This window comes from Peromyscus eremicus, chromosome 5, assembly GCF_949786415.1.
Source record: "Peromyscus eremicus chromosome 5, PerEre_H2_v1, whole genome shotgun sequence".
Classification (NCBI taxonomy): domain Eukaryota; kingdom Metazoa; phylum Chordata; class Mammalia; order Rodentia; family Cricetidae; genus Peromyscus; species Peromyscus eremicus.
Window position 1 is genome coordinate 5119903 of NC_081420.1, and position 144179 is coordinate 5264081.

Here is a 144179-nt window from a genome sequence, read left to right on the forward strand (position 1 = left end):
GAACAGGTGTCACTCCATTAAGAGACAAGCAAATTGGAGACAACCTTTTCTATCTTCCAAGGTGCAGTGAAGTCTGCTGACAGTCCGGCCTCCACTAACACTTTCTGACTGTGTTTCGCTGTCACCCCTGGGCTATGACTATAAAAACATGATAAGAGAGAATTTGAGGCTTTTACATAAAACCCCCATGAGTTTAGCATCATGAGATGAAGTATGAAAAGCATGGGTCCCACGGTGATTAACCAGATTTTATAGGCAATGTTTCAAACAAGCACTGGCTGTGTCTTCAGCTATTGTCATTATGATTTCATTAGGTTCTCTGATAAATAATGCAGGCTCTAATGATGCATTTCCTCTCTTAAAAAACCCACAATGGAAACTCCATTTCATAAAGCAAAGAAGAACAATGGCTTCTGTTTAATTTTTATTACTTTTAAATTAATCTGTAAGGTTTTAAGAAGTGAATACCAACTTGGAGTGGGGAAATAAAAGGAAAGGAAAGGGGTTACCTGCTTAAAAGGTGAAATCATGCCTGGGTGAGTGGAGAATGGATATAGGTCAATAGTCAGCATGAAAGCCCCACCTTCCTCTACTGAGCCTTTCCAGATCACAAAAGGAAAGTGGTCCTGCCAAATTAAAACTCTCCATAACAATAAAACCTGATTTAATGCAGTCATTATTTTTCCATTAAATCTGAATATCATCTAATGCATGGATGTTATTTTAAACCTACTACACTAATGCAAATCTAACATTCCTTATAAATCAGACCTAAATGTTCCATCAGTTGTCATTACTGCTATTGACAGTCACAGTACCCCATCCCCAAGGGCATCGTCCTCTCCACCCCTGCCTCCCAACTCGGAAGAAGGAACAGAGATGCATTTAATTTCCAGTGGAGAGCTGCTTGCTGAAGTACAGAGACTGAGTCAGTAACGCCCTGGAGCGCTCTGCTTAATTTGGTTCAACACGTAAGCCACATGAGGCTGGGAACAATTCGAAGGCTTGCATACGAAACACCGGGGAAATAGAAACCTTTACAGACTTAAATCAGAGGAAGCTGATGCTGGGGATTGATGCCATTGAGGGAAAATGTACATGGAAGAGCTAAGAGACTAACAGGAGACAGTACAAGCCAAAGACTAGTAACCACAGGCAGTCCTTACCAGTCTTTTGCTGGAAGAGAGAGGGAAGAGGAGCAAGTGGTACTAGGAACCATGGGCAGGTGATGCTGGGGAGTATGGAATACACCAGGCTTTCCCGGACTCAGAGAAGACAGAAACAGAGGAAAACGCTGTTTAGCCATGAAGTGGAAACATTTCATGACTGTTCTTTCCCTGTTCTCTGGCCATCTACCTATTGGCCAAATGCAGGAGAAGATAAGCGATCTGAGAGTCTAATATCTAGAGACATTTGTCCTTAAGACAAGAGCCAAGCAGAAGGAGGAAGGGTGTGACTATAGACAACTATATTCCTATTTGAGTGTCTGCCTGTCTGGCCTGGGAAGCTCCAAACTTTGCTTCAACTCTATCACACACCTTCTGTTAAGAACTGTAGCAGGAATCTTAGAAGGTCTTATTAATAAAATCAAACCTGGGAGCCAGGTATTGGGTTAAAGCTGGAAGATCAGAGAAGCAGAACAAGCCACAGCTTCCTCACCTCACAATTCCTCAGCTGATCCTGTTTCTTCAGACTGGAAGCCTCTGAGTCCTTATCCAAATGGATTTCAGCTGAACTGCTTCTCGAAAGCCTGAAAGCTTAACCAGGCCAAAAGCTTCCTGGTCTTCACGCCTTATATACCTTTCTGCTTTTTGCCATCAGTTCCTGAGATTAAAAGCATGAGTCACCATGCCTGGCTGTTTCCAGTGTGGCTTTGAACTCACAGAGATCTAGATGGATCTCTGCCGCTGAAATGCTAGGATTAAAGGTGTGTGTGTGCCACCATTGTCTGGCCTCTATGTCTATCTAGTGGCTGTTCTGTTCTCTGACCCCAGATAAGTTTATTAGGTTGCACAATATTTTGGGGAACACAATATCACCACAAAGAACCACATATGTACATTAAGAAGTTGCTCGGTTAGCATTAATTTATTGAACCCTGCTGTGGGATGTTCTGTGTGCTGTCAGTATGTGTTGTTCTGATTGGTTGATAAATAAAATGCTGATTGGCCAGTAGCCAGGCAGGAAGTATAAGTGGGATAAGCAGACAAAGAGAACTCTGGGAAGAGGAAGGCTGAGTCAGGAGATACCAGCCCACTGTCCAGGGAACAGCATGTAATGGCACACAGGTAAAGCCACGGAACATGTGGCGACATATGCATTAAAGAAATGAGCTGAGTTTAAGTGCAAGAGCTAGTTAGTAGTAAGCCTGAGCTAACAGTCAAGCAGTTTTAATTAATATAATCTTCTGTGTGTTTACTTGGGGGACGTAAGTGGGAGAGATTTGTCCAGACCGCCAGCAGGCCGGGACACAGGAAATCTTCTGGCTACAGAACCCCAAATACTCTGTGGGGTGCTGAGCATCACAGCTGCTCCCCGTGCTTATCCTACCCTCTGGGGAAAAACCATTTGTTCTAGGAGGCCTTGTCCCTGGCCAGGTTCCAAAGTTGGGCCCGGTTGTCTCTGTCCAAGTGCCTCTCACCACTGCGTCTGATTTGGGGACGGGTACACTCAGAACCACAGGCTGTTCAGAGCACAGCATCAGCCTGATTGTAAGGCTGGGAGGGAAGGGTCTATGTCCCAGGTGGGTTCAACCTGTCTTTCGGATTTTGTTCTGCACATTTAGGAACTAAAAACCACAGACAAAGTTCCATGTGATCCAGGAACTGACAGTAGAGATTCATTTAGCTACTCACCAAAGAATATCAGTCAGCTGAGGAAGAAAGAAAAAAATATTCCAAGTAACCAAATTGTAGCCTAAGCCTTGAAAGCAAGCTACCCCAGCCACCCCTGGACTTGATAACGAGTGGAGCCAACAGACTCCTTCATGGTTTTAAGCCACTCAAGCTTTCTGTGTCTTGCAGCTACAGGAGTCCTAAGTGATAGGAAGAACTAGATGGTTCTTCAAAAGATCAGCATATGCCAAAGTTATTTACTTTCTACTTGTGTATCAGTATTGCTTTCTTGTATAATTTTTAAGGATTTTGTATCATGTCTCCCAGGAGCTTAGATGGGGATCGTCTGAACTCTTAGGACGACACTATCTTATTTATATCTTGTAGTTGTTTGTTTTTGCTCTTTTGGGGGGCCCACTATCTAGCTCCCAAATAAATCACACATGGAAGCTTATTCTTAATTATGAATGCCTGGCCTTAGCTTGGCTTAATTTCTAGCCAGCTTTCCTTAACTTAAATGATCCTATCTACCTTTTGCCTCTGGGCTTTTCCCATTCTCTTACTTCTGTAAATTTTACTCTTACTCCATGGCTTGCTGTGTAGCTGAGTGGCTGGCCCCTGGAGTCCTCCTCCTTCTCTGGCTACTTCTTCCTCCTTCTCCCAGATTTCTCCTATATATTCTCTCTGCCTGCCAGCCCCACCCATCCTTTCTCCTGCTTCATTATTGTCTGTTCAGTTCTTTTTTTTTTTAGCCTATCAGGTGTTTTACACAGGCACAGTAACACAGCTTCACAGAGTTAAACAAATGCAACATAAACAAAAGTAACACACCTTAAAATAATATTCTACAACAATATCTGGCTTTAAATATTTCTCACCCACATTAAATGTATTTCTAACACAATACAGACACTCCTACCATTGCTCTCCACCTCAGGGTGACTTTCTTAATGTCCAATGGCTGCACAGAAGCCACACCTCACTCCTCCTGTCCACCTGAGAGATGTGAATATCTGCATCCTGCATTTTATTGTCTTAGTTCAAATGCGATCTGAGACCCTAGGCACTCACTCCAGGGGCAGACAAACCCCTGTAAGCCAGCGAAGTTTCCCTTCTCTGAAATCTGACTGCAGGTGATGTTAGTAATCAAAGCTTGCCGATCACCTTTCCTGTTTGATGATTGGTCTCCACACCTGGACTTTGTAGTCCTCCTTAAAGACAAACACATGGTCTATGGTACTGTGGGTCTGGTAGGGGCTCTCTATCTGTGCGGTTTTCCTTTACTATCCTGACAGTGTGTTGTGAGGCTCTGGCTCCTTTTGTGCCTTTGACTTGAACAGTTCAAGGTATTTCATAAAATTACTTTTCTTGTACTGGGTTTTAATGACAGGATGTAAAGATTCCATGAGGAAACACATTATTTTGTATTCTAAACTAAAAAAAAAAATAATAGGGTATGTTTTGTATTGTGTTCTAAGTCACAGCTCTTGCTCTGTGTGTAATGGGATTGCTCAGCTCTTCCCATCGGTAGCTGATGAGGTTGGCAGTGTTGGAGCTATAGGCACCACAGATTGGACTGGGTAGGATATTTTAAGGGCAGGAGGAGTACCGGTTGGTGGTGGTGCACGCCTTTAATCCCAGCACTCAGGAGGCAGAGGCAGGTGGATCTCTGAGTTTCAGGCCAGCCTGGTCTATAGAGTGAGTTTCAGGACAGCCAGGGCTACACAGAGAAACCCTGTCTTGAAAATCAGGGGAAGGGGGAGGGGTTTGGAGGGATGAAGGGGTGAGAGAGGTAGGGGTGGATCTGAGAGGAGCTGGAAGAGAAGTAGGAGGTAAACATGATCAAAATATACTGTATAAGTATAAGAAATTCTCCAAGAACTAATAAAAACAAAACATATAAAAAAAGAATGCTCTTGTTATCTGTGGCCCTATGCATAAATATTTTAGAATTCAGTTGTCAAGTTCCATAAAAAAGCATGACAATGCAAAAGAAAGAAACATGTGATCTATAGAACAATCCATAGATAAATTTGGGGAGAAGTAACATTTTACAATGCTAAGTTCTAAAAGCCATGAAAAATTATCTGAGCCTTGACTTAAAGGCTTATCTCCAGTAAAGATCTCCACTTTTCTCCTTGCACGAATCCTGACAGGCTGACTGTTAGTCATTTGGTATACATTGATACTATATTTTAAAATTGCTTTAATTTTTGTGTATATCACATAAGACAGCAACTAGTGTTGGCTATCCATCAATATACAACATAGCATATCAGGCCTACAAATAAATCTATAGCTTTGAGTTTCTAGGTACAGCCCTACAGTTTGGAGCTTCTCATTACACATGGAATTTCTTTATATTATAGGAGCAGGAGTGGGGCTGTTTATTGGAGCAGAGAACCTTACAGATGGTTACACCATGGCGGAATATGGCACATACACACCCACAGCAGCCACTGGCTGTCCAGAGCCCCTTACCCTCATCCACCCACCACTGCACCGACAGTCAGGCTTGTGAAGATCTTATGCAGGTAGCCACTGCAGCTATGAGTCCTCGTGTGCAACAGCCACGCCCCCTGCAGAAAAAAAAAGCACTACATGGCACTTTCCTGTCCTGTGGCTCTTTTCGTGGGACTTGGAGAGAATGATACAGGTGTCCTGTTTATGGATAAGCACTCAACAGTCACTCACATCACACTTCCTCTGCTGGTCTCTGCATTACCATACTGCAAGCACTGTTCATCTGACCAGGACTGAAAGCAGAAGCTGTTTATGAATATTAACGTTAATATTAGGCAAGTGAGATGACTCAGCAGGTGATCTGAGTTCAATCCCTAGAGCCCACATTAAGGTGGAAGGAAAGAACCAGGCTCACAAAATGGTCCACTCACTTCTATATGTTCACGGTGGCATGCATGCACATGCACAACACTCATGTGTATACACACAATAATAACACATACAATTTTAAAATTATTTAGAATGTGGTTTGATACCATATATGGTTTGCAACGGGATGACGAGCATTCCAGTCATAGGCTTTCGACAAGGTTTGCAGTGACAGGTATGTGTTACTCCTGAGGAGGTGGCGGGTCTAACTCTAATCAGAAAGTGGGGAGTTGCCCCATAGCCTCAGACATGCCACTACCGCACCAAGGGACACGTCTCACCTGGCATTATAGCATGCCGCATTCACAGCCGAGTAAGTCTGTTGATGGCTTTTCTCCACCAGAACCTGCACAGCACATTCTGGAGTACGAAAACTATTTAGCAGGGAGGAAACTTGCAGCTCAGTTCAAGCTTGATTTCTCTACATCTACCCAAATATATAAATACAATTTTTATTTGTCTAAAATATATTTCTTTCCTATGTACCATCAAAATATATTCTGTTGTATATACATTAGAATGAATAGATGTTCACTGGATTTAGACTCAATGTTTTAAATTGTTACTTTATAAATATAAGTTTAATTATCTTTTTTCGGTAATTTATTCATCTTTTCTTTCCAGCTTTTCTTTTCCCTGTGTTGATTCAAGTATAATGTTTTCCTTTCTTTATCCCATTTGGGGTTTATCAGGCTTCCTAAAATTAAGTATTAGTGTTGCCAATCCTGAACCTGTGCCATGAAGGTTTTGAATGCTACGCTTCCTCACACCCTCTCTTATAGCACTCTGAATTCCCTTTGAACTTACATTCACCCTCATTTTGTATTTCCCTCCCTTTGTTTTTTATTGTAATGTTCAGGATTTCTCTGGCTGTTTCAGCTCATGTAGTCTCTCTTCAACCATGTCTTATGAAATATTAAACCATCGGATGCCTTTTGAACATCAACTGTGATTATTTTTCATTTTGTTTTTGTCTTGTTTTGTTTCTGCTCCTGAAAGTTGCATTTGGCACAGCCATGTTAAGGGCTCCATAAGACTTGGCAAAGCACCACCCCAACCTGCCTACAGAGACCTCCTACCCCAACTATCTAACCCTTCCCACTGGGCTGTGCACAGTAAAAGCACTGAGGTTCTGGGCTGCTTGCCACAGTTGATGCAGCCCTATCAGAATGGGCACAGCCCATTCTATCCCAGCCTGTCTAAACATGTGTCAGTGTGCTTGCCCTGGAAAAGTATATACATTATATACTTTTATATATATATATATATGTATATAATATACCTATATAAAATCTATGTATGTAAATATGTATGCGTATATACACCAGCTTCAAGCTTCACATATATATAAATAAATAAATATGTATATATATATATATATATATACACACACACACATATATAAAATCTATGTATGTAAGTATGTATGTGTATATACACCAACTTCAAGCTTCATCCCCAGGCTGTCAGGAAACATCTTAAGTCCTTCTTCTGTTCGCTTCCCCCTTCCTGGGGATCATATAAAAGCTCAAAATTTCACACCACACAAAAGTACTGAATGGATGGTGCTGTCATCTCTCTACACTAGTGACTGCAGAGAGAATCAGGGTCTCTGTCCATAGCCACTCTGGTACTCCTGTACCCAGCGTGGGTATAGGAACTGAATGTATCACACATGCTTGCTGAAGACACCTTATCCTGCATCCCTGGCAGGAAAGTAAGCCTGGATCCCAGGATCTCCAGGGTTTTGGGACCACAACTTGTGCAGGTCCTCTGGGTCGTTCTGCCTTTTTTCTTCTCAGAAAACCCTTCAAACTTCCACGGGCTTAGGCCAGTTATCCATGCTGGCATCTTCTGCCTTCAGCTCCACGGGACTCCCCCTGAAGGAGCACGATATAGGTTACCTATCTGCTTGGGCAGAAGGACAGAAAATAGACACCATACTAACACACAGCTGAAGGGTTAGCCAGCTCACATTGGGATTGACTGTTAATTCATTGACTTCAGAGGGTGGGGCAGGGGGAGGGGGGAGGGAGCAGAGCAGCAGGGGGAGTGGCCAACAGAGTATCCAGCATCCGGCATCCATTCCAAAAATCTTTGGTGCTCTGCAGATCAGCTCCTTCCCTGAATGGAGGAGGAGGAAGGGCAGGAAAAGGAAGAAAATCTATATTAGGTCACCAGTTTGAAGTCTTTCCTTCTGATTATATAGCTACTTCCAACTAATGTCTACCTCACCTCTGTGAGACGCTTGAAGCCCATGCGGCTGTAGTGTACCTACAGGACTGTTGTGGGTAAATACCTGACTCACCATCCCAAGAGAAGGGCCTCCCTAAAGTTCTACAAAAGTCCCTGAAGGGTCACTCAGACCCCGGGGTAGGCTCATCCCAAAGCAGAGGTGATGGGTCCCAAGAGGTGAGCAGGCTCTAGACATCTGGAAGGATGGCTTTAAGTTCTCTGTGAACATTTTACTCATGTCCATGACATCCTCAGGGCACTGAGCCTCAGGTGTCTGCAGTGGTGATCATCTCTGCTACACTTAAAAAAACAAAATTGGTTTTTCAGCTCTCCGTCTCACTTCCAATACTCTGACTTCCAGGTATCACTCTCAACTAGCCGGCCTGTTCAGACTCTGCTTCTAGGGGCCAGACTAACAGTCCTCTGTGGAGAACTCCTTCTACAGAGCTGCTAATGAGACACATCACACCCAAAAGGTGAGCAGACCAAGCAGAGAGGATGGAAATGAGGTAGCAATGGGAAGCCAAAAGCAGAAACAGGGCAATCACCAACAGAGCTGTCTCAAGGATGGGGCCCTGTAGGAGGTCATCTGGGTAATGTCTGGGCCACGTCCAAGGCAGGGAGTGTGCTGCTTACAGGATCGGGGCATTGGCAGAGCACTGGCTGCAGGTGGATGGCAAGGATGAACACTCAGCTTGGGCTCTGCACTGACAGCCGCTGCTTAGCAATGCAAAGGCTGATGCAGTGGTCACTCTGTGACCTCACCCTTGGCCTCTCAAAGTGGGTCAAGGTGGGGGAGGGGCAGCATGCTCAGGCAACTGAGGAGAAAGGATGTCAGCTTATGCTGAGGTCTGAGAAGTGAGGCTACTGGGAAGAGCAGAGTGGAGAAGTCAGCGAGGTTACTGTCAGGCAGAACAGAAGAGAGGACTGGGCCAGGCAGGTCCAGTCTCCTGCAGAGTGCTCAGCGCTGCACTGAGAGCTTGACAGTGAAGCTTGGGTTTCCCAGACTAGGGTGAGCTATTAAGAGATGGAACCGAATCCAACCTGCATTTTTGCCTTCAGGAGCTCCACTACCCTACAAAAATCTTCCTAAGTTTTTGTGTGACCAGAGGAGTAAAACATGCACTTGACCACAAGTCCTGATGTCCACACACAACAATTCAATCTTCTCCTGCTCCAACCACTTGTCAATAGAAACTGGGAAAGATGTAGGAAGTGAGGGCATCCCCCCTTTTGTTGTTGCTTCTGGACTATCAGCAAGCTCCTCTAAGACAACCCCACTGACAGACACTGTGGTCCGTTCTGCTAATTATCAGCAGTTGCGTGAGCTCAGCCATCTCCATGCCCCCATTAGGCATCATTGCTTCCATCATATTCTGCCTGGAATTGCCCTTGAGGAGGAGCTGGATACTAGAACCTCACCCCAGCACCATGGCTATTTGCACTGCCTCTGTGGGGAACTGATATCATCAAAGCATGTGCTATTTGGATTAAAGGGACAGCAGTCCTTTATTTTCCATTCAATTAGTACATACAGATGCCCTGACTTATAACATGATTTTGTCCTAATAAACTCAACATAAATTAACAATATCCTATTTCACAAAAGTGCATCTACGGGGCAGAGCAGAGGGTTCGGGTGGCAAAGGGCTTGCAGTATAAACACTAGGATCTGAGTTTGGATCCCCAGAGCCCATGAACCTGCATGTGCCTGTAATCCCAGGCCTGGGAGGCAGAGACCTAAGGACCCCTACAGCTTTCAGACCAGCCAGGTTCTGTAGCACGAATCTTAAAGGGTCTTATTGATAAAATCAAACCTGAGGCCAGTTATTGGGGTGAACGCTGGAAGATCAGAGAAGCAGAACAAGCCACAGCTTTCTCACCTCGCAATTCCTCAGCTGATCCTGTTTCTTCAGACTGGAAGCCTCTGAGTCCTCATCCAAATGGATCTCAGCTGAACTGTTGCTCAAAAGCCTAAAAGCTTAAACAGCCTTAGTTCCTGGTCCTCATGCCTTATATACCTTTCTACTTCCTGCCATTACTTCCTGGGATTAAAGGCATATGTCACCATGCCTGGCTGTTTCCAGTGTGGCTTTGAACTCACAGAGATCCAGACAGATCTATGCCTTTGGAATGCTAGGATTAAATGTGTGTATGCCACCATTTTCTGGCCTCTATGTCTATCTAGTGGCTGTTCTGTTCTCTGACCCCAGGTAAGTTTATTAGGGTGCACAATATTTTGGGGGACACAATATCACCACAAGTTTCAGTGATAAACACTGTCTGAAAAAAAGAAGGTGGAGAATGATTGAGGATGACACCAAATGTCAGACTCTGGCTTCCACATATGCATGCACACACATGCATGTACACACATGCATGCACACCAAACGTCAGACTTTGGCTTCCACATACGCATGCGCGCGCGCACACGCACGCACGCACGCACGCATGTATACCAGCACACATAGACACACAGATACATACATAGGTGCAATGTAATGCACAGGTTCCTTTCACTACGATGCAGTATCTGAGATACACAGCCTAAAAAGAGGAAACATTGATTTGGCATGATGGTTTCAGAGGTGTCTGTTCTTGGTGGCATGGCTCTGTTACTTTTGGCAGAACATCATGGATGAAATGTGTGGCAGAGGAAGCTGAAGGAGAAGGAGCCAGTGCCTCAGTATAACCTTCAAGGGCATGCTTAACACCTATTTCCTCCAGTAAGGCCCTACCTACCTCTCAGTATTGCTGTTAGCTGAGATCCAAGGCACTAAGATCTGAGTGTTTAGGAGACAAGACAAGAGACCAGCGGAGGAAATCCATGCCAGATACCACACGCCAATTCTGGTGCACCATATGTGAATCTGAATTTTACCTCATATGTATCCAGTTTATTCTTTTCAAGATATTCCCAGAGCTGGAATGTCTTATGTGGGTGTGAGCAAAGCAAATGCGAGTCTCATCTACCTCACAAGCCCTTGGAATGCCGACAAGTAGAAATTCAGTACTTGGGAACTGTGTTCCACTGTTACTGTTGTACAAAAGCAACACAGCTGGGATATAGATACTACACCTGACGTGAACCTCCAAGCAGTTTGGAGAAGCCTTACCAATACTCTTCCATCGAGAGAGTTCTATTTTCCCAGCAGGTAGGCAGACTTAGCATTAGAAGAACAGCATTCCTAAAGCATTAAGGGACCTACGTATTTGTAAGTGAATCTCATTTTAACATTGATTTCTGTTATATTATCAGTCCCTCCAAACTTCTGCTTTTACCACTTATTGCAATGACTGTGCAGACAAGGAGTGAGAAGAGTTTCCTAAGGGCCAGCTGCCCACCTGAAGTGGACAGTCTAACAAATGAGCTCCGAGCTGTAGCACTCCTGTGAAACATTCCAAGTTCTATCAGGAATTTGATGATAAGACTAATGTGGGCAGAGACATGCCAAACCGAGGAGGTTTGCTTCAGGAGATATGCAAGACCTAAGAGTGACTCAAAAAGCACCAGAGGACACATGGGGCCCCTGGCTAAGTGACCAGGCTCACCCAGGCATGTGGGGCCCCTGGCTAAGTGACCAGGCTTCTCCAATTAGGAGAGCAGGAGGACTCAACACAACACCTGGAATTTGAGCATAGACTGGATTGAGGTCGAATGCAGGCTTCACTCTGGCTTCCTGCTCATGGTCAAATAGCCCAGGTTATTTCAGAGCCTATTCCTTAGTTTGGAAAATAATCACCTGTCAGCTGATGAGGACTGGTCATACGTCAAGACAGGTCAATAAACTGTTCTGTAAAGGATTGGGGATGCATGGTCAGTCTCCGGGCACGGCTATTCATCTATACCACTCTATGAAACAGCCACAGGCTATATATAAATGAGTGAGTGACTAAGAGTGAGTCTGTGTTCTAATAAAATGTTATTGATGAAACCTGGAAACTAGCTGGCAGTGACCTAAGGGCCACAGTCTGGTAAGTTTCATGTAGACTATGCTGAGTACACAGGAGGGGTGTTGGTTCCAGGCCTGCTTATCCTCAACCTAGGGCCATCTGTGCCCTCTTTGAATCACAGGAAACTGACTTATGCAAATTACATTTTCCAATCCTCTTTGCCAGAAGATTGAAAGTAGAGTTAGCCAATGAGAGGCAAACTCAATGAGAGGTGGAAGCTTGGAAGTCAAGGAGCTCTTCATGCAGCCTGCCATCCTGATAGGCACAGTCTCTCTGCCCACAGCCCTTCCCCAGCTCCTGCTGGGCAGTCTGGCATCTGGATCTTAGTAACATTGTGCCTTCCTTTCCCCCATCTCACAGTTGGGTGGAAGCAGCTGAGATCTTGCCTCCCTAAACTTTGCCTAAACAGGGCGAGATGGTCCTTCAGGTTCCCACCTCACAGAGGAGACTACCAGACATTCTGCAGGACACAGAGAGAAGCAACTGATGAACTTTGCCAATAGGCGAGACAATCCTTCAAATTTCCTGCTTCACTAAAATGTCTGCCAGAGACTCTAGGCCTGTAGGCTGAAGATGGATGCCCCAACATTGTAGAGGAACTTGGGTGACTGTCCAGGTACTCAGGTGTCTCTGCCATTTCTAGAACTTTAGAAGTTGCTTACAATGCACTTCCTGTTTACTTAGGTAATATTATATCCTTCTGGGGTCTTTGATGGAGTTGCAGACTAGATATTTATAGCTTTCCTTGGTCATGATAAAAGATAAATTATACACAAAACTTTAGACTCACAAAAATAGGATAGATGATAAAATATTTCTAATTTTGCCAAATATAGACTAGATATTGTAACTATAATTCTTTCTTGATAACTACTTTATTATATATAATTTTACTGTATTAAAGTTAAAACCTTCCTTTTTGATTAGACAGAAAAGGAGAAGTGCTGTGGGATGTCTTTCTGTATGCTGTGAATATATGTTGCTCTGATCGATTGATTAAATAAAGCTGTTTGGCCAATGGTGAGACAGAATAAGGTTAGGCGGTACATTCCAACTGGAGAGAGAGGAGAACAAAGAAGAGTGGGGCAGATACTGCCAGCTGTTGCCAAAAGAAGCAAGATGTGAAAGTACTGGTAAGCCGCGAAGCCACGTGGTAATGCATAGATTAATAGAAATGGGCTACATTAAGTTTTAAGAGCTAGCTAGTGAGGAGCCTGAGCCATTAGGCCATACAGTTTGTAAGTAACATAAGTCTCTGTGTGTTTGCTTGGGTCCGAGCAGCTGCGGGACCAGGTGGGACACAGGGAAACTTCCGACTACATTTTAGATCTTGGCTCCCAACACCCTCTGCTGGCTGACCCTCCTCCAGTGTCCCCCACACTTCAGTTACATCTGTGCTTATCACCTTGACCTCAACTGTCTTCCGAACTGGACCTGATGGACTTAGTTCTTAGTACACAGTTGTTGTTCTTAATTTATTGCTCTTAATACTCTGGGTAGTTTTAATTTCACAAGAGAATGTTTCTGCATTATGTCTGTAAATTGGTTTTTACACAGTGCCTACAAGGAGAAATGTAGACTCATTAAATTAACAAGGACATAACAAGTACCTACTGTGTGCCAGGTACTATTCTAGTCTCTGAGAACACGAAGTATGCTGTACCATGATGTAGCTGATGACTTTATTCACCATCCAATCCATCCCTTTCATGTTACACACAAGTTAGAAAGGCCCACCAACAAGCCTAGGTAATGTTTATTGGAAATGTTATTCATGTCAGGCTCTCATCTAAGCATTTTAAATATTAATAATTTAACTTACTTAACTCACATAATAGCCCAGTGAAGTAGGAACCATCATTTTCTCATCTTAAACATGAAAAACTGATGAACTGAGGTAAAAGAATATGTCCAGAAACATCACCAGCAAGTGGTGGAGCTGGGATTTGAACAGGGGCTGTCAGGGACTGCATCTCAAGTACCCCCCTCCTAGGACAATGAATGGAGTGGTCAAGGCCATGACAACAACTACATTCTCCAGTTCTAATGATACAGTCCAAGCATTAGTGACTTGGCAGCCCCTTGTTAGAATAACTGAGACGATAGCCGTAGAAGAATAACAAAAAGTCATTATATGTCTCTTTATGGCTTTCGTGGGCTCCACAGAAGAATGTAAAAGTCAATACGGAACCTGCTATACCAGCCATAAAAAACACTTGCAAATAGTCCAAAAGCCAACAGACACCAGGAAATCCATAAAATCAGACTTCGGCAGTGGGTAATGATCTAGTTAGGGCTTTTTAGAAATATTTTAAGCTGATAATGCTTTCTTCAAATAAAAGCTTTTGGGGAGGGCATTCTCCTGGCATATAACGGTTGATGGAAAAGAGTGGACTTCCTCTTTAGCACTGGGCAGAATATTCTGGGAGAAGCCTCCTCCTTGTGTGCCATCTCCAGTTCTTAGAGGCTCCTTGACAAGTCTCCCCAGAGGCCTGTTTTAAAGCTATCATGCTAACTCATCCCAGGCTCTCTGAAGCGCTCAGAGGCAATGGGATTAATCCAAGGTCATGCAGAGAATTATGGTCAAAGAGTCAAGGTCAAAGGCAAGGTTCTGGGACTCTCATGCCATACTTGTGTCTCTCTGGTGGGCAGCTGTGGATTTCTCTTCAAGCCATCCACGTGGCAGCAATGATAGGAACCTAAATGGGAGCAGGGTGGCTTCTGCGACCTTGATGGACCAGCCCCACTTCTGAGGGTCTAACCATCATCAGCTGAGCAGCTAAAGCAACATGAGCTAAGTGGAGAGAAAGCAGCTCTCTGATCCACCTGGGGCAACATTTGAAACTGCCCAGCAAGAAGCATTTCCCAGGACATCAAAGGCTCAGTATGCTTTGCGTTGTCAAGGCGGTTGTTGATGCAAATCTGTCCCCAGGCTCCCTACTCACAGTTTTTTATGGCATGGCAGCAGGGTTCCAACTATGTTTGAGCCCAGAATCACAGAGTACCCATAGGCTTCCACACTGCAGTGCTTTTACACATGACATGTTTTTCTGAGGCATTCTCTTAATGTAACCAACAAACTCCAGCTGCCATTTAACTGCATGGGGTTTCCAGATCTCAGCACGAGGAAAGGAAAACCCTGGAAACCCCCACCTTTGAGACAGCCCTCTGAGCCTAGGAAGCCAAAGACTTAGAGACAAATCCCTGCTTACTAAGCAGGAGAAGCTGTGGGTATAGCACTCCGGTGGTAGGTAACAGGCAATGCCTGTTATCTGGAGAGGCACATTTCAGGTCAATGCTCAGAGAACATCCCTGAAAGTCAAGACATCTCAAACCACCCCTGTATTTCCCATCTGCAGATGGGGTCCAGTTGTTCAGATTTCCTCTTCTGAATAAGCTGTTCTCCTGATTACACTATGCAGAGGGCAGAGGGAGGTCCATTTATCTGCTTACTGCTCCTTTTCTCTGGCTGGTTTATCTTCTCTGCAAGTAAGTACCAATTGAAAACTCAGAAGTTGTGCTCCAATTACCATCAAGCCAAGTCTCACAAAGACACAGGTTCTGACAGCTTTCAGTTGATGGATTAGATAGTCATTATTTCGTTCTGGCTTTTAACAGCTTTTCAACCTAGCCTTCATTCCAATGTTCTTCCCACTGGAAGATGACAGGGCAAATTAGATGCAGCCCATGCACTTACGGCTGGCTGCCTTTGCAGAGACCCTGAGTACCTAATGTCTGCAAGGTTATCTATCGGCTTGCTTTGTTTTCTCCTCCAGTGAACTCTTTTTCAAGTTCCAGGAAACTGGTGAAGTTCATGTCGTGAAGAAAAAAAGTCCATGTCCTCGATTGTTATCTCTTCTGTTAGGGTGTCATCCCATGGGCATGACCAGACTTGGCCATGGGTCCAGCATCACCCATTTTCCTGTGTTTCTAATTAATGCTTCCACTTCCCTTTGTCAAAAGGCTTTATGGAATCACAAGACTAACATTGAAAAACTGCATTCAGCCTACGACACCAAGGCTCTACCCCACCTGACTTCAGACCCGTGGAGTTCAGAATTTCTCTCTTAAAAAGATGTAAGCTACACCTGGCCCTGCTTGTCTGTCATCCCAGCACTGGAGAGCTGAGGCAGGGAGGTCAGGAGATCAAGGCCAGTATGAGCTACATAGAACATAGTTCAAGGCTGGCTTGCACTACATATGAGATTCTGTCAATAATAATAATAATAGTAATAATAATAATAGTTAATAGTGTTAGGATTGGGGAAAACTTTAATTTTCTATTCTAATTCCACAGTGTATTTACTATGATATAAAGGAAACTTGTCCTTCATAATCACTTCCCTGTACAGCATTCTAGTTTTGTTTTATCACCTATTCACATACCACTAAGCACTGAACTGTTTTGTCTACTGTGTTTTGAAATTTCTCAAGTGTGTGTGTGTGTGTGTGTGTGTGTGTGTGTGTGTGTGTGTGTGTGTATTCATTTTTGTTTACATGTGTTCAGGTGCATGTAGAGGTTTGGGGTAAACCTGGATGTCATTCCTCAGTTGCCCTACACCTTGGGTTTTTGGTATTGTTGTTGTTGTTTGTTTGTTCATAGACAAATTTCTCACTGACCTGGAGCTCATCAAGAAGGCTAAACCATCTGGCCAGTGAGTCCCAGAGATCTAGTGGTCTCCACCTCTCCAGAACTGGGATTAAACATACGCCCCCACATACGGTCTCTGGAGATCAAACTCAAGTCTTCACACTTAGGCAGCCAACACTTTACCAATGGAGCCGTCCCCCCAGCCCTGCTTTGAATTTCATGCTGAAATAACACTTCATTTTCTAAAAGTTATTAAATAAAAGTGAAAAGGGTGATAATGCGGAAGGAAGCAGTCTAGAACCGTACTGTTCCATGTCAGCCACCTGTGGCTGCTGAGCCCTGCCAGAACTGATGAAGGCTAGGATGAGCTGGAAGAGACTTTACACAGAGTTTGGAAAGTATACATGCCACTGGGTGCCACAGATAGCTGTATGTCCCTTCTGCCAAATTTAAGGGAAATGACTCTTTTTGGTAGATAGGAACCAGTTTCACAAGTTCCTAAGGAATGATGGATTTTGTCTAATTGCCGGAAATCCTCCTATAGTTCAGGTTGAGCTCATTTCTGGATATTTGGACTGTCTTTGGGTGGTAAATTACTGCAGGGCAGACAAACTGAAGTTTATCACAGTAAATTCTTGCCTTGAATTGATTTGGTTTATTTGTTTTGCTGATATTTTTTAAAGAGGGTCCATGTAGCCCAGGGTTGCCTTGACCTCTCACTGTTTCTGTCTTAACCTCCCAAAACTGGCATTACCAGTATGTGTCACCAAGCCTGGTTTGTGGCAGATCAATAATGAATGGGTAACTTCTCTCACAGGTACTTAAGGGTAACTTTCCTTGATCCTCCTATCTTGTGAAAAAGTCAATTTTTATATCTTCTGAGAATATTCTTTTCCTCAAAATCCCTTAAGGCATTAGCTTTTCACCTTGGTGTTCATAACTATCTGAAAACCTTCTCTGTCTAAAGAACAGGGAGATAGGCTGAGGCAAGAACAGGCACACTTCATAGGGTACTCTGATCTTCCATTGAGTGATGGAGGCTGGGAAAATGACTCAGTGGTTAAGAGTATGGAGTACTCTCTCACGAAGGAGCTGAGGTCCATCCCCAGCACTGTGGCAGGTGGCTCACCAACTACTTATAACTCCAACTCCATGAGATCCAATTCCTCTGGTCTCTACAGGCACTTGCTCTTGGGAGCATGCACACACACACACACACCTAATTTTTAAATTAAAGTGATTTTAAGCTAGTAATAACTCACTGTTAGTATTTATAATTTGTTAGTTTGGGTTCTTTTGAGCCACAGAAGAAACCTCATATTCCTATGGCACTAGCCAGGATTCACACAGCATTCTGGGGCTTGCTGTCACCCTCAAGCTCTTCGTGTTGTTTTCCGAGTGTGGCTCCTGCAGATGCAATAGGGTTGTTGAGTGAACAATAAAGCGTTGTTAAAGGAGCAGAATGGATACAGGACTTGGCATCTGGTGGGGGGCAGGGAATGGATTACAAAGGTGCTCAGCATGTTCTAGAATCCTACACATGGTTTCTGAAGCTTATGTCTAGATGTTCCCGCTGTGATAGGAAAGTCATGGTCATGCTTGGTCTCTTCCAAAATTCAATGAAAATGCCTGTGGCAGAAAAATCTACACAGGGAATCTACACAGGGAAACCCTGTCCTTGGTCATGGACACTGACCAGAGGTCCCGTAATTGTGTGGTTAGTTCAAAAGAGGCCAGGACAAAAAGTGCTAACTGGTCATATAACCCACCCCATTCTCAGTGGCTGCCTAAAGAGGAGACACTCCTGCATGGTGGGAGGCATTGCTGGTCCTAGATGGGGCTTTTAAACAACATTCACACACCTGGCTATGGAGTTTCATCAGAAGCACAATTGGGAGTTTTAGAAAGTCAAAAACACAATAGAAAGCAAATAGTCCCTGCAGTCAAGAAGAATAAGGACAGAAAAGCAGGGCCCAGGGACTTCTTGTCCAGGCCAGTGACTTACTGTGTGGTGGAGAAAAGAGATGTGGTAGCTATTGTTTGCAGGGCATAAATCAGGAGTTATAAAACCTGGTATTGTCACCAAAGAGCTCGTTGTTAGAAAGCCCTACAAAAGACCAGCGTTTACTCCTGCAGGCGACAGAAGATCCCCAGCAGGAGCTGCTGTCTTGTCATCCTCAGACAGTTCTCTGACTTCTTCATGTTGGTCAAGGAGAAAGGCGAATTCACATGGTGGCATCCTTGTCCTCTGTGGCCCAAGGAGGCTTCCTGTGCTGACCCGCATGTCAGGAACTCTTCGAGAAACTTTCTCCTCCTCGCCTGGCTCTACACATGCACATGCACATGCACACACACATACACACATGCACACACACCTGTACATACAAATGTATACACACACCTGCACATGCACACATTTATACACAGTGGCCTTGGTCTCAAACTCCAAGGTAGTGGAGAGCATTTTCAAGACCAACTACTATCTGAGAAAAAGTTGTTATTGTTGTTGTTGTTGTTGTTTTAATTAGAACAACCACCTTTCTTATTTATACAATGATGTGCAATGGCAGACACTTTTGGAAGCTCCCTAATACAGAGCAACACATTTGAAATGGGGGTAAAAGGAAAGACTAAATGAAAATATACATCTGCACTAATTGTTAGGAACAATAATGTTTCCAGCAATAGGTCACTTGGGGAAGGGCTGTTGGCCATGTCAGAGGAGCATCAGATGGCAACTGACCTCAGGAGATTGGCCCACCAGAATGCAAGGCACTGACGGGTGAGTCTTGGATAGACAAGGCCGTGGCTCCAGCTGCAGAATGTCTCTTGCTATGCTGTGTCTTTGCATGTTTGCCACTGACATTTTCCTCTGGTATCCGGCACAGTGTGCATGGGTGTGATTATCTCATGGGAGTATCTCATTCTACTGGGCATTTTTACCTGTGGATTATTATGAAGATGATTTCCTTCTATGCTGTACTGTTTAACTGAAGCAATGATTTTATACAATAATAGTGTTAGCTTAAATAGAATTTTGATGACTGAGGGTTTTTAATAAATATAATAAAGGATTGTGATAGAGGTTGTTTAATGGGAAAATTAATATAGGTAAAGCAGGATATGATGTTTCCCCTACCCTTGATAAAGTAGAGGCTTCAGAGGATAGAAAACAAGAACACGGAAGTGTCACACAGCCAGGACTTACGAGTTTCTCTTGAGGAGTCATATAGACTGTGGCTTAGGTTAATGATTAAGGAAAACAGTTGAGTCCCAGAAGCCAAGATAGCTCAAATTCCTTTCATCTTAATTTAGGAGTTGTGTTCACAGGTTTTGGTATGGTTTGGGTTCGTAGCTAAAACAAAGCTTTAAATAATAACTTAAGGTTAGGTTAAGATGTCTTTGTTAATGGTCTTAAGGTAGAAAATCCTGAGGAACAGTTTAAAGTTTAGAAAGGCACACTTTTAATAGTTGAGTGAGGTACATAAACAATGGTATCCTGGCTTTTGCTGGCTGACATACCTTTCTTGCTAGAATGGGTTGGTGATCAAGGGTGATGATTAATTCCTTGTGTGAATGTCTGCCCTCAGCTTCCTGAGGACACAAAAAAACTGTTGGTGAATGAGTATGCACCCTGAGGATTTAAAGTAGAGCTGACTAATCCTTTTTTATATATAAAAGTTTAGTTTTGTGATTCTTTTAAGATTTCTTATAAAACTACCTTTTGAGATAAATAATAAAATGATTGGTCCTTTCTTTGTAACTGCAAAATGCAGCCTGCCAGTAAAAGACCTGGCTGAGAAAAATATCTTGCATGCTTACAGTCTGTTAATCTATAACAAGTTGCTTGGGTATAAATGGGTACCCAATGGGTATGTGGGTTCTTGGAACAACTTGTTTTTCACCTGTAATACATAAAATATTTAATCATGTACAGGATATGGAAAACATGATGTTTTTTACTTATATTCATTGTAATCATTCACTAAAAAACAAAATGTAACCGTCTTGTAATTTTTATACTGCTTGAAAGATTTTGCTGGGGTATATAAGCTGTAAGGGAAAAAATAAAAACACAATAGAAGGAAAACACCAGGAAAGATGGAGAAGGAAAGCTAGAAGGAAGACATCAAGAGAGACAGAAGGGAAACATCAGGGCAGAAGAACAGAACAGAAAAGAAATAGAGCAGAACAAGCAACAGAAAGAATAAAATGAAGAACTAAACTTTGGCCCTGAGAAAAATCTCCCGTGTCTGTTTGTCTGTCCAGTAGTTCACCTGCTCTGCATCTCCTTTTCAGTTTCTCTGATGTGCTGATGGCTTGTCCTTCATCAGCACCCTAGGTGAGATCCTGACGTGTTGGGGATGTGTGTGTGTGTGTGTGTGTGTGTGTGTGTGTGTGTGTGTGTGTGTGTTTCCCTTTTTTGCTGTCCTCAGAGAATTAAGTTTTACTCCCTCAGATAGAAAAGTCAAGTTGAGTGATTAGTCCGCCGACTCCATGGATCCCCCTCAATCCCTGAGCTGCTGAAGGATGGTTCTCATGGCAGCAATAGGGAAGCCATTGATTTGGCTGGGGATAAACAGTGTCTCTTTGGAGTGCCTTGAGAAGACATGATCAGAACTTAGTTCTAAATCTGGAAATTGCAATAAGAACTTGGTTTTTAAAGGCACAAAGAAGAGGAAGTGAGCTGAGCCAGCCCCTAGATGAGCTGTAAAGCTGTGGCTATAACTCAGACATTAGAAAGAGGGGCAGGAGTGAGTAAAATGTTAAATCCCACTTGTGTGTTCACAGGTGAGTAAGTAAAGCTGCAAACATTCATTCTGAGTGAGGTAACTGGGACAAATTGGCAAGTTTTTTCTCACTCGATGATATCAGCTTTAAATCCTTAGATACGTGCGCTTCATTGGAATTACCCAAAGAGGCCAGGAAACTGGGAAGAGGTCGCGGTGGGGAGAGGGCTTTCAAGGGAAGGCAGATTGAATAGAGTGAAATGGAACAGCAAGGGCTAAGTGGGGCGGGTGTGGGGGAAATTCAGGCAGGGGCAAAGGTCATATGGAAACCCACTAATGTAGAATACAAATATATATATTTAAGTGGAGGTATCCTATAATGAGGGAACAATGGTCCTACTACACACCATAGGCAAATAAAAAGCCCAGTGCCAGGAATGGGTTACCTCTTTTAGATTGTTGGCCAGTGGGGTCACATAGACTCCCCAAATGTTACAGGCTATTGCCAGTGCCCTTGATTGCCCTCTAGAGCACGAGAGTGAGACCATACCATCAAAGACTACGCTTGCCTGTTCAAATGCTTCACCAATGAGAAAAGTCTGATTATACGTGGTTGTGGCCACCAAATAAATAAATACAATTTACAAAAATAATAAAAGCATCGATGAGGTTGGCACTCTGCTGCCAAGGGAAAAGAGGAGACAACACTGTCTTCCAGCATCACCAAGAGTGCTCTGCCTAAGAGACTCCCACAGGCTGTTTGTGAGCCAATGCTCTGTGGCTTATTCTTCCCATTTGTGGACTGATCTCTGCTGGAGACTTCTGTGTCCTTCCCTAATTGCAGAAGACACAGTAGACAACAATTCTCTTTACCCTAAGTTGGGCTGTCAAGTTTAAAACAGCTGATGTTCCTTCCTGAAGAGCCTGATTTGACACTTGAACTTGATGCTGAAGTTGTGTGGCTTTGTGAGAGTGGGGTGGGGGTGGGTAGGGGCTCATTTTCTGTGGAGCTCTTTGCAGCAGCTGGGCTAGGGGAGGCTCAGGGAAGCAGGGCAGACAGTACCTGGGAATGAAGAGGCTGAAGTGGGCAGCCCCTTAGGTATGAACTTGAGGTTAAGGAAAGGCTAACGAATGAGTGGTTTTACCCTTTATATCAAGTTCACTATGTCTTACTCTAACACATCACCTTAGTGTCTACAAATAAATAATGCCAGACACAAACATTCCAAAGATTAATACTGCTAAAATTAATCTTCTTTTAAATATTGCATTTCCCTACAACTCAAAAGCAAATGCTGTGAGTCAGAAATGTGGAATTCAAGGTCAGTTGTTCCTGTGTTTCTCCAGGCTTTACAAACGAAACCCTTTATTCCATGTGCTTTAATGTCTTGCTCACGGTGTGACTACAGCTCGATGACCTTCAAATGCAATGTCTATTGTTGCCTTCACTTTCATCTCTACCTGAGTGAGACAGAATCGATGCTCTCCATCCAGCAATTCCAATTAAGCCACTAGCAAGCTCTGCTGAACCTGCAAGCTTTGGATTTATATTGAATTAATGAGAGCCGAAAGGACCTCCCACATTACATCCACGCATAATGCATCTGTGCCAAGAGGCGATGTAATTACAATATCGCAGGGACCTTGTAGGTTGGTCCACTGAAGCAAGGTGACAACCATGAATTGATCATGTGAGTGTATTGAGAAACATCCTAGCAGCTATTACAGAATTTGCCACATTCAGATTAATTACCTAGAAGCTGGATGGTGCCAATGATTGGTAAAAAGACATACATTCCAAGTAGATTATTTTAGGGACAATGATTTAAATCAACTTCTAGGCAGCATCAAAATCAGCTGCTTCATATCAACAAGTTATTATTTAAACAAAACTTAAGTCTTAGTGTAACATTTACTTCCATATAGATAACCCAAGGAAAAAAATCATTTTTACACATGTAACCTTTTAACTATTTCCATTAAAATTGTTCATCTTTTTATAATTTATCATGTATATATAAAATGCAAGTTACATGATATGTAAATCATATATTGAGGCGCATATGCATGTATAGTAAATATGTATAGATGTCTCTTATATTTTTACTTAGCACACAGTATTAGGTTTCATTGTGGCGTTTTCAAACAAAATTTGTTTAGTTAATTCCTATCTGCCCCTCTTCTCCCCTCCTCCCTGCCTTCCATCTACCCCATAAACCTCCATTCTGCTTTGTACCCCACGGCCCTCCACACCTTTCTATATGCACCCCACGGCCCTCCACACCTTTCTATATGCACCCCACAGCTCTTCACACCTTTCTATATGTACCCCACTGCTCTCCATGCCTTTCTATATGCACCCCACGGCCCTCCACACCTTTCTATATGCACCCCACGGCCCTCCACACCTTTCTATGTGCACCTCACTGCTCTCCACATCTTTCTATATGCACCCCACGGCTCTCCATGCCTTTCTATATGCACCCCACATCTCTCCATGCCTTTCTATATGCACCCAACATCTCTCCATGCCTTTCTATATGCACCCCACATCTCTCCATGCCTTTCTATATACACCCCACGGCTCTCCATGCCTTTCTATATGCACCCCACGGCCCTCCATGCCTTTCTATATACACCCCACGGCTCTCCATGCCTTTCTATATGCACCCCACGGCTCTCCATGCCTTTCTATATGCACCCCACGGCTCTCCATGCCTTTCTATATGCACCCCACATCTCTCCATGCCTTTCTATATGCACCCAACATCTCTCCATGCCTTTCTATATGCACCCCACATCTCTCCATGCCTTTCTATATGCACCCCACATCTCTCCATGCCTTTCTATATGCACCCCACAGTTCTCCATGCCTTTCTATATGCACCCCACAGTTCTCCATGCCTTTCTATATGCACCCCACATCTCTCCATGCCTTTCTATATGCACCCCACATCTCTCCATGCCTTTCTATATACGCCCCACGGCTCTCCATGCCTTTCTATATGCACCCCACAGTTCTCCATGCCTTTCTCAACACCTCATGTCCTCTCGCATGGAATCTTTTCTAGTTTCACAGCCTAGAAACACACTGACTTCCACTTATAATATAGCCACACATACAAACATAAGCTCAGTCCACATATGAGATCATTTTTGTTGTCCTGTTGAATCTGAATTACCTCACTTATAATAGTTTCCAGCTACATTCTTTTTCCTGCAAAGTTCATGGCTTCATTTTTGTTTACCACCAAGTACAATTCCACTGCATCTATCTACCACATTTCCATTATCCATTCGTCTGCAGATAAACATCTAGATTGATACCATTTACTTGTTACTGTGACTAGGGCAGCAATAAATCTGGATATGTGAGATGTGTAGGTAGGATATAAAGTCCCTTAGGGATATGCACAGGAGTAGTATGGCGAGGTCATATGACAGTTCTATTTTTAATTTTGGGGAACCGTCATACTGATTTCCATAATAGCTGTAGTAGTTTACAACCTCATCAGGGGGAACAGGGTTCCTCTTTCCACTCATCCTCACCAGCACCTGCTGCTGTCTTTCTTTTTGATGATCGCCATTTGGACCAGAATAAGCTAGAATCCCAAAATAGTTACAATTTTCACTCCCCTGAGGAGTAAGGATGTTGAACACCTTTTAAGGTACGTATTGGTCATTTTGGGTTTTTTTTCTTTTGGAAGCTTTCTGTTCATCTCATTAGTCCATTTCTTGACTGCCAGTTGGGGAGGGTTTTTTGGTGTTTATATTTTGAAGTTCTTTACATATATTCTAGATATTAACCACTTGCCTGAGTATGTCTGGTAAAGATTTTCTCCCATCCTGCCTATCATCTCCTTTGTTGTATGGAAGCTTTTAAATTTCATATACATTTAACTGCTAGAATTAAAAACGAATTTTGTGAAAAAACAAGTCAGAAAATTGTAGGTAGACAAAGCAACATTTGTACCTGCACTCTACAACAGTTTCGGACTACAGTGTTATCAAAATACCTTTTAATGGTATAGTCTGACTTACTGGGTTTAATTCTGAGAGGGAAAAGCTATATACTACAAAGGAAGAGTGTATCTGATTACTCTGGCTGATAAACTTGATTATCGTTTTTTTCAACAACAATAATTAACTTTTTATTTACGATAGTACTGAAAAGATAATTCTATTTCCTATTCTCCCCTCAGATTACAAGAGAATTAGGGAAAGCCCCTATCCTAAACCACACCTTGTTGCTGAGTACACTGGTAATTGTGTCTGGGGAAAACAGGACTTAGAAAGAAGTCATGAGCTTTAACAATCTCAAACTAACATGGAATTCTCTAGACTCGATGACCCCCTGGAAAGATAAACCAAGACATCTTGATTGGAGCCAAAGGATAAGGGTATGTGGACAAACAGAGTGAGCATCCTGCAGAGGGTGAAGAATTTATTTTTGCAAGAAGTACACTGTCAGCAAAGCTAATTTAGAAAGACCCGGGTGCCATGCAGGTAAAAAAAACTCAGACTGTCAGCAACCTGCATCTGCAAGCAAGGACCCAGAGTGACCCTAGCACAGTGCAGGCAAGGACACAGAGTGACCCCAGCACAGTGCAGGCAAGGACACAGAGTGACCTCCCCAGCATAGGAATCAAAATCACACCAACCAGGCACAGTGCTAGTACCTGTGTCAGAGGCCACTGGGCAGATTTTCCTGATATCTCAGGTATCCCAGTTAATCCTTTGTTCTACAAACAGCAGCCCAGAAGACTATCGCTCAATAAAGGGTAAAAGTATAAAGTTTACACAAACATATTCCAAGAACCAAGAAAGAAACAAGGACACAAGATGAATGCAGAAAGTTCTGCTTCACCTCTGTGTAAGATCATAGTTAGTACTGGGATTAATTCAGTCAGTGCTTGCCACACAAGCGTGAGGAGCTGAGGCAGACCCTAAGTGGCCACTTGAAAAGCTGAAGTTGGTAACTTAAATTTCAATCCCAGCACTGGGGAGTAAAGATAAGCAGATTCCTGGGGCTCATTGTCCAGCCAGCCTTGCTGACACCAGCCCAAGGTACCACGGAGAGACCATGTCTGAACAACAACAAAAAGAGGATAGCACCAAAGTAATGACACCAGAGTTGACCTCTGGCCTCCAGTCACATGCACACATACAGATACCTGCATACACACAGAGTCAAAAATAATATGAAAATCAAATAATTAAATGAAATATGGCCCAAGAGGAGGAAAAGGATGGTAGAGAAAATAGAGAAATAATAGAGGAATAGAGAAAATAAAAGCACAGTAAGGTGAAGTTCACATTAGAAATACAAATCACTGCAGAAGAGTCAGGCATACCCAAGGACAAGCTAAGAACAAGCTTCTGAAAACTGAATATATGGAAAGGAAAAAAGTTGGCTTTTTTTCATTGCTAAAAAGTAATGTTAATTATAGTGATCTAATGGAGAGAAGCCACTGGGATCTAAAGAACATCAATAAAGTCAAACAGAAAAAAAAGATAAAACAGAAGAGTCCCACCACAGAAGGGGAAACAACTAGCCAATCATCAATTGCTTTTACTACTATTTAAAAAAGAAACAAACACAAAAAGTCCCTGGAAAATGACTTGATGTAAAACCCAGTTCTCATAAATAAACACTTTCCAGGAAAAAAAAAAAAAAGTTATGGAACAAGTGCTACAGCCATCTAAGAAAAGATAAAAAAAAAAAAAGGCCATTAAAGGAAAGAGCAGTGACCACTGAATTAATAGAATAGTAAAAGTAAATGTACATGATGTGTAAAGTGAGAACATGGCCACTCCAAGGTGTGGTTCAGGGGAAGGTTTTTAATGTAGATGTGAGGGACAGAACAGCCAGAGGCGTCTGGAAGAGTCCAGAGCAGGAGAGAAAACAGTAGACTGAACATGGCCAGTAGTCTGAGCCAGGGCACTGGGGAGAGGGGGAGGGAGAGAGAGGAAGAAAAAAGAGAGAGAATAGAAGAGGAGAGAGGGCCAAGAGAGAGGGGACCAAGAGGGCACATAGCCAAAATGGCAGGGTTATTCAGGAATGAGAGGCTGGGGGAAGGGAAAGCCCTGAGGTGGAGAAGTTTAGGGTAGGGGAACAGGCTAAGAGGAGCTGAGAGGAGCCACAGGTACTGAGTGAGCCTGGAGGCCAGCATGACCTGGCATGTATATATATGTATATATATACATACATATATATATATATATATATATATGAATCTCTGTAAAAATTATTGTTACCTTTCAGTATTATAAATATTAAGAAGAATTTTAACAATGTAGAATAATAATCCAATATCTAGGAAAAGCAGGAAAAATAGTAGAAAATTTTCCAGAATTAAAGGAAATGAATTACAAATACTGAAATGTCCTATGAATAAAAAAATAGAATTAAACCCAAAGACCTCAAACAACTATTAAAATACTGGGGGGTAGGAGGAGTGGAGAGATGGCTCAGTGGTTAAGAGTACTGGCTGCTCTTCCAAAGGAACCTGGTTTAGTTCCTAGCACCCACATGGCAGCTCACAACCATCTGTAACTCCAATTGCAGGGCCCCTGATGCCCTCTTCTGGCTCTCCAGGCACCAAGCACTCATGTGGTACACATACATGCAGACATATGCACAGCAAATAAAAATAAATAAAACTTTAAAAAAAAAAGAACTAGGCAGGATTGGCTTTATAGATCTTGTGCCTGGTATATGCACATGTGCATATTGAACACAGTGCTGGAGATCAGACCCATGGATATGTACATGCTAGGCAAATCCTCTCCACTGAGCTACACCATCAGTCCCCAGATTTAGCAATTTTCAAAGTGTTTTATTGGCTCAGGAATAGATACGTGCATAACAAATAGAACAAAGAAATTAGGAACAAAAGTATATACAAATTTGATATAAAGTGAACTGATAAGCCATGTCAATAGAGAAAGGAAGAACTACTCAATACTAGCAAAACTGTCTATCCACATGAAAAAAAAAAGTAGAATCTTACTTTACAGTAGTCAGATCAAATAATTAAATTTATATACAGAAAACAACTTACACATTTGTAGGAGACTTCTAGTTTCAGTATTAACTGACAAAAAGATATCACCAACGCCATCACTACAGGAAAAATATCTAAGCAAACTGAACATGGTTTTTCTTGGGCCCACTATAGAAATGAAGCTATGGAGAAAGTGTGGGAGGCCAGCTCCCACCTTTTCAAGGGTTCTTATGAGGAGGAGAGAGGGATAAGAAAATATTAGGTAGAAAGATAGTGAAGAGGAGAAAGACAGAAACACAGGATAGCTTCGGGAGGACCTGGGTCAGTACTCAACGGCCCTTCCCATTTATTCAAAGGGGCTTTTATAGCAATGACAAGGGGTGGGGCAAAAGACCTCCCCCTTGCTAGATCAAAGCACACTGCACAGCCAAGTATAGACCCTTCCAAACACCAGGTAACCACGCCCATGGTCAAATCATCCCCTTATGCAGCCCTGCTGGGTAAAGCAAGCTCAAATTCTCTGATCCTGAGTAATTTGGGCATCCACAGGAAAGCTACCTGAAATCTGAGGAGCCTAGTGAAGCCTAGTCAGACCAGCCACTCTGAAGCCAAGCGGTCAAAGCCAGACTCCTGGTCACTTCCATGGAAACTCTGGCAGACTGTAGGAGGCAGAGTATGTTTGAAGAGTAAGAGAATGCTAAGGGTGATGATCATGGAGACCCTGGATTTCATTCCAGAAACTGCAGCACTTTCTCCCAGGGAAGAGAAGAGAAAAACCACTGTAGTATGAAAGAAAAAGCCACCAGCTGCTCTGTAAGAGTCAGGTTTCCTCAGCAAGGGATAAGACCCACCAAATCTTTATTAGACATTGTTCTGTGACTTCTGGGAAGAGGATGCATTCATCAGAGTTCTCTAGAGGGAGAACAGAACTGATAGAGTAAATGCATATTAAAAGGGGGTTATTAGGCTGGGCATGATGGCACACACATTTGATCCCAGCCCTTAAAATGTAGAAACAAGTGAGTGTGAGTTACAAGTCTAGCTTGGTCTGCAAAGTCCATTCCTATCACGGCTTTCTAACAAAATCTGCAAAAAGTGGGTAGTCATCTTTAGTTGATGATTCAGAGCTAACTCTCAGACTCCTAATAGTCTCTCACAGGGTTTTGTATATGATATGAAAAAAGTCTTAACATATTTGGTCAACCCTAGGTAAAACTAAATATGTGCATGTGTATGTGTGTGTACATATGTATCTGCATATATATATATATATATGCATGTGTGCTCATAGTGTATGCATATGTGTGTTAATGTGCATGTATGATGGTTTGAATGAGAATGTCCCACACTCAGAGGTTTGCAGTTGATTTCCAGTGGTGACACTGTTTAGGTAGGTTTAAGAAGTGTGGCCTTGGGGGTTAGAGAAATGGCTCAGGGGTTAAGAGTACTGAATGCTCTTCCAGAGGACCTGAGTTCAATTCCCATGGCTGCTCACAACTGTCTGTATCTCCAAGATCTGACACTCTCACACAGACATACACGCAGGCAAAACACCAATGCACATAAAATAAAAATAAATTATAAAAAAAAAAGTGTGGCCTTGTGGAAGGAGTATGTCACTGCGGGGCGGGGCTTTGTTCTATTTTATTCTTTATTCTATTTTATTTTATAGTGAATATTTTGAGAATCATGATCTGGAAGACTGTTGACTAAGACTCGGATGTTATCTCAATATATGTGTTCTATGAACTGTGCCATACAGAATTACTGAAAAACTTTGCCATCTCTCAACACTGAAAACTAAATATTGTTGCTGAGGAACTGGTTTGCTTTTGTTTAGAAGCAAATTACATCATTGTATTTTTAGTATCATTCAGTCTGGAACACTGATTGCAACATAGGATGGAAAAAAAATCCCTTTCTCCAGGGTACTCACTATGACGACCTGTTGAAAATAGGAAGGAAGGGAGAAAAGAAGCAGAATTGCTAGAATATTCCAAATAAAATTGTGAGCTCATGAATATATTTAATTAAATGCATGTGTACCCAGTACTAGCATCCTTTAAATAAAAAGCAAAAACTTCCTAGATAAAGACAAAAAGAAGCAATTTTATATTTATTCTCTCCATGTGGAGTCAGAACTGTGCCCCCATCTGCCACTTGCTAACACAGAGCACTGTAAACACATCAGCTTAAGGTTCAAGACAACACTGCGGTCTTCTCAAATGCAAAGAGTGGTACAAATTTTATCATCCTATCACAGCTATGAAAATGACATGCTCAGACAGCTGTGAGGTCCGCACGTCAAGTGAAACAGGACGGAAAGCCAAAGACACGAAGTGTAAGAGTGTAAGCCACACTTGACAGACACAACGGTTCTTCGTGGCAAACAAACAGTGGCTGGAGGTGGCGGCCAGAGCAGGGCCTGTTGGAGAGATGGGAAGCATGCAAGGGTCCACAGCAACGCCTCTGAAAACCACTCACAGCTTCCTGAGTAAATCAGATGTCATTGTCAGAAGAATGCTCCTGGACAGGAACCATTTATCCCTGAAGGTTAAGAACAGAGTGATCATCCCACCTGCCCTGCACTGGCACCCTCCTGCACTTACTTAGGGTCTGTGGGAGCTCTTCAGGTCTACAGCAGAAGACCACAAGTTTGTGGCCACGATCCACTCGTTAGATTTTTTTCAACTGATTGATTATTATTTGAACTTCGAAAATCCCAGTTTCAAAATTATCACTCATAATGGAAGTAATAATATTCACGTCCTGTTTTAAACAGCACTCACAATGTGACCCAAGAACATGGAAATGAGTATGTGTCTTTCCAGCCTCTCAGTGACATCAATGCAACTAGCTTAAATTAGTTGTCCTAGAATGTGGGAGCCCGTTCTCGGGTTCCTCATGGCTTTACCCAGCAGGTCCACATAGAGGATGATTAGACCACGGGCCTGAGTGCAGGTGTCTGAGATGGTCTGCACTTGCCTGTGCTGGGGGAGGAGGTCTTTTGCTCCACCCCTTGGCGTCTCTATAAAAACCCTGGGGCAGAGACAGTCGGGGCCCGTTGGAATAGGTTCCAGGCCCTCTCGAGGCTATCCTTTATTTTCTATCTGTTTATCTCCGCGATATTCTCCGCAATAAATCCTTCTATCTAATATTTCCTGCTGCTCGCACTCAAGAAAACTCTGGGGAACTGTGGGGGTGGTTGGGTAAACGCCCCACAGAATGGCGCCATGAACAGGGACTAAAGAAAAAAGAAAAAAGGGACTAAAAAAAGGGGGGGACTAAAAAAAAAGGGGGGGACTAAAGACAAATGAACAGGGACTAAAGACAAAGTAATAGGGACTAAAGACAAAGGAAAATAATAGTTTTATTACAGAGTTTTTGGCGAAAGTGCTGAGTTCAGCCCTGCCAGTGGATGAGGCATGCCGGTGTTATGGAAAATATATATTTTTTATATATATTATTGAGAGGCAGGGGTTTTATCCTCGAGAGAAAAGGAAAGCGGACTGGAAGGATGTCCGATGCTGCAGCGAAATTCTCTTCTGTCAAAATTTTCTATCTTCTATCCCTTTCTCAATTTCTATCTGTGAAAAATAAGTATAAGGCATAGGGTAGTAAAATAGTGTAGGAAAAACTTAGAAGTGTAAGATTGTGTAGGAAAAAATAAGTAAGGCAACTAGACAAAAAAACTCTTCAATTTTCTAACTTGGGGGCTCTGAATGCAAACTGGGGGAAAAAAATCTTTCTTTGGGCTATTTGGGTAGTAAAAAAGCTCTTCTTCGAGCTTATGGGGAAGAATAGGTTTCCTATGGAAGCTTTTGACCTGGGGCAGCTGAAATGCTAAGTCCAAGCTGCGGGAGAAAATGATTTCTCCCTGAGGCAAAAATGGGGGTGTAAGAAGTCAGTTTAAAGTTGGGAAGTTTTGGGAAAAGTTGGTCTTTCTCTTGGGAAAAAAATCTTAAACTATAAAGCTTTTCTTGGAAAATTTGGGGGGAAAAAAAACTCTAAAAAGCCTTCATCTTTCTCAAAAGCTCTTAAACTTGAAAACTAAAGCCTTTAACTTTCTCAAAAGGACAAAAATTAGAATCACCTGAAGATATTAATATGGGGACCACCTGTGATTAGCTCAAAGGGAAAAACAACAAACTTAAGACAGCAAAACCTCTAAGTTCTCTTTCAAGCTTTAAAAATCCTCCCTGCAATGCAGGAGGCAGGGACAAGTTCCTAAAAACCTCTTCTAAGCTGTGTCTCTTTAAGCTAGTAAAAGACAGTGGGTCAGAGTACCCTGAGGGAAACGCTGGGAGAGTGTGGGTAAAGAGCTACAGAGAGCCCAAAAGGGCAGGAAACTTTACCTGAGAAAAGCAAAAAAGCCAAGCTTTTCAGTTACAGCCGAGCTGAGGCATCAAGGGTTTTGTTTGAGCATTTCAGAATGAAAAGGTGCTCCTAATCGTCCTAACGCAAAGATCCCCTGAAGCATGCAAACTGTTAGCTTTGTATCCTCTCTTCTGAGCAAAAACCCAGAGGGACTGGCCAGCTTCTCTGAGTTGGAGTGCATTTCAGGGATACTAGGGTTCCTGCAGTTGCAAACTTCCTGGAGCACAGAGCTGAGGCAGGAAGGTGCAGGACCCAGGGGAAGGTTGCTAATGAACAACCAAAGCTAAAGCTAGTGGGAACAGCACAGTTGTCCACTTTCCTACAAGTCCCGGGTTGATAGGTCCACAGCTGCAAAAAATCTGAGAAAAAGCTTTCCTATTAGAGTAAGGACCTTTCTGAGAAAACAGTAAAGCTGAACTGTGTCTGAAGCAGTTGTGCTGCTGAGTCAGAACGCTGTCTGGGGAAAGAGCCCAGCCAGGGCAGAACAGAACTATCCAGGAGTAAAGCTTTCTTTTCTGTCAGAGAGAACACCTCTTTGAGAAAAGCTTTGTTTCAACTGACTCCCCTGAGATGAGGGAGTGTAGCCCTAAGGGGTGATTGCCTCTGGAATAAGCTCTGTCCTTGAGCACCCAGACAAGCAAATGCAACCCACTGGGGGACTGGGCCAGGTGAAGGTATGATAAGGCAAAACACCTGTCCTAATGGGAGTTTAGAAATGGCAAAAACCTCCCTTGTTAGATTTTCAGTCTGTACGCAAACCACATAGACCCAGAAAACAAATGGACAAAAAACTCCTACCTTCAGTAGCAGGGAAAGCCGCCACTGTAGTGTCGGAAACTGTTTCTGGGGTAGAGGGGATAAACTGAGTCCAAACTGGGAACTCTCTGGGAAAAAGACTCTGAAGAAACAGAAGGGACATATTCCTCCCCAGAAAATACATGACCTGTGAAAAGCTGCTAGAATTTGAGGCAGATTCGGGGGGAGAAAAAAAAGCCCCTACCTCCAAAGGCAGCTAGCAGAGGTACAGAGCTGCAGATAGATACCTGAAGCTCTGCATCTGGGGAAGGAAGGAACAAGCAAAATGGGATAGATCAGTGGGAGAAAATCTCTCTGAAAGAGCTGTGGAAAAGCTGTTGTACATGATCTTGTTTTTCACTGACTGGCTAAGACAAACACAAGCCCCGAGGAAAGTTGCTATCAGAAATTGCCCACCTCAATGCGCGCTAACGAGGCAGGTGCAGTTCTGATTTGGGGGCCCGTGTCAAATGAAGGAGAGACACCTGTTAAAGCCAGCTGAGAGACCAGAACCCTCCCAATGTCCCATAATTGAAAATGTAAAATGCCTGTTCAAATCTCCCGTTGCAAAAGCAAAAAACTTTGTTCAAACCTCCCGGGCAAGAATTTGTAAGCAAGTCTGGTAAAAAAAAGAACTTAAAAGTTGACTCTCAGACCCAAAAAGAACTATGGGAAATGACTGATATAAGGGAAATGATATAAAGGACTGATTTAAGGGACTGATACTATTATGGACTGATATAAGGGAAATGCATTCTGGGAAAGGTAGTTTTTCCACTAAAGATGGCGACATTGCCCTGAAACACGTTTGTCAGCTCAAAAATACGTTCATGGTAAACTGAAAATACAGCTTTTAAAAGAATAAGGAGGAAAGTCGTCTAAGAGTTTAAGTGTCAGTTCCAATGAAAAATTGAAAGGATATGGAACTAGGTGCTTCGCGGTTTGGGGCTCCGTTGGTAAAATGCCTTATTTACCCTAATAGCTGTGCAAAGTTTTTACGGTAGCTGGATGACAGAAAGCTACCTATAAGAGCAAACAAGCCACTTTAAAATCCTTAAAACAAGGGAAAGCAGTTTATACACTGAACGTTGTCTTAGAATTGAAGCACTTAGGGGAACTATTATGAATTTGGGTGAAGGGACAACCTCTAGTTAAACACCGTCTACCGCTGACAGTGCATCTCTGCCGGTCCGGAACGGCTGAGAGAACTGGCAACTTTGGAGTGTGGCATCATCCTGGGAAGGTTACAGTCCCCTAGCAACAACTATCACAATTCTATAACAACAACACTCACTAAATCCCAGTGCTTTATAACAAAGCTGACTATAAACTCTAAACTTTGGAAATGATGTATGTACTTCCTGTCTAGTTAAGAGAATCTGTCTAATAGAGATAGTACTAATAATTAAGAGTAAGAAATAGAAAAAGATGAAAATAAGATATGTGAGTTTGTAAAAATTCTCTTGTTAGATCTGTGTCAAAAAATCTTTAGGTGTTTGCTAAGTTAAATATATGCTAATGATAGCCCTATATAAGTTTGTAAAATAGATCTATAGATCCTTTAAGAATATAAGCTTGCAAGAAGTATCTAAGGTAGTCTTAAGACATGTAGTGATAAGCTTGTAAGAAGTAAAGATGTTAGCTGTAAATGTAAGTTTAAATAAGAATAAGATGGAATGAATATAAGAAATATATAAGTAATAAGAAATATATTTGCTAAAGTAGTTCTATAGTTTCCTTAAGGAGTATAAATAAGTAGATGTTAATACGTTATATGTGAGTTTGTAAAATGTAGATGTTGAGTGTGAGTCTAAATGCTTTGCAAGGCAAAAGGTTATATGTGAGTTTGTAAAGTGTAAATGTTAAGTGTGAGTCTATTCTTAATGTATATGGTGAAAGAACCTGAGACATACAGAAGTTAGTGTCCTAGCAGACTGCAAAGCAGGCAGTCTGAGCGGTTTTTCAAAAGCTCCAGAAGCCGCTAAGAAGCTAAGAATGGCGGATGCCAGAACCAGCACAACAAGGCATCCGCAGCTGAGATCCGTGGAAAATCGACGCAACACAGAAAAACCTGAGCTAACATCAAAAAACGGTGCAGTTTAGACTACTACTGTACCTAAAAAGGTCGGTCTGTGAGAACCAAAGTTGCAGAGACGCTTGTTTGAACTAAAATTGTTAACTGCAAAAAGTTTTGGTTGTAAAAAGTCTCTTCATATTTGGAAGTGAAAGCCTGATACTAGAATTTATTTCTTGTTTGAACTTTTTGAACTTAAAATGAGATAAAACTACAAAGATTTTGGTTATGGATTTCTTCATATTTGGAAGGCTCGTACCAGAATTTATCATGTGAATTTTGGGACTTAAGAAATGAAATGAACAGTAGAGATTTCATTGCAATGGGACAATTTTGAGTTTATTCATAGTAATGACCTAGAACTGTTTGCTGGAATTGGGTTAAAAATGGAACTGTTTAAATGAAGAAATTTATTTCTACCTAGAATCAAGATGCAGTTTTGTGTATGCATATATGCTTTATTAACTGGTGATTCATGAATTGTTTTGTGGAACTGTTTATGTAAAATGGAATTACTTATGGAACTGGTTTGTGTTACAAACGGAACTGTTTAAACAGAAGTTTGGGTTTTCTAACTAGGCTTGAGATTTTGCTTAAATTATAAAGAAAGGGGGAAGAGTTAATATTCCTTAGTCTAATTTCAAAAGTTGTTTGAGGAATTAATGTCATGTTATTGTTAGTAAAAAATGCAAATGGGGTATATTAAGAGACTACTTTTAAAGTATAAAGAGTTTTATTAAGAAACTGCTTTTGGATGTTTTGCTAAGTTTTCAAAGCGTTAATGGTTAGATTGAGAAGACTGCTTTTCAATATGGGTTTTTAGGAATTGTATGAGTTTCTTCTAACTAGGTTTGAGGTTTTCTTTAAAAAATTATAAAGAAAAGGAGGAGCTATGAGATTGAATTATGTTTGCAGAACCCTATTGATATTAATGCACCCTGGTTTTGTGGAGTTAAGGAAATATTTAAGTTTGTGAATACATCGAAGTTTTCCTATGTTCTGTTAGCAAGAAAATTCAAATGATTGAGTTAAAGTTGTAAGACGGAGAAAATTGTTAACTATATATAGCACCATATATGCTAATTCAAATGGTTCTGTTAAGAGTTTGCTTTGTGTTGTAAGATTGGGAGAATTGTGACTATGTATAGCAATGTTTATGTTAACCTGTTAATGGTAATGATGAAGCTAAAGGGATTCTTTAAGTTTGTAGTAGCCTTAAGAGTTTTTGGCTTAGAAAGGGCTTGAGGCAGCTAAGACTGCTGTAGTCACCTTGGACCTAATTCAAAAGAGAAATGCCATCTATATCATCCTCTACTCCCATACTGGGAGGTGTAACAGCTATGGAGATTGCTGTAAGCCATTATAGTTATTTTTTTATATATTAAGAAAGGGGGACCTGTGGGAGCCCGTTCTCGGGTTCCTCATGGCTTTACCCAGCAGGTCCACATAGAGGATGATTAGACCACGGGCCTGAGTGCAGGTGTCTGAGATGGTCTGCACTTGCCTGTGCTGGGGGAGGAGGTCTTTTGCTCCACCCCTTGGCGTCTCTATAAAAACCCTGGGGCAGAGACAGTCGGGGCCCGTTGGAATAGGTTCCAGGCCCTCTCGAGGCTATTCTTTATTTTCTATCTGTTTATCTCCGCGATATTCTCCGCAATAAATCCTTCTATCTAATATTTCCTGCTGCTCGCACTCAAGAAAACTCTGGGGAACTGTGGGGGTGGTTGGGTAAACGCCCCACACTAGAAATATTTACACTACAGAAATTGGCAAGAGCTAAAGCACAGGTTTACCTTTTGGGAACTGTTGTTGAAGACATTCACCGGCACAGCTCCAGGGAAGTGGTCAGTGCTCTGCAGTTCTCCTGATAGCAGTTCTCAGCTCCTTAAGCTCTGAGGCTGCACCAGTGCTCTGCATGGATTCACATTGGGGTGCAACAGAAAGGAAGGGCAGTGTAAAAAGAGCTAGGCTTCCTCCAGGGTCCCGCTAGAGACACACAGGATGTACCACCCCCAGGAGAACCTATGTGCAGGCAAACCTGGCTGTGGTTGGGCACATGAACAGGGGAAATGCTGCAAGGATGCTTAACGACTAGCTGTTAAGTTCTAACGACACACTAATTGTAGTTTATAGATGCCCAATAGTAACCCACAATTATTTGCTTAGTAAGGTTATGAGTAAGCAGAGTTGCTGCGGGTGGGGATTCAGGATAAGAGTTCCACAAAGGTATCTGCTGGAGAGTGGGGTGGGGTGTGCAGGGGCTGAACTGGGCCTGCCTTCTTGCCAGCACAGGCACCTGATTCTTTAAACTCCACAAAAGTGCACTGTGTGATGATATAAAGTTGGAGGAGAGCTCTTGATGACACACAAAAATCAAAGGATTACCCTCCTAGGGACTCCGCACCATCTTAGCTTGCATAAGCACACCCTGCTGTTTGCACAATGACATTATCCAGCGACTTGCTCCTCTGAGTGTAGCTCCCCTGCTCGGCAACACTCTTTAATAAAAGGGGGCTTTTCCTAAGATTCATAGGAACTACTTAAGATACCTTAAAACCTATTCTAAAGAATTCTGTCCAGGGACTGGAGAGATGGCTCAGAGGTTAAGAGCACTGGCTGTGCTTCCAGAGCTTCCTGAGTTCAATTCCCAGCAACCACATGGTGGCTCACAACCTTCTGTAGTGAGATCTGGCACCTTCTTCTGGCCTGAAGGGACACATGCAAGTGAACACTGTATACATAATAAATAAATAAATCTTAAAAAAAATTACTATAAAAAAAAAGAGCTGGGCGGTGGTGGCGCACGCCTTTAATTCCAGCACTCGGGAGGCAGAGGCAGGCGGATCTCTGTGAGTTCGAGGCCAGCCTGGTCTCCAAAGCGAGTTCCAGGAAAGGCGCAAAGCTACACAGAGAAACCTTGTCTTGAAAAACCAAAAAAAAAAAAAAAAAAAAAAAAAAAAAAAAAAAAAAATTCTGTCCAGGACTGCTCTGTAAATTCAAACTTTGACACAATCCTGCTACTCCAAATACTTAGCAATGACAGGGTTTTGTTTTGTTTTGTTTGTTGTTGTTTTGTTGAAATTGTGGCCAGATTATAACACAAGGTAGTCACCACCAAGCCAGAAACAGAGGAGGAATCCAAATGATGTGCAGAATGGGTGTGCTGGGGAAGGAGTGAGCAGGAAGAAGAAGCAGAAAGGAGTGGGAGATGGTGGCAAGGGAGACGAGCTGAGGGGGCCCCACAGACACAGAGGTGTGGGGAAGGACACAGTGTAAATAGTACCAGCAAAACTACACAGAAGGAAGCAGGTGACCATCACTGAGCTCCTCCAGAGCCTCACGTTACCTCTAGCAAGGGAATGGAACTGTGGAAAGACTGTCGCCTGTTGGAACACCACGTGTTACACATGCATACTAACTGCTAAGGGCCAGCCACAAAGGGCGAGAAATGTGATGTTCTGGTTGGCAAACTTGCACAGGAATAAAACAGAATGTGGAGCACATGTCTGGTCAGCCTGTCAGAAGGCGTGTCAGAGAAAATGGGAACAAAACAAGCGGACCTAAATCAGCCCAAGGGAACTGAGACGTCAGCAACACACACAGACTCTCTGATGACCAACGGTCCGAGTTTGCTTTCTGTTGCTGTGATAAAACATTGACCAAAAGGAATTTGTGGCGGGGGGCAGGGAGGCATCTGTTTCATCATCATCAAGGAAAGTCAGGGCAGGAATTCAAGGCAGAAGCTTAAGTAGAAACCGTGGAGGAACAGGGCTTTCTGGCTTGCTCCAGGCTCACAGGCTCACATTCAACGACCTTTCTTGTACAGCTCTGGCCCACTTGCCTAGGGATGAAATTGCACACACCATGCTGGGCCCTCCCACATCAATTAGTGATGAAGAAAATGCCCCCATGGACATGCCACAGACCTTTCTGATGGAGGCGGTTCCTCAACTGAGAGTCCCTTCTCCCAAATGTGTTGCCAATCAAGATTAGCCAACTGTCCATTCAAAAGTGCATTGTTCAATTCTATATTATCCCTTCCAAGGCTCAGGGAATATTATAGATGTGGAAAAAAAGAATATAAGAGCTGGAGGAAGTGGAGATGGTAGTGTGGAATGCTGACTCCTAGGCACAACATAGCTGTCACACTTATTCACAGCAGCTATGATTACCTGCAAATGATTTACACAAAGTTATGTCTGTCAACATCCTGTCATAGAGAGGGGAAGAGCTCGTGGGACCCACCCCTCCATGAGAATTTTTGTGCTGTTAATGACTGGTGGGAAAGGAAGACTTTTTCAGTGGTATGGAAGCCACTATCTAGTGAGGTGTCATGTTCCTGAAAACTCTCATATTCCTGTAACCAATTGAGTCACAAGAAGAAAATAGATATGAAAGCTGAAGGGAAAGGAGCTTAGTTGGGAAGAGAAGGGAGTGGGAAGAGAGAAAGGAGGACAAGAGAGGGTAATAGATGAGGACAAGTGAGAATGTAGTAGAAATGTGCTCTGTGTAGGTATGGAAATGCCACAGTAAAATCCTTTCGTCTGTTAGTGTTTCCAGAATTGGGAACCCAACTATGTGGGGCAAATGTGTTTACACATATATCTTCTTGTCAAAGCATTCTTTCTGTTAATGTGAGTGACCTTCTTCAATGTCTTCTAAGTTTCATTGAAGTCCATTTTATCAGACACGTCAGGATAGCCACGGCAGCTTGCTCTAATTTCCATCCACTTGATAGCTGGCTTTCATCTTTGGACTTGAAGTATGGGGGTAGCTTTACTGATGACGTATGTTTCATAGGGACAACAGGTGATTAAATTTTTATTTTTTAAATCCAGTCAGCTAGTCTGTGTGTCTTTACTGGTGAGTTGAGGCTGTTTACATTTAAGATTATCATTGGAAAATATGTACTAGTTCTTACCACCATGTTGGTTTTTTTTCTGATTGTTTGGACTACTGTTAATTCTTTACCTTTTCCCCATTAATATCTGAGGTTTTGTTTTGTTTGTTTTGTTTTGTTCTACTGTGATAGACATGATAGGTTTCTTTCTAACACTCCTTTGTTAATCTGTCTCAGGAATCTCTCCTTCCCTCTGCTCTTATAAACTGTGACCCTCTCCCTCTATGGCCATCCTTGGTATCTCCTGCAATGCTGAGTTAGTGGTCATCAGCTGCCTTAGTCTGTGCTTGTCTTGAAATGCCCATGGCTATCTGTCATTTGAGAAGAGAGCTCTATTGGATATAGCTGTCTTGGCTGGCAGTTACCACTTCCAGGGTTTGTAACACATCATTCAATATTTTCTTGGCTTTAGCATTGTTGATGTGAACTCTGATGTTATCCTGACATTTCTGCCTTTGTAGGTAAGTGGGTATTTTTTCTTACAACATTTTAAAATATAATATTTTTTTAGAATTTCATATATGTGTACAAGGTATCTTGACCATATTTGCTCTCTGTTCTCTAAGAACCATCTCCTTCCCTCCCTGTAGCTAGAGTTTTCCTGCCTGGCCCACCTCAGGACAAATCTCTGACACCTGCCAGTCCCACAGCCGCTCAGACCCAACCAAGTAAACACAGAGACTTATATTGGTTACAAACTGTATGGCCGTGGCAGGCTTCTTGCTAACTGTTCTTACAGCTTAAATTAATCCATTTCCATAAATCTATACCTTGCCACGTGGCTTGTGGCTTACCGGGATCTTCACATGCGGCTTGTCATGGTGGCGGCTGGCAGTGTCTCTCTGACTCAGCCTTCCACTTCCCAGCTTTATTCTCCTCCTTGTCCCGCCTACACTTCCTACCTAGCCAATGGCCAATCAGTGTTTTATTGACCAATCAGCAACACATTTGCCATACAGAACATCTCACAGCCCTTCCCCTATTTTTTTTTCAAAAAGGAAGATTTTAACCTTAACAAAGTAAAATTACACATAATTTGGGAATTTGGGCGTAGCTTCTCTTACTACTTCCTGCTGGAGGGGGGCGCTGTATCTTATGGGGAAACAAAGAAAATTTTAGAATTATGGAATAGTCCATGAGGGTGTATCATCTGAGCCAGTTGCCTTCAAATGGTTCTGGATGTTGGATCATTTGGGCCATGGTGTCATCGGAGACCTTTCAGGGGTCTTGGCTGGTCAAACCTGATGTATCTTAATCTTGAACAAATCCATAGCCTCTGGCTTTCTGTGGAAACAAAAGCAGAGTCTCCTTTCCAAAGTAACACGTCCTTACATCCAAATTTTGAAGTCAAGGTATCTTTAAAATATACATTTTGGCCGGGCGGTGGTGGCACACGCCTTTAATCCCAGCACTTGGGAGGCAGAGGCAGGCGGATCTCTGTGAGTTCGAGGCCAGCCTGGACTACCAAGTGAGTTCCAGGAAAGGCGCAAAGCTACACAGAGAAACCCTGTCTCGAAAAACAAACAAACAAAATATATATATATACATATACATTTTGGTTTAACAGCTTCCTTTGCAATCAAATATCTCTCTGCAGTTAAGAATCCCAAAGACAACACAATCCAGATTCTCTGTGTAATATTCATCTTTACGTGGCTTATTTTTTATATTAATTTTACTATCTCTTTAAAGACTTTATTTTTTAAAACTATGTATTTGTTTCTATAACTGTATATATCACCTTTTTTGTCTCTTTCAAGCCTACGTATATTTTACACACATTGTAAACTATTACATCTGAATCTGTCTTATTGTGAATCTATTGCCTTTAACTGCAGCAGCTGTGGCTGCTGGCTCCGCCCACCTCAGCTTCCCAACATGGCCGTGGTACTTTACCACCGGCTCTGGGAGCTATCGTGGGTCTATGCTTCTATCAAAGCAGCTTGTAGCCCAGAAACCTCTTTTTTTTTTTTTTTTTTGGACTAGCAAAGGCTAAATCCACCACACAGCTTAATGTGCCACTTGCAGAGGCCTAATTCCCGCCATACTGCAGGTCGAGCACACATGCCAGGAACCTACCATAGTAGCTCAAACATGCAGGCTGCCACTAACTTGAGAGAAACAACTAGGAACTGTTTTTAGCTCTGTTTTAGAATCTTTTTTCTCAGGTTTTAGGTGGAAACCCTTGCCACCACGTTGGGCGCCATTTCTAGCTAGAGTTTTCCTGCCTGGCCCACCTCAGGACAAATCTCTGACACCTGCCAGTCCCACAGCCGCTCAGACCCAACCAAGTAAACACAGAGACTTATATTGGTTACAAACTGTATGGCCGTGGCAGGCTTCTTGCTAACTGTTCTTACAGCTTAAATTAATCCATTTCCATAAATCTATACCTTGCCACGTGGCTTGTGGCTTACCGGGATCTTCACATGCGGCTTGTCATGGTGGCGGCTGGCAGTGTCTCTCTGACTCAGCCTTCCACTTCCCAGCTTTATTCTCCTCCTTGTCCCGCCTACACTTCCTGCCTAGCCAATGGCCAATCAGTGTTTTATTGACCAATCAGCAACACATTTGCCATACAGAACATCTCACAGCACCTTCCAATTTCATATTTTATTTTTTCAGTTGTTTTATAACTCCCAAGTTTAACATGTGCTGTTGCTCAAGTGGGGCATGGTGGTACATGCCTTCAATCCCAGAAAGCCAGTCTCTGTGAGTTTGAGGCCATCCTGATCTATATAGTAAGTCCTAAGATAGCCAGGGCTACACTGAGAAACACTGCCTCAAAACAAAACAAATGTGTGTGTGTGTGTATGTGTGTGTGTGTGTGTTTGTATGTGTGTATGTGCTGCTCATATACTTGTGGGTGAACACCCACTAGAGTGTGTTCAACTACTGTGCCCTTGAAGAAAACTGACTCCACCTTCCCAAGAGACCAGCAGCTGTCAACCCTCCTCAACTAGAGGTAGGGGTTTATGAGACCCTCTCCAACCATGCTGGACTGTTGACTGGCTTGACCTGGTACAGGTCTTATGCAGAAAACCACAGCTGCTGTGCCCTGGTCTTGTCACATCCAGAAGACCCTGTTTTGCTCAAATCCTCCCAATCTCTGGCTTTGACAATCTCTCTGCCTCCTTTCCATGGTGTTCTCTGAGCCTTGTGGAGAGCGGGTAGGATATAGATATCTCATTTGTTGTTGAGCACTCCACTGACAAGTGTTCACTGCACTATGACCAGTTGTGAATTTCTGAATTTACCATCATCCACTATACAAAGAAACTTCACCAATGATGCCTGAGACCTGCACTAATCTATAGGTATAAAAATATAAATTTAGAGTCAGTTTGAAACTATTTTCACTCTCAAAATAATAGTGGTAGGTTTCCCCCAGATCATGTGAGCTCCACAGTTTTGGGTCCTTGGGCCACATTCACTGTACTAATATGCATTTCCTTCAATTAGAAAGCAGCTGCAACTTCCATAACATCTGTGCCTCTATTGCAGTCATGAACATAACTCTTCAACTCAGTTGTTATTGTACCTCACAGGGCTCACGGCTGGGTGAGACTATGGATGATTATCTTCTCCTATAAGCCTGTACAGCAACTTCCAGTACGATGAAAGCTAGCCATCAGAGAGGAAGATTCCCAGTCAGTACCAACTTGATCATTTCATGTCCTGTGATCAGAGTATGTGGTGTCTTCAGCAAGAGGGTCTTACCATCAAGTTCTGGTGGGCAACCAAGAGCAATTGCAATAGCCTATATTGTTTGGAAACTATCAGGGAAACATGTGGCCAATGACTCAGAAGGAAGTACCTTGTACTTGGCACAGAGCTTTTTATTTGTCAACCTATAGCATCTAGGAAGAACATTAGTCCCTGGTCCCTGTGTTGAATAACAACAATTAAAGCTTCTATATGAATATATATCTTTGAGAAGCTTTTAAACTAGTAGGTTTCCATATGGCTGTAATAGGACAGGCCCATAGGGTCGAGGAAATTGGCTCAAACCAGTTGTCAAGGCATGCACATGATGTACTTCCTTGTGAGCCAACTTGGAGTCTGCTGAGGGCCTAGCAAAAGGCACTGTCAGAAGTCCTGATCTAATAAGGGGCAATCACATAATGTCACCAGATTGGGACACAGCCTGGGTACTGGGAGGAGGGAATATAAGGCCTTCCTCATTATTGAGTAAACGAGTCTGCTATTTGCCTTTCACCTGACTCCCATTGCCTCTGTCATTGACACTGCACCTTTTCACTCCCTCCCCAAAGGGAGCTGTTAGGACCAGCAACACATGGCTTTTTTCAAATATCATTAGTGTTAGTTATTCCTTCCCTTTCTCTGCCCCCTGTAACCTTTAACATTCTTCTTTCCTTTGTATTTTTGATCATAATGTCAAGAGAGAAATTATTCCTTACTTCTGTCTATGTGGTATTATAAATGTCTCTTGTACTTTCTTATCTATTTCTTTCACCAAATTTTGGGAAACTTTATGCTATAACTTCATTGAATAGAATCCCTACACCTTTAGTATTTATCTCAGCTCCTTCTATCCCAGAAAGACTTGGATTTTTTTTTGTCTTGACCACACCCTGGCACTTTCAACATTGTGTCCATACTCATTTACTATATTATGGATGTCTGAAATTTGTCAGCCCTTATTCTTTCTTCTGCTGGATCAAGCCATTAGTGACACCTTCCACTGTGTTCTTTATCTGATTCTTTGAGTTTTTCACTTATAATATTTCTATCTCAATTTTATTTTAAAAAAAACTCAATTTCTTTGCTAACTTTTCTTCTATGTTGCTGGTTTTGTTTGTTCTTTTATTGACTTTTTCCTCCTTGCTGATGATCTATCTTTCTAGGAAATACATTGAATTCATTGGTTTGTTTGTATTTTTTATCAGGCCACTGACCATTTCCACCAGTAAACTGTTGAAATACCCATCTGCCATCATGCCTCTTTCAGTGATATTGAGCTCTGTAATTGAGGAGGTACGGTCTTTTGGAGGTATTGTACTGTCTTGATGTTTAATGTTTCTTGTGTTTCCATGTTGTGATTTGTGCATCTGCTAGTTTGGATATTTCTCTTGGTTTTATTTGAGGGTCTTTTGGTTGAACTGCCTACTCTTGAAGGCTTAATCCCTAGTAACACTGAGCAGGGTAAGATTAAACTGCTTTTTTAGGCAGCTTCTCCTGCACACAGCAGAGAGCTGTGCAGCTGAAGATGAGCTAGGTTGACTTCATGTGGTGGCTTGGATGAGCATCACCCTAACAGGCTTATACATTTGAACACTTGGTCCCCAATGGGTAGAACTGTTTGGGAAGGATTAGGAGGTGTGGTCTTTTTGGAGGAGGTGTGTCACTGGGGGTGAGCTTTATGGTTTAGAAAGACTCTCATCATTCCCAGTTTGCTCATTTTGCCTCATGATTGTGATCAAGATGTGAGCTCTCAGCTACTGCTCCAGCACCATGCCTGCCTGCCTATCTGCTGACATGCTCCCCACCATGATAATCATGGACTCTAACTTTCTAAAACAATGAGTCCTAAATTCCATGCTTTCTTTTCTAAGTTGTCTTGGTCATGGTGTCTCTTGACAGCAATAGAACAGTTACTAAGACATGTTCTATTAGTAGACCATCCATCTACTTTTCTGTGCTTTTCAGATATCTCTGTACTTTACTTCTGTCTTAGCATTTAATTGGGGGCTGGCTTATACTGTCAGAGGCTTAATTCCTTACTGTCATGGCAGGAAACATGGCGGCATGCAGGCAGATATTGGACCAGTAGTTGAGAACTACATCCTGATCCATTGAGGGAGGGAGGGAGGGAGGGAGGGAGGGAGGGAGGGAGGGAGGGAAGGAGAGAGAGAGAGAGAGAGAGAGAGAGAGAGAGAGAGAGAGAGAGAGAGAGAGGATCTGCATGGGAATTTGAAACCTCAAAGCCCACCCCCAATGACACACTTCCACCAACAAGCCCACACCTCTTAATCCTTCTAATCTTTTCAAATAGCAACACTCCTTGATGATTAAAGCATTCAAATATATGAGCCTATGGAGGCCATTCTTATTCAAACCCCGACTTCCTTTATTGATTATAAAAGTTCTTCCTCTCTTTCCATCTTTGGAGTAGAGTTCATTTTTTCTTCTTCCAACTCTCTCCTTCACTGGTTCACATGGAAGCAGATTCTAGCCTGTCTTACCCAGAATGCCTAAGACATGTGCTCTTAAATTCCATCTCCAACATATGTCTGCTGAGCAGTCTTAGGCAAGTCACTTGACCTCTCTGAATTCTGTTCTCTTGAAGTATTGTCTTCATTATTCTTCTATTGCTGTGATAAAACACCATGACCAAGGCAACTTATAAACTAAAGTGTTTAATTTGGCTTACAGTGTCAAAGGGTTAGCATCCATGATGGTTGACCAAAAGAACAGCTGAGAACTCACATCTTGATCCATAACTATGAAGAAGAGAGAAGCATTAAGAATAGCACTAGTCTTTGAAACCTCAAAGCCCACCCCCAGTAACACTTTCACCAACCAGGTTATACTTTCTAATTCTTCACAAGCAGTTCCACCAACTGGAGATCAAATATTTAAACCTATGAGCCTATGTGGTGTATTCTTATTCAAACCACTGCATGTCATAGGATGTTATATCATAAAACTGTCATGCAGATCACACAGGGAAACCAACTGTAGAAGCACATGTAGAGTGCTCAAGAGAAACTCAAATGCTAGTTTCAGTCCTTCCATAGACCATGTGTTCAACAAATATTCCTGGAACCAATAAATGAATACGAAGTAGAGGTGAGTATATATTGTTTTGCAAATGGAATGTAGAAAAGAATCTTATTAACCATCAAGGCTTTCTTTTAAACATGAGCCAGAAAAAATATAGCCCATTCAATGTTTTTAATTATCTTCTGATTCAGAAATAAAAGACTTTGTCCAGGCTTATGGAAAACATGATGCCACATCCTGTTTTTCCCCTCACATTAATTATTATAAAAGGTTTCAATCATGATGCTACTTTGTCCAAATACAGCTTTCTTGCATGGAAGAGGTTTGTAAAGCAATGCCTTGTATCCTACAACCTGCGATGAAGACAGGAACAAACTGCAGGGCCTACTTTTAGAGGAGACACTACTGAATTTGATGAAGCACAAGTTATCTCACTACAAAAGGGAACCTCCTGGCAGTAAGGGCTGCCACGCCATCACACCAGGCAGAAAGCCATGCGAATTTCCTCCAAATGTGGTATTCCAGACATCTTGAGCACCAAGACAAGGTCTGTCGAGCTTGCTAACCAGATAGGTCATAGGGTGTGCGAGGCAATGTGGCACAGGCAACCTCATCACTCTCCTCTCTTTGGTGGCTGCTTTGGGGATGTGTACAAGCTAGTTGACTGATTGCTTTGTTTCTCTGTGGTTCAGAAGCAGGGGTTTTTTTCCTCTTCGTTTCTTCACTAGAGCCAATGAGTTTTTAATTTAATTGCCATATGGCATGACTTTCTCAGGACTAACATCAAGACCCTGGTCAAAGAAGAGAACTTTCTCAGATAGCTGGATACTTTTACAGGTAGCTGGAGCTGGTGACAGAGCTGGCAGAGACAGGACAGACAGTTTAGGAATTTCATACTCTCACTGGGAAAACAGCATATAAACACGACATATACTAGGAAAGGTAGCTAAGCACATTCTCACCTGCAATGTAGGACATCTTGGTCTCTCCAGCTGCATTAAAAGTACTAAATATATATGTGTATATATATGAAATGTATTAAAATGTATAAAATTCAGTGTGAAAATAAATTTTAAGTGTGATATCAAATTCAAAATATAAAAGAAAAACTGAAGTATTTAAATACACAAAACTCAACATTTATGTGGTCAGAAAAACCATATATAAAGGTAAATAAGAAATATAAGAGAACAGTTGTGATATCTGTGAGTGAGTTCACTTTTAATGCATAAAAGGCACTTCTGGGGCTGGGGAGACAACTGTGAGTAAAGTCCTTACTGTGCAAGTAACAGGACCTGAGTTCTGACCCCAACACTCAGGCCTCATGGCCTGAGCCTGTGTCTCTAGCACTAGGGAGTGGGGACAGACACTTCTGCTTGGTTCTAGGATGACTTTTACATTGCTCTGATTTCTTTGATAACCACTGTATAGTTCAGTCTTGAGTGTTTGTGTAGTTCCTGAGTTTACACTTGCTGTGCTTTCTAGTTTCATTTTACTTATGTCAAGTTTTGTATTTGTTAAGGTGTGCCATGCCTTGTGGCCTTTAATGTGGTCAACCTTCTAGAAAGTTTTATGTGCTACTAGAAAGAGTTTATTTGCTATTTGTTGTGTTTTCTGTCTGTAAAATTCTGTTGATCTGTGGTTTAATTTATCTCTGAAGTTTCTTTGCCAGTTTTTATTTTGCAAGGTCAAGCTAAACATGAGAGTAGGGTATTGAAGTCTCTCACAATTACTGTGTCAGGATCCACATGGCCTTTTATGCCTTTTAAAGTTTCTTTTATGAAATTTAGAGATACAAGATCTGTTACATAAAAATTTATAGTATTTACAACTTCTTGATGAATTGTTCCTGACTAGTTTTGAAGTATACATTATCAGATAAGAGAATCACTACACCAGTTCACTAATGAATCCCATTTGTGTGACAGTTTGATCTCCAACTTTTGACTCTCCATTTTGAGATTTTTTTTCTAGTCATGAGAACTTCTTAGAGACAACAGAAAGTTGTATCTTGTTTTATAATTCAATCCATTTGTAGGCTTGTATCCAGCCTACTTTAGTGTCTGTTGCTGTGATAAAACACTAAGCAAAAATCAACTTAGAAGAGAAAGGGGTTATTTGGCTAACAGGTCACAGTCCATCATCAGGGTAAGCCAGGCAGGAATTGAAGCAGAGACCACAGAGGAAGGCTATGCACTGGCTTGCTCCTTGTGGCTTGCTCAGCTCCCTTTCTCATACAGTCCAGGCCCACTTGCCTAAGAGTGGCACCACCCACGGTAGGCTGGGCCTTGCTACATCAGTCAGCAATCAAGAAAATGTTCCCCCAAACATGCCTACATGCCAATCTGGTGGAGGCAATCCTTCAGTTGAGATTCCTGGAATATCTAGGCCTGTTCAAGTTGACAGAAACCAACAACTATAGTATCTTTAAATTGGTAAGGTAAATCCATTTGCATTCAAATTTATTATGCAGAGGCTATCAATTAGTTTTAGATATCAATTAGTTATTTTGTTCGAAGTTTTTCTGGTTGGTTGGCCTTTTGGGAGTTCTTGTCTTCCTTTCTAGACTCTTCCATCTCTTGGGCTCTTAGGTTTGGTCTCTTCGGTGCACCTAGATTTTCTGGAACATTCCTTTTCCTTTGGGTCCATCTGTAGGCACTCCTGTTCTCATGTCTTTGCCTCCATTTCTAACATTTGTCCTTTTGCTCGGTGATGATTTCTGGTTTGGGGTTTGGTTTGTTTGTTTGGTTGGTTGGTTGGTTGGTTTGGTTTTGGTTTTGGTTTTATTTAGCTTGGTTGCTTGGTAGAATAGATGATTCTTCATTTCCAGAATTCCTCTTTGGGTATTTTGCAGGGCCTCAACTTTTTGGCTGAACTTTTCCTCCATGTTCTTACATTTGTCCTCCAAGGTACTGATAATTTCACTCATCCAGTAACTTTCGTTTCTGAGCTCTCAGCCGCTATGCTTGTCTGCCTCTCCTGTACGGCTGCAGGCTGCACTGCTGGGGTCTGCTGCTCCATCAAGATGGTGCATGATGTTCCACTACACTCTGTCTGGGATCCTGACCCTTGGTTAACCAGACAGTGGGGGTCAGGGGTAAGCTTGCAGATCTTTCAATTTCAGGTCCCCATACCTCTTTTCTAAAGCTGTGTCTGTGGTTTGCCCCACCCTCCCCAGTGGGCAGGTTGATTTCAGCCTCAGTTACTTTCAGCCTCTGCCATACTTTTCCTGTGGCCCAGTCCCTTGCTCATCTGTGCAGTGGTAAAGGTGAGGACATGGTGTTATGAATCTCTCAACTCTAGGTCCCATATAGCTTTTCTGTGCCGTACCCATGGTTTGTCCAATGTCCTCACTGGGTAGGCTGAGATCAACCTCCATCACACTCTTCCCTTTCCTATGTACTTTAAATCATCTGTAGATTGCTTATAATGCATTGCTTAGACACTGTGCATACTATGGAAGTAGTTAGACTACAGTTTTTCAGGAATAATGACAAGGAAAAAAGATTATGTCAAGCTCACATGTCCAGTACAGATGCTTTCATTTGTTTGCTTTTGTTTTTTCAATCTCTGTTGAATCCAAAGACGCAGAACCCAAGGTCATGGAAGTATGAGAACCTTCTCTCATACTTTACTGTCAAGGATGAGTACATAGTAGGCATTTAGAATAGTGCCTGGCTCAAGAATTGTCATTGGCTGCCTGTTATTACAGTGACCTTGGCTCAGAGTCCTTGCTTACCCTAGAAAGACTTACACTAGGCCACCTAAAGTCATACCACTTCTCAACTTAAAATGACTGTGAGGAACCCACAGCACAGATAGTATGCAGGTCCCAAGGCTCGGAAGAGCTCCTGCATCCACCTGCCACACTAAACCTACCAACTACTTAATAATAGGTAAAAAAGGTTAAAAAAAAAGTCTATTTATAGGAGTTGACTTATCAGGTCAACAGAAATGAATATGTGCACAAGCAATGGATTCTAACAAACAACTGGTCTCATGCTCATGTGTGCCCCTTCCATGCCTTGGCCTTTGATCCTGCAAGACTTACTTGTGAATGAACAGACCAAAATTTTTTCTTTCAAAAAATATGGTAGCAAGCACATCCGAGAAAGAAGCCTTTCCTCTAACAAAGGCGGCCCCGCACTAGTGCCAGAAGTGAGTGTAGATGTAACCGTCTTGTTAAATAAGAAACACAGAGCCAATACAGAGATGAAAGCCAAGAGGTCAACAATAGCTAAGAGCTAAAACCCTTACCCTTCACTGTTGCTGTTGTCCTACCTCTCCAAAAGAGACCTACTTCCTGTGTGTTTGTGCTTTTTATTGACTTCCCATTCTGCCTTCTCATTAGTTGTAAACCCAACCACATGACCTCCTCATCACTGCCCGTCTGTACAGACCTCCAGGTCTTCTATGGTTGGTATTGAGGTTAAAGGCGTGTATCTCCATGCTGGCTGTATCCTTGAACACACAGAGATCTGCCTAGCTCTGCCTCCCAAGAGCTGGGATTAAAGGTGTGTGCCACGAACGCCCAGCTCTGCTATGGCTTGCTATTAGCTCTGACCCCCAGGCAACTTTATTAACATACAAATAAAATCACATTTCAGTACACATAAAATACCACCATAAGTGAGAGCAGTCATCTTCCTTCACCCTTGCCTGATGTTCACCCTCACCAAGAAGCATCTTCTCATGGGCCATTTTTAAAAATAGTAACTCCCATTCTTTTTGTGGCTTAGACTTAAAACACGATGTTGATTCCTATTTCATAGTTTTAAATAAATTAATACCATTGACTGATTGATGTGGGGGAAACTCTAGTTTACCTCAATTGAACTGGTCCCCAGCAATTTTCATGGATGCCTGTTCCATTATACAGGGCTCACAGTTTCTGAAACAAAAATCGACATGTGGTTTGACAATCAGGAGTCTATTTATAGGGACAGGATAGTTAGCAAACCAGAAAATCCAGGCCATATGCATGCCATTAACTATATATAATGAATGATGTGTATGAATAATGTATGGACATGTGGGCTGGCTAGTGCCTCTCAACTGGTCAAGGTACATGAACAGCCTTTCAGGGGTTGGCTAATTGAGTCACTATGCTGCTCGTGGTCTCCTTTCCAGTGGCTTATTTAATTGATGTCAACTCTCTTTATTAAATCATTTAATCTGTAAAAATGATAGATAGCTTTACATTATGTCTTCTCTAAGAGAACTACAAAATTGTTTTTTAAAGTCTTTTAATTCAGCTAAGAAACTCACAAGGTTGCACATGAGCACATGAACCATTAATTCAATAAATATGATTAAAACAATATTTCATTAACTTACTGATTGCCAGTGAATAAAATAAACTCATGATGTTCCTCAGACATATTTTGAAACCTTACAAGTATTTGAATGAAAAATGAGTATGCCTGTGTCTACTCTGATCAATTTCTCTGAACAGAAGCACACAGTGGCAACAAAGACAAGGAAGCCTTGCCTAGATGTGAGCTAGGGAACATGGACAAAGGACTCCAGGAGTTGATGTTTGCTATAGACTCTAAACATATACATTCTGTGCAAACACAATTAGCAGTGTTGTCTTTTAGATGGAATGCTAGCTTCTTTTCAAAAAGCATTCAAAAACTTGTCAAAAGTTTTAGCTAAAGTTTTGATATGAAATATATTTCTGTTTTTCAATAAAAAGTTAATCAATGGTTTAAAACTCAAAAATCTATTTTAATTATTTATTTGGGTGCTTGTTTGTTTGGGGTTTTTTCTCTACAGGTGATGGCCAAGACCCAAACCTTTGCTTCAGTACACCCTACCATTCTCTCCTATTCCAGCTAGTATGACCAGCTGTCAAGACACAATATCCATACACAGCTATACCATGTGCATAAATGCAGGCTTAGAGCAAACACACCACAGGTAGGAGACTGTGACCGCATCAACATCCTAAGTAATTACAACACAAACAGGCTCTCACTGTACGGAGTGAGCCATCCATTCTCTCCCAGATGTTTTGAATAAAGTGCAAGCCACACCACGAGAAAACAAAGTCTGCTTTGGGGCACCAACGGAGGAGGATGGGCAGCAGGTATGGGCCACAGAGGTGCTTTCAGTCTGCACCTGCCTGGGGGAGAACTGTTTGAATTTGTCTGATAAAACAGTCAGGTGCGGTCTTCTAGAAAAATCTACTCCCTGAGGTCTAAAAAAGTTTTCATGGGAGAGCTGGAGAGATGGCTCCGTGGCTAAGGGCACTTGCTGCTCTTTCAAAGGACCTGGGACCAGTTCCTAGCACCCACATCTGGTGACTCACACCCACGTGAAAAATCCAGTTCCAGGGTAACCTACATACTTTTCTGGCCTCCAAGGACATTTGAATGTACATGGAACCCATACATAGCCTCAGGCACACATACATACACATAAAATAAATAACTACATTGTTTTTCTTTTCTTTTTTTCTTTCCTTTTTTTTTTTGTTGTTGTTTTTCTGAGACAAGGTTTCTCTCTGTAATAGTCCTGACTGTTCTGGAAGTCTCTCTGTAGACCAGGCTGGCCTCAAATTCACAGAGATCCACCTGCCTCTGCCTCCTGAGTGCTGGGATTAAATATGTGCACCACCACTGCTTGGCATAACTACATCTTTTAAAAAGGGATTTCATGAGGAATGATTTCAAAGGTTTGGAAGGGCCAGTAAGATCACAAAGTGCACACAAAAAGCCAAGCATTATATTACAAAATGTGTCACTAACTTTTTCTATGAATTTTATTTGTGTGGTTGAATGTATGGTAGAGAGAGGGATACACACATGTAATAGTACCTTCGCATTGTTTCACTCTATGCAGTAGTGTCCCGTGTGTAAGGTTCCACTCTATGCAGTAGTGTCCCATGTCTAAGGTTCCACTCTATGCAGTAGTGTCCCGTGTGTAAGGTTCCACTCTATGCAGTAGTGTCCCGTGTCTAAGGTTCCACTCTATACAGTAGTGTCCCATGTGTAAGGTTCCACTCTATGCAGTAGTGTCCCGTGTCTAAGGTTCCACTCTATGCAGTAGTGCCCCATGTGTAAGGTTCCACTCTATGCAGTAGTGTCCCGTGTCTAAGGTTCCACTCTATGCAGTAGTGTCCCGTGTCTAAGGTTCCACTCTATGCAGTAGTGTCCCGTGTGTAAGGTTCCACTCTATGCAGTAGTGTCCTGTGTCTAAGGTTCCACTCTATGCAGTAGTGTCCCGTGTGTAAGGTTCCACTCTATGCAGTAGTGTCCCGTGTCTAAGGTTTTACTTTCTGTAGTCTCACTTACATGTAGTCAACTGTTTACAGACTAAATTATTATCTCACTAAATTATTATCTGCATGCCTCAGTCTCCAGGGTACTGGGATTAAAGACATGCATGCACCACCCCACCTAGACCTAGCTGTTCTTTAATTCTTTTTCACAAGTTGGAAGCTTAGCTGGTGGGGTCTCCCCCTGAGGCCACAACTCCCTTCATTCCATTTAACCTGATGGCTTTCCTTTGATCTGTGCATCTCCTTGAACACGGGATTTAGCTCCATTCCACTTCTTGGTACACCTTTTCTCCTCAAATTATACATTTCGCATTTTTTTCTGGCTCAGTTTGCTCATTTTCATTATAGATCTTCATAAGAGTGACCACTAATAACCATACAACAGAATCAATACTAGGGTGTTTTGAGATTTCCTCTGCCAATGAAATTAATCCAAATATCTTCACTTTAGCCTCAGGCAGGCTTTTTAGACAAGGGCAAAGAGCAGCCACTTTCTTCACCAAAATATTACAAGAACCATCTAAGCCACATACTAAAATTCTCCTCCTCTGAGACCTCTTGAGACAGACCCCTACAGTTAAAATAACCCTTAGCACCACTGTCTTTCATGCTCCTACCAGTATGGCCCATTAAGCAGCAATTAAAGCATTCCACTGCTTTCCTAACCCAAAGTCCCCAAAACATGATCAGGCCTATCACAGCAATACCCCAGTCCCTGGTACCAACTTCTCTCTTAGTTAGGGTTTATATTGCTGTGAAGAGACACCATAACCATGGCAACCCTTATAAAGAAAAACGTTTAAGATTTATTTATTTATTATGTATACAGAAGAGGGTGCCAGATGTCATTACAGATGGTTGTGAGCCACCATGTGGTTGCTGGGAATTGAACTCAGGACCTCTGGAAGAACAGTCAGTGCTCTTAACCTCTGAGCCATCTATGCAGCCTGGAAAACTTTTAATTAGGGTAGCTTGCTTACGGTTCAGAGGTTCAGTTCATTATCATCATGGCAGGACATGGTGGTGTACAGGAAGTCATGGTGCTAGAGAAGGAGCTGAGAGTTCTACATTTTGATCCACAAGCAGCATAAGGAGACTGACTACTGACTACCCAGCATAAGACTACCGGGTATAGCTTGAGCATATATGAGACCTCAAAGCCCACCCCCAAACTGATACACTTCTTCCAACAAGGTCATACCTACTCCAACAAGGCCACACCTCCTAATAGTGCCACTCTCTACAGGCCAAGCATTCAAACACATGAGTCTATGGGGGCCATTCCTATTCAAACCACCATAATCATTAGATGGAAAGATCTGTACTTTGAGAGAAAGAGAACAATCACATACATCTAGCTTCTATACAATATTTGTTAGAATCATTCTGCTTTATAGTTTGCATTATTATTAATCCTTTAGTGCACCTAATTTATAAACTAAACTTTTTATGATCATATGTGAAAACAAACCCAATCTAGTTAGACTGAGTCCTATCCATGATTTGAGTGTCTACAGGGGTCTTGAAACATGTCCCCATGGGTAAGAGCACAACTGTCCCCAGAGTGCTGTTTGACCACTTGCTACCAGAAGCTGAGACACAAGAACAGCACTGATATTCTATGTCACATTTAAGACAAGGAACTAGGGTCCTTTTCTCATCTCTAAGTGGAAAACCATCTACTTGGGCAACCTGAGATGTCTGTTCCAGGATGGTAGGTAACTTCTGGAGGCAGCCTGCAAGATGTGCTGTGGAAGCTCAGTGGGAGCTGGGCAGAGGACTCAAAAATGGCCATGTCCAGCAATGGGCCAAGAAGAACATGTCCCAAAAGAAAAGGAGAGACCCTGTCAAAAGTTTTGTCAGCAAATGAAGACCCTGCTTTGCTCAGCAGAGCAATAGCCGAACAAGGGGTCACTGGAAGCACAAGAGTCAGTGAACTTGAAGACAGCACAATCCAATTATCAAGCCAGAAACAGAAAGAAAATGAGTCAAAAAGAGTAAACAGACATGTGAAAAATACTATGAACACCACATAGCCCACCTCCTCATTCAAATATTTGTATGAAAGTATTTTGTGTCGTATGTTTTTGAAAGCCAATAGAACCTTAGGAAACAGACTCACAAAGGGGCTCCATTTTGTGGAGTTGTTGAATGGAGAGTAACATTACACTAACGCATTTCTCTGGACCAGTTATTCTGTGCACTGGAGGAAAAAGATTGGTACCACAGAGAGATCAGATTGCACTGGAGGCAGCAGGGCCTGGGTGGGGCCTGGGCAAGGCCTGCACAGCCTTTGTTTAGAGCTGTGCTGGTGCCTTGAAATGCTTACTTTGTAAGCAAGGGCCATGCACTTTCATTGCGTACTAGGGCTCTACAAGCAGCAGGTCCTGCCTGGCGTGGAGATGAAAGACAAGAGATAACACAAACACAGACACAAACACCCCAAGCCAGGCTGCCTGCTACAGCCTGAAGGAAGGAGCTGGGTCAGACATGGGTAAGATTTGAGATTAGAGACCCCTAGAGCAGATCACTGCTGAAGAGCAAGAGAATCATGCAAAACACTCACTGACACTCTTGAAAACTGAAGGGTTGAATGTGTAGTTGTTCTTAAGGTAAAACATACATCCGCAAATGAATACATGACACTGTTTCAAACTGTTTCGAACTTGAAAAGAAGGCAAAGGGGCAAATTAAGCTATTCAAGGGAAATTATGTAAGATTAAAGCCAGTTTAGGTTGTCTTTCCCCAAACCTCCTGAGGCCTTTTTAAAATAACCATTTAAGGGGCTAGAGAGAGAGCTCAGTAGTCAGGGACCTTTGCTGCTTTGCAAAGGGTCCAGGTTCAGTTTCCAGCACCCACATGGTGGCTCACAACCTCCTGCAATTCTAGTTTCTGATCTAGACCGGACGCCTTCGTCTGGCCTCTGCAAGCATCAGGCACACATGGTATATGTACAAATGTGCAGGTCAAACACTCATACACAGAATATGAAGTTTTAAGAAAAAAAAAAAACTATTTACTTTAAAAACAAAGAAAATGTAACAGGAAAAGTCAGCCTAAGCAGCTACAACTTTGACCAAAGTACATGTGGGTTGGTACACCTCACCACAGCTGCAGAACAGGACTGGTGACAGACAGTTGAGGTGTGCGATTACAGCAGCTGATGGGAGAGAGCCAGACACACCCATCCTGGAGTCTGTATAAATACTGTTTGTCTGTAGAACAAGTTCCTTTTAAAAACATATTATAGCCCGGCGGTGGTGGTTCATGCCTTATATCCCAGCACTCGGGAGGCAGAGCCAGGCGAATCTCTGTGAGTTTGAGGCCAGCCTGGTCTACAGAGTGAGTTCCAGGACAGGCACCAAAACTACACAGAGAAGCCCTGTCTCGAAAAACCAAAAAAAAAAAAAAAAGAAAGAAAAAAGAAAAAAACCCTTATATATGGTGAACTAGAGAAGAATTTTTAAGTAGAAATTTACATGCACATACATTACCTATTATGTATGTATATAATGTGTGTACATATAGAAGTGAAAGTCAGTAGAGGTAGGAACAGTCATAGTGGGCCAGTCATTGAGTTCATGATGGCTCCATTGCTGGATGAGCAGAGCAAAATGCAAAGAATTTATAACATGATTAGATGCAGAAAGGAATGAGCCACTATGAACAATGCAGGCAGAGCCCAGAATATGAAGGAACTAGGAAAGAGACAGGTTGCTTATGCTCCCCCACTCCTTCCCATCACCTTCACACCACTAGCAAAAAAGTACAAAAATTAATAAGAATAAAAATATACATGTTGACTTGTATCAGAAAACAAAACGTCTAATAAATGCATTGGAAGGAAAGAATTTGAATAATTTCTGTAGCAGATTCACCAAGTTTTTTCATTTTATGTCTCCACAGCTTTCTTGCATGATCATGTCTGGCCAATAGATAAACAAAAACAAATGAAAAACATGATTTTTCTTCAAGAGTGACTGAGGTCACCCTCGAGTCACCGTCACGGATGAAACTTCCTATGCAGACATTTTAGATTGGGAGCTCTTTCCTGAGTCATTTCACAGACAGACAGGCTGTCATTTCTCAGTTAGTTTCTTCCAGTTTTGTTATAACACAGCCCCCCCCCCCGTGCCACTTCTAATGCTTCTCGTTTTCATGTTTCTAGGGAGTATTGCTGTTTTATAACCGATAGCTCAGTAGTCGGGAATTTTGAACTGGTAACAAGACAGTTGAAATGTGAAATTACAGTAGCTGATGGGAGAAAGCCAGATACACCCATCTTGGAGTCTGTACAAATACTGTTTGTCTGTAGAACAAGTTCCTTTTAAAAACTTATATTATATATGGTGAACTAGAGAGGAATTTTTAATATAAATTTACATGCACATACATTACCTATTCTGTGTGTATTTGGTATGTGCACACAGTCAGCCACAGCTTCCTCAGCTGGGTCTTCAGTCAACTTTGAATCAAGAATATTTGAAATATTTATGTGTTTGTTATTTTGTGTGTATGCCTGCTTGTCTCTCTGTGCACTGTGTATGTACAGTACCCTCAGAAGCCAGAAGCCATGGAGCCAGCATTACAGATGATTGTGAACCACCAGCTGGGTTCTGGAAAAACTGACCCCAGGTCCTCTGGAAGATCAGTCAGAGCTCTTAACCGCTAAGCCTTCTCTCTAGCCCCAAGAATATTTCTGAAGGCTGAGAATGTAGCCTAGTGTCGGAATGCTTGCCTATCCTGCATAAAGAACTGAGACTGATTCACAGCACCAGAAAAGAATACCTTTTAGAAGTCATAGCTGAACTCACATGCAGACCTTTGTCTTGACATTATTACCTAAACAAACCAGTATGATAATTATTTACATATTTACATCGTGTTTACATGGTGAGTGATACAGAGAGGGTGTAGAGTACGCAGGAGAATTTACTAGGTTTTACGTGAACACAACTCCATATCATGAAAGGGATCTACATTATTGGGCTTGGGACTCCGTGGGAAGGGAGTGTTTGAGAATCCACCCCTTTGGATTCCAAGGAGAAACTGCAGTTTCAAATTCAGTCCCTCCATCAAACATCTTCTCACAGTGAGAAAGATAGGTGCCATTGCTCTCAGACAATGAGCTAAACCCACAAATCCTACTGACACTGGGGGCCAGGGTGGTCCCTGTCTCCTCCTGCAAGTTCCTGCAGCCGGAGATCCCTCACTCCTACCACCCCAAATCATGTGCCCCCTCCTACTTCCCTGTGTCCACTTCTTCTATGTAATTTGGATTCTCATATTCTGGTCACTTTGGCTGATCAAAGTTGTGCAGGTCACCCAAATGTGAAAATGTAAACTTAAGAAAATATAAAGGGCTCAAGAGATGACTCAATGGTTAAGAGTACTGGCTGTTCTTACAGAGGTCCAGGGTTCAGTCCCCAGTACTTACACAATGGCTCACAGCCAAGCGTAGGTACCTCCAATTCCAGGGACAGATATTTTAAAAAGAAAATATTACATGATAGGCTCAGCAGATCTTAAAAAGACTTCTCATATTTAGCCAAAACAAGGTTCCATTTCTTTATCACAAAAGCTAAATCATAAAAGCCTGCATGCAGATACTGATTTTTAAATTAGAGACCCTCAGGACTGAATCAAAACAGGAAAATACTCCTCCCACTGGGGGACTGCAAATGAGGATAGCTACGAAGTTGTCAACCTCAGTTCCAGCTTCAGAGGCTCTGTGTATACAAAATCACATAAGCTTCCCTGTATCAGCTCCATCTATGTGGTGGTTTGAATAGGAATGGCCCCTATAGACTCATGTGTCTGAATGCTTGGCCAACAGGGAGTGCACTATTAGAAGGTGTGGTTTCATTGAAGGAAGTATGTCACTGTGGAAGCAAGCTTTGAGGTCTCAGATGATCAAGCCATGCCCAGTGTGACGGTCCCTCCGTGCTGCCTGTGGATCAAGATGTAGAACTCTCAGCTCCTTCTCCACACCATGTGTGCCTGCATGCCACCCGCCATGATGATAAACGACTAAACCTCTGAACTATAAGCCAGCCCCAATTAAATGTTTTCCTTTATAAGAGTTGTCATGATCATGGTGTCTCTTTACAGCAACAGAAACCCTAACTGAGACAATCTACTTACCAAAAAGCCTCATAGCCCTGTGTGGCATAAAAATGGCAAGCAGACTACATGTGCCACTTGCTTTGGGCCTGATGTGAGTCAACTTTGGGTTTTCTCAATTGTTTCTCAATTTAATTGGACTTGGCTTACAAAGCATGGTTGAGCTTTGGAAATGTACACACACTAGCTAACCACTGAACTTGAAAAAGTATATGAAATTTCTCCTTTCCAATGAATTTGCCATTTCATTCTTTTTTGCTCTTTATGAAAATTTAATTTAATTTTTGATTGACATATGAAATAGGTACAAAGTGATAGCTTGATTCATAGATAAATAGATAGATAGATAGATAGATAGATAGATAGATAGATAGATAGATAGATAGAACAACTCAGGGTAATTTGAATATCCAGTACCTTAAACTTCTATTGTTTCTTTGTAGTAAATACATTCAGAATCCTCTTCTACCATTTATGTGATAGACATGAAGCATTCTTAACAATGAAACCAATTTCTTTATATGCTTAAGAAAAAAAAATTGTAGTTACATGAAAATAATTACAGTGTGGCATACAAGGTTAGTACAGTTGATAATAGCTGCCTTCATCTTCTAGCAGCAAATGTAACCTGCACAGAAAAACACACTATGTATTTAAAATGTGCTCAACCATACTTAATGAAAAAACAGAATTATAATTTGCTAACGCTTTCTCTCCCCTTTTGATAAAACAAGAAACACACATGTCACCTCTGGACTGCAGCAGATCAGCCTGCAGGAAGACTGGAAGATCAGATCCTGTTTACTCAGTCCTCAGATTCCCCACAGCATCCGCCTTGTCAAAGCCCTCACATGAGACAATACAGCCATCTCTAGCTGCTTCCCCAACACAGCAGCATTCTGGCTCCCTGCTGACATGCCTATCTGCTCCTCAAGCCTCATGAGATCTCCTTCCTCCTATTGGTATCAGAAAGTACATTAAGGACCTTAGCATCCAACAGTCCCTTTGCTGTGTGAGCCTGGGGTTCCCCAGCATTTAAATAATAACGCTGAGAGGAGTAAGATGGGGAAAGAACACGGGCCTGTCTGATAGCACACATGGTGGTTATAAATGGAAGCAGTGGAGAGTTGATTCTGCCAAAACCTCCTGATTCCCCTCCCCAGCAAAGGGCAGATGGAGTACCACCCCTTGCCTTCCACTTTCTCTGAGGTCTTTCCCTAGAATCTCTGATGTCTCTTCACTGCCAGGCAGGGTTGAGTGAGATGCCTTGAAATCAGAGAAGGCCCAAGCATGTACTGGGGGTGGAACATTGCCAACTTTACCCAAAACGTTAAGTGAAATCAGAGGAGCAACAAGAGAAAGGGATGCAGGGTACAGGATGCTTCTGATACAAGGAGAAAGACAACACACCTGCCCAGAGTCCTCCTGTTATCACAACACAGATCCTTGGAAACTACTTAAAATTGGAGGTTTGACTCTGGGTAATCATTCTACGTTATTTCTGATCTGTTTCTCCAAATTGTGCAATCTGGTTTAGCATTTAGACCAATGGAGCTGTTACCTAGCAAGGCTGTCTTGGAAGGAATGACTGCAGGCTAGGGGGAAAGTTGTTCCTAAAGTGATAGTTACCACCTAGGATGATCATCAGCTTAGAAAACAAGGTTTGAGAGAGAGTCCAGGAAGGGGTCACAAAGGCAGCAACAGTGGCTCTGGGCCTCTGATGGATGGGAAAGAATTTCCAAACCATTCTAAGAAAGACAACATGGTGATGGGGAATGTGTTCTACTTCAGACAAAATCTTGATTCATTGAAGCTGTACCAAGAAATTCCACCTATAAAAATCCATGCTCCAAACACAGGTTCCCTGACCCCAAATCCCACCCTCTCTACCCTGCTCCAGGGTAAGTCATGTCTCTGCCAGTGGGTGTCAAAAAGAGAATGCATAGGTTTTCCAAGGTGGGTGGACAGTGCTAGTCCTCTGCTGTGTACTGCTTCTGGGAAGGAAAGGGAAGTCTCCAAGCATTTGGCGGTTCACCATGACCAGGGGTAGAACACTTGTGGGTGAGCAGAAGCAGGGATGTTTAGTTTAAGTAAACTTTCTATAAGAATTTTCTTCGGTCTACTGTGGTGGTACTGTGTTCCCCAAAATATTATGCAACCTAATAAACTTATCTGGGGTAAAAGACAGACAGCCACTAGATACAAAGGCTAGAAAATGGTAGCACTCACACCTTTAATCCTAGCACTCCAGAGGTAGAAATCCCTCTGGATCTCTGTGAGTTCAAGGCCACACTGGAAGGCATGGTGACACATGCCTTTAATCCCAGGAAAACCGAGCCTTTAATCCCAGGGAGTGGTGGTAGAAAGCAGAAAGGTATATAAGGTGTGAGGACCAGAAACAAGAAGCATTTGGCTGGTTAAGCTTTCAGGCTTCTAGCAGCAGTTCAGCTGAGAGCCATTCGGATATGAGGACACAGAGGTCTCCAGTCTAACGAAACAAGACCAGTTGAGGAACTGTCGAGGTGAGGTAGCTGTGGCTTGTTCTGGTTCTCTGATCTTCCAGTTCACCCCAATGTTGCTTGAGGTTTCCTGCCTGGCCCACAGTCAGGGCAAATCTCTTTCACCTGCCAGTCCCACAGCCTCTCAGACCCGACCAAGTAAACACAGAGACTTATGTTGCTTTCAAACTGTATGGCCGTGGCAGGCTTCTTGCTAACTGTTCTTATAGCTTAAATTAATCCATTTCCTTTAATCTATACCTTGCCACATGGCTCGTGGCTTACCGGCATCTTCACAAGCTGTTTCTCATCATGGCGGCTGGCAGTGTCTCTCTGACTCAGCCTTCCACTTCCCAGCTTTATTCTCCTCCTTGCCCCGCCTATACTTCCTGCCTAGCCAACGGACAATCAGTGTTTTATTGATTAATTAGCAACACATTTGCCATACATCCCACAGCACCCCAATACCTGGCTCAGGTTTGATTTTATTAATAAGAACTTTTAAGATTCCTGCTATAGTCTACCAAAAGCCATTGTTTGCCATTAGGCTTTGTTCAGTCCTGCGGAGAGGAGGTGAAAGGGTTTCCATAGTGACTTTGTTCCTTAAATGGAATTGGAAATAATTATTTTGGATGCCTCTGGACCCCTTTGCCTTAAGACCATCAGATGACTAATGTCTTAGTTTGCTTTCTGTTGCTATGATTAAAAAACGTTTTTACCAAAAGCAATTTGGAAAGGAAAGGATTTATTTGGGTTACATGTCCCAATCACAGTCCATCATGGTGGGAAGTCAGGCAGAAACTGAAGCAGAGGCCATGGAGGAATGATGCTTACTGGCTTTCTCCCCGTGGCTTACTCAGTCTGATTTTTTTTTCCTCTACAACCCAGAACCATTTTCTCAGGAGTGGCACTGTCCACAGGCACTAGGCCCTCCTGCATCAATCATTAATCAAGAAAATGTCCCCACAGACTTGCCAACAGGCCAACCTGATGGGGCATTTTCTCAGTTGAGGATCCCTCTTCCTAAATGGCCCTAGCTTGCATCAAGTTGACAAAGAAAGCTAGCACAACTGACTCTTCCTTCACCTCCTGGTTTAAATGTCACACCCACAAAGGGTTTTCCTTGATTATCAATTAAATGCAGCACCCAACTATCCTCTCTAAATGTGATATTAATTTGTCAAGATCTGAAACTGATTGTTCATTACTCACTAGGTTGCTTTCATTGTCAAACTTCAACTCCCATGGAACACACTGTCCCTAAACACTGGCACACTGACCCTTTCCACTGCTCCGGGGAGTCACAGATCTCTCACTCACAGGACTGTATGCCTGTTCCCCAGCTAAGTTACTATCATCATGGGATTTGTTTTGATACCAAAACTCTTACCACTTCAGGAGGAAGACGGGAACTAGTGTACGATGTGCCACACCAAGAGGATGACTTAGGAACAGTGAACACGGTACACTTCCATCTTTACCCTACGGCTTCCCAGACCTTCACATTGGAAGAACTTGCTAGACTAATTAATGCTATTCACTCCTTTCTCTTGCTATCAAGGTCTTCAGCACATAGTATAAGTCAAGGAATCAATGAATGACTCCATGTACAGTAGTCCTGTGCTTGATACAAGACTTACAGCTGTCACTACATAGGGGTAGCTTTCTTGTTTGTGATATTAGACAGATAATTTATGTACTAGGGGCCACTCTGGGTGTTAAAGGAGGACATAACAACAAATAAGTTGCTTTATAACTTTATTGACTTCATTTGAAAAATCTAGAATCAGACACAGGCAGCAGACTGGGAAAAATAGATAAGAATGCTCAACTTGCAGCATGGCCCAGGAAGTGTTTATGGAAAGAACACAGGAAGTAGAAGCAAAGTTCAGGCAGCTAGATTGGTTCTTGGTTTTCTTACCTGAGCTTTGTTTGGAAAGTTGGCTGTCTGTGGTAGATAGGTGACTACCATTGTAATTAGCCAATACCAGTTGTTAAGTCACAGCTCATTACACAGAGAAATCCTCCAACCAGACTTAATGCAATTTAACACAGCTCTAAATGTTTAAAGCTATTCCAGGGTCTTGGTTTCTTTCAACAAGTCTGTAACAGCTCTTCCCCTGTGGACCCTATGCTAGAGATTCAGGGCATACATGGCTGGGTGGTCAAGAGAATTGGAAAGACAGTGTGTGTGGTCCCTGCAGATGTGTTACTGACAACACAGGTGAATGCAGAGCGCCTCAGCTCTGTGTATGACAATCACACAGATGAAGAAGAGGATGTTGAGTATTTGTGGAGGCTTGGGGGGTATATACATCCCCCTTCTCAAAATCCTTCTGAATACTTTAAATTTTAAAATATTTTAAATATAATTTTAGTGGAAGATGAGGGTCTCAATATTACAATCTTAATTATGTTTAGCTTAATTGTAATTATTGCTATAAGTTGACTAACTTGAAATCAGCACCAGCAGGGGCAAGGTGAGTTTTACTGGTCTAGAAATTCAAAGTGTATTAACTAGTAAGGGGCAACATTCCTCAACCTTGGCTGGACTTCAGAATCAGTTGAGAATTCTTTGAGCATGCTAAGGCATGGGCTACAGCCCTGAGGTTCTGGTTCAATGGGTCTTGCATGGGACCCAGGCATTGGTGTGTTCTGAAGCTGTCCGAGTGAGTCTAATGCACAGTCAAGATGGACAACTACTGAGCTAGGGAAAGGCAGTGTTTGGATCAAAGTCGTAGGTGAGCTGCAAGCTAGGGTGAACACAGCTGTGTTTGTCCTGTATAAAAGACCTGCGTCCCTTGATTTCAAAGCTCTGGGTCTCTTCAGGGTCAGCATTTAAACCAATCTAATAGAGCAGATGGGAATCCAGCTGAGTTCATGCAAAAGGCTATTTTTCCACCCAAACCATTCCCTGTGGGATTTCAAGTAGCCAGCTCAATGCTGTGCACTGAAATCCCGGTTTCACTTAGCATAACCATGTATAATACATGTGACTTCTCAGAATACGACTCTAAAGATGTTGGTGCTTTAAAAATAGCCGCCAGATGCCTTCTTTTAATGTGCAGCATATAAAAAAAAAGTGGCTTACTTTTGCAAATCACCCCCATATCTGAATTGAAGACAATTTCAGTACCCCAGGGATGGACTAAACAGATTCCGTCTATCCAGCTGGCAAGCCTAAAGAAAACCATTAAACCAGTTAAAGGGAATGTGGTTAACACTTGCTAATGACCAAATCCAATACCTTTATCATGTGAGCCATTGGGGTTTGGGACTGTTGCAAGCCTCTCTTAATTAGAAATTGTTGGGAAATTTTCTACACATTAGAAATGCAGACTCTTAGTCCCTGCGCCCAGTCTACTGAATTATATGCCATGAACTAATGTCAGAGGGGAAGAAAAACCAAGTAGCTATGAGATAATTAAGGAGGCATGTTTGACAAGATCTGGTCTTGATGGAATGTTAGAGAGGACAGTGAAGTTAAAGATGACCCCCGGGTTTCTCAGGACCAATCACCGAGACTCCTCTGGAGGAAGAGAGGTTCTTCATGATCCTTTTCTGTCTCCACTGATTTTGTCCACCCCTTAAGTTCACTGGAGTTCTTTATGTGACCTATGGCCCCCTTTAATGCCTGGTTCAGTGTCTTCCTCTCTTGAGTACGTCCACAGGATGCTCAATGACCTGAAGGCATATTGAGCGCCATTTATCATTTCTCTCAGAACCTCCTATACTTTGCTCAATCTCCCAGTTGGTAGAATGGACATTTCCTACCTGCTGGCTAAAGAGAAAATGAAAGCCAGAAGTTAGCCTCGTGTTTGACCCCACATGCAACCACTTGCCAACTCCTAATTTTTCATTCCTTTATATGTCCAATATCGCTCACCTCTGCTTTTCTGAGTCCATCACTTCCCCACACATTGCAATTTTCTCCTTGTTTTCCCACTCCATCCTTGTTGATTCACCCCAGCCCCATCGAGGCCCCACCCTGCCCACCTTTTCAGTTTTGTCTCCTATGCTTACTCAACATAGTTTGCTTTCTTGTCCTCCGCTAAGTTTGCCTCTCTAAATGCAAATGTGAGCCCGGCCCCTGTACTGCTTTTAATTCTTCTGTCTATAAACTTTGTGCTTCATTTTGGGTCCCTAATACTGAAATGATAAAATGGTTCATCAGCAGAAGTTTGAATGCCCTTTTGTGTGCAGTATTTGAGATGTTCTGGGCAACTTAAAGAATGTGAGAGATAAAGTGGTTTTAGTTTTGAAGGCCCAGAAGACAACTTCACCTTCATATTCCCCAAACTACCACCGCTTTCCCTTGCATCCCAGGGGGAGAAGGGACCATCAAATGCTATATTAAGAGAACCATTTATCCATATGGCGCTAAGAGGTTCCTGCTAAAGAGTTCAGAAATAGCTGTCATTATTGAGCACCTGCTGGCTCATTCATCCCTCATTTCTGCTGCAGTGAGTGATTTCCTCTGGGCCTGACACGGCCATTGCCATCATGGAGCAGAGACTGCAATTGTGACCTACAGAATAACCTTGGCTCCGTAGTCATGGCAATGAAATAAGCGGAACAATTCAGGGAAGTCCAGGCTTATGGTCATGGTAACAGGGCTATTCATACTTCCCAGTATAAGAGAGAGAGGAGTTGTGGGACCCTAACCGGAGGTGCCAGCCTTCTACTTGCTCCTCAGCTATACACGGTCTTGAGGGGATAGTGGGGGGTGTGAAGTAGAAGACTCACCAAGGGTAGACTTCAACCATACACTGTTCAGGAGGCTGCCCCCAAGGCATTTCACCTTCTCCTGAGTCACCCACACCTCACTCTCCATCCTGTAAGTCAGCCCAATGAGCTTACCAGCTGGAGCCATTCCCTGGGTCTGCTATCAGTGTGCTCTCATGTCTCCCCATGAAAACAACGGAACATGTCAATCCCGGGTGAGGAGTAAAGGCTGCATCCACTTGATTTGTAGCTATGGCAAGCTGTTGTAGATCCCAGGAGGATGTTATGAATCTACCTCACAGGTCCTGAAACACATGGGCCTCAGTAAATGTGTATTGAGAAAGTAAATGAGTGAAGCAAAGAGCTGGCCCTGCAGAGTTGGTGTCGAAACCCAAGGTGGCTGCTCTTGGCTCATGATGAATTCCCACAGAGGAGCGCACTGAGCTGATGAGAGGCTGGCCAACTTCTCTTGTCTAGCTTCTCTGTCCTTTCTACATGTAGTTTGAAAAGAAAAGAAAGGAAAGATCTGACCAATCTCACAATAGTGGGAAGAAGAAAATCTCAGCATTTTTTATGAAGCCTTATAAATCTATAGCAACTGCAGGATAATTAACAATGATTGCTATCAGGCTTCTGGTCCATGTTGTGTCTCTTTATAGGTACTGAGTGCACTGCTTTACGGTGAAGAGAATAAATGGGTGAGGCACTGTCTTCACATTGCATCGTGTCTTCCATTCTGTCTAAACATGGTGGTAATGTGGGTGATTCTCCTGCAGCTTCCAGAGGGGTTATCAGCTCTCAGATCCACACATGTCAGAAAGATTTACTCCTAACACCCCTGGTGGGGAAATTACATTAACTAAATGAGGTGAATTAGGTCCAGGTTTAGACATTGCCTATTAAACAGAATCTATTACACTGTCAAAGACACTATATTGTCTAATCCAACATTTTAAATGTGAGAGGTTAGCACTGGTCGGGGAGCCAGGCATCATCTACATACATCACCCTAAAGACAAAGCTTTGAAATTGTTTAAGCCATTAGCACTTAATAGCTTCAAATGTTTTATTCTGGCAGTCATAAATTGGCTAAATTATAAAACCACAATTAAAAATAATTATCCATGAAGTAACAAAGTAGTTCAGAAGTCTCCAGAAACAGACAGCTGAGCTCCGTACTCCATCAGCCGATGGAGTCTGTCAGGAGTGAAGACCCACAAGTTTCCTGTCCCTGTAACAGCGTTGTGTCAGCGTCAGAGGAAGGCCCAGGGCTGAGAGCAAAGGAAACGGCCAGATCATGTCCAAACCCATGTCCATCTAAACTTGGATCATTAAATGCCCTAGAAATGATTTCTTCCTAAAGTTAACACAAGTGACAATGAATCCTTCAATGGTTTTCTAAGTCACCCATTTACTTAAAAAAAAAAAAAAAAAAAAAAAAAAAAAAAAAAAAAAAAAAAAACTACTCTATAAACCTCAGATCTTAAAAATACCTCGTGTCTGGAAGTTTTAATAAATAATTTTTTGTCAAAATCATATATGTTTCTCTTATGTAATCATCTAAATATGGTTAGAACTCAGAATAATACATTACATTTTAAGGGCTCGCTCTGTTAAAATTTGGAATTCCATGAAATCTCACTGAACAGTAAAGTTCTTAATTCCTAGTCAAACTTTTATTTAAAATATACATATGTTCCCTAAGCTGCATTTATATCTTTCTTACGAACTCATCCTGTGCTCCAGGGTTCCCAGTTTCAGTTCCTGCACACCCATTCTGTGTTACATGGACAATGTTGGCCCTTTGAACCACGATAGCATACATTCATCATAATGACCTTAAAAGGTCAGTAAGCAAGTCCTTAATTAGAATAAATGTTATTTTTTTAGTGTGTGTGTGTGTGTGTGTGTGTGTGTGTTTTGCCTGAATATATATGGTCAGAAGAGGGTGAGGGATCTCTGGGAACTAGAGTTACAAATGGTTGTGAGCCAACATGTGGGTGCTAGAAATCAAACCCAGGTCCTCTGCAAGACCAACAGGTGCTTTTAACCAGTGAGCTATCTCTTCATCCCCATGTTCTTTTTCGAAATAATGTATTAATTCTTTGAGAATTTCATACAGTGTATTTTATCAGACCACCCCATCCCTCACCTCCCTACCCACCTAACCTCATGTTATTTCCTCCCCCCCCCTTTCTTTTTTAAACTGAATCCAGTCTGTGTTGTCCCACCTCCCCTGAGCTGTCACCCACTCTGCCTGCACAGGGACTGACTGAGAACCAAGGCTCAGACTGGGGTTGTCCAGCCTGTGTCCGTGATGAGTTAACTGACACATTTCATAATAATACAAGTAGTTAAGCCTAGTCCTAAAGGGTCTTATTTCACTGGCCTGAAGTAAAGCCTAGGTATTAAAACTCTTCCACTAAGTCCAATTCACAAACAGAAAGGAGGGTCACTGCCTTAGACTAGTGTGCTCTGGTATTTTGGTCCAATCTGCCTTCAAGGGAACCTCTTCCAGGCATTGTATTAGCCAGGGAGAGAGAGAGAGAGAGAGAGAGAGAGAGAGAGAGAGAGAGAGAGAGAGAGAGAGAGAGAGAGAGAGAGAATGGCTATCTATCAATGGAAAGTCCAAGAGTCCAGTAGTTGTTCAGTCCACAAGGCTAGATATCTCAGCTGGTATACCGGAATCCTAAAGAAGGAGGCCCTAATACCAGTGAAGGAATGGACTTGCCAGAGAGAGTGACAGCAAGCAGGTAGGGAGGGAGAGGGAGGGAGAGGGAGAAGGAGAGGAAGAAGGAGAGGGAGAGAGAGGAGAGGGAGAGGGAGAGGGAGAGGGAGAGGGAGAGAGAGAGAGAGAGCTTCCTTCTTCCGTGTCCCTTATATGGGCTGCCAACAGAAGGCATGGCCCAGATTTAAGGTGGGTCTCCCCATCTCAAATGATTCAATCAAGAAAAATCCTTCCCAGGTGTGCCCAGTAACTTGCATTTTAGCTAATTCTAGACATAGTCAAGTTGATAACCAAGAATACCTATCACAGGAATATTTTCCCTTAATACCCCATGTTAATGGAATGTCAATATATACCTTTTAAATATGTCTTATACACATATCTGTGACCTAAATTGTTTCCCCAAGAGAAACAATTTTATCCCCTTGGGGCATCATCATCACCTGGAGAACATGTCTTCTAGATCGTACCTAATGACCTGGTTTTGCCCAAAGCACCCACAAATACCTTCAAGTGTAGGTATTAGATCTCAGAATAGAACCAGGCTGCAGAGATGCCATGGGACAGTGATAGAGCTACACAGCCATGACCCTTTCAAGATTGTATCTCGAAATCTAATAGGTCTTTTAATAAAAACCTAGGGCCAGATATTGGGGTAAATGCTGAAAGATCAGAGAGACAAAAGAACAAGACACAGCCACTTCTCACCTTGCCAACTCCATGACTCCTCTACTGAATGTCTCTGAGTCCTCACCTGAAAGGCTCTAGCTGAAAAGGACGCTTCTTCCGAAAAGCCTTTAGTTCCTGTCTCCTGATGCCTTATATACCTTTCTCTGTCCAGCCATCACTTCCTGGGATTAAAAGCATGTGCTTCCCAATAGTGGGATTAAAGGTGTGTGCCACCACTGCCTGCCTCTGTTTTCTCTCCTAGACTGAGTCCATCTCATGTAGTCCAGGGTAGCTTTAAACTCACAGGGATCCAGACAGATCTCTGCCTCCCGAGTTCTAGGATTAAAGGTGTGCCACCACTGCCTGGCCTCTATGTTTAATCCAGTGGCTTGTTCTGTCCTCTGATCTTCAGGTAAATTTTATTAGGGTGCACAATCTATCACCACCAAAAGTGGCTGCATAGCCTCAAAGGGTGGGGTTTGCCCTGTCCAATTCCAACAAGTGAGCTGTGGCCTTTGCCAGTGTCTCCCTACATGTTTTCGGTAGTCAAGATCTCCTTTGCACAGAAGCATCCTCCTGGAGACTAATGGGTTCTCCAGCACCACTTAAGCAAAATCTCTCCCCAAGATATTTCAATGTAAGCCCTGATAGTGCTTGCTCCAGTTACAATCTAACTGTGTGAATTGCTGGGGTAGGGGTGGACCACAGCTGCTGTGTAGAAAAACAATGAGCTTGGGAGAGAGAGGAAATGGGACCCTGCTACAGGGATGGCAAAGGAAACTGTAATAACAAAACAGGGTAAGTAGAGGTTTAAAAAAGAGACTGTGGAAAGAAATTAATGCTGCCATATGTCTGGTTTGTGCTAAGTGGTGTATAAACATTTCATTTCACTCTGCTGTGCCCTAGGAGTAGATACTATTCTCTCATCTACACAAATGAAACCTGAAATTACCATGGGCAAAGCAGGGGACTCTGCATTTAAATCCTTGTCTGTCTGCCTCAGACCTGTGCTCTTCCACCCTGCTGTCCTCACAGCCTCAAGAGGCCTCATGGCCTCACCGCCCACCCTATGAGCCACAGAGACCGTTAAAGACAGCCACTCAGATGTAAACCTAGTAAGGTGGCCTTGGTCAAAATTAGAGGCTGAAGTATATATCGAAACCTAGCAAGTCCCTGTGAAATTTAGAAACTCCACAAAGTGAGCCTGGGGTGGCGGCACATGCTCATCATCCTGGAATTTGGGAGGCAGAGACCGGGGAATCAGGAGTTCCAGGCCAACCTAAAGTACACAGTGAAACAGCCTCAAAACAGTTCAAAATAAGTAAATTGATCACGTCTAAAAAGCAATGAGGAGAAAAAGTGGGGCGAGGGGGAACAGGGAGACAAGGGGGCTGGTCCATTATCAAGTCTTAAGAAGTCAGAAACCTGAGGGGACCTGAGTCACCTCAGGAAACAGATATCAGAGTCCATGGGAAGAAGGATGAGAAGCAGTGATGGGGGTTAGAATCTGAGGAAGCAGAGAGAAAGGAAAACAAAGAACCTCAGAATAACAGCAATCTGTCTGTCTTGAGAAGGTGGGACGGAGAGTCCAGTCTTCTACTCTGCCAAGCCCTGTCTGACCTCCAAGAAATGAGAGGGGAAATAAGAACAGAGTGAGTCAGCCCCAGGAACCCTAAAAATGGGAGAGAAAGGAGAAGGCAGATCTTCCCCTTCCAGCCCCAGACCAATGTCTTACCTCCCAGAAAAACCTGTCTCCTCTCTGGGACAAAACTTGCTGCACCACAAATCCTGAAGAATGGAGGGAGGAGCCCTGAGAACCTGAGGCTTCTCACAGGCAGGTGTGCAGGGGCCTCGCAGTCCCAGGTGTGAGGGAACACAGAGAGAATCTGTGCAGGGGACACAAAGTCCCAGGTGTGAGGGGACACACAGAGAGAATCTGTGCAGGGGACACAGAGTCCCAAGTGTGAGGGGACACACAGAGAGAATCTGTGCAGGGGACACAGAGTCCCAGGTGTGAGGGGACACACAGAGAGAATCTGTGCAGGGGATACACAGTCACAGTGAGAGGGAACACAGGATCTGTGCAGGGGATACACAGTCACAGTGAGAGGGAACACACAGAGGATCTGTGCAGTGGCCTCGAAGTCCCAAGTGTGAGGGAACACAGGGAGAGCCTGGGCAGGGGCCACAGAGTCCCAGGTGTGAGGGGACACAGAGAGCATGTGCAGGGGCCACAGAGTCCCAGGTTTGTGAGGGGACACAGAGAGCGTGTGCAGGGGCCACAGAGTCCCAGGTGTGAGGGAACACAGGGAGAGCCTGGGCAGGGGCCACAGAGTTCCAGGTGTGAGGGAACACAGGGAGAGCCTGGGCAGGGGCCACAGAGTCCCAGGTTCGTGAGGGAACACAGGGAGAGCCTGGGCAGGGGCCACAGAGTCCCAGGTTCGTGAGGGAACACAGGGAGAGCCTGGGCAGGAGCCACAGAGTTCCAGGTGTGAGGGAACACACAGAGAGCTGTGAACACCTCCCCTGTGGAGGGAAGACTCTGTCCTCCTCATTAAATACAAACTGAACCCCTTCGGGATCACCACAGATCAACCCTGTGGATTATAGACTGGCTGGAAGTCCAAAGTCAGAGAGCTTTTCCCTGGAGAATCCCACCACACCAAGATATTTTTCTAAAGGGTATATCAGTGGGAAATGAGGGAACTCCTGGATAATGCACTGGACACCAAGAGCCCCTGTGCTTACATCTCTGCACTGTGTCAGAGTTTGCTGAATGCCAGGTCACGGGCGGCATCAATTTCATGGATCTCCATCCACCCCCTCTCTCTTTCTCTGAGGGGGGTATATGCAGGTGTGCAGGCATGTGGAGGCCAGGGGTTGATGTCTCAGGTGTGCAGGCATGTGGAGGCCAGGGGTTGATGTCTATTGTCTTCCTCCATTGGTCTCCACATTGCTTTTCAAAACACATTTCATTCTTTACAAGTTTTATACACATACACAACGCATTTTGATCACATCTACCCTCCATTCCACTTTCCATCTCTAACCTTCCCTAAATTGTCCCAACACACTCTTTTGCCAACTTTATGTCCTCTTATATATTGCACTGAGTTCCATCATTGCTACCCATGTGCATGTGGACACCCTACTAAAGGCCATAAACTCCCCCTCAGAATGATCCCTCCTCCAAAAGCCATCAACTATCAATAGCTCCCGAGTAAGGGTGTGACCTTGTAACCCTCACCCCAGTACACGCTGGAATCTTAGCTGGCTTGATCTTGTGCGGGTCTTGTGCAGACAAGCACAGCTGCTGAGTTTGTGAGTGCAATGGCCACAGCATGTTCACAGGACAGAATTTCACAGCACCCCTCCCCATCTTCCAGCTTTTATGTTCTTTCCACCCTGAGTGATCCTTGAGGCTCAGTGGGCAGGGAGACTTGATATAAATGCCCCATTTATAGCTGAACAACCAAAGACACACTCATTCTCAGCACTTTGGCCAATTCTGAGTCTCTGCATTGGCCACTGCCCACTGCAAAACCAAGCTTCTCTGACCAGGGTTGAGCAGCCCAGGGCTAGGGTATAAACATGAGTGTTTAGAACACAGCTTGACAACATGATCATTTAGCAAAATAGCAAGAGTAGGTTTATCCCTATGGCCTGTGGCCTCCCTGCCCATGGGCTTCTGACCAGGTTTGCAACACCAGGCATGAATTCTATGCTGTGAAGCAGGCCTTAAAATCCAATTACAACATCGTTGGTTATCTTCATAAGTCATGCCATTATTGTACCACTGGGTATGCTGTACTTGGAAGCTTGCTATATAGCATGGAGTGTCCCTCACTAGGTAAGATCTTGGATGCCTTTCCTCTCCCAGCACTTTACAGCACTTTACAGCACTGTGAAAACAAGCCAGCACGAGGGAAGTTTCTCATGCAGTTTGAGATGGGTTCCTCTAAGTCTGCGATGTTTTCAGCAATATTCTTAGAGTGGGCAACCAAGAACATGGAAATAGCCTGTGTTGTTTGGGAGACTTCCGGGAACTCCCTGACATAACGGGTAAGGATGTATTCCATGCTTGGCAGGGAGATTTTTGCTTTACAACCCATGTCTTCTGGAAGCAGTGTTGGTCAAGCCAATGAAAGGTAACTCCATTCAAACTTCTTCTTTAAAATTACATTCTATAGTTAGCTTACAAAGTAGTGAGTCTCCCTGAGCCTTTTGTGGACGTTCTTAGTTTCAGTTAATTTGCTCCTGACCCACACCTCAATTCCATCCCTCTGTCCCCAGCTCCACTCAAACCTTTAGACCCCAGTATTCTCCCCTTCTTTCACATCACACGTGTTGTACTACCCCTCCAGCTACATTTTCTTCTTTCACATCACACGTGTTGTACTACCCCTCCAGCTACATTTTCTTCTTTCACATCACACGTGTTGTACTACCCCTCCAGTTACATTTTCTTCTTTCACATCACACGTGTTGTACTACCCCTCCAGCTACATTTTAAGTGGGTACAAGATAGCCGGTCTCCATGGGGCTTTTCATGCAGCCTTTATCTTGGTTGACTCACCCACTACTGTCTCGTCCCATCCTCCACCCTCCTGTTTAAACCTTTCTACTCCTCAGATTTTCCCTCTCTACCTTGATTTTGCCTGTTACATTCTTCATTTAAATGAACCTTACAGTACCTTTATAATTTCCTGGTTTTCACACATATCCAAAAATTAAACACACAAAACAAAAGATATAAAGCTGGGAACCACCTACAAGAGAGAACATGCACCATTGTCTTTTTGGGTCTAGTAACCTCACTCAATATACTTTTTTTCCAGTTTTATTCATTTGCCTGAAAATTCCAGGATTTCATTTTTCTTTATAAGTGGATAAAATTCCATTGTGTATACGTACCACATTCTCATTCCCTATTAATAAGTTGGTAGACATCGTGGTGGGCTTGGATAAGAATGCTGCACACAGACTCAAATATTTGAACACTTGGTTCATAATTGGTGGGACTGTTTTGGAAGGATTAGGAGGTGTAACCTTGTTGAAAAAGGTGCACCCATGGGGACAGGCTTTGAGGTTTTGAGGTCTTTCAAAGACTGTGATTCCCAGTTCTTCCTCTCTCTGCCTCATGGTTGTGTAACAAGACGTGAGCTCTCAGCTGTTCCTTCACTCTGCCGTCATGGATTCTAACCCTCTGGAACCATAAGCCAAATGGGGCTTTCTTTTATGAGTTACTTTGACCATGGTATGTTCACAGCTAATACAGACATCTGAGCTGATTCCATTTCTTAGCTATTATGTGTGTATGCACATATGTATGTGTATACATATATATGCATAAGACAGGGTCTCTCATTGAACCTGAAACTCACCAATGCAGCAAGACTATCTGGCCAGCAAACTCCAGGGTAGCCTCCTCAGTGCTGAGGTCCCAGGTGCACTCTACCACTTCTGGATTCTTGAGTGGATGCTGGGATTCACACTCAGGCCCTCACACTTAAACAGCAAGCACTTCACCAATGAGTCTTCTCTCTAGTCCTCAGTAATTCCTAAACTACACAGTATTGTTTATATGAATATGCATGTCTGCATGCTCGAGTGTGCATGTGGTGTGTGTGTGTGTACCTACGTGTTACAGAATAGCCACAAAAGGGTTTAAGAGACCACAGGGTTTGAAGTATCCGTAATGAAGACAGAAGCAAAGAGCTGCCACAGAAGCAGGCAAGAGTCTTTGTTGAGGAAGAGATGAGAGATCGTACCACGCAGCAGGCAGTTATCAGGCGGATTCAAGTGTCAGCTGGAAGAGAGCCGTGTGTCACAGACAGGAGAAGCCGCACTCACACAGGGGTGGGAGCCTGGTGGTGATTTTCCTGGACGAGGCTCATGACACGTGACCAGATGAAGAGCTAGCAGCTGCCATTTATTGGTCTTAGGATACTCTGTCTTTTATAGCCCTGATGATGAGCTGGTGTAATTGATAAGTCTGCTGTCTGGTAGGAATTTATGTAGTCGTGTGTATACTTATTTATCGGCACAAACAAATTACCAGTTGTGTTTGTGTTGTGCAAGTGGATGGTGGCAATGTGTCTGTTGCAGTCTAGGTGCAGAAGGGCTAGAGAGTGACATGGTGGTTAAAAGCATGCACTACCCCGGCAGAGGACCCAAGTTTGGCTCCACATCCCACACCAAGTTATCTCACAACCACTTGTAACTGCAGCTCCAGGAGATCTTCTGGCCTCTCTGCTGGCTACACACCACACACACACACACACACACACACACACACACACACACACACACACACACACAGAGTATTCTATCTTGGTACTCTCACACTGACATACCTCAGGTACATCAAAACTTGTTTTTTATTTATTTATTTATTTATTTATTTATTTATTTATTTATTTATTTATTTTGGTTTTTTGAGACAGGGTTTCTCTGTGTAGCTTTGGAGCCTGTCCTGGAACTCACTCTGTAGCCCAGGCTGGCCTCAAACTCACAGAGATCCTCCTGCCTCTGCCTCCCAAAAGAGTGCTGGGATTAAAGGTGTGCGCCACCACCGCCCGGCCAGAACTTGTTTTTATAAGATTAATTCTGTCATGCCCAGGCACAGCCTGAAAGCTGTTCTCTATACAGCACACAGTAACCCAGACAAGGATGATAGACTCTTCTCAGCCTCCAAATCATTTGTTTGTCCACTGGAGAGGGAAACTCTCAATGACCTGTGAGGTGCCTCTGAACAGAAGAGCTGGCATAATCTAGCCCCTTACCTGGAACACAGTGAGTCTTAGCAGGCCTGAGGGGCTGATGAAGATTTCAAGGTCTGCAGAAGAGCCCATTCACAGCAGGAACAAGCAGTTTCCTTCAAATAATTTGCTCATAGTATTGCAAGGTATGTTTAAATGGCTTAAATTTCTTCAGAGGACTAATGTTAGGTTTGACTCCAATACCTCCTACAGAGCTGGGTATCTGGAGAATGAACTAGTCTGTAGGTGGGGGAACTATCCCTGGCTACAGGAGCTCCCCTTATTTGGTTTGCTCATTAACCATATTCTCAATGCATTGAGCCTTTAAAAGTAACCACTTAATTTTCACACAAAATGCTTATTAAAATGTTAAGGCAGTGTTGGGTAGTTCTGACCCAGACAGCAGAACCCCCACTTAGTGTTTTCCAAGAGCAGCTCAAACGACTTCTCCAACCTAGGTTTGTGTTCCCAGGAACTATGAAGGAGAAATGGCTTAGTTGTTCACTGGGCATTTACCAAGCAGTTCCACCTGATGGACAGGCTAACTCAGAGGGGCAAGCTAAGCCTGATGGGAAGGCATCTTACTGAAGACACTCTGGCAGAAGCCTGGCTCCATTTGACACAGATTTTGATGTGGTATGTCCCATTCCAGGGAAAGTATGTCTCTATAACAAAAACCGAGGCCATCTGCATCTGAGTCCATCAAGGTGGTAGGACATGTATAGTTTAGGAGGGAAGGGGTGGGAAGGGTGGGAGAGGAAGAGAAACAGAGGAAGAACAGGAGGGAAAATGCAGAAAGAGTGAAAGGAGAAACAGAGCAGAGAAGAGGGGAGGGAGGGAGGGGCAGAAGGAAGGGAATGAACCAATTTAAAAGGAAAACTCCCACGTTCTTCCTTGTCTGAGGCAGCAGACATTCCACACTGTCACCACTCTACAAATCCACAGATTGGTTGTGTGGACTCTGCACCGCAGTCAGACACTATCTAGTCTGTCTGCCTCCAGTGAAAACTTCCCTGAATTAAAGCCATAAGACATGAGATGCAGATTGCTAGCTCACTCCATAGAAGCTGGGCATAGATGCAAACACCGTCTACTCATATTTTTGTAGTGCTTGCAACCAAACTGGCAGTAAGCACCAATAACCACAAGGCTGGCTGCCGGGGTGCAAGAAGGGTCTGGCCAGAGACAGTTTTCCCTTGGGTGCTGTTTAATATGTCTTGTTATTTGAAACCTGTAAGATTATTGTCTGTCTAGAAGTAAAGTGACTGAGTGAGTACAAATACCTTAAAGCTTTACCTTAGTGGCAGCAGCAGACATTCAGATGTGCTCATATCAGCCAAGAGAGGGAGTCTCCATGGGCATTCTCTTCCTCCCAACCCTCACTCACTTCCCCCCTCTCCCAGTGGAGCCCTAGCTATTCTTAAGTTCTAGCCATCATGTTAACAATTTTTTGGAACATTATGGTGGTATTTTATTTGTACTGAAATGTGATTTTAATTGTATGTTAATAAATAAAGTTGCCCGGGGGTCAGAGCTATTAGAGCCATAGCAAAGGCTGGGCGTTGGTGGTGCACACCTTTAATCCCAGCACTTGGTAGGCAGAACTAGTTAGATGTCTGTGTGGTCAAGGATACAACCAGCATTGGAGAAACACGCCTTTAATCTCAATACCATAGAAGAACTGGAGGGCTGTACAACAGACAGTGACGAGGCGGTCATGTGGTTGGTTTTACAACCGATGAGAAGGCAGAACAGAAAGTCTACATAAAGACAAACAGACAGGAAGTAGGTCTCTCTTTCGGAGAGGTCTCTTGGCTTAAGAGGCTAGCTGCAGCAGGTGGGTAAGGCTCTTAGCTCTGATCTTTTGGCTTTCTTCTTTGCATTGGTTCTGTGTTTCTTATTTAATAAGATGGTTGGTTACATCTACAGAATGTAGACTAACAGGAAGATGCTTTCTGTGCAAGTGTTTACCACTGACATTGTGTAGAGTCATCTACACACGGTGATGCGGACAAACCAGCATTGGCCTTGTTTTTAGTTCCCTATGGATACAGCCTGTGTGCAGGGCAGAGGGCTGCACATACACACTCCAGGCCCAGCCTTAGCTCTGAGAGCAGAGATTGGTGTGAATTAAGAAAAGAAAAAGAAAAAAGCACCTTCTTGAAAAGTTGTGTTCATAGACGGGTGCCCTCTGAAGTGCTCTTACTGGAACACAGAACAAACTAAATGGTGTTGCCAGGGGAAACCGGCTGGCTGGCAGTGTATGAACAGTTTATCATGGCCCAACAGGTCTAGAGGCTGGGCTTTCCACAACTTCTAGGAGAATTCCATTCTCCAGTTAAGATTAAAGCCAATGAATGGAACTGTCAGTGTGTTTATTTCCAGCAGGCCAGGGGCATTCCTGCCACAAGAAGGTAGGTGCCTGTGGGTGCCTCCTCCCATGTTCTAGTCCTTTGCTGCCTTCTCTGGTTTTGGCGACTTTGTCCTGTATGGGTGACATCTTCCTGGTAGTGGAAGAGAATCCAGTGAAACTAAGATAAAGTCATATGACCGCTGAGCGTACTCACATGAGATGTTGACCAAGCTCTGTGCAGCTTGTGGTGCTCTGAAGTCAATGGCTCTGGGGCTGGAGCAAAGAGGCAGCAGGCTGCATGGGCTGCTCCTGGGAAGGACCAGAGTTCAGTTCCCAACTCCAGAGTGATAGATAGTGCAGCAGGTACGGCATCATATCAGGCAAGGCGGCTCACAACTGCCCGTAACCCCAGCCTCTTCTGCTCTCCACAGGGGCCTGCATGCATGTGCTGCACATAAACTCATGCAGGCTCACACATGCACACATAAGTAAAAAAAAATCCTTAAAGGAAAATAGCATTGAAGGCCCTTTTAATAGAGCAAGAGTGGGAGGTTGGGGCTTTGTTTCCCAGCACCAGTAGTGAACTGGGCAGGTGTGGCAGCTTGAGATTGTTCCTGACATCATCGCCCAGTGAGATCTGCTCCAGACAGCACAGAACCCAACCATGTCTCTCCTGTCCAAGACCCAATAGTAAACATCACTTCTGCTCCATTTAGAGGGTTGGTTTGTTGTTACCATTTTATTGTTGGCCGGGCGGTGGTGGCGCACACCTTTAATCCCAGCACTTGGGAGGCAGAGGCAGGCGGATCTCTGTGAGTTCAAGGCCAGCCTGGGCTACCAAGTGAGTCCCAGGAAAGGCGCATAGCTACACAGAGAAACCCTGTCTCGAAAAAACCAAAAAAAAAAAACAAAAACAAAAACCATTTTATTGTTTCCAAATAGCCTATGAAGCCATATTAGTCACAGAAGGTTTGTCTAGGACATAGAATGCAGGTGAATGGCATTGAGGGATACTTTCTGTGAGCCAGGATGAGAACTGCTCGTGAGAGCACTTTTCAGTGATTTCACCCTCCCCTAGCCGAATATCCTACCCCAGCAGTGATGTGCAGACGTTGGCAGTTCCTCTGCCTTAGCTTCACTTTCTGTGCCATAGCAAATATGTTCTCTGTTTCTCTATGCTATCTTTACCATCAACACCTAAATGACAAGTCAATGAGTTATGCCCATGGGCTGATAGCTTCTGTTTAATTTTATATAAGGAATCTAATTTACCTCTACTTAATTCCACAACCATCTTCCTAGGCTCCCAGGGGGTAGTGCCTCCTGCTCAATTCTATTTAATTTCTAAGTTATTTCTGTTTAATTAACCCACCTTGTGTCTCTATTACCTGTGGGTCTCTCACTGCTACTCTCGTGTGCCATCCAGACTTGGTGTCAATTTAAGAGTTTTAATTTTTCCAAGATTTCTTGATAGAAAGCAGTGCAGTATGAACCAATGAGCAGCTTTTAAGCAGTCAAGTTCAGACAGTTAAAACATTGCTGTTTTATTTTTAAACAGTGGAGCAAATGACAAAGAAATTGTAAGACCCAAAAACACTGGGTAAAAATAACTCCCCAACTTCAAAGACACTGTTACGCAAACCTAAACATTACCAGAGCCGTTCTTTGAGAAATAGAAGCATACACCCGGCAGTCAGCACCTGTAACTACTGGGTGACCTTCAGTCAGAGGCACGAACAAATAGCTCCTTAGACTTAAAAAATCTAAAATTTTATATAAATAGACTTTTTAACTTTTGTTCTATGTATATGAGTGTTTTGTCTACATACATGTATATGCATCATGTGTGTGCAGTGCCTGCAGAGGCCAGAAGAGGGCATCGGATCCCCTGGAACTAGAGTTACAGAAGATAGTGAGCCACCATATAGGGGTAGGGAACTAAACCTGGGCCTTCTGTAAGAGCAGCCGGGGTTCTTCATGGCTGAACATTCTTTGGGCGCTATGAACACTATGAAGAGACTCTTCTAGGCTCTCAGTGCCTGCACTGATTTAAGTTGATCTGCTGTTTTAGGAAAAGGTGTTGCCGTTCGAGATGAGGGTTGGCAGTGTACATCAGCGGCTGTCGCCGAAAGTGGCACACCACCAGAGTCTCCCTTTGCTGTGCCATCTGTCTTTGTTCTGTTCAGTTTTACAGGATGAAATAAAGTTTACCTGGAGAGAATCTGACAAATTCACAGACTTGAGATTCAAGGATCTGAGCTGTAACTCGCAAACCTGAGATCTCTGTCACCTGATTTCCGCATTTATAACCGAAGCCCGAGAGAGGAGCATAAGGCTGGTCCAGCCACTTACACAGGGGGACAAGTGACAGGTAGTGGAGGAACCAGGAAAAGCGGCTCCCAGGAAATGTGGCTGTGGCAGAAACTGTACTTCCCTTGTACAGTGGAGAATTCCAGTGTGTTGGACCAAGAGCTGAAATTCTTCTCTGATATAAACTGCAGATGCCCCAGAATGGGAGTCTGGCCCTTCACTTAAAAATTTCATTTCATCTGAACTAGCCTTTCCTTCTAAGGGTCAATCCAATTACCCAGGATAAATACCAGTGCCTCTGCCATAGCCCCATTAATCTCAGAAGAGGATCTGAGGAGGGAAGCAGAGCAGAGAAGCAGACTCCCAGGGGCTGCTCTTGGGCCACAGCTCAGTGAACCCAGGTGAGACTTGGTCAGGAAGACCATGGAGAGAGCCCTTGTCCTCTCCCATAGCCCTCCCTCATCTAGAGCAGTCCTTCATGTACTGTTACGATCAGACTCCTAATTAGCCCTTAAAGCCATTTCACCTCTCAAATGACAACTGTTTACACATATGGGCATCGACAACGTGGGGTTCAGTTTTGTCTTAGCTCTAGCTCGCTCCACTGTATACCTCCCTGAGAAGGATAAATGTATGCAGACTTGGTGCTCAGAGCTGGTGTGATCCAGGCCCACAATTCTTCTTCCAAACCTATAAACTCCTAAAGCTCTAAAATACATATACACATGCGCGCGCGCGCGCGCGCGCACACACACACACACACACACACACACACACACACACACGGTACAAAATCATTTGGCAAACATAAAAAGGATTTTCTTATTTATCCCATTTAGTTTCAATGCTGCTATGTTTCACTACTAAAATATTAATGCATTTGAGAAAGAGCACTGTTCCAGGCCCACTGGGAGTATTAATATTCAAAGCACATCTGGCTCCAAGTCCTTTAGGTGGAGCTGTGATTTGTTTAGCAGACAAAGAAAGGCCTTAGCTCAGACTGGCAAACCTGAGTCTGAATCCCCTCTCTAGATACAAGGACTTGTCATCTCTTAGTATGTTAACTCCATTCTGTGGAAGGGCGCAATCAGTATCTTTTCAGGAAAGGCAAGAAAAGGGGCATGTTGGACTAGATGGATGTTACATTATCTTCCTCGATAGGGGGCTGGGAGATAATGCAATATGCAAGAGCATTTGCTGTACAAGCAAAAGACCTAAGTTCAAATCCCGCATCCGTTAAAGACAGTGGTAGAAGATGCCTGATGTGCTCATCAATTACACACACACACACACACACACACACACACACACACACACACCTCAAAAAAAAGAACCCTAATATCTAGTGCATATCTTTCTTCACTTTATAATTCTCTGATTTCCACAGAAGACACAACACTATCTAACAAGACATAGACGATGCAGAAAAGAAAAAACTCACTTTCAATAACAGAAAGCATAAAAGCAAAGACTCAGAAATGACATTTGCTTTCAGCCAGGGAGATGCTCAGCTGTGGCTGCAAACAAAGGCCGTCAGCTCTGTGATTGCTCATGTGTATCCCCTTCATGCTTCTCTTAGGTTGCTCCCTTTTTGTGGCCCAATTCTAGCAATTGGTGCAATTACCTGGACAGACAGGTAACATCCTGCCTCCATTGGCCTGCCATCCTGGTAAGTGGCTGGCTGTAAAGAATGCTGTTGTTATTGATATATGGTCTCAGAGACCCCACATTTTGCCTTTACTGTCTGCTTCTCTTCTGAGATGGATGCAGAGGCTCCTTCACACCACAGCCCACTTAAGGCCAGGGAACATAGAGATCAGGGAGCACTGAGACATGGGAAGTACATTTATGTGAGAAGTTCAGATTTAATGGAATTTGCCTAAACTTGCAAACAAAGAAATGGATCCATAAGGAACTTGAACTTCAATTTTAACAATATTTTTATAAATTTAAGTGTTAAAAACAAGTTTTATGCGTTTGGTCATCCCAAGTACAAAACATGATCACTCCTTTCATTATTTTTTTGTTTTTATTTTTATTTCCTTTTATTTTTGTGTTTTGTTTGTTTGTTTGTTTGTTTGTTTTAAGCGAGGGAGTATCTGCAGTCTTCCAGCCTCAGGAAAATGCTAGGAATTGATCACCATGGCTTTCGTGAGCATAGAACAGAGCTACCATAGCAGCATATGAGATGTTTCATTTCCATTTCATATTTTCCAAATGTCTCTCTCCACTCATTCTTTTACCCATCATCCACTCAAACCATTAGTGAGACCCTTTTCACGGCCAAACATTTAACCAGCAGAGGATGTAGAGGTGAGTGGGTGAGCAGACAAGGTTTCCATTAACAGTTCATGGTTAGCTAGAAGAATGTTTTCTGACTATACTAAAAATCCACCAGCGAAGCACAATCCCCACTCTTAAAGAGGGTAAAATCCACTCCCTAGAGTGACTTTGTTGAGAAAGTCAAGAGGAGTGTGGGTCTGAAGACTGGAAAGCAGAGAGCAGAACAAAATCAGTTCTGCGAAGAGATGAGGAATCCAGCTGACATGGGTCTGGGCTCTGGGAGGAGAGAAACACTGGGAACTGCACCAGCTGATGGCTGTCTATGAAAGGGGAGTTCCAAGAAATGAACTCAGGACAAGATTTCTTGGGGGCAGTGGCCTTCAGCAAAGGCTGGAGTGGCTGTGTTAGAACAGCAGTGAAGGTCCAGTGAGAGAAAACTCCAGGCCACAAGAACAGAATCTCAGGCCAGGGTGGAAACCTAACATTCCCGTTGGGTGAGGTCTATCACCTACCAAAGGAACCATTAAGTTCTACTAAAAAGACAGGGGGGCTTGGCGGTGGTGGTGCATGCCTTTAATCCCAGCACTTGGGAGGCAGAGGCAGGTGGATCTCTGTGAGTTCAAGGCCAGCCTGGGCTACAGAGTGAGTTCCAGGACAGGCTCCAAAGCTACACAGAGAAACCCTGTCTCAAAAAACCAAAAAAAAAAAAAAAAAAAAAAAGATAGGGGGAATAATTACTCCTTTAGTGATGAATACATTTTCTTTCTTAAGAAACACACACACACACACACACACACACACACACACACCACCTAAAGCCACTGCAATGGTTATTCTTGGTTGTCAAGTTAACTATATCTGGAATTAACTAAAACCCAGGCAACTGGGTATACCGATGAAGGATCTTTTTCCTTAATTAAATCATTTGAAGTGGGAAGACCCACTTTTAATCCAGATCTTTTGAGTTGGGAAGATCCAGCTTTGATCTGGGCCACACCTTCTACTGACAGTCTATATAAAGGGCATGAAAGAAGAAAGCTTAAGCTCTCTTTGCCTGCTTGTGTTCACTCTCCCTGGCAAGTCTATTCCTTCACTGGCATTAGTGCCTACTTCACCAGGATTCTGGTGTATACTGAAGACCAGCTGAGCCATCCAGACTCATGGACTGAACAACTACTGGATTCTTGGACTTCCCATTGGTAGACAGCCATTGTTGGTCTAGCTGGACCACAGTCTGTAAGCTCTTCTAATAAATGGTTTGTGTGTGTATTTGTGTGTGTACGTGTGTGGTGTGTATGTATGTATGTGGTGTGTGTGTATGTGTGTGGTGTGTATGTATGTATGTGGTGTGTGTGTATGTGTGTGGTGCGTGTGTATGTGTGGTATGTGTGTGTGTGTGTGTGTGTGTGTGGTGTGTGTGTATATGTGGTGTGTGTGTGTGTGTGTGTGTGTGTGTGTGTGTGTTCAGTCTGTAAATCCCATTCCTCTAGAGAACCCTGACTAATACAGCCACCTAGAGATTTGGCTGCTCACCTTTTTGAGCTTGAATGACAAAGCACATCTTTTCTCTTTTCTTTGCTCTGTCTCTCAGATGCTGGCCAGACCTCAATGTGCTTTTCCTGGCACTTTGAACTCCCTTATTCTGTCTCTAAAGCAGTGGTTCTCAACCTGTGCGTCACAGCACCTTCAGCAAACCCCTATCTCAGAAAATAATTACATTATGATTCATAACAGGAGCAAAATTATAGTTATAAAGTAGCAATGAAAATAATTTTATGGTTGGGGGTCAGCACAGAGTGAGGAACTGTATTAAAGTGTGGCAGCATCAGGAAGGTTGAGAACCTCTCTCTAAGGCCTCGCTCTCTGCCGTGTGGCTGCTTCTCTGCCTTTCTAGTTTCCCTGTTGACTTGAATAGCATGGCTTTTTTCCCCATTCTTGTCTCCCTTTTCCTCCTCTAGGCAGCCACTGGGATTTACAGCTTGCTTGCCCTGGTTGTGGGAAGAGGTATCTTTGAAACACTAATAAAATTGTCCTTGATCTTCATTTGAGTCCATTCTTAAATTATTTTATTAACAAGACTAAGAACCCCAAGAAGGAACCTTGATTTCCCCTATGTCAGATATTCTTGTCACATAAAAAGGAACTTAAAATATAGAATCTTTTTTTTAAGTAGCTACAGAGCTGAGGACATAGCTCAGTTGGTACAGTACTTGTCCAGAATACAAGAGTCCCTGAGTTTGATCCTCATCACAGTATAAATGAAAAAAAAATTAAAAAGGTCTGGTAGCACTTGTCTCTCATCTCAGCACTGGGGAAACAGAACAGAAGGATTACAAGTCCAAGGTCATCCTTGACTACATAACACATTAAAGACCAGCCAGATGTACATGAAAACCTGTCTCAAAAAATAAAATAAAATTCAAAAAGAAATTAAGAAACATCTGTGTTATAATTTGTACTTAGGAAAGATTCAAGAGCTCAACTAGGTGGTATAGATTTAGGATGAACTGAGGTTGGTGATCACATTAGTTAGAATCCTCTAGAGTAACAGAACTTGTAGAATGAATAGATAGATAGATGATAGATAGATAGATGGATAGATAGATAGATAGATAGATAGATAGATAGATAGATAGATATGTAGGTATACAGAGACAGATAGATAGATAGATAGATAGATAGATAGATAGATAGATAGATGATAGATAAATAGGGGATTTATTAGAGTGGCTTACAGTCTGTGGATAGTCCAACAATGGCTGTCTATGAATGGGAGGTCCAAGAATCCAGTAGTTGTTCAGTCCACAGGACTGGGTGTCTCAGCTGGTCTTCAGTATATGCTGGAAGCCCGAATGAGTAGGCTCCAGTGCCATGAAGGAATGAACTTGCAAGGAGAGCAAGCAGACAAAGAACCAAAGCTTCCTTCTTCCATATCCTTATATAGGCGCCAGGAGAAGGCTGGATTAGAGGTGTGTCTTCCTGCCTCAAGATCCAGATTAGAAGTAGATCTTCCACTTCAAATTAAGCACACCTCACAGGTGTGCCCCTCCATTTCTGAGTTTGAGTTAATTCCAGATGCAATCAAGTTGACAACCAAGAATAGCCATCACAGGGATTGCCTGACAGGGTTTATTCTGGCTCATAGTTCAAGGGTGCAGTCCATCACACTTGGGAAATTCTTTTCAGAAGTATACTTCAAGGGTGCAGTCCATCATGGCTGGAAGTTTGGGCTTCAAAAGTTTAAAGCATCTGGTCATGATGCATTGGTGAGCAGGAAGGAAGGGTAAAGACTGTATGTCTGTGTTCAACTTCCTTTCTTCACTTACACAGTCTAGGATCAGCCATAGGAAGACACCACCCACAGTGGGTAGGTCCTCCCACCTCCACAAAATCAAGACAATTGTCTACCAGCAAACCTAGAAGCCTGTCTCCTAGATGGTCCTATATTCTGTTGGACTGACAATTAACACACCATCATGGAGACAGACCAGAGCAGATTCAAAGAGAGGAGCAAGGAGGTCCCAGACAAAGCTCATCTCCTTAACACAGTTCTATAGCATGACAAGAGCTATCAGTCTCTCTACCATCATCTCTGCTCAACTCCAGCTCCCTCCTGTAGGACACACACACACACACACACACACACACACACACACACACACGGACACACACACCCCTCCCTGATTCCCAACCACAAGGACTGGTGTTGGCAAGCACATGGGGGATTGTGGGATTATTGATTCTCCTCATCTCTAGGCTTTTCATTAGTACCCACACTGTTGCCCTAATGGATTCCTCTGTCTAGCTTTCTTTGGTATGAAATTTGTCAACAAAGCAAACTCAAATATTTCTCTTTGATGTCTATGAAACATGAATAGAGCTCCCCCAAGCATCAGTCTTGCCTTCTGTAGCTTTAGGATTATTCATTCTTGGGTATTTCATGAGTCCAAATGCATACCTTCATTAAATAAAGGGGATTGGTGTACAAGAGACTAGCCTATGTCTTATCTTGTTTGTCTGACCCCTTCAGAGGAAGCCTGTATGCTGAGCATGTACAGTGAGAAAAACTGGTCTCTCAAGGTCTTTTCCAGCCTCATGTGAGGCATTTGCAGACCCCTTCTCCTATTCTGTTCTAAGGCATGGGTTATTGTTTGGTTTGGTTTTTTAAAGCCCCAGGTTTAAATTTGTTCACACACGTGATCAGAGCACATGGGCCCACAAGAATGGATTCAGCAACTCCTAATTAGACCTCATTATGTAAAATGTGTATGTGTATAAACGTGTGTTTATATTCATACATACATTATGGCTGACATCCTGAAATAGACCCACAATAGCACACTTTTTCCTGTAAATGTACCATCTGAACTACCCTCGTTTATAAAGTGGTTTTCTTCGTGTTTGAAAGATAGGCTACATATGGAGGAAACAGTAAGGGACTCCTTCCCAACAGAAGAGTTGAACTCAAATCTTAACTGATCCTGATAGAAACATAGCAGATCATTGTGGAAACCAAGCCCAACTTGGTTAAGTGAAAAGCGTGGTGTCAGTCATGGAAACCAAGAGGTGAGAGTGTTACTCTCACCCACAGCTGCAAGCTGACCCTTAACTAGCGAGGGGGTTTACCACCACAGCCTTCGACACCCAAAGCCTCACACCCTCCTTGGCTCTGCTCCACACCCTCCCAGGACTCAGATAATCTGACTCTTTCTGTGGTGAGAGAATATGCTAAACCTCCTGAAATCGGCATGTTTATCAGTCTTTTGTTTGTGTTTTTAAATGAGTCTGTTTTGCTTTTTGAGAAAAACCTACTGAGGTTTTCAAAATGCCTACATAGAAACAGGTGGAAAATTAAAATCTCACCCAAGGAGGAAGTTTTTTCAACCCCCTTTCAAAGTCATCAAACTCCAATCACCTTCAGGTGGATTAAATATTTAACTCATTGCGTGTCCTGACAGTTGGGAAAACTCTCCAAACTCAAATTCTGATGTTCCTCCATCTAGATTGCTTTCCTGTCACTTGGTTTCAAAAAGATTTAAATAAATCCCAAGTTTGGAATAAGCCTGCTGCAGCTCTTCGGAGCATGTTTTGGCCCATATGGATTCTAATGTATTCAGTACTGTGCCGAGAAGTTGGCAGGCTTATGTTCAAGAGCTCAGGCCTTTGAATCAGTGAGAACAAGGTTTGAGGTCTCAGCTCTGTCCCTCAGTAGCTGTGAGGCAGTCGAAGCTGTGACTCCTTTGTGTGGTCAGTTCCCAGAGAAGCGTGTGTGATTTAGGGTGACTCCCATCCCTGACAGGACAAATACTAAGTAAAGTGTGGGTTTTATTGGGGGGGGGGTGACTTGTCAAAACAACCCTAACACCTCAGCAGCCTGACACCACAGGGCACGGTTCTGCCTCATGGCCCAAGTACAGCTTGGGTTGGTACAGGAGTTCTGACCTGTGCCATCCTCCTTCAAGGATGGAGACAATGCTCCACCATTGTCTGCAGCACCAATGCTTACGGCAGAGAGAAGGGAGCTTGGGAGATGATGCGCTAGGTCAGAAGATCCTCCATGTGGAAGTGGCCTGTGTCCTTTTGCTCACATCATTGGACAAATCAAATGCTGTGGCCACACCTATCCTCTAGGGAGGAGAGAGCAGGATGCTGCTGAGGAGTAGAGTGCTTGACTACTGCACACAAGGACCTGGGACTGACCCTAGCTGGGCGGGGAGGGGGGGGATGATAAAAGGAAATGGAAGATCCAATCTACCCACTCCCAGGGGAAGAAAGATTTTTCTCCCACTTGGGACTGTCATTGCACTCTCCTGATGGTCTCCTTGGTTGTGCAGAAACATCAGGTTCCTATGACGGCACTTGTCAGTTCTTGATGCTCTTCCCTGTGCTGTTAGAGTCCTTCCCAGAAGCCTTTTCTGTGCCTGTCTCTTGAAGTGCCTTCCTCTGGCCCTGTCAGCTCTGACAAGACTGACTTCTGACAGGTCTGTTTCTGTAGGAGTACCATGATGGTTTGAGCACTGTATTTCTGTAGTATAGTTTGAGATCAGAAAGTGTGATGTCCCTAACATGGTTCATTCTGCTTAGGATTGCTTTGGCCATGTGGGGTCTTTTATGCTTTTATGCTATGAAATTTAGGACCATTTTTCCTAGTTTTATGAAAAATGTCATTGGAATTTTGACAAGAATAGTATTGAATCTGTAGATCACTTTTGGCTATTTTCACAGTGTTGATTCCGCCAATTCATTTCTATTGTCTGGTGTCTTCTTCAGTTTACTTCTTCAGTATTTATCTCTAGTTTGTTTGGTTGGTTGCTGGCTATTTGAATGAGTTTTTTTCCACGTTTATTTCTGGGCAAGATTACTATTGGTATATAAAAAAGCACTATCCCAGCTTGAGGGGTGGGCAGTTCACCTAAGAGTCTGATGAACAATGTACACTATCACCAATGGACCCCTCAATCCTCACCCAACATCAGGAGGATGCCAATTACAAAGAAGTAACAGTAGGTTTGAGGTAACATTTGTACTCAGTGATGGAAACCTGGTTTTCCGTCACACACACACACACACACACACACACACACACACACACACACGGGGGGGGGGGGAATTAAAAGGAAGGACCCTGCAGTCCATATAAGGAATTGTACTTTTCAGTGCCCACTATTGTATTACAACTGTGCTGTGATCCCTCAATCATGGTATTCCAGATTTGCACTTCAAGAAACTAAATCTTGATTTCAGTGACACGTGTGATGTGTCAAGCTCCCTCTGTCATCTGGCCTGTTACACACACTGCAGTCCAAGTTCACTCGCTCTGTCAAAACAAGTCACTCCTTTGAAAGAACTGCAATACAACAACAACACACTTCATGTCTCCTCACCCGACGAGGGAAACCTATTTTAAACAGGCACTCTAGCCGGATTAATAATGAAGGCTTTCTCCGGCTTTATGACCTGAAAAGCTCCAGTTAATAGCAGTTACCAATTTCCAGCCTTCCTCTCGGGTAGATCCACCATAAAGGACTATGCGTGGCTGTCTGATTTATCGTCTCCATTGCACATTGTCAATTACTCACAAGCTCTGCAGATGCTGAAGCATTATGTATGTGGAACACCGGACTGAATAATAGATGGCTGGCATTAAGAAAGATAATGCTGAAGGTCCCACTGGTGCAGGTAGAGCGCAGCCTTCATAGGAAAGTCTTCCTTTTAATGAGCAGCAAAGGCCCAACCACATTAAGCTTATGAACTTAAGAAACATAAATCAGACAATCACAAATTATGAACAAAGGGGGCATATAAAGTTTGAGAGAAACCTAATTATTCAGTTGAAAAGGCAAAAGCACTCAAGTGTATTAGCAGCACAGAATATGACACTGGACCAACCTACATATCGGGAAGTCCCTGTGCTCATCAGAGAGCCAGTCAGTACAAGCTGAGATGCAGAAGGAAGAGTCTGAAGGATCTGGTCCCTGGTGCCCAAGAACGAGTCAACTCTCTAACTGGGAGTAGCAGAGGGGGATGGGATGGGGCAACCAGGGATGCAATCCTGGGGCCTCTTTGTACTGTGTCTATAAATCATTAACCAGTAGAGGCATGATTTAACACTAACACAGAGGAAAATTCCCAGGGAATTCAATTTCTCTTCCAACAAATGGCTCAGAAAGAGTTGGGCCACATCTTCACCTCCCCCAATGCCAGGAAATAACATTGTGTGTATAAAATACACCTTGTAAGAACTGACGAGGCTATGCTATCTCTACAGCCATACAGGTCCCATGGAATTCCCAATCCCTACAGCATTCTTCCAAAATATATAAATGACATCAGTTCTTGTCAAATACAGTCACACTATATAGGCTCACCATGAGGCCATCCTGGATGCTGCAGACACTAGCCCAGGTAGAAGGTCACAAACTGTGTTTTCCAAGGCTGTCCTTATTCTGATACCATGCCCTTCCCAATGATTAGTATGAATTCTATTTCTTTTTTTAAATACAATATATTTTGATCATGTTTTTCCCCTTCCAGTTACTCCCAGATTCTCCCCACCTTCCTAGCCACCCAACTTATGTTCTATTTGTTTCTGATCTCTCTCTCTCTCTCTCTCTCTCTCTCTCTCTCTCTCTCTCTCTCTGTCTGTCTGTCTGTCTGTCTGTCTCCCTACCCTCTCATTTTGTTTCACAAGACAGGATTTCTCTGAGTAGTACTGGCTGACCTGTAACTTGCTCTGTAGACCAAGCTGGACTTACTTAAACTCACAGAGATCCACCTGCCTCTGTTCCAGAGTGCTGGGATTAAAGGCGTGCACCACCACTGTTTTAAAAATCAAAAAATAAGTGTGTTTCTTGTTTTCATTTTCTGTTGTTATGGTTTCATTTTTTAAGGAGATAGAAAGCACAAAAGATCCAAAAACCGTAAAATGATCACTTATATTCTGAGGTAACCTAGCTTTATCAATCCACACTCGTCCAGGTAATCAAGGCACAACAGTTCTGGGTGTGGTGGGAGGAGACGGCTATGGGATGCAGTTCCAAGCTTCCTGAAGGATGGGCTGAGTGGCTGAGGGTCTCTGTGCCTGCACATCAAGGCAGAGTCTGCTCATCTGCAGCATGTGCCGGTCTACGCCTGGTTTCAGACCCAGTGAGGATTCTTCCCAGGCTCTGAGCCACGGGCTACTTGACCTCCTTAATTTCTACTCTCCATCAGCCACCCTCAGGCAGAGCCTCTGTTTCTTCATCAGACAGAGCACTGCTCTTTCCTGTGGTCTTACAGCAAGAGGTATGAGCAACCTAATTAAGACATGGTGATTGGACATGGTCTCTTCCAAGGCCTGGTCAACAAAGCTTTTGGGGGGCCTTACATTGCAGGGGAATTCCCAATGAACTTCAGGCACACTGTGCAACCAGTGTGTGTATGCTATGTGGCCAGCGGGGAGGAGTCTCCATGCTCAGAGCTGCTATGTGGGGAAATAGCTGAATATTTTAGAAATTTGGGGATAATCAATGAAAAAAACTTTTTAAACAAATGATGAAGAGCTAGAGAGATGCTCACTGGTTAAGAGCACTTGCTGCCTTTTCAGAAGACCCAGGTTCAATTCCTGGCACTGACATTGGGTGGCTCACTACCGCCTGTAGCTCCAGTTCCAGGGAATCCAGCCCTTCTTCGGGCCTCTGTGGGCACTGCATGGGGCACATACAAACACATACACATAAATAAAAATAAAAAATATTTAAAGCAGAATGATGAAAACAGCAAGCCTAGGCCTTTCTGCATCCAAGCCACCACTGGATTAGAGGGGCCTTTCTTCTCTAAAAATTTCCTCCCTCGTTTCTTGACTCCAAAGAATCATACACTCAAATATACTCAAAAACCATAATCCCCCCCCACCTTTCCCATTTTCTCAAATGATGGATTTTTTTTTTTATTCTTGTGTATTACATCCCAGCCCCAATTTTCCCTCCCTCCCCACCCACCTAGATCCACATCCTTTCTCCATCTCCCTGCAGGCCACCCGGGGACATGAACCAAACACAGCATGATATGCTACAATAAGACCAGGTACAGATCATCACATCAAGGCTGGACAAGGCGACCCAGTAGGAGGAAAGGGGTTCCACAAGCAGGCAAAAGAGTCAGAGAGAGCTCCACTCCCACTGTTAGGAGTCCCACAAGAACACCAAGTTACACAACCACAAGGTATATGCAGAGGACCTAGGTCAGAGCCCTACAGGCTCCCTGATCTCTGCGAGCCTCCATGAGTCCCAGTCAGTTGATTCCATAGGCCCTGTTCTCATGGTGTTGGATTTTTTAAAACAGTAATAAGGGAATACTTTTTAAAGAAACATCTTTCAGACGAGTGACATTTAGAAGTCCAAATGATTGTAGACACCTGTATCCCAGCCCCCCCACTCTCTCTCTCCCTCTCTCTCTCTGTAGGACACCCTCTGAGCAGGCTATGTGCAGAGTCAATGGGTCAAAAGTCCTTCCTGCTGTGAGTGAAGGCCAAAAGGCAAAAAACCGTGAGAACTTAGCCTTTGACCTCCAATGTGTCAAAGAGAAAGTTCCAGATGTCAAACACTACTGAGATATTTATTTCCTTATTAGCATTTCTTCTGTCCCTGGACAAGGAAAAGCCTAATCTAAATGGCATGGATGTTGAAAGACAGACACCATGCATTTCACTGTAAGGTGTTTCTGTTGCGTTCTGGGGATTCGTGTTTGCAGCACGCATGTGGTTCATGTTCTGCAGCCAGCTCTGAACCCTTCTATTACAATTTGCTTTTCTGTTGCTGCAATAAAATGCTGACTAAAAGCAACTTGGGGAAGAGAGAGCTTATCCCAGGGTATGGGTTCCATCTATCACTGAGGGAAATCAGGCCAAGACCTCAAAGCAAGAGCCTGGAGTCCAGAACTGAGCAGAGACCATGGAGGGTTTGCTCAGCTATCGTTCTTTTTTGTTTTAATTTGTGTATAGGTGTTATGCCTATTTCTATGCACCACATACATGTCTGGTGCCCACAGAGGCCAGAAGAGGGTATTGGACCTCTGAAACTGAAGTTATAGAGGGTTGTGAGCTGCCATGAGTAGGGGGGAATTAAACCCATGTCAGCCAGTGCTCTTAACCATGAATCATCTCTCCAGCCCCCCTCAGCTATCTTTTTGAAACACCCTAGGCCTACCTGCCCAAGGATGGTACTGTCCACAGTGGGCTGAGCTCTCCGACATCAATTAGCAATCACAAACACACACACAAAAAGCCCTGTAGAATGCTCATAGGCCAATCTGATGAAGGGGATTTACCAACTGAGAGTCTCTCTTCCCAGGTATATCTAGGTTTGTGTCAAGTTGACAAAAACTAACTATGACATTTCATTTCTTGTCTATTTTGACACACAAACACATCAATTTAAACAATAAACTTCCCTTTCTTGTTTGTCCCCAAATCCCATATTAATATCATAATATAAAACACATACAACTTTTAAAAGTCCTACAGTCTTTAAAAAAATTTAGCATTTTAAAAGTTCAATGCATTTTTTTTTAATCCAAAGCCTCTTAACTGTGTGCTTCTATAAAATCCAAAGCAAGCTACAAACTTTCTTACTCCAAGAGGGAAGAACCAGGGCACTGTTAAAATCAGATCAAAGCAAAACCCAAATCCAACAATGTAAAAGTCCCAATATCCACCATCTGATACTTACTCATGATCTTCTGGGCTCCAAGAGTTGCAGGTAGTCCTACTTGAGCTCTGCATACATAGCACACACAGCTTGTCTCATGGCTCCGCTGGCTCCTCTCCACACCTGCTGTTGCTGCCATGGTAGACATCCCATTAGGCCTGGCCTCTCCAATAGCTTGGGATCTCTACTGCAGCGAGATCGCACCTTCCCCAGTAGATTCTCCTGCCTTCCGCCGGGACTCTCACCCTGCCACATGATGCCAAGCCTCAGCTTTCCTCCACGGCTAACTTCAATTCTGTACTTTCCTTTACAACTGAAGCTATGCCTTCACTATTGGCCTCTCCTAGCCCCTCCGAGTGCCAAGCCTCAGCTGTTCTCCATAACCCTTCATGCCTGCAAAACCAGGATCAGGTGGGGAAACTCTCACACATCCTCACACATCGTTTACTAAGTTCTGGTGATGGATTGAGTCACAGCCTTGGCCCCTCTGGACCACAGCTTCTGTGTGCTAACTCTGGAGGAATTCTTCCCAAAAGATTTTAGCTCAGTGTTGCTGGTTTCTTAAGACTTTTTTTTTTTTTCTGCTCCAGCTGACAGGCATCAATTGTCCAAGCAAAGGTTTCACTTCCATGGATTCAAAATCCAAAATATCACATGAATTACCCTTTGCTTCCCTGTGAAGTTTCACAAGCCATTCCTCCACCTTTGAATTTCTCTCAGCATTCTTTCCTTCCAAGTCCCACAGAAAAGCCCATTAAGCTTTGAGCGCTCAATGCTGTTCCATCCAGAGTTCCGAACTCTTCCCAATCCTCCAAAAACAGCAGGGTCAGGTCGATCACCGCAACTCCCCACATTTCTCTTATCAACTTCTGTTCTAGTTTGCTTTAAACCAACTCGGGCGGGGGTGTGGGTGTTATTTGGTTTATTTTATACATCACAGTCTATCATTGAGGAAAGTCAAGGCAAGAACTCAAGCAGGATCCTGGAGGCAGGAACTGAAGCAGAGGCCATGGAGGAGAATGCTTGCTGGCTTGCTTCTTCTGGTTTGCTCAGCCTGCTGTCTTATACAACCTAGGCCCACCTGTCCCGTGGTGGTACCACATGCAATGCACTGGACTCTCCTCCTATGTCAATAAGCAATTAAGAAAATGCTCCCCCAGACATGCCATCAAGCCAGGCCCTTGGTAGAGATTCCCTCCTCCAAGTTATACATATATTGGCTTAAGTCAAGTTGGCAGAGACTACGACACTTCTGCTCTCCTTTCACACATTATAGAAATACAAAGCTCCAGAATGTTACCTAGCTGTGGCATTGGCCCTGTATTAGTTCACAATATGTAAGAGGCCCATTGCTCCTGCATTTTTATTCTGTTTAGTTTCTGAAGAAAACTAGTGGGAAGTAGTTTTTAAAACCAATCCTTGAGAGTTTTCTGTCACCCAAAAGTTTCTGGGACTTATTAGCAGGCCATTACTAACATTTCTCAGTGGGGTTCCTGATAATCTGCAACTCACTGTCAGATAAAATGATTTATTTCCCATAGCTAAGCACCATTCTCAGTTTGTTTGAAATTAAAGCAGAGGCTGGTTCAGTAGTTCAAAGCACTTGCTGCTCTGGCAGAGAGCCAGAGTTTGATTCCCAGCTCCCAGGTCAGGTGGCTCACAACTGTATTTCCAGGTCTCGGAGGATCTGACACCTCTGGCCTCCAAAGACACCTGCACTTGTGTGCAAACACTCACACATAGACACTCTCACCCCTAAACATAATTAAAAATAATAAAAATAAATCTAAAACCCAACATTTAAAACTAAAACATGAGTACTCAACAATGCTCATCATGGGTGTATACTAGACCATGGTGATTTTTTGTTGTTGTTGCATGTAATTTCTAGAGATGGCTCAAGAAAGAAAACATACAAGATGCCACACACAAATGTGCGTTTTATGCACATGCTTTTGCTCATGCAAAGAAAAGATACCTTTTCTACCAAGACAGATCATGACTGGGAAGATAAAACAGGTTTTAAGACCAGAAAAGTGAAACCAGATTCTGGGGTGTTCTGGTATTTTGCAAAAATTGAGAGGAACTTGAATTCCACATGTAAAATAAGTTATGCACAGAGCAAACCAATGGCTCCTGTCTAAGAGTAAAAGACTAGAAATGACCTAACTGCCATCAGCAAAGGATGGCGCAAACCAGTGTGACACCTTAGGCTACGAAGTATTTTCAGTTGTTAGAGCAGCAGGGAAAGAGGACAATCAGGAGACACTCCACATGGTCGGCTGGGGAAGCACAGTCAACGGTATCCTAAGCTTCATAAAGTGGGGCACAGGATAGCAGATGACGCATGTCACTGTCCACATGCAGGAGCCTTGAGGCCGTGGGTTACACTAGGAAGAGAGAGTAGTTCCCCCAAACTCTGGATTTGGGGAACGAGGAAAGCAAATTTGTTTCATTTCCACTTTTCCTCTTTCATATGTTTTGAGTTGTGTTCCATGTGTACATAATGCATATTAGCAAAAACATATTAAAAAATAATCATTCAGGGGCTGGAGAGATGGCTCAGAAGTTAAGAGCACTGACTGCTCTTCCAGAGGTCCTGAGTTCAATTCCCAGCAACCACATGGTGGCTCACAACCACTTGTAATGAGATCTGGTGCCCTCTTCTGGCCTGCAGGTATACATGCTATATACATAATAAATAAATAAATCTTAAAAAACAAAATAATCATTGAAAACATAACCCATAAACAAAGCTCGTACCTTTAAACCTCAGTGAAGCACCTGTCACGTTTCCATTCATCCAATACTCATTAATTTGTTGAACAAAAAGTAATAGCTTACACAGTTTAACAACATAGCCTCCAAATGAACCATTCATTTTTTTTTCATTTAAATGATATGTTTTCAAAGAATGGAAGTCATTTTGACCCAAATAAACTAGCCATATTATAGAGAACTTCTAAAGCTGATGTGAAATTCTTACATCAGATTAGAAATCAAATGCTTTCTACAATGGAATAATTTCCTCCAATGGGTTTAATTAGGGAATTTAGAAAACTACATGTTTTTAATTACATTATATTTTGACCAGGAAAAGCAGGAATTTGGTGCCACTTACAAGCTTCTCTTTTACCTTTCATTAACACAAATCTACAGATTCAAAAATAACTATGCTAATTTTGTTCATATCAAATTGGAGAAAATAGCACTGTTTGGGGTAGAATTGAATATAACAATAGGTGTTAGGCTTGGGCCAGCGGCTGCTGGGAGCTTGCCATGCCTACCCAAGGCAGTCTCTTTCTGGTGCTAGCCTCACAGCTCCTTTAAGGAAATTGCAGGCCCCCACTAAGAGAGACTGTCTGCAACAGTCTAACAGACTTCCCAGGAGTCCAGATTCCAGGAGACTAGCAGGGGCACTAATTCTTCCCCAGAGGACGGTTACAGACTCGGGCTGCCAGCCAGGACATCCAGGCAGCTAGTGCTGGCACATCCCTGGACAGTGGGTACATCTTAACTAAATGCACCCTCCTTCTCACTCATTACCAAGATTCCCTCCTCCCTTCCTGGCAATGCAAGACTCCTACTCCCCACCCCCCAACTCCCCTGCCACCCACCAGGGAACCAGAGACTACAGGCAGTACTACGGACAACTCATCAACAAGGACATACAATCTTCCCCTTGGAAGGCCCCCCAAAGAGAACAAGGAGCAACCCCACGGCGGCACAGGCTCTTTATTTGGGAAAAGAAGCTCGGAGTTCACCGTCTCATAGGAGCCCCGGCAGCTACAGGGCAGAAGGAGGGAGAGCAGAGACTGAAGGGTTCCCCTTTTAGGCCCACAGTTGGCCATTGCCAGGGGTAACCAGTGAGTCAGTTAAAGAATTCAGATAATTAATAAATAGCTCTCTGGGCTAGCCGTCCATCCCGGGGTGGGGGGGGGGGCTGATAGGTCAGGGGGATAAGAGTCTAGAAAATCACATTTCTTTAGAACATAACTTCTTCAGTTTTTGGAATTGTCATTGATCAGCCCAAATGGAACTTTACAAAATGGTGTGACCGCGGTTGGCACCCTTGAGATCTATAAGAAGGGTCCCTCATTCTGCCTCATGGGCCTGAATTCTCCTTAGAGCCCTACCATGTGGCTGTCTGTCTGTCTATGGTACTGATAACACATTTCTAATAAATCTCATCCTCAAAAGGAAAATCTACCACAGTGTGCCTCTAAACACACACCAGAGACTTTTCAATAAATAGGAAACAAAGAACTTAGCGGGAAATGTGGGATCAGGAATCCCTTAGGGGTGTACAGGAGTCTGCTATTTGGGGCTTTGGGGAGAAAATCTGACTGGCACAGCCTGGGCTTGTTTCTCTGTCCTCTCCCTGCACGTGCAGTGAGGCGGGTCTTGGTTGCATAATCACTGGTTATGAACTCAGCTGTATTTCTGGCTTTTCTTGGTGTTAATTCTAGTCCGTCTTCTCACACCCCTCAAACAAGTTTGCATCCTCATTAGATAGTCTCAGGACTCTCCTAAAAAATTCAATTTTCCTCCCAGATAAATTGCTGGTTTATTCAGTATCCCACTCGGGGAACAGGGAAAATTCCCACCAAGTCTCTAGGCACTTCCTACCCCAACTCCCAAACCCATGTGTGGGCCAGTCAGCACTCTGCAGGAGGAAACCCACTGGGTCACTTTGAAAATAATTAGATCAGGGTCATTCGAATTTAAGAGTCACTCCCTTTCATATAATGACCAGGTTTTAAAAAGGATAACTCCAAGCAGGAGTGTCCTCATGCAAATCCTCAGGAAAACATAAGCTTTTTTGTAGAGAAAATTGAGTATTGTAGAGAATTCACTGTGCTCTCAGATTCTCTTCCGAAATAGCAGAATCTTGTCCCGTGTCTCACAGCTGCACCGTCTGACAGCATATAGATGCTGTTCCGGGGGCAGAGCAGAGATAATGGAGGGGGGAGCTTGCTTCAAGCGGTTTTAACCATGGCTAGCTCTTCATCTTTCATAATTGCAATGCTCAGAAGCAGAGACACTAAAAAGAGACACTCACAGGGTACCTTTCACAGATCGGCCAGGAGCAGTGAGACAATCCAGTAATGAGAGTTTTAAAATTTATTTTTATTCCAAGCATCCCTTTAGTGAGTGCATGTCCCATGTACCATGACTGATTTACCTTAGAGAGTCCTGTTCTATGCAAGATCTTGGCCAAGCATTTCTCTAATCAGCCCTCCTTATTTCTTTTTCCATTATTTTGGCATTGATTGATTGATTGATTGATTGATTGATTGATTGATGTACAGGGGTCACACTCATGCTTCAGCCTGTTTGTGGAGGTCAGAGGACAACTGGTGCCAGCCAGTTCTCTTCTTCCACACATGGGTCCTGAGGACTGAACTCCGACAGCCAGGCTGGGTGACAGGCACTTTTACCCACTAACGCATCTCATTACCACTTGTGTTTCGGTGTTCTTAGAATGACCTCATGGGTAATTTAAACATAATTCTTAAGTACTTGTGGTTTATAAGTGTACAATCCTTCATACTATCAACACCCTCAAGAGAAAAGCATTCTTCGAGGAAAGGTCTGTTTGGTCCCTTCTTTTTATTTTTATTTTTTTATTTTTTATTTATTTATTTATTTTTTTTTTGGTTTTGGTTTTTCGAGACAGGGTTTCTCTGTGTAGCTTTGCGCCTTTCCTGGGACTCACTTGGTAGCCCAGGCTGGCCTCGAACTCACAGAGATCCGCCTGCCTCTGCCTCCCGAGTGCTGGGATTAAAGGCGTGCGCCACCACCGCCCGGCTGTTTGGTCCCTTCTTTTGCTGGGCTTTTGGATGCTGTTTTTACCTTGTCCCTGGTGCTTAGGACTGAACCTAAGGCCCTGCTTGCCAAGTGCTTCTTTGGGCTATTCTTAACAAGTTATTATTTTAGATCTGAGAATAGGTGGCTTTAGTGTGCTTAGTCCTGAATGAGACATCTGAACCACCCCCTACTTGAGGCTCAGGAAACCTAAGAGAAGCAGGTAAAATGTAAGCGCTGGGGGGTGAAGAAGAGTTCGGGAAACACTGTCTTCTGGGTATGACGTGGCCGCCATGCTCATGAACACATAGAAGCTGTGGTTATCTGCATAAGATCAAACCCGTCTACACTCCAGGATGGATGGGGGGGGCGCTCACGAGGCCCAGCTCCTAGCTGAGGAGTGATAGGCAGTTCGTGGCTGCTGGAGAAAGCAGAGGCCATTTATTCCTGGGCTGTGAATACTGGTACTTTATCCCTGCTCTAGCAGGTGACTCCACGTCCTTGTGCATGGGCCAGAACTAACTGGAATCGGTGAGTTAAGAAGAAAAAAGGGGGACATGAAGACGGCAGGGGACATGTTGGAGGAGCCTTGGGGGTGACAGAGGGAGGAGGGGTATGATCAATACACATTTTATACATGTATAAAACTGACAGAGAAAAAATTTAAAATATTTTTAAAAAATAAAAATAATACCCAGTACGGAGCTGGCAAGGAGATCAGCTGAGAAAGGACTTTTGGCACAAGTCTGGTACCCTAAATTCAACCCCCAGAATCTGCATAAAGGTAGAAGGAAAGAACTGTCTCCACAAAGTTGTCCTCTGTCCTCCACATGTGTGCTGTGGCCTGCACACCCACTCATACACACATGTAGCTAGAGTTTTCCTGCCTAGCCCAGAGTCAGGACAAATCTCTCTCACCCGCCAGTCCCACAGCCACTCAGACCCAACCAAATAAACACAGAGACTTACATTGCTTACAAACTGTATGGCCGTGGCAGGCTTCTTACAAACTGTTCTTACAAGCTTAAATTAATCCATTTCTATAAATCTATACCTTGCCACATGGCTCGTGGCTTACTGGGATCTTCACATGTGGCTTGTCATGGTGGCGGCTGGCAGTGTCTCTCTCTCAGCCTTCCACTTCCCAGAATTCTTTTCCTTGTCCCGCCTATACTTCCTGCCTAGCCAATGGCCAATCAGTGATTTATTTACTGACCAATCAGCAACACACTTGACATACAGACCATCCCACAGCATTTCCCCTTTTCTTTTCTTAAAAAGGAAGGTTTTAACCTTTACATATCTCCAAAGTCAGCTTGGTATATTTGGGAATTTGGGCGTAGTTTCTCTTACTACTTCCTGCTGGAGGGGGGCGCTGTATCTTATGGGGATACAAAGAAAATTTTAGAATTATGGAATAGTCCATGAGGGTATGTCATCTGAGCCAGTTGCCTTGAAACCATTCTGGATGTTGGATCATCAGGGCCATGGTGTCATCGGAGACCTTTCAGGGGGTCTTGGCTGGTCAAACCTGATGTATCTTAATCTTGAACAAATCCATAGCCTCTGGCTTTCTGTGGAAACAAAATCAGAGCCTCCTTTCCAAAGCAACATATCCTTACATCCAAATTTTGAAGTCAAGGTACCTTTAAAATATACATTTTGGCATAACTCAACAGCTTTTGTAATCAAATGTTTTTCTTTAGTTACAAATATCAAAGAGAACATAATCCAGATTCTCTGTGTGGTAGCCATCTTTACATGGCTTATTTTTTTATATTAGCTTGAGCCTATTGCTTTAAACTGTAGCCTTCTAAGCCTGAAATGGCGCTGGCGCTATGGCTGCTGGCTCCGCCCACTTCAGCTTCCCAACATGGCGGTAGTACATTTTCCGCCAGCTCTGGGAGCCATCAACTCTCAGAAATAGTGGGTCTATGCTTCTATCAAAGTAGCGTGTAGCCCAGAAACCTCTTTTTTTTTTTTTTGTACTAGCAAAGGCTAAATCCACCACACAGCTTAATGTGCCACTTGCAGAGGCCTCATTCCCACCATACTGCAGGTCGAGCATGCACGCCAGGAACCCACCATAGTAGCTCAAACACGCAGGCTGCCGCTAGCTTAAAAGAGACAACTAGGAGCTGTGTTTTAGAATCTTTTTACTCAGGTTTTAGGTGGAAACTCTTGCCAACACGTTGGACGCCATTTGTAGCTAGAGTTTTCCTGCCTAGCCCAGAGTCAGGACAAATCTCTCTCACCCGCCAGTCCCACAGCCACTCAGACCCAACCAAATAAACACAGAGGCTTATATTGCTTACAAACTGTATGGCCGTGGCAGGCTTCTTACAAACTGTTCTTACAAGCTTAAATTAATCCATTTCTATTAATCTATACCTTGCCACATGGCTCGTGGCTTACCGGGATCTTCACATGTGGCTTGTCATGGTGGCGGCTGGCAGTGTCTCTCTCTCAGCCTTCTACTTCCCAGAATTCTTTTCCTTGTCCCGCCTATACTTCCTGCCTAGCCAATGGCCAATCAGTGATTTATTTACTGACCAATCAGCAACACACTTGACATACAGACCATCCCACAGCACACACACAAACACACACACACACACACACACACACACACACACACACACACACACGCGCGCGCGCATACACACGCACACACACACGCACACACACACACACGCACACACACACGCACGCACACACGCGCATGCACATTTTTTTAAACACCAGATACGCCGTTAGCTGTTGTCATAGAACATACTACTCCAAAAACTTGCTGGCTGAAAGCATTCTCACAAAGCCCACTTAAAATAACACTATTTCTTGAATATGTTGACTAACCGGTTGGTTGACCTGGGTTTATTCTCCTGTGGTTATCTGGGGCCCAAAAGGCACAGCTGGCTTAGGATGGTCTTGTCTAGGACAACATGACTTTTCTACATGTCACTCATATCCCAGAAGTCTAGCCAAGGCTATTTTCCATGGCATTATTTGAGTCCCACTGTCAAACCCAGAGTAGGTATGGCCAGTCACCACCAAAAGACTTGGAGACAGGGAGATGTTCAAGACTGGGTCCAGCCACACAATCATTTGCTGTGCTTGAAGATGAACAGCAGAAGGTAGCATGCCTGGGAAGTCACCAAAATGATCCCAACTCTAACCTAACACACACTGGAGCTAAAGCATGGTTGGCTAGGGTTAGGTACATGTGCTTCCCCATCATACTGAGGTTGGTAGCCAGAGAGCAAAATCAAGGTCCTTCCTCTCAGGAGTCGGGGACAAGTGACCACTGCTCAGTCAGTGCAGAGCATCATGGTCCAAATGGGGAGAAAATGCTCCAGGGAGAAAACAGCAGGTATTCAGTCTGGGAGGAGAGCAATGAGGACAGTGTTGAGTTCTATACAATGTGCTGATGTCCAAATTGTTTCCTATGCATGCTCTAGAAAGCTTGTCACGTGTCCAAGGTGAAGGTGACTATAATTAATGAACTAAACACTCCATCTTGGGACCTATGTCGTGGAAGATACAGAGAAAATCTACATAGAGAACACATCAGACTCCCAAGGCTACAATGAGCCAAGGACAGTTCACTGCACGGAACGATAGGCAACAGGGTACAACCTTGTAATGGTCACAGAGGTCCTGTGCTCACAGCCATGCACTAGAGGAACCTGCAATGTTAACTTCAGCACACAGGGTTGCTCCTTCAAGGGAAGGAATGCAAAACCTGTTTTCTGCCCTGAAGGCTGGAGCTTTCTAGCTGGTGACCTTTGCTCAATCTGTGTGGCCGAAGACTTTCTGGTACCAGACCCTCCTCCAGATCCTTCTCAAAAACATGTTTATCTCACCAGGCGGTGGTGGCGCACGCCTTTAATCCCAGCACTCGGGAGGCGGAGCCAGGCAGATCTCTGTGAGTTCGAGGCCAGCCTGGGCTACCAAGTGAGTTCCAGGAAAAGGCACAAAGCTACACAGAGAAATCTTGTCTCGAAAAAAAAAAAATGTTTATCTCAGTCAATCCACAGAAACTATCTTTATAGAAGATGTCACAATACTCTTTACAAAGGGTTTTATGTGGTCTGATCTGTATTTAGTTTACTTTGTTCCAGAGATTTATGTATGCTCTGTTGTGCACTTAGGATTGAGATAGTTATCACAAGAATAATTTTCATTAGAATTTATGCTGTTTTTAAATACACATAAAATAAACAATTTGGGGTCAGACTCCCAAAGTTTGAACCAATGCTGGCTCCCAGGTTGTGTTACACCAAATTGTCTTCTACGGCCCATCTTGCTGCTGCCCAGGAAGGCTGAAGAGATACCACTGCCACCACACAGCCCAGGCAGGAAGATTGCCATGGTGGGTCAAGGGGGGACAGGACCCAGGCAGAAGGCTGTCAGTACCCACAGTCCCTAAATGACATAGGACACTCAAGGGGTGGGGGGTAGGTTTCATTCATCTAAATCCTGAAGAATAAATGAGCTAAGTCAGTATTTACAACCTACAGGGAAGGGTGGCTTTCATGTTTCCAAACTATTACATACTCAAGAATCTTATAATACTATTCAAATACACAGAGAGAGAGAGAGAGAGAGAGAGAGAGAGAGAGAGAGAGAGAGAGAACTTGTTAAAGGCACAAATACAAAATAAAGGAAAAAAGACACAATTATTTTCTCACTAGATCTAACAGCTAAAAAAAATTATTCTGTAATTGTGAAAGTTTCCAATAATCCCTCCCCAAACAACCCATCAACTGGCATAGGTCTATGGTGTACCTTGGGGCACACTGTATTATTGTAATTAACGAGGCAATTCCACGTAATTTATATGGTAATCAAGAGAGGTTTATTTCTGGGATAACTTACAGCCAATAGAGGTTAGTTACAGGATCCAGGAGAGATGAAGTACCATCCAGTGGAGAACTCTGGCTTGGTGTCCCATCCAGCTTCCAGGACCACGAGGTATCCAGAAGGGCCAAACATGTATGCACCTTGAGTCTTAAGGGGCTCCCTCTCAGCCACGCCCCAGGAGCAGGTCATATGAAGGTGTGGCAGTTACCTGCTATCACTCTAGGGGCAGTGTTTCAAGATCAAAGCTGGAACAGCTACCCACTACAACACTGTGTTAGGCAGTTGCTAGATTCTGTTTGCTGATGTGAAAACAGTCATTACCATATTTGATTAGAGGTAGGGGTGGTGGGAGTTGAACCCAGAGCCTTGTGCATATTTGGAAAGTGTTCTATGATGGAGCCACACCCCTGGCCTGTGTGCTAAGCTCTGTGCTCAGCGCTTTGCGTAGTCTCCTTATCTTTTACTTACTAACTCCACTGAAGATAAGAGAACCAAAGCTGGGGGCTGTTTGTGGACCCACAGTGTCAATGGCCAAGGCAAGGTTTTCTTACACTGATGGGTGGAGTGTGGGCCTGGATAAACACAGATGCAGTATAAATGCTTTCATTACTCTCCATGCTCTAAGGCTCAAATGAAGGTAGGAGGTGCCTGGAACAACCTCACGCTGCCCAAGTGTAAGTGGTCTTTGACTTGACCGCATCTTCGCTGTAGCCATTTGCTCCTCCCTGGAGCTTTGCCAGCATCATCAGGGACTACCTCAACTCAGAGGGATGTTCTGCTCTCACTCCTCCCTCCCCTCCTGCCCCAGATGCAGATGGCGTTTGGTGCCCTGGGGCTGCAGGTATTCAGCTAGACTAGGTTCTGTGACCTTCAGACCAGGTGGGATCAGACACAGAACCACTCTACCTGGGGTCATCACAGCTATGGCAGACTCCTTATAGGCCCATTCCAAGTTTGCAAAGGTGTGCTGTGGGCAGTTGTTTTAATTTGTCTGCACAAACGAATGGGAGCAAGCTTAGCTTGAGCAACCCATGCCACACTGTGTACAGACTCAAGGCCCAAGGTGCTGGGGAAACACAGATGCCGGAGCCTCGGGCTTCCTCAGACAGCACCATGGACAGCACAGCATCCGCCTGGCTCTGTTCTCTGGACCTTAGTATCAGAAAAGACTCTTAACAACAATCCAGAGAACATTTTCCAGGACCAGAGAGCCTAGCATGCTCAGGAGATGAGGAAGGAGCAGTTGGGAACCACAGCCAGGGATTACATGGGTGGAGATGGAAAAAAGACAGTCCACACCAGCAAAGACACATCTCACCATGAAAGTCATTGGAGACCAATAACTTCCTACACAGGTTTGCTTCCAATCTAGGCAGTCCGGATGACATGAAATGCTATCAGCTGAGCATCAGGAACACATTTTGTCTGAAACAAATAAAGGCACTATAGAAATCTAAAGTCCATTTAAAGACCTAAAAGCAGAAATTAAGGTTGAATAAAGCATTTAAACTGCATGTGTTTAAAATGAGCTAAAACATAAAGTCAGGGGCATCATCAGGACCAAGCAACCAACAAGAAGAACCCAGCCAGCTGGCCTATCCACAAGTGGTTTGTTTTCAAAACCCTGTCATCAGGACCCCCCACCACACCCACCAATTAAAAACATCATTTTAAAATCCTGGGCCCACAAGATGAAATCCAAGTATGAATCTAAAATCACAATGTCATCTACAAAACTTAAAATTTAAGGGAAGAGCTTATTTTCAAGTAAAGATGGGCATGAAGGCAACAAGAAATAATGTTTCCCAAAATCAAAGAGGTTTCCAGCAGGACTGGCCACTGTCCTACACTGTGACCCGTGACAGTAACATGAATAAACCTGAGATTCACAATGAGGACAAATGAAGAGATGTGGAAGCCCAGAGCCATCCAGAACTGCTCCCAGCATCCCTTGCTCCTCACTGTGAAGAGGGAGGGAAATCTCTGCCGGGGTTAGTGATCACCTGTGGAGCATCTTGCCTCACTTGCTTGCTTCTGCTCCGCTGGGCACTCTCCCATGTGAGCCCCATGGTGCCACTCACTATCCCTGTGAGTAGCTAGTACACTCAACAAAAGCAAGTTACGCAGTCAACAAATCCAAGGGTGTGTTCAAGAAGCTGAGAGCTAACAGGACCCTGGTTGGCCAGAGAGTTCCCTAATATCTAGTGATTCTAATACCTACAATTTCCTTTTATTGGATGTTTTGTTTTGTTTTGTTTTAAGACAGGTTCTAACTATGTAGAGAGATCCTCCTGCCTCTGCTTTCTGAGTGCTGAGATTAAAGGTGTGTGTTACCATGCCAGGCTAAAACTGGAATTTTTAAAGAGAGATTTATTTCTCCATCATTCTAGGAGCCTTGATAATACAAAACCACTTTCTCCAAATGCCTGCATCTGTTTAAGTGGAAATTTTGCTCAGATATATCTGAGGTACTCAAAATGGTCCTTTTAAGCCTAATATCAGCGATACAAATGATCATTAACTAGACATTGGCTAGAAGGCTTTTCATTTTCTTATTCTAGATGTACTATTCTGTCAGAAGTAAACTCACACCTACATCTTATTGAGCACATCTTATATCAAATGGGAAAAGGCCAGCACCAGAGGAACACAATTCTGGTGTGTGTGTGGATATTTCATTCTACTTTGGCTTGAGTTTTACAGATCTGAGGAAGAGACTGGACTTGACAGACTGTCTGGCTGACAGTAGAACCTGGAATTTTTATCTGTAAAGATGCTGAGCTGAGTGTCCTTTGGATTAAGTCTGCTCTGGAGTTTTGCTGTCACTCTCCTTCCTGGACATCAGGGCAGCAGCTAGGACAGATCCATTAGATGCTTCCTCTGCATACCTCCATCTTATGCCCTCCTCTGAGTGGCAGCCACCCTGACCCCTTTGAAAGTCAGATGAGCTCAGCCCTTCCTAGAGGGCCCAGCTAAAAGTGTGGGTCTCTTAGGTCAGCAAGAATCATCCTTCCCAAACTCCAAATGGCTTTGCCCCATTAAGCCATTAGAAGGCCAACTCCAGGTTGCATTCTGAGCATCCGTAAGTGCAATGAGTGTGTGAAGATAAGGATGGAGATTGATATTGATTCTTCCCACTCTGTTTTGTAACGTTCCTTAGGCTACAAAGACCCAAGCAGAAACCGGCTGCTACACCAACATTCACCAAACGTACTCTTGATCCTGAAAATTAGTATCGCACCTCACATGCCATCTGTACACAGGGCTGGTCCTGACTGCTGCCTCCCGGTGATGGTTAGAAAAAGGTGATTTTTATCAATTAGGAGAGACAGAACCACAGGCTGCCTTCCAGGGTTCAGCCTGGCGGGTGGCCTCAGCTGGGTTCCCACTCATCCTTTCAGCCACTTTGAGAAGTGAGAAAGAAATACAACCGTGGACATCGATTCTTCCTCTGTGGTTGAGGTTTACCTCTACAGATGGTTTCAGCATTTAAAAGTGACGTGATAAACGCGGGCAATGATTACTGGCCTGAGAACGTTAGAAGCCGTAATAGTTATTATTTTTAAGATCATCAGTTGTGAAGATCCTTTTCAAGAGACTTGGAGTCACACAGAGAAAAGAACTGGGAAGAAGTTGTATTTTTGGCAGTCCTCTTTGGAGGGGAAGGGGTACTTGGTTCCAGCCCCATGATGCCATTAGGAGGTGGTGGATCCTTTTACAGGTGGGGCCTAAAGAGAGAGAGACCACTGAAAGCGTGTCCTCAAAGGGGATGGTGGACCTTGACCTGGACAGCTGATTCCCCGCTGCCGCTGAGCATGTGACTTTCTCTGTTGAATATTTCTGCACATGCTGAACAGCCATAAGGTCCCCACACCAGAGCCTCCCAAACCACTGAGAACATTTCCTCTTTCTGGGGCCGGGGTAGGAGTGGAGGACTGTGGGAGGGTTGGGATAAGGTCTTGCTGTGTAGCCCAGGCTGGCCTGGAGCTCACTGTGTAGCTCAGGGTGGTCTGAACTCCTGATTCTTCTCCCTCAGTCTTGTAAGTGTTCGGATCTAAGGTACATATCACCAGCTCGGCTCACTTCCTTGTCTGTAAGTTAGTGATCTCAGGCATTTTGTTATAACAACAGAAACACAACTAACAAAAACATCCAGCAAAGTGAATAAAAACAGAGTTGGCCTGACCACTTTTCAGTGAGTTTTACCTCTATACACTCAATTATGGCTCAGTGTGGGACATCGGCTATTTCAAGCATCCCAAGGGAAGTGTTCTTGAGGCTGCCTAGGCAATCACTCTTCCCCAGGGGCATTGTACTTCATTTATGTGATAAAACACTGTGACCAAAGTGACTTGTGGAAGCGTTTATTTTGGCTTAGGGTTCCTGAGAGAGAGTCCGTAATACAGGGAGGCATGGCAGCCCGTGGCCAGAGTAGGAATCTGAGAGATCATCTTCAAACACAAACAAGAAGCAGAGAGAGCACATTGGAAGTTGGTGAGAACTCAAAGCCCCGCCCCCCAATAACATACTTCAGTCAGCAAAGCTGTACCACTTCCTCAAACACCACCACCGTTGGGAGACCAAGTGTCCAAGTGCCTGAGCCTAAGGGAGACGTTTCTCTTTCAAATCACTACAGCCTTCATGCCCTGACTCCATTACTTTAATTCACTGAATCCATCCTTGGAATTGATATAAGTTTATGTTCTTTCATGTCTGCCTTCTACAGTTCAACACAATATTGGTGAGTTTTGTGAATAGATCCATATCTATGTTGTGAATATTGTTTAATCTTTTGTTGCTATGCAAAATTTCATCAGGATTTTACCACTTTATGTGTATGTGTGTGAGCCTGCATGAACATATGTGTGCCATGTGGAACGTGAGTTACATGCAATTGTGAGCATCCATGTGGGTGCTGGGAAGTGACCCAGGCCGTCTGTAAGAGCAGCAAGTGCTCTTAACTGCTGAGCCATCTCTCTCCCATAATTTATTAATCCTCTCACTGACAGATGTTTGGGCTGTGACTAATCTGGAGCTATTATGAGTACAGTGTCAGTAGCCTCTTCCATGGCAATGACAGAAGTCCATATTACACTCAGCATTCTTCTACAGAGGAATTGACCCAATTAAAAAGCAGTAAACTAGAGAAACACAAAGAATTAAAATAAAGCAAATTACATGCCTTGGTAAATAAACCAATATGCAGCCTGCTGGTTCTTTATAGCCACATAATTGGGCTTCACAATAGAGACTGAGCTTCCTAGAAGCCAAAACAAAAAGGGAAATGGTGAATTATAAAAACTTCAATCAAGAAGAGAAAGCCAAACCCCTGTTGGCAATAAGTTCCAAGAAAGTTCTTCACATGCAGCATCATAGTATGAATTGTTGAGAGACAGAGTGTACTACTCCCTCAAGACAGCACTACAAAAATCCCACTGAGTTCTCCATCATGATCTCATATAGTCCCTATGAGATTTGATGACAACCCCATAGGTTAAACAGCATCATAGTCAGTGAGATGTGTGTGTGTGTGTGTGTGTGTGTGTGTGCCTGTGTGAGTGCGTGTCTGTGTCTGTGTGAGTGTGTGTCTGTGTCTGTGTGAGTGTGTGTCTGTGTGTCTCTGTGTGTGTGTGTGTGCATGTGCGTGGGTCTGTGAGTGTGTCTGTCTGTCGTCTGTCTGTCTGTCTGTCTATGTGTAGGTGTCTGTGTATGTGTCCGTGTGTGTTTGAAATCAGGTCTTACTATATGCATCTCTGGCCATCCTGGAACTCACTACTTAGACCAGGCTGGCCTTGAACTCACAGAGATCCACTTGCCTCTGTCTCCCTAGTTCTAGGATTAAAGATATGTTTTTAAAGAAGGAAAGGATGTATTACAGTATCATGTCTTGGCCTTGCTCTAGTTTGCTTCCTACTGTTGTGATAAGCACCATGACCAAAAGTAACTAACTGGAGAGGTGTTGTATGATAGTTTGTGTTCTGACAAATAAAGCTTGCCTGGAGATCAGAGGGTAGAGTTATCCACTAGTTAACCATAGAGTCTAGGCAGTGGTAGTACACACCTTTAATCCCAGCACTTGGGAGGAGGAAATAGGAAGATCATGAGTTCAAAGTCACCCGTGACTACATGAGATGATTCAGTCTAAAAGAGAAACAAAGCTGGGTGGTGGTGGTGCACGCCTTTGATCCCAGCACTTAGGAGAATCAAACCTTTGATCTCAGCAGATTTAGATGCTCACACCTTTTTTTTTTTTTTTTTTTTTTTTTTTTTTTTTTTTTTTTTTGGTTTTTCCAGACAGGGTTTCTCTGTGTAGTTTTGCGCCTTTCCTGGAACTCACTTGGTAGTCCAGGCTGGCCTCGAACTCACAGAGATCCGCCTGGCTCTGCCTCCCCAGTGCTGGGATTAAAGGCGTGCACCACCACCACCCAGCAGATGCTCACACCTTTAATCTCAGCACTAGGGAGGTGGAGACAGGAATATAAAACGGGTGAAGACAGGATCTCGGCCATTCAGTCTGAGGATTCCTGGAGACAGGATAGCCCCACCCAGGCTGATGTTTGGTAGAGATAAGAACTTTGTAGTAGATGGCTGCTCTGAGATATCTGACTCAGGGTTTTGTTTAATAAGACTAACCAGGATTGTGCTTCAGAGAGGAAAGGATTTACTTGGGTTACACATCCCAGGGCAGTTCTAGTTCTTCATTGAGGGAACTCAAGGCAGGAATCTGGAGGCAGGAGCTGATGCAGAGGCTGTGGAATGGGGGTGGAGGGGTAGGTGCTGCTTTCTGGCTTGCTCCTCATGGCTTGCTCTTTCTTATAGAATCTAGGACCAGGGATGGCACCACCCATAATGGGTTGGGCCTCCCCGCATCGATCATTAATCATAAAATGCCCCCTCAGACATGCTCACAGGCCAATTTGATGGAGGCAAATCTTCAATTGATGTTCCCTCTTCACGGATGACTCTAGCTGACAAAAAACTACCCAACATAGACCCCTTAAGTCAAGCGGCAGCAAAGTACAACCCCCTGACCAAATTCAGGACCCTGTCTGCTCTTCTAAAGATGAATGCTCACATTGATCTGACTTCAGTCTTTCCTAACTGATAATGGTACAGGATGCCCACGCATCCATTCTCTTCCCAATATACTGTCAGCAAAGCCCAGGAGCCGTCAGCCCTGCGTCATGAGACAGGCCTGAGTGCCGTGAACTTGCCCAGCAGCAGCTAATGTAAGAGTCTGAGCAGGGTGATTTGGTTTGCTTTGACTTACTTTTCCTGAACATGTTTCCTCCTTACACTCTTCCGACCTCACCACCTGCAGCTTGCAGTGGACGTCCTGGGCCGCAAGCCCACAAGAGGTCAAACAGCTCCTGAGTTCTTACGGCCACATCCAGGCTGTGTTCATGTGCTGCCACTGTTGCTTTCCTGTCCATTGCCAGAGTCCAGTGGCTGTGGCTAGGAGCCCCTACACATACACACATACACACATGCACACACACACACACATACACACATATACACATACATACACACACATGTACACATGCACACATGCACACACATACACATATAAACATATACACATATACACACATACACACACATGCACACACACATGCATACACACATACACACACATGCACACACACATACATACTCATATACACACACATGCACATACATACACACAAATGCACACACATACACACAAATGCACACACATACACACATATACACACATGCATACACACACACACACATGCATACACACATACACACATGCATACACACATACACACACATATACATACTCATATACACACACATGCACATACATACACACATACACACACACACACACACACACACACACACACACACGCACGCACGCACTCGCATACACATAACATTCACCATCGAACCCTTCACAGATAAAGGAATGCCAACTCTGCTCAAAACTAGTGATGGCTGTGGTCACAGGTGCTGCTGACAGCCTTGTGGGGATGGGACCTGGGACCTGAGTTACCAGAACACAGTAAGAGAAAGGGGTCTGGGTGCTGTGAGTCAGGCACCGGGTCAGTGTTTCTTATTCAGCCAAGAGTGATTTTCCTGTATGGGGCTGAGCTACCGGGGTAAGAGTCCCTGAAAAGGAGGTCTCCCCTAATGTCACTGAATTCTTTCACTCCTTCCCTGGCTTGAAGCAAACTGTGCTGTGGGAAGACTTCACGGGGAGTGAGGAGAAGACTGTGGGAGCTAAATTCTACCAAGAGCCTGTGGAGCTTAAGAAAGAACCCAGGGCAGACCAGAGGGTCCAAAGTACCATGAAACCCCTGTGTCTTGAGTTCAAACCTGGGAGCCAATAGTGAAAGTCTGAAATCTCTCCTAAGCAAAGTCAGGCCTGTGAAACAGAGAGCAGACAGATCTGGTCTGAGCACTTGGTGGCTGCTCCTCGTGGACAGCAATAGTGAGGTCCCCAAAGGAGAGAGAAGCCGTGTCTGTTGGTCTTCTGACAGACAGTCAGCAACATCAGGTCTACAACATTCTCCAGATCTGCTTTGAACAAATGGCTGGGCAAGCAAGGGCGTGGAGGTCCACAGCTAAAGCAAGTCTCCGTTTGGAACACATACAGCCACGATCCTCAAGAAAGATAAGGGTGAGACCTCCTTTGGGAAGTTCCAGTTTTCACTTTGGCACATACATTCTCTCATTTATATCATCACCAAAAGATTTGTTTTCATAAAAATCACAAGTTTCTCAGTCTCATCAGCCTCAGTTCCCCTAGACCTGTCTCAGTGAGACCAGGGAGCAGGCTAGACCCTTCTCAGTGAGACCAGGGAGTAGGCTAGATCTTTCTCAGTGAGACCAGGGAGTAGGCTAGAGTCCTTTCTCTGTAAGATTGTCATATAGGTAGACCCAAATCAAAAGACCATGGGACCCAGTTTTCATACACACTATTTCAGATTGATTGGGTGAAATACTCAGTTTACAGTAAGGACATGATTCACATTCTGTCAAAATCCATATAATTACAAAAATGTGTTTAAATCATATCACATGTCATTTGTTAGGAACTGAGAAAGAGAGTTCTTTGCCATCTGAAAGAACACCTATCTCAGGCAGACAGGCAGACCTACAGAGCAGCCACACAGCATGAGAAGAGGGTGCCGCTGAGTGTGGAAGGGAAGGAAGGCGTGAGGACCAGTGGAGGAAGAGGGGAATCTTTAAAAAGCAATAAATAAATGGAAATCAAAATCAGAGTGAGATGCCACAGCCTGCCTGAAGAAGAGCTAAAATTAACAGTCTGACTCTAGCAAGGTAGCACAGGCCAACCACAATGGGCCCTTCACACACTGCATGTGGACTAGATGGTACGACCACTTTGGAAACATTTAGAAATCTCTAGTAAAATGTGCAAAACCGTCCAGAAAACAATACATGCTGCCAAGGGTTGGGTGCTTGGAGAGAGAAACTGGTGCGGCCTCTGCAGACATAATAGAGGTTCCTCAAGGAACTAAATCAGAACCCCCATAGACTATAGCAGTCCCCCGAGTTCACCCAGAGAACTCTGATGTGGGCATCCCACACAGAGCTTCGCTGTCCATAGCTACTGATGCTCTTTACACTCCAGCAAAGACGTAGGACAAGACGAGGTGCCCATTCACAGGTGGACGGATGGAGAAGATGTGCTGTAAACACACAGTGGGGTTTTATCCAGCTGTAAGGAAGAATGAAATGAAGGTGTTTGCAGGAAAATGTGTGGTGCTGGAGAGAACACGCTCAGTGAATAAGCCAGACTCAGAAAGACAAATTCCTCTGCGTGCGTGCGTGCGTATGTGCGTGCATGTGTGATGTATATATGACAAGAAAGCTGAAACAGAACTACTTGGAAGAGGGATGGGACCAGAAAGGGGAACAGTACTGAGACTAAATAAGAGCAGATCCAGCAATGCATAAGTATGAAGACACTGTGAGGAAACCCATTGTGTCCTCTGCTAACTTGAAAGAACTGACTTTTTTAAACCTCAGATGGTGTTGCTCCAAACTCCAAAGCTGTCTACCACACCCCATATAGTTTCTCACATGGCCCTGGGTGCCTTTGACTTTCACCCATAAAGCCACCTTGTAAAACTTGAGCCCTCATAAATACCACCTATAAACAGAGTGGCCCAAGGTGGTTTCCTAGGAACTTTATTACATTGTGTTCTGTTGCCATTTACAACCCAGAAAACACCCCACAGTCTTTACTCCTAATAAGGGTAAAAAAAAAAATGAGGGTCCAAATTACACAGTTCTTAGTAGCATTTAATTGCCTGTGCCTGGGGTACAGCCAGCCTCCCACGCCCACCCCAGGCCTCCTGCAAAGGGAGACTCACCAGGCCACATCACTCTTGTAAAACTTTCCTGATTGGAGGTGTTTTATTATTCATATAATTTTAATAGCATCTCAGTGATTGTTTGAGGGGCCTAATACAACTTAAGTGAATGCTAAGGACATTACAAGTAGCTCCGTTTAAATTTTTAACAAGAATAGAAGTTTACAAGAAGCATACACTCTGAAACAGCAGGACAGGAGTAGAGAGAGTTTAACAAAGCAACTGAATTCTTCCTGGGACCCACCTGCACATGCCCCTAACAACTGCAAAACTAATCACTTAGTGACTTTTCTACTACAAGGTTGTGATGTTTTCTAACTTACAGACCATTGTCAGGAAGTATTATAAGGAAAAATGTAGCAAGAAAATATTCTGTTTTTCTTAGACTGAAACTGATCAAAAGCCGCTGGAGAAGAAAAACACTGACTAAGACATGTGAGAACCAATACTGTGTGATACAAATCTCCTTAAAGCACCAAAGTGGCCAGGCTTAGAAGAGGCCAATGGTCAGCTTTCATGGATGGGAAATGAGTTTTTAAATACACAAATAATGCTAGCACATTAATAATCAAACCATAAACCCTTCCCAGCATCCCATCAGATGTGGTCTATCAGCAACATTCTACATGATGATGACGTACATGATCCTGCTGGTACATTAGGAAACTCAGAACAGAATCCCTCCCAAATCCAGATGCTTGGGCCCCTGAGAATTTCCCTAGTAGAATTCCCAGCTGTGGGATAGTGAGACATCTTGAGAAAGGCAAGGTTGAAGGAAGAGGGCCATGAGCAGAATCACATTTAAAATTTTTGCTTGTTATTAGAGTGTATGTGTGTGTGTGTGTGTGTGTGTGTGTGTGTGTGTATGTGTGTGTGTGTTTGCAGACATGTGGCCTAGCACATGTGTGGAGGTTGGAGACAGCTTTCAGGAGTCAGTTTTCTCTTTCCACCTAGGTTTCCAGGGATTGAACGCAGGTTTTCAGGTTTGAGCAGCAAGATCTTTTACCCACTAGGCCATCTTGCTGGCCCTTAATATTTTTACATTTACTAAGACACAATAGTAAGGTAAACAGTACACTGTATTGACTGTGGACAGTAATGATTTTACACATCTTGGATTAGCAATAGTGGTCTCTGTGCAGTTAATCTCTGAGTCCTTGGCTCCTCGCTAGTATTTATTATGATTCCCTTCCTTCAGATTTCAGAAGGACACTGTGGGTTCTCTGTACTTGAGAAGGCAATACAGACTCCATCTTAGGGAAGGGCCACCATCTTAGACCACCTGCTGTACTCAGTTCCAGGAAGGACCTCAGGAATGTGCCATGATAGCTAGAACAGATACAGGGCAGTATGCTCCTGTAGACATTCTGTCTGTGGTTTGTGGCCCTTGAAGATATCTATATAATCCTGCTGAGCAGCCCAGATAATCCTACTCAGCAAGTTGTGGTTCCCCACCAAAAAGTCCAACCCAATAGTTTCAAATGTGGTTTTGCACCAAAAGGTTAGACCAATAGTTTCAGAAAATCACCTTGCCACATATCCCTTCTACCCAATCCCAAGTTGCCAAAGCATGTAATTCCAGGCTTGCAGTTTTTGCCCATAAAAACTCTCTACCCCTGGGCCCTCAGCTGCCGCCACTGCATTTCCCTCCATCTGCCTGGTGGTGGCCCAGGTTCAAACCTGACAATAAAAGGACCCTTATGTGCTTGCATCAGACACTAGCTCCTTGGTGGTCTCTGGGGGTACAGGTACAACACACTCTTATAGGTTTTCTCTCTTCAGCTTTCCAATCAAACATATTTCACCACACAGATTTGACAGCCCAGAGCCACAGCCACCTCCTCTCCCAAAAGACTATCTGCCTTGGTCTTAGAGAAATTCCAGAGTCTTTTGTTTTCTTCTTAATGCATTTTTGGGGTTTTCCTGCATGTATATAAGTGCACTAAGTGCAATGCTGTGCCCACAAAGGAGTCCCTTGGAACTGGAGTCACAGATGGCTGTGAGCCACCGTGTGGGTGCAGGGAATCAAAACCAGGTCCTCTGGAAGAGCAGCCAGTGCCCTTAACTACTGAGCCATCTCTCCAGATCCAGAGTTTATTTTTCAAACAAAACCTTTTAAAATGTCTTGAGCAGATGTATGCATCTGCTCCAGGTATCCTGCTCTTCATCCATTCCTTCTGATTCTCAGAAAATCAACTTGGAGGCCAGTGTGTTTATCCTCCTGTTTCCTCTCCATACCAGGGTCTGCTTTGGAAATCCATCTTTCCTTCTCCTCTTCTTTGGCTGCCTGGCCAGCAACAGTGGAGCTTCACCTACCATAAATGATGGTTAGGTTTCTGTGGCAGCCTGGCTTGTCTGTGGTACTCATATTTCAGTGAAACACTGGTCTTGGTGTTTCTGAGATTCAACTGTTCTGTAGGTAGCATTGGCAATGGATGGCTTTAAGATTATGGTGTGGGTGGGCCTCAGGTTAAAGCCTTCAGACCAAAAAAATAAGGTTTCCCAGAAGAAATTCTGCCTTAAGACTACAAGTCTCACTGCATGGTGGTGGCACACACCTTTTATCCCAGAACTCAGGAGGCAGAGGCAGGCAGATCTCTGAGTTCTGAGTTCTGAGTTTGAGGCCAGCCTGGTCTACAGAGCAAGTTCCAGGACAGCAGGGCTACACAGAGAAACCATGTCTTGAATGAACAACAACAACAACAACAACAAAAGACTACAAGTCTCCTTTTATCTGAGGTTTATGTTGGAAGCAACTCAATAACTATTTGAAGCCATACATGATAACAAATTTGCACTGTTTTTATTATGTATGCAACTCTGATGAAGTTTAATTTACAAATTAGACATAAAAAGAAATTTAAAATAACATGTAAAAATAGAGCAATTATGAAAATGTATCCCATAATTGGGTCTTCTATTCATCAGGAGCTGGACTTTGAAATGGGACCTCAGACCCTCCCTCTCCACTCTCCTTCACTTCAGCCATAAAAGACAAAGCTTTGTTCTGATCAATCATGGGCCTCAACCTCCAAAACCAAAAGCCAACATAAGCTGAGCATTTCTAACTGTCCCAGCGACAGAAAGCAATACCATTCTTTCACTTTCCAGTTTCTCTCTGAAATATCCATTCAGTCTCCATTTTTACCTCTATGGGATTTGGAGGCTTATTTTCTTTTTTAGGAAAATAAACAGTGGAGACCCTGGCAGCAAAAGGCCTAAGCACAGTTCCTGTGACACCATGATAGAGTGGAGATGATGGGAAGGGATTCACATTCTGGGTAGGAAGAAGTGAGGCAATGAGAGATATCATCACACCCTCAGAGTGACGGGCAATGTAAAAATTAATTGTTTATATGGGAGCCCACAAAGATTCCAGCTTATGATTTGACTCAAGGTCAGAGAGTCAGAGTTTATGTTGCTCTCCAAGGCTGCATAATAGGGTGCAAAGGCATGGCTACCAGGTGTCTTTCACTTCAAGGCTAAATCACAAGATGCTTTGCCGTGGGGCATGGTTACCAGGTGTTTTGAAGGTCTACACTTGGTTGTATGTTGTGCTTTGATCTTGAAAGGTCTTTTGCCTCTCCCCTTTCTAGTGTATAAAAAGCCCATTAGAAATAAACTTGAGGCTGCTGGGTATTGACCCAGGACCCTTCCCAAGCTATCGTGTGTCTCTCTGTCTGTGTCTATATTTCTTCCTACTACTTCTCAATTCCTCACTCCCCCTTCAAGGGACCTTCAACAGGTCAGAACTGGACCCCAACATTGGCCGCTGACATGTTTGTGGCTAGAATTTTCTATTTAATATTTTCTGGCCATGTGCTGTGGATAGCTTCAACTGTGGAACGCACAGCTTCAACTCCTGCCCAAATTCTACCTGCCAGCCTGGCCTGGGATTGAGATTCTTTTGCTTAGAGAATTTGACATTGCTGCTGCTGTTGTTGCTGTTATAGCAGTGGCGGCCACCGCTGCTACTGTTTCTGGGATTACCATTTCATAATTGCTTACTACAGCTAGCACAGTGGAGACCCTGGCAGCAAAAGTAGCTACCACAGTTAATTAATCTTTCATTCTATTGGGCATGATAAATTTAATTCAATAGTTATATACATTTCGATTGGCTTTGAAAATTATAAATTTATAAACTCAAGTTCCATTTGCTTTTGGGATACCATCTTACAAGGACTCCAATTTGCAGTAAGGTTCATTAAGGAAGGGAATGGCTCAGTTGCCTTTAGCCTACTGGCTATGGGTGGGTTAGGATTTCTGTTGGTCTTTTCTGTGTCGAACACACAGATTGCAAGCCCAGTGCCACTTTGAGATCTTTGGCAGCAGTTAACTCTGCAGCTCACACACGATTGAGCATATATGATAATGAGTATTCAGAGATGGGTAATGCTTGGGGGGTGCTCATCAACCTAAGACAGAGCGCCTGTGTGGCCTGAGCAGGCGTCTCCATGATGGGTAAGGTGACCTCCTGACTTCCCACGCAACCTAAGTCAGAAGCTCATTTTTTAGTAAAAGGGGGACCTATAGGTCCCTGGCCCCCGTTTTGGGTAACTATTGCCTTGCTTGCTGACCTTGACCTTGATATCCTCCCTATGCTAATTCCCTGCCAGGTTCCACCCTCCTGAGTGCTTAAGGGAAGTTCCTTGTCTGTGTATCCTGCATAATGGGCGTTAACAGCTTAGATGCAAGATTGTAAAACATCGGTAGTGAACTTCTGCCCTCAGGGTTCTCCCATTGTGCTGTAAGCCTGTATTTAAGACCTCTTCCCTCCTTCAATAAACAGCATTTGGCATTAAAAAAAAAAAACCCAGGCAAATAATCACAGAACATAGTGCATTCATCTTGGATGGTTTCCCCTCTAGGCTGGTGTGCTGATTCTTCATACTTGCCAGGTATGTGGCTGCACTTAATTGTTGACAGGCATCTCTATGTTGCTTGGAGACACTGGCTGATCCAAGGACAATAAAAGCTGCTGTTGTTGCCACAGCCACCACCAAAAAAAAAAAAAAAGAAAAGAAAGAAAATCTCCAAAGGTGCCCAAGCCAGGCCTGACACACCCACCTTCCTTTTTATTCTACCACAGCTGATTGATCCAGAGCAGCAGACTCCTGAGTCACCCATCTTCAAAGAGGAATCTCACAGTGCATATTAAATTTTATCTCTTTTTTTTTCATGTTCCCACTCCCCCAGCTGAGGACCGAACCCAGGGCCTTGCGCTTGATAGGCAAGCACTCTACCACTGAGCTAAAACCCTCAACCCCTAAATTTTTATCTCTTAATATTCCACAGGTAGGAGATTCTTAAGTCCTGCAGTATTGCTATAATTTAATATTACTTCCTCTATTTTCAAACTGACCTATAATTTAAACAAACTGCCTGGTTACTTGATCGTTCGCCAACACTGGGTTTACACTGGGTGATGATTCAGCCATGGTAGATGTCTACATCACACAGTGCTACAAGCAGAGGCAGTATTTTCTTGGACTTGAGTTGGGAGAGGGTTCTAAGTTTTAGAAATCCAAGCCCCTGGTCAAAAGCTAAGCATTTTTTCAAAACAATTCTTCTTATTTCTAACTACTTGGGTCTAAATACTTCTAAATATTTCAGTCCTCTGCTGAACCTAAACAAACAACATTCAACCTACCTTATTCCCAGTAGAAGAATAATCATGATTATCAAATCACTGGTGGTGTGGTTATTGACTAGGAGAATAAAACTAATGAGACCATACCACCCACAATGTATGTTGTCAGATTAACCACCAAGAACCATTAGTGGAGAAGAACTGTCAGCCAAGAGAGGGTGCCTAAAATATCCTTAGATATTTTATCCGTGTGGAACTGGCCACACTCCATCCTGGTGCCCCACCAACGAACACTGAAGGAAAATTGTTCCGCTCTCCCTGGTCATTGAAAAGACCAAAATATCACAGAAAAACATGGCAGAAGTGAAGGTCCCATCACCTCTCAGTCACCCGAGAAGAAGACTGTAAATCCCATTGAAAGGACCAAGCAGATGCCATAACAGGCTGCTCAGTCTTCTCTCAGAGATCAGGCCTCAATTTCAGTTTCCTGAGACTTGAGCAAGCAGTTTCTGGGAGGGCCATGAACAAAAGACATAGTCCTTGCAGTAGCTCCCTTTCTGCACGTACTCTGACTGCTCAAAGTTCAGCCAGATGTTTACTTTCTGGGGCCCCTCACCAACTTAGAGTTATGTGCAGTACGTGCTTGGCCAGCCAGCCCCCATGGTGGCTCAAGGACAAAGCCTGGGACTTGTGCTGGACTTTGTAACCACCAACCAGTAAATTCAAAGGTTACATACCCTCACCCAATTAAAAGAGAACAGAGATAAAAAATAAACCAATCCGAGCTGCACCCGTGCAAAACTCCCCCAACCCCCGGGAAGGGCTTGTGGATTTTGCCTTTAAAAAGCTAGCCACACAAAGAAAAAGCAAGTTCCTCCAGGCCTCAAGACTACGAGTGAGTGCTTTGGATCGAGCTTCCCTGCCCGCGGCTTGTAAACAAACAGAAATAAACCATGCTGTTGCATTCTGAACCTAAGGTCTGTGGTGAAGTCTTTGGGGTCCCGATCTGGGCATAACACCATGACTGTGCAGCTCCCACTTGAAGCCCTTGGCCCTGTGGGGGCCTTTTGGTTGCCCTACAGATCCACCCCTGAAGTTCTCATCTTGGTTCTCCCTCACACTGCTGTAGATGCTGCAGAAAAGGAGCCCCAAGTCCAGCGGGTGAAGTGCTGTGTCTCTCAGGCAGACCTCCATTGTGTGTCAGCAACTAGAACCAACTTGAAAGTTAACCAACCCCAGGAATAATGGCGTAGGTTTGCGATTCCAGCACTCACCCTTTCAGAGAACTGAGCAATAGATCACAACTTCAAGGCCAGCCTGAGCTTCACAGAAAATTCCAGGCCAGTCTAGACTCTAAAAAAAAGAAGTAAGAAAAGTTTTAGGAATGGGATGGGGTGTGGCTCAGTGGTAAAACACTTGCCTAGAATATTCAGAGCCCTAGGTTTAATCCCAGCACTTCAAGAGAACAAAGGACAGAACAGTCCTCTGTCAGACCGAAAAAACTAATGTGCAAAGATTCACTGCACAGCCCCAAGCTTTCAGCAATACGTGTAAAACAGTTTGTCTGACTATGGGTGAAACGCTGTTCTCTGCTATATAATGTGAACAAGGCAGATTCTCCAACCTCACCAGCCTTCTATCTGGTGGAGCCAACAGCATAAGTTAGTGAGTAAATTTTGCTTAGTTACCGAAGACAATCCTGTAGAAACCCACAGGCAGAAACGAATTTGAGAAGGAAAACAGAAATTCAGTTTTGGTGGTTTTCCCCTGGAAAGTCAAAAGACAGTTAAGTTCAAGGATCCTTAGAATCAGAGGAGACCCGGGCTGTGGTGGTGCATACCTTTAACCCCAGCACTCAGGAGGCAGAGCCAGGCAGATCGCTGTGAGTTCAAGGCCAGCCTGGTCTACAAAATGAGATCCAGGACAGGCACCAAAACTACACAGAGAAACCCTGTCTCAAAAAAACCAAAAAAAAAAAAAAAAGAATCAGAGGAGAAAAGAAATAAAGTTCCATAGACACAGGGTGTGATGGTGTAACCCTCTGATCTTGGCACTTGAGAAGCTGAGACAGGGAGCACAGGGCCAGCCTGGGCTACATGAGCCCCAAAAAGCATGGAAACTTGCAGACTCAGAAGGCCAGGATAGCAGAAGAGACATTTTTGGGGACTTACAGACTGAACCGTGATCCTCATTTTTCCCTAGTCTACTAGGGAATGCTTGAGGCAGGAGAAGAAACTGTCTTGGATGCTCCGAGCAAGACTGGCAGGGTCCCTTTGCCTCTGAGACATGTGAATCTTAGCAACTACAGCTGAAGGACTATTTCTAATTTTAAAAAAAAAAAAACAGAAAACCTAAGATGATCTGGCCACATTTGGGACAGTAATACATTTCTAAAGTGACAGTGGGGTGCATAAGGGAAGCAGTGACTGTCAATCTGCAGCTCCGAGGGGGTCAGTGGATCTGGTCCCCTCCTTCCCTTGTGTCCTGCTGTTCAGTCCCTGTTCCCTCTGCCTCAAACACCCTCTTAGGGCTCACACAAACACTCTCTCCCTGAGGAAGCCTGTCTGTCTCTCTTGGCTCACTTTGCTCTCAATGCAGGCCATTCAGTGGACTAACCTGATCCCCACAGACTGGGTTGCAGAAATGCTAGAAATTTATTCCTAATTTTTGGAGGCTTGGATGTGGAGGCCACATATGTCCATAGCTTCTTCTCAGTTCATCTTTATGTCCTTGTCTGGTTGTACTGGCTGGTTTTGTGTGTCAACTTGGCACAAGCTAGAGTCATCAGAGAAGAAGGAGCCTCAGTTGAGGAAATGCCTCCATGAAAACCAGCTGTAAGGCATTTTCTCAATTAGTGATCAATTGGGGAGGGCCCAGCCCATGGTGGGTGGTGCCATCCCTGGGCTGGAGGTCCTGGGTTCTATAAGAAAGCAGGCTGAGCAAGTCATGATGAGCAAGCTAATAAGCAGTTCCCTCCATGGTCTCTGCATCAGCTCCTGCCTCCAGGTTCCTGCCATGCTTGAGTTCCTGTTCTGACTTCCCCTAATGATGAACTATGATCTGGAAGTGTAAGCCAAATAAGCCCTTTCCTCCCCAACTTGCTTTTTGGTCATGATGTTTTGTTGCAGCAATTAACCCTAACAAGACACTGGTAGGCAGGGCAAGCTAAATACCTGTGATCTCTTTTATAAGGGTGTAAACTCCATTCATGGAGGTTCCACACTCACAGCCTACTTCCCTCCCTGAAAGGCCCCTGAGGGTCATGGTTTGTTTGAATCTGAAACATCCCTTAAGTATTCACATGTAGAAAGATTAGTCCACAGTGTAGCCGGATCAGAGGAGGGGCTTTAAGAAATGAGCGGCTCCTGAGGGCTGTGGCATCATAAATGGAAACCTAACTCTGGTCCCCTGGGAGAAAAGTACACACTCTTAGCTGCTGAGCCATCTCTCCAGCCCCTACAGGATTCTAACTCACAGGGTGAACAGGACTAGAGATGCGGACATGTTGGGGGGAGAAGTGGAGCCGTGACTGTGATTGAAAAGGATGAAGCCCAACACGAAACACTTCAAGGAGGCACCAGGAACACCAAAAGTTCCTTCCATAGAAACCTGTGCTGAGCGCTCAAGGCCCAGAGTATTATGAGCCTGACATGGGAAAGTGCTAAATAGTGAATGTGGAGATGTGGGTGTGTAGAACCTTCCTTCACACAACTACCCCAGAGTACCGCCACCTCCCACCTGTGACACTAGAAAGCCATTCTACAGTTTTTGGACCCCAAAGCCCGAGAACCAGCCTCAGAATGGACATGCAGAAAGCTTTCTGATGCACTGTGTATTAAGTGCATTATACCACACACTTCATCAACTCCAGCCCAGAATGTCAAAGTTCTCCCAATGCACAAGCCAACTGAAGACTGCTTTCTAGTAAAGGACCTCAGCCTACAGCCAAGTTCACTCGGACATTTTAATCACCCTTCTAGTGGCCCTTTATCCGGTAACTATTAACAATAGGCTGTTGTTTGCTGCTGGGTCTCCCTCTGCTCTGGAGGTGCACTAACTTTCTGTTGTTGCTTCCTCACCACTGAAACAAACTCTGACCACTTGCTTGCTCAGTTTTTAAAAAGTAATGTATTCCTTCATCCTCTTTAAGACAATCCAATTTGTTCACACCCTCTACTGTCATTTGGCGTTGTCTTTAGCTGTCATTAAAGATCATGTCCACCCAGAGGAGACCACCATGTGTGTTAGACTTTCCACCACTAGGACAAACACCAAAGAGAAACAATTCCAAAAAACAATTATTTGGCTCAAGGATTCGGATGTCTCTGCCCGGGCCTGGCTTGCTCCACTCTGTGGATCTGCAGTGAGGTAAGCATCACAACACCGGGCAAGTGTGGAACCCAGATGGGCCTGTGCTGGGGCTCCTCCTCCTGCCCTCTCCTCCATTGGATGGTGCCCTCTCCTCTTATTCTCTGTAATTTCTCTCACAGACATTCCCAGAAGTGTGCATTACCACTCTCCTAAATATTCCTAAATCCAGTCAAGATTACCAGTCACACCTTGATCATGAGTGACGCCATTCCTGAGGCAGGATCCTGAATTGAATTTAAAAAAAAAAAAAAAGAAGAAGCCAGCAAGCTAAGTACCAGCATTCATTGCTCTTTGCTTCTTGCCTGCAGATACAGGGTGACCACTGCCTGATGCTCCTACCTTCCTGATGGACAGCACCCACTAACTGCAGGTACAGGGTGACCACTGCCTCCTCAAGCTCTTACTGACACGACTTCCCTGTCCCCAGGGACCACAACCTCAAACCTCAGAGAGATGGCCCAGTGACTAAAACACTTGCTGCTCTTGCAGAGGACCCATGTTCAGTTCCTGGCACCCACGTGGTGGCTCATGATTGTCTGTAACTCCAGTTCCTGGGACCTAGCATCCTTTTCTGGTCTCTGCAAGCACCAGGTGGCCTTGAATCCCAGAAAAAAATAAATGTTAGATTTTGGACACTTGAGTAGTGTTGGACTGTTAAAAAATGGGAACTTGCAAAAGTGAACTGAATATATTTTCCATTATGAGATTCCCATAAGCCAGGGGTGGGATGTGATGCTTTAAATGTGATGTGTTTATACGGCTGTAGAGATGGAGCAGCGTTGTCTCACACAGAGGACTCAGTGCATCTCCCAGCCTCTGCATCAGGTAGATCACAACTTCCTGTAGCTCCTGTTCCAGAGGATCCAGTACCTTCCCCTGGCCTTTGTGGATACCTGCACCATGTAGTGCACAGACACATACACACACACACACACACACACACACACACACACACACACACACACAAGTGCTAAGTTCAGCTAGGCATGATGGCTCACACCTGTAAATCCCAAGACTCAGGAGACTGAGACAGGGGGATCTCCACAAGTTTGAGGCCAGCCTGGGCTATGTAGTGAGCACCTGACCAGCCCATTGTACAAAGAGATTCGGTCTCTAAAAAAGAAAAAGTGACCTATGATCTATTAAGTGCTAAGAGGTGGAACTTTGATAGTTGATAATTATCATCAACATGGATGGACTTTCAGGATCACCCAGGAGACACACTCCTGGGTGTGTCTGTAAGGGCATTTCCAGAGATCTTTAAATGGGGAGGAAAGACCCACCCTAAAAGTGGACTGAGTAAGCCAGGGAGAGGGGCAGGGAACTGTGACAGCACCTGCTTTACCTCAGCCTCCAGACCAGCTGCCAGCCCTTCAGCATGCCTAGACAGGACGCCCTCCCTTAGGGCTTTTTGGGGTGCTTGCTGTGACAACAGAACATTTAAAGACAATGAACCAGTCATGGGTGTTGGGAGGCGTGAGAAGTGGCAGAGGCATATTTTCACTCTTGACACAGTAGGAAGCTGACTGCCCATCCAAAATTGAAAGCTACAGTTTTGAAAAGTAAAAGCTATTCCAGCCTCTCCACCATCCTTCTCTGCCTTCACTCCCAGGAAATATTTTAGGAATGACACCAGGAACAGTGAAAACACACAGTGTGAATCTCGGCAGATTCTGCAGCCTCATTTCTGCTCACTCTCTTCTGCTAAACTTAAGTAAAGCTGAGTTTGAAATATGTCTACATACAGTTCTCTGTTTTAGGAAAGCATTTTGTGGGTGGGGTAGGTCCATGGTAGAGCACCAGCCTACGACATACAAGGCTGTAGGTTCAGACCCCAACACTGCAACGGTAAACTAATTAATTGAAATGCCCTTACTCATATGAAATTGTTTCCCTTTTTTCTCCATGTGGTGATACTTTGTTTGTGATCTAACAAATAAAGCTTGCCTGAAGATCAGAGGGCAGAGTTAAGCCACTAGTTAACCACAGAGGCCAGGCAGTGGTGGCACACATCTTTAATCCCAGCTCTTGAGAGGTAGACATCTCTGTGAGTTCAAGGCCACCCTACACAAGATTGATCCAGTCTAAGAAAGAAACAAAGCCAGGCAGTGGTGGTACAAACCTTTGATCTCAGGCCTTGGGATCTCACACCTTTAATCCCAGCACTAGGGAGGTGGAGACAGGAAGTGATATGGCTGGCCAGAGAGGAATATAAGGCGGGAGGAGACAGGAGCTCAGGTCTTTTTCGGCTGAGGAGTTGGTGAGGTGAGAGGTGTCCGTGGCTTTTTCCTTTGTCTCTCTGATCTTTCAGCATTTACCCCAATATCTCCGTCAATATACCAATAAAGATATGAAGAGAGTAAAGTTTAAATATTTGGAGATGGCATTGCATTTAATATAGTGAGGGTGAGTTCAGAAATTGGCAAGCTATAACTTGCAGGTTGAATCTAGCCCTAAATAAATTTTTATTAGAACATATATTTCTGTATTGTCTGTGACTACTTTCACATTGTTACCAGTTTCTCTATCGGGACTCTCCTCAGCAGCCACCATACCTCCACCCCAACGACCTTCGTCCTTTTTGTAATCCAGGGCCACACCATTTTGTAAAATTTCTCTATTTTGTTTAAACCTTGACAACTCCAACAATAATGATAGTTTGGTTTCTAGCAGTAAACTAACTTCCTTCTCTAGATTTTTGACTCCCTGGCCCTGTGAACCCTAGTAAAGGCCACAAGGAAAGATGTCTGCTGGTTACGTAATATCTTTAACTGACTATGCACTGGTTACTCCTAGCCGTGGCCAATCTTGAGTCCAAAAAACAAATTTACAAAATGGAAATTCAAATCTCCTTCCCTGCACACCCTCAGTCCTGCAACTCTCCAGCATGTAAGCGTTCCAGTGGAAGCTCCACTCGGCCCCTGGCATCCATATATCCAAAGAGTCTGGGATGTTCCAGTGGAAGACCCAACTCAGCACCTGACACCCATGTACCCAAAGAGTCTGGGATGTTCTGGTGGAAGATCCACCTCAGCACCTGGCACCCATGTACCCAAAGAGTCTGGGACGTTCCGGTGGAAGATCCACTCGGCCCCTGGCATCCGTGTATCCAAAGAGTCTGGAATGTTCCGGTGGAAGATCCACCTCAGCCCCTCTCTCCCACCTCTCTCCCCAAACCCTGCCTCACCTCAGAAAGCCTGCCAAACTCAGTTCCTCACCCAGAGATGCTCAAGACCACTCCCACGGGGTATTTAAACTGCCCCCCCCCCCCAGAAAACAAATACATGGTTTTTTGGTCTCTCTTCCCCATCTCCTCTCTGGGGGCCAGAAAATCATCTGGGAATGTTTTAACCATTAAACCTGGGCTTTCTCTTAATTCGGTTTGATTCGGTCTGATTTGGATTGCTGCGTTGGTGGAGAGGCTTTTCAGTAAAGAGACAGGAGACTCTGATTTTACAGAGATGCCCTCTGCAGGTTTTTCCCCAACATAAAAGCCTGTGCTGTCTTAGGTGGCTTACTCCTCACGTCTGTCCTTCTCACTGGCCTTTCACTTGTAACTGTCATCACAAGAATTCAGATGAAATACACAAAATGTAGCATAGAAAATGAGCAGAATTTACTGCAGAAAAAGTGGTACAGCCTCTTTCTCTGACTGTTACTTGGGGTCCTGTGGTCCCATGTCCTTAGTTTGACAATCTGCTACTAACCGGCCATATGCCTGCCCTGCTCTAATTGCAGTATTTGTGTTGGGGAACCGGAGGTTCTTCTGTTCCCCATCCCCACAAACCGGGTCAAAGAGACAGATTTTTTTTTTTTTTTACTCATGTCTGAATCTGAGGAAAAAAGAAAATGTTCATCTCAAAAAGATGCCTCATTTTCCAAACAGAAAAGAAGTCTCGGAGGTTTTATAGGATGAGGGGTGGGAGATCTAGACAACTCCACAGTCACTTCCCTGGCTGGAAGAGTTCTTTGTCTGTATGTCCATTGCTTAGACAGATAAAGGGTAGGGGCTTTTATATCTCTTTCTTTGAAGGTCACCTTCAAACCTGAAGTCCTGATTGCTTGCTTGACCCGTTCATTTTGCAAGTGCTGAAAAAAAAGGGGACAGTCTGGTGTCTCTTGTAGCTGAAGGGAAGTATACAGACGTCTCTCCTTACACTTTGCAATGTCTCCTCTGGGCCATTACAAAAAACACAAGCAGTGAAAATTCACAGTTGTGGACTTCATTCCCAATGGCTGCATCTACAAAACAGCTCTGGTACCTAAGGCTCAGAGAACATTGTGGAAGAGGGGCTGGAAGGATCATAAGAGCCAGAGAAACAGAGAACTTGCTGTAAGACTGTGGCTCCTAGGAACATCAGAAGCTACACCCACAAAGTCTCACCAACACGACTGCCCAAACGTGAGCTGAACAAGGATGACACCAATGAACACGCCACACCGGAAAGAGAAAAGCCACCCATGTGTCTTCAACCCTACACAAAGATCTACAGGCAGCTAAGAAACGCTGAAAGTGGAGAAATAGTCTCCCCCGGGGAAGAGCACACCAATTGGGTATTCAAATCCAAATAGTCAGCCCTGAAAATGTACATACAAGTAACTGTGAGAGCCAAAGTTACATTTTAAGTTTTAATTACAATGCCCAAGAGATCCATGAAACAAACATGTCCCTGATCAGCAAACCCCTTGCCCAAGGACAGATAGTTCCTGAAATGCTGGAGGCTGCTGTTTATGGGAGACAAGTTTGTTTGACCCATCTGCCCCAGATGTGCTTGATCACAAGTAAGTGGGAGGTTCACAGACAGGAAATACATCAGGATATATGCCTGACCGACTGGATATAGGATGGAGGTACATCAAGATGTATGCTTGCCCCTGATTGGACCTAATGGGAAACACTTAAGCTGATGCAAAACTTGATTCGGAGCCATTTTTCTGGGGAACCAGAGATGGACCTGGCCAGAGCCCATCCTCCTGGCCAGTATTTAATTAAAGCTTACTTCAAATTTGGCTTTAAATTGTGGTAGTGGTCTTATTCTCAACTGGTAGGGTTCACATAACATTATTCAGACTAAGCAGGTTATATTTAGGAATATATATGTATGTATATATATATATATGTGTGTGTGTGTGTGTGTGTGTGTATATATATATATATATATATATATATATATATATATATATTCCATGAATTTGAAAGAGAGCAAAGAGCAGTATATGAGAAAGGGAAAGGGAAATGATGTAATTATAATCTCAAAAAATAAAAGAAATAATAAAATATCTCCTCAGTCCACCCTCGTCCATCTCTCAGCATGGGATCAGTGTTACATTTAGTCATGGCAACAGTCTGAAGAAGCTAAGTTACCATTTGTACATTTAGAGCAAAGGTTCACTGACCCCGACATGCAGGAGTGAGACTCAGCGTGGAGGTTGTTTTGTTTTAATGTTTTCTTTTTACTTGTTGTAGTTTCCTAACATTTTTAGTAAGTACTGTCACTTTCAATAAGGCAGTAAATGCAGGTCTGAATTTTAAAATGACCATCAGCACCACCACACTTATATTTCAATGTCCTAGTTTGCTTAGGGCTGGAAGAGAGGCCACCTGACTTCCCAGCTCACCTTCAACTCCATTCCCTCAAGAACAGGGGCTAGCCGGGCGGTGGTGGCGCACGCCTTTAATCCCAGCACTCGGGAGGCAGAGCCAGGTGGATCTCTGTGAGTTCGAGGCCAGCCTGGGCTACCAAGTGAGTCCCAGGAAAGGCGCAAAGCTACACAGAGAAACCCTGTCTCGAAAAACCAAAAAAAAAAAAAAAAAAAAAAAGAACAGGGGCTGCCATTTGAAAAGCAGGTGCTTCTGTGGAGAAGACATAGAGCACAATGGGAGCTCTTAGCAGCAGAAATCCATAGTTCATCAGAAACCTGTCCAAAGGAACCAGATGTGCCAATGGTTTGGGCCATATACTTCCATTCAGCACCTACCAGCATGAGAACCTTCAAAAAGTACCATACAAAACAAACAAAATCTACTCATACACTGAAACTCAGATGGAGGGGGTGAGAATCAGGAGAAAGGACATTAAGGAGTCAGCTCATGTGTCTACAGTCTCTCCACCGAATGTTAATTTGGGGAGGGGCAAGTAAAGGCCTTTTGTGAGGGTTTGAATCACTAAATCTTGCCATCTCCACTATCCAAAGGACACCAAGTCTGCGAAATCACCTCTGATCCACCTGTGGGAGACTTTGTCAAACTGAGGATGAGCTGGAGAAGAGATGGGCACCATGTGACCCCTGCTTTGCACCTCTGCTCTTTGGGTTCTGGCCTCTCACCCAGCAGTTTGTACCAAGCAGACCACCGGGACAGCATCAGCCGACAGAGCAATTTCCACATGGGATGGACAACCACCCCTGCCCCATTCCAAGCCTCACACAACATAAAAGAATCCTTAACTAATTACATAGCATTCCAGGGGCACAGAAGGATGAGCCACAAGGCCAGCCATTTGCTATTATAAACAGGAGAATGATTAAAACTCATGAATTAAGAGTTTTCATGATTCACGATGTTTTCTGCCTTAAAAAATTAATAATCTTGATTTTATTCCCTCCTTGAATAAATGTACTTATTTCAAGAACAGTAAATCTTCCCAAATCCAATAGAAATCACTATAAAAAAGATTTTTAACAGAAACCTTCTGCTTCCTTTCTGATTAAAAAGCTTTTACTTTTTATCTAAAGGAAAAAATCTATAGTGAGGGTTTGCTTTTCCTAGAAATGCCACCAACCCTCTAACTATGCCACAAAACAGAGGCCTACAGACAGTGATCCTTCACACTGTCACAAGGGAAATCAGGGCCCCTCTTGAGAGTTTAGTCTCATTAATAAAAGAATTTAAGCACAGACTCAAAAGGAGGTTCAATGACAATTTTATTAGAGTTTAAAAGAAAAACTCCAAAGCAAGCTAGCTCTACCCTCAACAACTGCCTGCTGGAATGGGGTAGGGCAAAGGAAGAGAGAGAGCCATGCCATTTGGGTTAGGCGTAGAGGTTGGACACATGGTAGGAAAGCAGGATGGGGTAAGACAGAGGAAGAGAGAGAGCCATGCTGTTTGGGTTAGGCATAGAGGTTGGACACATGGTGGGCAAGCAAGCAGGAGACAGGGAGAAAGCTGTAAAGCCCACATGTTAGGGAAACTATGCTTAGAAAAGAGAAGGAAAAAGGAAAAAAAGAAGAAAAGAGAAGAAAAGGGGAAGTTACACTTTCAAGAGTGATTCAGAAACATTCACAGACCTAGGAAGCTGCATGACTGCAGCTCTGAAAATAGTAGCACCTGAGGAGTAGGTGCAGGGAAGGAAGACTATGTTGCTCATTTAAGGGATAATTATTCCTCCCATCTCATTAGCATGGTTTAACACAAATCCGTCCTCCTACCTGAGGGTTGTCCTTTGGCCAGATGATTGACCCACCCAAGTGGGGTAGCTCAAAATGTTAAATGTCCACCCAGGCCAGAGAAATAGTTTTCCCCAAAGGGGCCTCCACAGAACCCCCTAGTTAAGGCTGCTATAACAAAACCTCAATGAGTTTCTTCCACAATCAGCAGATTTAAGTTTTAATGAATGCATGTTAGTTGATTTTTCTGTCCCTGTGACAAAGAAACCATCTTCAGGGAGGATGTGTTTCCTGTGGCTCAGGGTTTCAGAGTTCTCAGCTGAAGATCAGGGGATCAAGAAGTTTGTGCCTGGGGAGAGGCAGACGATATCGTGTCTACTCAACTCACAGTGGCTAGGAGAGGTGTGGGAGGAGAAGAGAGGAGAGGAGAGGAACCCAGATGAGACACAGCCTCCAAGTACACACCTCCAATGACCTACTTTCTCCAACTAGGCCTGGCCTCTGAAAGTTTCCAACATATCACAATAATACCATCAAGTTAAAAATTCATCAAGCTAGTCAGAGACTAATGATGCAACCATCTCTCAATGACTGGATCCACCAGCTGGAGACCACACCTCTCACACATGAGCTTTGGAGAGATGTTTCACAGTCGAATCATAGCAAGGCAAACATGAAAATAACTTAAAACACAAGTTAAAGTTGTATGAGAAAATTGCTTATAATTTATACCATGAATCAAGAAAGCTGAAAGGTATTTCTCCTGAAAGTTTCAGGTTTTACACTAAAGATGGAGTTCTTTGGCCTTCTTCAGCTATCTAAATGTTCAGTGAAATCTAGAACATTCACCCAGTGCATACAACACACTCTGAATCCCCCCAATACCTACCTTAACCCCATAAAATCTCTTCTGAGAAAAGAAAGAAGAAGGGAGGGGTGACTGGAGGGAGAAGGGGAAGAAAAGGAAGAAGAGAGGGGACCCTTGGACATTTTTCTGAACAGTGTCCCCCAATTAGTCCATAGAGCACTGTCAGTTAAGAAAACCAATCTTCCTACAATTGCACACTTTCTGGTCGAGGGAGATGAGTCAGGACAATAAGAACAACTCAAAAACAATCAACTTGTGATCTTAGATCAGAGACCCAACCCAGTGTTGAAGCCCAGAATACCACCACGCTCCACTAATCGGCAAAAACAAGCTGAAATACCCCAACAGAAGCAACAAAAAGAAGTTTGGCATTTCAAATGATAAAGAAAGCCTGTGTGTTTAACTTTATTCTCCATAGATCTAGAGCTTTTTATTACATGTTGTCCAGCCATAAATACGCGTAGCCCTCAAAACCCACACACTGGAACCTAGAACCTGATCTAGTGTGATACTATTAAGACAGGGCACTTTGGGGAAGTGACACATGGTAGAAAACCTGACTTTGTCTTCCTCTGCACAGGATGGCCTTTTATTCTGCTAACCAGCCGAGTTATGTAACATGCCATCATCATCGTGATCCTTTTGAATTCGGGGGTTTGGGCTCTAAGGTGGACCTATATCGTCTTTGCTCTAGTCCTGACAGTGCTCATGTCCTCACTCATGGAGCATAGTCCTCCTCTCATGATGGGTCTTTTAAGGGCTCCTACTTTGGCAGGATCAGAACTCTGACTTCTCTACAGCGGGGTCTACAGTCCCCTCCTGGGCCCCATCAATACTGGTCTCATCTAGTCTTTTAGATCTTTGTCAGTAGATACGTCACTAAAGATGTGCCAGGGACCTGAAGGAAACTCCCAGATTGTGGTGTCTCTTGAACAGCCTCCCCTGGCATACCAAACAAACCCACAGCCTTTGCAACCTCTGTCTTCCCTCTGTCTCGCTTTCCCCCACCAGCAAGACTACCACTCTGCACTCTGGTGAAACTCCTGTTTCCTGAAGTTAGGCAATACTTCAAACAAAAAGGGAGATGAACATGGCCCTTGCCCTCCGCACATCCCTCTCTCAAGAACCGCAACCAGTAACATCTACTGTGAAAGCCTACCAGGAGCTGCCGAGTCCTTTGCTTGATCTTTTAGCTGCTACTGATAGAATTTAACTTGTTACTCTGTCTTGGCCAGAAATGAGAGTCCTACATGTTTTAATACTTCAGTAATCTTCAGTAGTGTAATAATAACATGAAACTCTAAGCAAATGTTATCAAAAAGCAATTTGGAATGAGCCCCAACCTCGGAACACAATGGCCAAGCTGCCACCTGGGCTCTTGCTGTCCCAGCTGTCACACGAGCTCCCTGACCCTCCCTTTGATAAACAAGCCAAGCACGTGACTGCTGATGCCCCTTCCAGCTCCAGTGTATTAGGATGCCTCCATTCCCATTAGCTAATTGGATTAATGGGATGGACTACTTCAAGAATCAAATCAGCAGTTCCTTGGGAAGGGCAAGTTATTTCTGAAGCTCTCAGTTCATAAAAATCTCATTGACCCCCTCCTGCCATCTTTCCACAAACCCCTCTGAGGGCTGAATTATGTCAGGGGAGGACTAAGACAGCATAGGGCTCAGGCTGGAACAAGGCAGATGGGCTGTGTGTGACAGACCAAGTGAGACCTTGGAACCCAACTGACGCAGTTTCTAAGCTCATGTACCTTGCGGTCTGGTCATCTTGGAGCCTCTTTTTCATCTGTGAAATGGCCACAATGCTGCTGCCCTGCAAGGCTGCTCAGGAGACCACACAAGATAATAAATATGTTTGGGGTGATGCAAGGAAGACCTCCTCGTAGCCCACTGATGTTTAAGGATGCTCATAAGTCCACTTCTGAGAAATGGCAGCTCACACATTAGGATTTAAAATGTCAGCCGGGCGGTGGTGGCGCACACCTTTCATTCTAGCGCTCCAGAGGCAGAGGCAGGCAGAGCTCTGTGAGTTCAAGGACAGCCTGGTCTACAAAGTGAGTTCCAGGACAGGCACCAAAGCTACACAGAGAAACCCTGTCTCGAAAAACCAAACAAAAGATAAAAAAATAATAATAATAAAGATTTAAATATCTTCCTCACCATGCTGTCTCTACCATCCCCCTACTACTAACATCCCTTCTACATGCTACCTCAAGAGGAGAGTAGGGGCCAGCGAGTTGGCTCATCATGTGAAGGTCTTTGCCACACAAGCCAGTTGACGTGAGTTCAATCCCCAGAAACCACATAAGGGTAAAGAGGAACAACTCTACACAATTGTCCTCTGACCTCCACATGTATGGCGTGGTATGGCATGTGCATGTCCTCATATAATATCACCCATACACATGCACAAGAGATGGGGGTTAGGGAGAGAGGGAGGGAGGTAAGGAGGGAGGGAGGGAATTCTCCCAAAGTGCTCACAGACCTCAAGTACAAGAGGCTCCAACGGGAGGGAATTCGTGAGTCCAGAGGAGAACATCTGAGAACTACTCCAGAGAACCCACCCAGGAGCCCACTATGCTGAGGATGGCCAGAAGGAAACAAACCTGCCTTTGACAGGCCCCTGTTGTGTAGACTAGCCCATGACCTGAGTTGAGAACAGAGTAAAAGAATACAAGTCAATCTGTGTTCAGCAGTGCCCTCCAGTGGCCGTCAGTATAACTGCAGAGCTGCCAACAACATTGAGATTTTTTTTTTCTCACAGAAAATGAAAATTTGGAATAATTCCAAAGACAATGCTAAATTGTCGTGAAGGGGTATGTTTGTTGTAAGTTTGTAGAAACTTCTCTAAGTTTAAAATGTTTCGGGGTTGGGGATTTAGCTCAGTGGTAGAGCGCTTGCCTAGCAAGCGCAAGGCCATGGGTTCAGTCCTCAACTCTGGAAAAAAAAAAAAAAAAAAGTAAAATGTTTCAAAAAGTTTACAGATGATCTATAAAGAAGGGAATGACCCTAAGAAAAAACTAAGGGCTCAGTCTCCTGAGAGGACTCCTGTGATCGAGGTCAGTGCAAACATGTTAACACACACGAAGCCAGCAGCCAGGCTTAGCACGCAGCACATAATTATCATTATGAATAAGTGTGAGCTGAATTCAGTAAGGACAAAGGTCTCTGTGGCAGGTGGCTTGACTTCTTAGTCACCAGGATGTCCACCAAAATCCAAGCTGTGGAGGGTGGAACGTTCTCCACTGTGAAGCCAGCATCAAGAATGAACCTCGTACATACCATTTAAATGGACTGAGGGAGGCATAAAACGCACACAATGTATCACATAGCTGTCCCCCAATATACAGCCATGCACCCTGTAACTACATTTCAACCAAGACCCGCCCCCCAATACACTATCAGAAACTGATAGAGATGCAGTCATAGGGCGCTGCATTTTCTTTTTTAAATAATTTATTTTTATTTCACGTACATTTGTGAAATAAACCTGCCTGCATGTATGTCTGTGTGAGGATGTCAGGTCCCCTGAAACAGGAGTTACAGACAGTTATGAGCTGCCATGTGGGAGCTGAGAATTGAACCCTGGTCCTCTGGAAGAGCAGCCAGTGCTCTTATCCACTGAGCCATCTCCCCGGCCCAGCACTGCATTTTCTAATGTGTGGTGGTTTGAACGAAAATGGCCCCCATAGGCTCATAGGCATTATTAGGAGGTGTGGCCCTGTTGGAGGAGGTGTGGCCCTGTTGGAGGAGGTGTGGCCCTGTTGGAGGAGGTGTGGCCCTGTTGGAGTAGGTGTGGCCCTGTTGGAGGAGGTGTGGCCCTGTTGGAGGAGGTGTGGCCCTGTTGGAGGAGGTGTGGCCCTGTTGGAGGAGGTGTGGCCCTGTTGGAGGAAGTGTGTCACTGGGGGTGGGCTTTGGGGTCTCAGATGCTCAAGCCAGGCCCAGTGTCTCACTCATTCCCTGCTGATCTGGTTGTAGAACTCTCAGCCAACTCTCCAGAGCCCTGTTTGTCTGCATCCCACCACGATCACAATGGATGAAGCCTCTGAACTGTAAGCCAGCCCGAATTAAGTGCTTTTCTTTATATAAGTTGCTGTGGTCATGATGTCTCTTCACAGCAATAGAACCATAATGAAGACAAGAGCCTTTGTACTTCCTTCTAAAAGGAGTCTTCATGCCATGCACACCGCTGATGATTGGCTTGCTCCCATGGGACCTTCAATCTAGATGTCATCCAAATGATGGGCGCAGTGTTTGTGAACCCTCCCCTGCCACAGAGGAGAGACAGAGGAAAGGCCCCAATCCTATAAGTCTCCAAGACAAGATAGCCTTCAATCCCAGCACTTGGGAGACTTAGGAGGCAGAGGCAGGCAGATCTCCATGTTTTCTAGGCCATCCTGGTCTACATAGCAAGTTCCAGGCCAACCAGGGCTACATAGTGAGTCCCTGTCTCAAATAAATAAATAAATAAATCACCTGAACAGAGGGGAAAGCTAAACTTCGAATTGACTGGCTGCCTTTGTTTCCCCTCGGACATAATCTTCTGCTTCTGGGGAAGACAGATCCTTTGGATGTGAATTCATTGTTCTCACAGATCCCTGGCTCTTTAAATGAAACACAGCTTAAAGATTCAATCCTGGTGTGTGTGTGTGTGTGTGTGTGTGTGTGTGTGTGTGTGTGTGTGCAGCAGGATGGGCCATCACTCTCAAGGCTAGTGACAACACAACTGCCCAGATCTGTTCTACGACGTTCAAACAGCAGTGGGGTCACCTCAGGACGTGCTGCAGAAGTGCCCGTCGCTGAGCAACACACACCTGCATTTCCCAACAGCTAGGGAAAGACGTAGAGCCTCCTCACCAGATTTACAGACAAGAGCAAGCTGGGAGATGTAGTCAGTGAGCTATGTGGGTTAATGCATCATGATCCAAACAGAAAGAGAGCTCAAGCTAGACAATGGGCTGGAAGCAAGATGGAGAATAATTTCTATCATTTCCCATCTGGCTGAAAAAAATCAAATACAGGAATTCAAGACAGGGAAATCTGGGCCTGCAGCATTCAGCAAGGAAAGACCTGGAAAGTTACAGCTTGGCATCAAGGCCTGGGCAGGGTTTGGCATGGAACATGGAAACTGTGTCTAGAATAGGGGCAAGTAAGTGGTGGCTGGTGTTCTGGAATGCTCACAGAATGTCCTATGGAATGACCTCCGAAGAGAATTTACAAAACGGGGACTGAGAAGGTCTAGAGAGATGTCTCAGTGTTGACGAGTCCTGGCTACTCTTGCAGAGGACCCAGATTTAGTTCCCAGCATCCATGTGGCAGCTGACAGCCTTCTGTAACTTCAGAACGGGACCTGATGCCCTCTTCTGGCCTCTGTCGGTACTGCATGCATGTGATACAGACGTACATGCAGGTAAAACACTCATACATGTAAAGTAAAAATAAATCTCTTTTTTTAATAGTGAATGAGGTACCATTCATTTTTACATTTATTTGTTGTGAGCATGTGTACATATTGCCACCACATATATGTGGAGGCCACAGGACAACTTTCATGGGTCAGTGTTCTTATTCCACCATGGGAGTGTCAGGGATGAAATTCAGGTCACCGGGCTTGGTGGCAATCTCACCAGCCCAATTCCATTTCTAGTGCTCTGTTAAATTGTGTATCATGCCACCAAGCAAAGCTGGCATGAGCACATTTAGGAAGAAAACAGGGCCATTTATAAGTATGTCCCCATCTGCTGGAGCATTCTCAAGATTCCTGGTGCCTCCTGCCATATCTGTGTGCATGGAGACCTAGCAGCCCGCAACATGGACAGAAAGTGAGTCAGGCTGCAGAGAGTCCCTGGAAGTGTGTCCACAAGAGCTCCATTCTGGTTTTTCATTCCTGGAGGATCCTGGCCTTACCTCCAAGAGCTAATGAGTGTCTAGTCTCAACCACAGCAGAGTCTGAGGAAATGGTATTTTTAACAACCATTGTCTTGTCCATTACTGGGGACAGTAACTAAGTGACCTCCAGGCCCCTCCAACTCAAGAGCTATGGGAATTTCTATTCTGCTGTCTCTGGAGCTTGGTATTTGTTTGGTGTTTAAAAAAAGGAAGAAAGAAAGAAAGAAGGAAGGAAGGAAGGAAGGAAGGAAGGAAAGAAAGAAAGAAAGAAAGAAAGAAAGAAAGAAAGAAAGAAAGAAAGAGAGAGAGAAAGAAGGAAGGAAGGAAGGAAGGAAGGAAGGAAGGAAGGAAGGAAGGAAGAAAAAAGAAAAGAAAGAAACCTGCCTCATGCTGTATTTAAATGCCAAGTCCCAAAGTCCCATCAGGGATTTCTGCAGCTGCATGCTTTGGAAGGTATCAGGAAATGACATATAAAGTCTAGACGTAGAACAAAACATAAAAAAATCATCTTGGAGATGAGCCTGGAGAAATGTGAGCACCAACCTGTAGCTTGAGTTTTCCTGCCTGGCCCACAGTCAGGACAAATCTCTCTCACCTGCCAGTCCCACAGCCGCTCAAACCCGACCAAGTAAACACAGAGACTTATATTGGTTATAAACTGTATAGACGTGGCAGGCTTCTTGCTAACTGTTCTTATATCTTAAATTAATCCATTTCTATAAATCTATATCTTGCCACATAGCTTGTGGCTTACCGGCATCTTCACATGCTGTTTCTCATCGTGGCGGCTGGCAGTGTCTCTCTGACTCAGCCTTCCACTTCCCAGCTTTATTCTCCTCCTTGTCCCGCCTACACTTCCTGCCTAGCCAATGGCCAATCAGTGTTTTATTTATTGACTAATCAGCAACACATTTGCCATACAGAACATCCCACAGCACCAACCTTAACTGGATGGTAACAAACCTCCATTCCTAGCCTCTGCTGGGTACCACAGTGGAGTCTGAGGAAACCACACATAGCCATGGTTATCCTAGTACTGAGGAGACAGGAGCTGAGTGGTCTCCTGGTCCCTGCAAGGTGGAGTGACCTTCATCTGAAATACCTGGGACCAGGAGTGTTTAGATTCAGATTTTTTTTTCTGAGTTTAGAATATTTGCATGTACATCATGAGTGTCGTGGGAGTTTTGCTCAAGTGTGAAGACAAAATTCATTAGATTTTATACATACATATACACATCACCTAAAGATAACTATACACTCTTTTTTTTTTTTTTTTTTTTTTTGAGACATGGTCTTCTCACTGTGTGTCCCTGGCTGGTCTGGGATTCACAGAGATCCTCCTGCCTCTACTGCCAGAGTGTTGGGATTAAAGGTGTGCACCTTTACTCCTGGGTGGGTGTTGGTCTTGTCTCAGACTAGATAATCACACAATGTTGTCATTGGCAAAGTTCACACTTGAGAATCATGCAATCAAGTTACAGTAAATAAATAAAATCTCATAACATTTAAGTAAGCGTATTATTTTATGGCTGGAGTCATACGCGTCCTTCGGGACAAACCTGCAAGGACCAGGCCCTCACTCAGACGGCTACGAACACCCTCCCGACTCTCAACGGTGAGAGTCACTTGCTCGGGCTCTGGGGTCTCACGTCCTTCCTTGGCATGCTTGCCTGGTTGATACAGCTGTGTTCTTTTACCTCCAGGCCCTTCACGGAGGGTTCAGTCCCTGTACAGAGGCTTCTCCCTCTGCCTCTGCAGTTAGGACCGAAGACAGGGAGGAGCCAGGAGGTGCCTGTTACAGCCATTACTTTCCACTCAGGGTCCTATTTTGCATCTTTGCCTAATATCCATAAATTGAACCTTGAGGGACTGTCCAAAAAGCCCCAGAAGAGGTTATTGTCGTGGGGCTGGGTTACCTAGCACCAAACAAAGTGAAACACTGCCACCAAGTGGCCTTTCTAAGTCATCACAGGCTGGGCTCCTTCCTTCCCAAGCATCTGCCTCCCAGATGTGATAAAACTTGAAAGTTCAGTTGGGCCAATACAGCCCTTCCTTTCTCTTTTTAAAAAAAAAAAAAAAAACAGATATGGTGGTGTAAATCCAAACCCTGGAGAGGGAGAGACAAGCAGCTCTCCGGGGCTCGATAGGCAGCCATCCTGGCCTGCTTGGCTCCAGGACAGAGAGAGACTCTGTGGATGGCTCCTAGGGAACACAAGTACACGTCATATTCACCTTCACATGCACAGAGAAAAGGAAGGGGAGAGAGAGAATGGGGAGGGACATGGGAAGGAAGATGGAGGAGAGAGAGAGAGAGAGAGAGAGAGAGAGAGAGAGAGAGAGAGAGATCTACATGGCATACAACTTAGAAGAACCCAGGTGGTCCCTACTTGTCTGTAGAGCTCTGCATGCTGCTTAACTCAGGGCCTGCACTGAGTCTTTAACTCCATGCCTGTGATGTCCTCAGCATGTTTGCCTGTTTCAAATCCCAAAGGCTTTGCTCAGTGTTCTGTGTCACCTTAGCATTTACTACAAACTTGATTCAGTGGCAGCCAGGGCCTGAGGCTGTTCTGGAACAGCCCCAAGGTCCTCTCATTCAGAAAAGCATTGAACACTAACCCATGGGGTAAGACATCACTGTAATGGCTTCAGTTGTCCAAAGGGCATGAATGTTCCTACCATGGAGATCATGCAGTGCCTTGCTGTGACTCCACTTCACAAGCAGTGTTTGATTCCATCTTGAGTGCAAACTCAGAGGCAGGATGAATCTGTACCTTGCTGTGTGTATAAACAACTCCATCTGAGGGGGCCACCCACAAGGCCAGACTGATAAATATCTTGTTCTTTGAAGTAAAAAGGGAGCCGCCTTATCAATACTGTGGAAAAATGGAAACGCATGAGTACATGGGTATATAAAAATCATATCAAGGAATCCAGGCCCAAGAACTCACAAAACACAACAGACT